General features: G+C 37.7%; 12 protein-coding genes across 24 annotated transcripts; 1 reads left to right on the plus strand and 11 right to left on the minus strand.

Annotated features, from left to right (window-relative positions):
* Positions 1 to 11,845: 11,845 nt before the first annotated feature.
* On the minus strand, positions 11,846 to 15,259 carry hoxb1a (homeobox B1a). Its single transcript, XM_084138408.1, has 2 exons — positions 14,381 to 15,259; positions 11,846 to 13,642 (listed from the first exon to the last, which is right to left on the minus strand). Exons 1-2 carry the CDS (start codon positions 15,003 to 15,005, stop codon positions 13,326 to 13,328), a joined length of 942 nt encoding a protein of 313 aa, XP_083994534.1. The 5' UTR covers positions 15,006 to 15,259; the 3' UTR covers positions 11,846 to 13,325.
* A 14,400-nt stretch (positions 15,260 to 29,659) lies between these two features.
* hoxb2a (homeobox B2a) lies at positions 29,660 to 33,494 on the minus strand. The gene is given in 3 exon segments (XM_084089005.1): positions 29,660 to 30,336; positions 30,339 to 30,944; positions 31,769 to 33,494. Coding segments are annotated over 3 exon segments (1,152 nt in total). The 5' UTR covers positions 32,262 to 33,494; the 3' UTR covers positions 29,660 to 30,283.
* A 1,247-nt stretch (positions 33,495 to 34,741) lies between these two features.
* On the minus strand, positions 34,742 to 85,917 carry hoxb3a (homeobox B3a). Of its 10 annotated transcripts, none has more exons than XM_084088926.1 (5): positions 85,480 to 85,917; positions 58,108 to 58,321; positions 44,087 to 44,153; positions 37,586 to 38,183; positions 34,742 to 36,895 (listed from the first exon to the last, which is right to left on the minus strand). In XM_084088926.1, the coding sequence occupies exons 4-5, from the start codon at positions 38,073 to 38,075 to the stop codon at positions 36,135 to 36,137; spliced, it is 1,251 nt and encodes a 416-aa protein (XP_083945052.1). In that variant the 5' UTR covers positions 38,076 to 38,183; positions 44,087 to 44,153; positions 58,108 to 58,321; positions 85,480 to 85,917; the 3' UTR covers positions 34,742 to 36,134. The 10 variants fall into 10 exon arrangements, with proteins under 10 accessions (XP_083945052.1, XP_083945054.1, XP_083945060.1 ...); XM_084088928.1 differs by lacking the exon at positions 85,480 to 85,917 and adding an exon at positions 66,218 to 66,727; XM_084088934.1 differs by lacking the exons at positions 58,108 to 58,321; positions 85,480 to 85,917 and adding an exon at positions 53,210 to 53,287.
* hoxb4a (homeobox B4a) lies at positions 59,667 to 65,751 on the minus strand. The gene is made up of 2 exons (XM_084089043.1): positions 62,342 to 65,751; positions 59,667 to 61,371 (listed from the first exon to the last, which is right to left on the minus strand). Exons 1-2 carry the CDS (start codon positions 62,763 to 62,765, stop codon positions 61,055 to 61,057), a joined length of 741 nt encoding a protein of 246 aa, XP_083945169.1. The 5' UTR covers positions 62,766 to 65,751; the 3' UTR covers positions 59,667 to 61,054.
* On the minus strand, positions 73,598 to 76,220 carry hoxb5a (homeobox B5a). Its single transcript, XM_084089029.1, has 2 exons — positions 75,351 to 76,220; positions 73,598 to 74,727 (listed from the first exon to the last, which is right to left on the minus strand). Exons 1-2 carry the CDS (start codon positions 75,928 to 75,930, stop codon positions 74,480 to 74,482), a joined length of 828 nt encoding a protein of 275 aa, XP_083945155.1. The 5' UTR covers positions 75,931 to 76,220; the 3' UTR covers positions 73,598 to 74,479.
* Positions 77,808 to 80,187, minus strand: hoxb6a (homeobox B6a). The gene is made up of 2 exons (XM_084089057.1): positions 79,673 to 80,187; positions 77,808 to 78,641 (listed from the first exon to the last, which is right to left on the minus strand). The coding sequence occupies exons 1-2, from the start codon at positions 80,100 to 80,102 to the stop codon at positions 78,385 to 78,387; spliced, it is 687 nt and encodes a 228-aa protein (XP_083945183.1). The 5' UTR covers positions 80,103 to 80,187; the 3' UTR covers positions 77,808 to 78,384.
* Positions 85,918 to 87,886: 1,969 nt separating the features above from the next.
* hoxb7a (homeobox B7a) lies at positions 87,887 to 92,252 on the minus strand. The gene is made up of 2 exons (XM_084125006.1): positions 91,719 to 92,252; positions 87,887 to 88,669 (listed from the first exon to the last, which is right to left on the minus strand). The coding sequence occupies exons 1-2, from the start codon at positions 92,140 to 92,142 to the stop codon at positions 88,413 to 88,415; spliced, it is 681 nt and encodes a 226-aa protein (XP_083981132.1). The 5' UTR covers positions 92,143 to 92,252; the 3' UTR covers positions 87,887 to 88,412.
* A 1,225-nt stretch (positions 92,253 to 93,477) lies between these two features.
* hoxb8a (homeobox B8a) lies at positions 93,478 to 96,639 on the minus strand. 2 transcript variants are annotated; one of them, XM_084127027.1, is made up of 2 exons: positions 95,294 to 96,639; positions 93,478 to 94,493 (listed from the first exon to the last, which is right to left on the minus strand). In XM_084127027.1, the coding sequence occupies exons 1-2, from the start codon at positions 95,715 to 95,717 to the stop codon at positions 94,177 to 94,179; spliced, it is 741 nt and encodes a 246-aa protein (XP_083983153.1). In that variant the 5' UTR covers positions 95,718 to 96,639; the 3' UTR covers positions 93,478 to 94,176. The 2 variants fall into 2 exon arrangements, with proteins under 2 accessions (XP_083983153.1, XP_083983154.1); XM_084127028.1 differs by having other exon boundaries at positions 93,478 to 94,490; positions 95,294 to 96,628.
* A 4,242-nt stretch (positions 96,640 to 100,881) lies between these two features.
* On the minus strand, positions 100,882 to 106,266 carry hoxb9a (homeobox B9a). The gene is made up of 2 exons (XM_084130593.1): positions 105,599 to 106,266; positions 100,882 to 103,005 (listed from the first exon to the last, which is right to left on the minus strand). Exons 1-2 carry the CDS (start codon positions 106,110 to 106,112, stop codon positions 102,770 to 102,772), a joined length of 750 nt encoding a protein of 249 aa, XP_083986719.1. The 5' UTR covers positions 106,113 to 106,266; the 3' UTR covers positions 100,882 to 102,769.
* hoxb10a (homeobox B10a) lies at positions 102,882 to 114,797 on the minus strand. Of its 3 annotated transcripts, none has more exons than XR_014608387.1 (3): positions 113,927 to 114,515; positions 111,728 to 112,509; positions 102,882 to 103,005 (listed from the first exon to the last, which is right to left on the minus strand). XR_014608387.1 is itself a non-coding variant. In XM_084130574.1 (2 exons), the coding sequence occupies exons 1-2, from the start codon at positions 114,498 to 114,500 to the stop codon at positions 112,238 to 112,240; spliced, it is 846 nt and encodes a 281-aa protein (XP_083986700.1). In that variant the 5' UTR covers positions 114,501 to 114,797; the 3' UTR covers positions 110,467 to 112,237. The 3 variants fall into 3 exon arrangements, 1 of the variants encoding a protein (XP_083986700.1); XR_014608388.1 differs by lacking the exon at positions 102,882 to 103,005 and having other exon boundaries at positions 110,480 to 111,830; positions 112,076 to 112,509; XM_084130574.1 differs by lacking the exon at positions 102,882 to 103,005 and having other exon boundaries at positions 110,467 to 112,509; positions 113,927 to 114,797.
* A 12,704-nt stretch (positions 114,798 to 127,501) lies between these two features.
* Positions 127,502 to 128,810, minus strand: hoxb13a (homeobox B13a; the record flags this gene model as incomplete). Its single annotated transcript, XM_084138352.1, has 2 exons — positions 127,502 to 127,774; positions 128,147 to 128,810. 2 exons carry the CDS (start codon positions 128,808 to 128,810, stop codon positions 127,527 to 127,529), a joined length of 912 nt encoding a protein of 303 aa, XP_083994478.1. The 3' UTR covers positions 127,502 to 127,526.
* Positions 128,811 to 137,724: 8,914 nt separating this feature from the next.
* On the plus strand, positions 137,725 to 139,189 carry eve1 (even-skipped-like1; the record flags this gene model as incomplete). Its single annotated transcript, XM_084111443.1, has 3 exons — positions 137,725 to 137,749; positions 138,177 to 138,418; positions 138,761 to 139,189. 3 exons carry the CDS (start codon positions 137,725 to 137,727, stop codon positions 139,187 to 139,189), a joined length of 696 nt encoding a protein of 231 aa, XP_083967569.1.
* Between the last annotated feature and the right edge of the window lie 4,990 nt (positions 139,190 to 144,179).

Raw genomic sequence — 144,179 nt, forward strand, 5'->3', positions numbered from 1 at the left:
GTTTGGTCTGCCTGATCGGTCTTAGAGGAGAATGCTGATCCTTGGGAATTCTAACAATTACAATAGGGTTTCAGCGCTACACGCTTTAACACCTAAAGAAAAGTGTGCAAGGATAAATAATTTAATAAGCACTGCAATATCCCTTAAAAAAATAGTACATTTTGATTTCATGGTGACTAACTTCTGTGGAAAGGTGAGATGGTGCTTGAGTACAAATTTGAAGAAAGAAGTTAAAAGGAAAAAGTTTCTCATTTCTTTTCTTTTGTCATTACTTTATTCTCTCACAGAGGTTTTTCCTAAAATGCATGAATCATTTTGTGCAGCAAATTGCAAAACACAAAATTAATAGCTGTTGACGAGTTAGAAAGGTCTGTTTTGCATAATGAATCAACCGTCTTTTGTTGTAGCAAGAGCTTCTTCCATCTCTTTCTCTCTTTTCCTGTCAGCCTTGCTCTCTCTCTGTCTGTCTGTCTGTCTGTCTGTCTGTCTGTCTCTCTCTCTCTCTCTCTCTCTCTCTTTGAATATCTGACTTTGATTCCAGCTGGAGATGAGTGTTAGAAAGCTTCACCTCCTGTTGGCAGACGGGCCAGTCTCTCACCAAGCAACATCTGGAAACCAGCCATTGCTCAGAGACATACACTCACACGCATAAATTCACATACAATCAAGAGTATCCGTGTTTGACGGCATGTACGTGCATTTATAAATTACATTTATGAGGGATCCTTTAAACAAAGCCCTCTGTGGCAAGTGTGGTTAGTTTGTTCGAGTATAACACGCTGTAATTAGTCCATCTGTCTTCGGCTGGGAACACAGCCTAAGTACTTCACACGGACAAGGGCAAACCCAGGTGCTGCCCACTTGTATGAAAGGGTGTGTGTAATTGTGCATGTGTGGATACATTTGCTGATTTATTTGTTTATTTGTCTTTGAAAGTGCTATCAAAGTGGTGGGTGCTTATGTGAGCGTGTTTGATTTGCATGTTTTTGATCGGCCCGCTGGATAAATTATTTGGATCACAGATCATTTTGATTAACCCAGCGGCTGCTGCACAGGCCTTAGCCTGCGTGAGGCTGATGATTCTCTCTCTCTCTCTCTCTCTCTCTCTCTCTCTCTCTCTCTCTCTCTCTCTCTCTCTCTCTCTCTCTCTCTCTCTCTCATATGGACACTAATTGTGTCTTGATCAGTCATTCTTGCAAAAACCTGATCAATTCTTTCTATCAAGATTCAATGGTAAATGATCAACTGTATACTGTTCATATACTTTGTTTGCATATATTAGGCTACTGGATGACAATTTTTTTTTAGCTCAAAATAATCTGTTAGGAATTTAATACTTCATGTGATGACAATTTAGTATTTAACATTGGTTATACTTATTTTTTTCTGCATTTTTCTTTATATATATATATATATATATATACTGTTTTTCATTGTTAATTTGTTCACAATATAATTTAGACACTATAATTTGTAATTTATACTTGAAATGAATGTAAATATTTAAAATGTTTGAAATTAATATTAATCAAGATTAATAAATGCTTTAAAGCATTTCTCATTGTTAGTTAATTTTACTTAATGCATTAATTAATCAATACCACTTTAAACCTATTGTAAAGTGTTACTAAAAACATTTAATCTAGCAATGTTTTTATTACAATAATAAATGTAATAAACGATATAACAAAAATTTTGATAGTAATATGAGTATTGAATACTTTGCCGTATGTATCCAAGTATACTGCAAACCCTGATATCAGTTTAATTGAGATGAACAAATGTTTCATTATTTTAAAAATCCATATCCTAATTCAAAAATATGCTTTCTCTAAATATGAAATTATTCAGGTTAATCAAAATGTTTTTTGTTTTTTTTTATATTGTGGTTAAGTCATAATGTTGCCACTTATTGTATATGACTAAAAATCTTGTATTGTTAATATTTAAAGGGATAAAAATATTATATTATAATATTATATATTTCTTAAAATATGTTAGTTTTTTTTTTCTGCAGAAGAAAGTAAGACATACAGGTTTAGAACAACGTGAAGGTGAGTAAATGATGATAAAAGTATCACTTTTGGGTGAACTATCCCTCTAAATATGGCAGTAACTCGAGCTAAAACCGAATTCTTTGTCAAGATGGACATTTGCAATATTTGAGAATCATAATGCAGTGTATAGTCATGTCCAAGGAAATGTGCGAGTAAATCTGTGTGTGTGCGTGTACGTGTCCGATGCATAAAAAAACGTGTCCAAACTATCTTTTATCCCCCAAGCAATTTGATTTTTAAATTCTTCTTCTAATGTTGATTGATGGTCAGCTGGTCTGGTTATCCTAAATTAGATTTATTTGCTTTAAATTATTGTTTGTAAATGCCAAATGTGATTTTTTTTTTTTTTTTTTTTTATGTCTGTGTGAGCTTGCTGCAAACTTCTTTGCCTACAGTGATAAATAAACTTACTACTAAACTTACTACTCCTAGAATTATTGGCACCCTTGGTAAATATGAGCAAAGGTGGCTGTGAAAATAAATCTGCGTTGTTTATCCTTTTGATCTTTTTTTTTTTATGTCACAAATTTCTAACCTTCATTGAAGTCAAACAAATAAAAGTGGGGGAAACTCACATAATGAAATAAATGCTTTTCTCCAATGCGTGTTGGCCACAATTATTGGCACCCCTAGAAATTATTATATAGAAAATGAGTGGGCTGAACTGAAGAGAAGAAGCGCCAACATGGATCTGGGAATCTGAAGGATCTGGAGAGATTCTGTATGGAGGAATGATCTGTGATCTCTTGTCAGGTGTTCTCCAAACTCATCAGGCATTATAGGAGAAACCTCTTATCTAGCTGTTATCTTGGCAAAAGCACGTTGCAATAATTGGGTGCCAATAATTGTGGCCAATGTGAACTAGAGAAAGTCAAACCCGAAAAAATCGGGTAGAAAGGACTAGAAAAAAGCAAAAGGATAAACAATGTAGATTTATTTTCACAGCCGCCTTTGCTCATATTTAACAAGGGTGCCAATAATTATGGAGTTGACTGCATCTCCAGTGTGTGATTGTGTGTGAAGTCTGTGGCTGCCCTGGGCTCTCCTGTTGATAAATGGTGGCATGTGTGTCCCCAAGGCAGAGCTGCACCATGGGGCTCACCTGAGTGAACTGTGTGGGCTGGACACTGCTGAGGCAGGGGATGGTGAAGGCCTCAGGACGGAGCTCTGTGTCAGGGTTCATTAGTGGAGCTGGTAGAGGGCCAAACACAAGAAAAGAAATGGAGCCACATATTTCAGATAAGGGCCATACCACACTATGGTTTAGAAGTCTTGCACAGCCAGACTTCTCCAAGAAGCTTAGTCTGGCCAAGAACCACCCACTTAGACGGGAAGAGACTCTCAGACTGACATGTCTGACCGTGTTTGTTTTGCTGTTTAGGCTGTTAAATCTGAACTATATTTTATAAATATATATTGTGAATATGTGTATATATGTGTATGAATTATGTACCGGTATATGTCTTATGTGAGTGTGTGTGTATTAAATGAACATTTATAAATAATGAACAAACATGAATTAACAGTGAACAATATTAATTATTGTTCTTCGTTGTTCATTCATGATATTTAAGCATTAATGATATGATTAACCATGTGTTATCATATCTACATATACAAAATATACTGATATGGGGGGAAAACTCTTTAATGCAAAGTCAGTCTATGAACATCTGTACAAATAACAGAAAATGCTTCATGGTCATCTTTCACATACTCTGTTTGATTCAAAGATGTCCTGGCAAACTTTGGCAAATCCAATAATTGGTTGTTCTTCAGATGTGCTCATTGCATCAACCCAAGACCTTCTAAAGATGACTTGGTTTTCTATACGGGCTGAGTACAAAAAACTCTGCCCACAGGATGTTGCGTAAAGCCAGCCAATCAGATTAGAGCCTGGCTTTTTTAAATGAACGGACACTGTGTGTTCCCTCAGGCTGATGCTGAGACTGTGTTAGTATCGTTAAAAGCTTGGGTTGCTCTGAAATATATGAGGTCTGTGTATTTGATGCATTTTTGGCCAAATCTTAGTTGATATGAGATATTCTATACTTCTATACAGCTCCAATGTTTCAGACATGACAATTGTGTATTTCAAGCCATAAAAATTTGAATGTCTGCACATTATAGCTGGATAATGTCAGTGCTGTGTGTGTGTGTGTGAGAGAGAGAGTTCAGTCAGAGGTTAGCTGTCATTGAGATCCAGGCAGTGTGCTGTGGGAGACTAAAGTAAATCTGAGCTCTCAACTGGAACCTCCCTCAGACCATATGAGCCGATCCCAGAGTGACATTAACCTGGCTTCACTCTGCTGCTGTGAACCCCAGACACAGCAGGCTGACTGCCAAGAACATCACAGCATGTGAAATCTAAAGCGGCACGTGCATATGTACAAATGAGACTCTGTTTTATAGGATGTAGAAAATATTCCGAATTTTAATCCATCTTTCTCTTTTTCTGCCTTTCTTCATGTAAATTTTTAATGCCCTGATTTTACCAAACTTAATTGGATTTCACCTGATTAACTCATGAAGAGAAAGAATGAGTATGTGTGGGTAACCCCTCCCTTTCCTAACATCCAGGCAAGAGCTTTTATGGAGAACTACAGTTCATCACACTTCCAGTAGGGTAATACAGGCACGTTCAGGAAGAAGATGAAGGAGGGAGAAAGAGAGAAGTCTAATGAACAGCATCGAGGCAAACGAAATTAGACATTTTGTGATATAAACATGAATATTCCACAATTGATTGATTAATAATCACCATAAGCAATAATAGAATTAAACTGATGTGCAGTCACGTGTGCATGTGTATTTGTCTATTAGCTTGCTTTTTTTAATTACTGAAAATGGCTTGTCTAATTCAATATTTAGTGTTTAGAACTTATTTATTTGCTTTGGTACTATTTTTAAATGTTTGTAAGTTGAAAGCATTTAGTGCTCATTTCCCATCAGATCATAAGAAATGCAGTTTTTCAAACATTTCAGGATATTTTTAATTGACATCAAAGTAACTTTTTAACCACACCTAAATAATGTTTAATATACACACATCTTTATTTTAACTGAATGCCTTTTCATAATGCACTTACTTTACATTTTCAAAATGTTTCAAATATTGGGAAAAAAAACTGTAATTTCTTTACGTTTTGAATCTTTAAAATGTTTGTATTCATTTGAAAGCATCTCATTATCATTTAATCCCACTGATCTTGGTGGTAAATCAGTTAATCATTTACTTAAATATAAAAAATTTCAACTGGTTTGATTATTTACAGTGTCTGCGAAGTCTAAATAACATTTAAAATTGGATAATCAAGCGTAACGGATTTCTAGTTGCAATTTTATCTCGGATGGTAACCTCAATTGTTTATAATATACGTTTGAAGTGTGTGAGTATTTGCAATTTGTCAATATAGAGCATGATACAATAGTTTCATGTAGAAATGTGAACATCCATGTAACCTTTCCATTGCACATAAGGTCCGTGGATAAAGGTTATTTAGATTATTAAAATGTTCTTTAAAAAGAAATGGTTCTTTTAAGAACTGTTCTCTGGGGAACCAAAAATGGTTCTTCTATGGCAGGGCGCTATACAAAAAGCCTCTTTTGGAACCTTTATTTTTAAGAGTGTGGATTGCTGGAAGGAAAAAAGCAATGACTTTGTGTATAATAGTGTAGTTATAGTCATTTTGTGCCTTTTACAGTGAGTTTTGAAAATATGCCACTTCGAGATTTAATGAACACAAACATCGTATTAAATTAGAGCTACATAATAAGCTACAGCTGTTCTTTGGATCAAGTTTTTCACACTTCCAGGACCTCGACACTCATCTTGAGTCATACACACATATATAACAGCTTTTGTCATCAGTGTAACACATATTGCCCTGTTTCAGTGGGGGTAGTGGTGAAACAAGGATGGAGGGAGGGGAAAAACACTTTTGACCTTTGGTGTCACATGGAGTGTCTTTTTGAGCTGACAGTGAGGTGCCAGTAACCTTGAGTCTCTGATTACTTTTAAACACCAAGCTGGTTTTCGATTGGTTGTGCTAAAAACATGAGGGTTTGGATAGTTGTGCGTTCACATTCTCCTGCACTAGCCCTACTGTAGTTCAGCACAAGATGCAATTACGTGTGAGTGTATATGTGGTTGGAGGTCAAAGGCTGCTGGTGTGCCCTTGCTATGAACTGCTGTGATGGACAAGTAATGATGTCTACGCGGTTTTAAGAAGAGCATATACATGGACTGAAGCCAGGTCCTGTTTGAGATTAGGTTTCCATCCTGTCTTCAGGTCATCACTATCTCATATACAAAAATACACTCCTACATACTGAATGTCAGAGCATTTGAAAACGAGAAGTCCCCCTCACACAGACACTATATCCTTGGTCATCAGTCTCTGGTTTGGTTTAAATGTTCCATGTGTCCGTCCTGTCCTCACCATCTCATCCAGACCTCTGATCTCTGGACCCACACACACCTGTGCAGACACACACAAAAATAATCTTGAGTCTCCACTGCCTCTTGAACCCCCTGCTCTGGTTTCTGACAGCTCTGAAGAGTTGCACATGTCTCTGATGAAAGGAAGGCCTCACTGAGTCTTGAATTTGAAATCCTGGAATGCGCACACATTAAAGTCGGCATGAAACGGAAGTTGCGACAGTCTTTTCTCCACTGTTGTGATGTATATCCAAGTAAAATGGCTTCTCAAACAAGAAAAAATGCAGGACGATACTTGATTTTGTCTGTCAGGAATTGACTGATGGTTGTGGTTTGCTATTGCTGTGATGTCATGTGAGTGACAGGTTGCCCCGCCCTCGCGTCAATAAACACATCATCAGAGAAGAGAAGAGATGGGCTGCAAGAAGGGGGGGAAGTTATTTTGATTAAAGATTACAAAGGTGCATGAATTTTAAACAAATAATGATGTGCACGGATAAATCATTTATAATAAATACTGCAATAATCTATAAAAAACAGGAATTATCCATTTTGATTTCATAGTGACTTTTTTTTACTAAATCAATAATTCTGAATGCCACTGTTTGTTCCCTAGCAAGACAGTGTTTTAAGTGGCACAGCCTGGGACAGGGGTGTCCAATTCTGCTACTGCAGAGTTCAGCTCCAACCTCAATTAAACATTCCTGAACCAGCCAATCAAGGGAAGTTGGAGCTAAACTCTGCAGGACAGTGGCCCTCCAGGACTGAGTTTGGACACCCCTGGCCCAGGAGGTTCTTCACCATTTCTTCTTTTAGAAATGTCTTTCTGGCCTGTTATACGAGACTAAGCCTTTGTCCATCTTCACACTGTCATCAGTTTCACACAGGCATCAGTTTCTGACTCATTCAGCATTTGATTACCAATTAAATCACGGTGACACACACAGGCACACGTACTCCTGATCTCAGGTTGTTCTGGCTATTACAGAAGAGTTTACAGTGATAACAGACACAAGCAGAGGAAACAAATGACTGAGAGAAATGTGTGTGTTATTTTTGGAGAAAAGAAGTGGATGAAAGAAAAAACACAATCGTCATGGATACCAACAAACCTGTCAGACTTCTGCTCTATATATGGATTCCTCATGTTACTGTTTGACTACACATACACTGGCCCAAACACTCATACACTATGAATAGACAACTAATACATTTTGTACCACAAATGTCCAATTTGTTTGTGAGGAATAACTTAGATCAGCTGTAAATTACAGTAAACTACTAAACCACTATTCTTGTACAGAGTTGTTGAAATGAAATGGTGTGTGTGTGTGTGTGTGAGAGAGAGAGAGAGATAGAGAGAGAGGTACTCTAATCTCCATTTGAGATATAAAAAGCTCGTGACAACATGCTGTGTTTGTATTAGGTAAACTGGGCTATTGTGCAGGTCTCATTCAACACTCAGTCTGTGTAAAAGACAAGGGATGTAGGGCTACTCTTATAATCTAACTATTCGGATACCGCACGCAAAGGAAACAAGACAGAAAAATGGGGCTGGGGAATCATGCAAAATAACATAATAACTGACGCAAATTCCTAAAATGGCCTCAGATACGCTTATCAACAAACATCTGATTCTTAGATGTTAGTCAAATAAAACGAATCCCGAATTAACTAAACACTCATAAATCTGTTTTATGGTATTTATTGCTGGTTTGCGCACGGTTGACACAGGAATCTAAACAAAGATTCAAAATCTAAACAAAATCTGTAATTTGGCTCGTAATATTAACGTGGTTAAATATATGAAGTTATAACTTTATTATAGCCTATAAAGTTAATATTTTATCAAATTCGCAATTTTATAAATACAGCGTCACTATAGAAGAGTTTGTAAATTTCTTCAGCATTGTGTAACCTGTTAGAAGATTCCTCTGCTTCTGTTTGGTGGCCTGCTGGCCTTTTCTCTGGCCTTCCTCAAGCGTGAGGGAGGAATTTTTCTCTCAGATAACCTTTTGCTCTGAATTCAGCCAAGAATGTGAGAAGAAGCAGAATAGATGTCCTCAATCCTGTTTTCACCAGTTTTGAAACGGGCAGAACCCATTATCGTTAATGTTAAAAATGTGCTTTTATATTCATGTAAAAAAAAAAAAAAAAAAAAAAAAAAAAAACATTCCAGAACGATTATTCAACATGCAGCATATTATTATTATTATTATTACTATTATTATTATTATTATTATTTATTAGATTCTAAAAAGCAGCTGGTTGTGTTTTAACATTTTTCTTTAACACCGGTAAATTGGCAAATTGTTGGCATAAGTGAAGTTATTAAATCGTGTAATATTTTTCCGTATTTAGTCTATTAATAATTCCACGTTACTGAGGAGTTTCGTATTAACGCGTTATTTTTAATCCAGATAAAACTTGCGCAACTTTCGTCAGAATCCTAGTTTTCGGGGAGTTCTTGTGCGTCTGGTCAGCGCAGGGTCATGATAAGTTCACCGGCATTTTTTAACACATTCAGTTGCATGAACCCTGACGGCCTGCTGAGTGGGTTGCGCTCCTTTCCACTTTTGATGGATTGTGAAGAAAAGCGTGTTTTTTTCTCTTTTTTTTTCTTGATCTTGCACCATATTTAACTACAGGGCAAACTTTCACAAAACTGCGCAGAGTTCAGTGATGCGATGTAATATCTTTACGCAATGTTCTAGTGTCAAAACCATATTACATAACATTAATAATTTAATAATTAGGTAACAACGTGACTGTTAATGATTATTAGTTATTGTATTCTTATTGTAAACAATTAAAATAATAATAGTAGGCTAATAATAGGCTAATTTATCAAATAAAATTCGATTTTTATGTAGAAATAATTGGTATTGTTCAATTGAGACTGAATGTAAGCTTTAACATGCGGTTTTTTAAAGTTTAATAAAGTTTTTACCTATAGCTATTCAGAACAATTGTATTCTTATCACGAGCAATTGTAAATAATACTAATAATAATCACCACAATAATAATAATCTATTTTTCAAATGCAATTGAAAGTAGCTGAATGTTACAGCAGCTAAAGTAGTATTTAAAATTAAAAACAGACCACGCAAAATTGAAAATATTTCTTTTTATCGCGGGTGACCTCATAAATAATTTAATGTGAGCATAGAGATGTGGAAATTGCAAAGCAAACTAGCCCACATTGTCACGTCAAGAGTAAATCATCTTCAGTTTACTCCAAATATGTTTTTAAATATGAAAATCCCTGATGTGAATTGTGTATATATATGGATAATTTGTTCATTTTTCGTTCATGTACCTGCCATTTTAAACACTTTTACTTTATAACCGTGTTTGAGTAATGTAAAAAAAAAAATAAAAAAAAAAGTTTTAAACCATTCAGAATCTTATTAGAACAGATTTAAAATATATATACCCTAATGTCAATATGTTTTTCGACCTGCAAATAGTTTTCTGTAGATAATTCACGAAAAATAGCGATTAAGCTACATAAAATGCCAATAGCCTAGGCTACTCTAAATTGTTTCTGAATCGAAAGTCCTTCTTGAGGTTTTTTTTTTAAAGCATGTATTTACAGTTTGGTGAAAAGATGGGTGAATCAAAGGTGCTGACCGAGGGAGAGGGAAGACACGGGTGAACAGCTAAAAAATTCTAGAGAGACTGTAAGTGAAGCCCCAGAACGGTGCTCGCAGCTCAAGACCTGCGCGTGACCCCGGCGAGATGGAAGCCCGTCCGCAGCTCCTGACAAGCTGACCTGCCTATTTCGAGTATTAATTTGGGCCTGAACTCTGGGTGAACCGAGGCCAGGGGAGAAGCAGTCAGGGGATGTTTGAGGCAGGGCCCAGGGCAAACCTGTCCGCCTGAGCAAATATTGGGGTAGTCCGTCAGAGGGTCGTGGATGAAATGGAACTGTCAAGCCCGCGTAAACTTTGGGGAAGAGGTGAGGCCACAAGAGAGAGAGAACAAGGGGGGAAAAGTTAGGCAAACTCGTTTCCTTAAATGTTCGAAAAACGACCCCCAAACCTTTCCGACCCCCCTCCACTAGTTCTCTTCAACACTTGTCAGCACCCTCCAGCTCAGAGTTCATTCACCCAGTTCTTTCACCGGAGTTTGCCCTCTCTCGCTCACCTGCTTTGCTGTGCTTGTGTTTTTGAGGTGGCACAAAAGTAAACCGAGAGTTTCTAAAGTCTGATGTGTATAATTTGAACGAAAGTCTGGCTATAGAGCACTGATAGAAAGCAGATGGTTATGTGATGCTCAATGAGATTTTTGGTTTAAATTTTTTAGAATGAGCAGTGACTCGAAATTAGGTTATACCTATTAATAAAGCATAATGTAGGCTATGTCCAGTCTTCATGACAGTCCTAAACAAATCCTGTGGATACTGTATGTAAAACCATAATTTGCAAGAGGCAACACACAAATCTCAATAGGCTATTAAGTAGCCCTATTAATATGAGGGATTGCAAATTATAGTTAGTCTAACAAAAAACGACTGAAACGTAGCCTAATTAAAACACTTTGCTTTTGTTAATTTTTTTGAGAATGTTATAGGTTACAAGCATTTTGCTTTTCAAATGTTGGTTAATGTAATATCTTCTTGCTATGGGACAGTGAAGTCATGACTCGTCTATTTGCAGGGTTGTTGTTTTTTTTTTTAAAGAGTTCAGGTAAAGTTAACGGTGACCTCTATTTAAACCCCCTACTGTAAGCATTACTTTACGTTTCAATGCAGAGCAGGGAGGTTGACCGCGGGGGTAGCGGCCGGATCAAAGGCCCGTTCAGGGGGCTACAGGACAAACGTCCTGAACAGCGTGAGTGAAATCTGCACCAGCAGATGGTCCAGAGCCAATCACATAGAGCAGTAGCTGTATCGTCTTTATTTCCTCTGTGTTGATATATGTTGAGCCAACTCGTTATGATTGTGTAGCCTATATATTTTGTAGATAGGCTAAACATTAGCTCATAAAATACAAAATGATATTTTTATGGAATAAAATAAATCTTAGAAAAAGTTACTAAAAGTGTTTTTATTTCGTAATATTAAGGATATTGTGAATTATATGTGGCAGAAACGAATCTAATGATATTATATCTAGTAATCAAATATGATTATATGTTGTCTTTCTTGCCACAAACACTCTGGCCTATATGCGTTTCATTAACGGAAGCACCCAGTGAGCTGGTGTGATTGCCACTGCAACGCGGCATTTTCTTCCTCTGAAGTGGACCTAATGCTACCACCTATTGCAAAAACCAAACTTGTCTGTCATGGCACAAGTTTAATTCTTACCGATTTTTATTTTTTTTTTGCAGTGACTTTAATGTCTTAATGTCTTTGTCAATTACAATAATATTTCAGCAACCGATTTGGAGAGCTATAATGTGAATTGGCGAAGTCGATATTTTTTCCCTTTTAAGAATGCTTAATTTGTTGTTAAGCACTCGTGAATGATAATTAAATGCTTGTAAACGACTATTTTTATGGTTTTGAAAGTGTTCAATGTGTTAGGCAAGTAAGATGTCAATTAATTAGGCTACAAAACTCAATAACTAAAATGCGCCACCCACAATTCTGTTTCGTTTCTTGAAAGCATGTCTTTCTTTTAATTTGCTCAGGCCCAGTGCTATTTGTGCCACCCCTAAAGCACTCATGAGCGAGTCTGTTTGTATGTTTAGATATCCCAGAAGCGCAATGAGGTAAAAAGGTCATCGTGAACCACCCTGATTGCTCACCAACATTCCGTTCCGTGCCGTGCTCCGAGCATCCTATAACACTACTGACTGGTGTTCGCTTTCTCACCCTCCAAGAAGTGAAGAGAAGGACTGTTAAACCCATGTCATCAATTACTCCATAGCTACTTTTTTTTCTTTCTTTTTTTCTAGTATGTTAATTTTTTATATTTTTCTTATATTATTTACACACGCATAGGCTACATATGTAATCTAGAGACTGGTTCAGTAAAATATTGTTTTTATTTGAGGTAGATAAAGAACTGACAGAAACATTTGATTGAGACATTTAGATTACGGAATCATGCAGACAGTAACTAATAAAACTCAGCTCATCTGCGCATAAAAAATACTAGGCTAAAAAATCTAATTCTGTAAATGTTTTAATAAAGAAAAGTAACACCCTGCATTGTCCTTTTGTTCTACAAACGGAACGGAACTTTCCCAAGGCGCATGTCACATGTTCAATATCCAAATTTATGTAGTAAATTAAGCCTGACTGGCAACACAGTATTAATTATTTCTCGTTGTAGTAATGGAATATCACAGTGTACATTGAGAGGGAATCGTTCACGTGTTCCTGTAAATTGTGCTGGTGTTCAGTAAAGGCCTACCCTGTAAACGCATAGTGCAAGGAGTCCGAAAACCCTTATAAGCTACAATCCACAAGACTCAGGTATATGAAATGTGTACATCAAATAAATCATCATAAACGCAACAAAAACATCAATACATATTTTGACAACACAGTAAGCTCCCTGTAAAGTCAGTTAGGTTCTTTCAGAGACTTGTAAACATCGTGAAAGTGCATTATTTTCATCATCATTGTAGAAATACCCTGTATAACACACACAAACATTTCCAATGAGTTTTGGAAATTTTGTTCTAGCAAACGGTGTAAAATGTCCATTGTTGTTCTAAAAGACTTTTTTTCAGTTTCCTAAAAACCAGCTGTCCTATAATAAAAGAACACGAGAAAGTCTTTCTGGCACATTTTGGAATGCTTAAATTAATAGACTTTACGATATATTTCGAATCTGCTGTTCACTGCACCCAAAGTTATTGTCCTCGGTTAGGAATCCGGACTTGGAGAAGCTCCAGGAGATGTTGAAGTTGAGTGATCAGAGTGATCCTCGAGGTCTTTAGACAGGGTGGATGAAGCAGGGGCGAGTCCCTCCTTCTCTCGCTTCTTCTGCTTCATTCGGCGGTTCTGAAACCAAATCTTGACCTGTGTCTCGTTCAGCTCGAGCGTGGCAGCGATTTCGACTCGCCGCGCTCGCGTGAGATACTTGCTGAAGTGAAACTCTTTCTCGAGCTCTGTGAGTTGTTTGGTAGTGAAATTCGTCCGAATTGTGTTTTGCGGTCCCAGTCCGTATTCGGCCACTTTAGCTGCGAGGAAAAAGTGAAAGGATGATTACATGACTGTTTGTCAAACAATTGAACACAGATAAATTAATCATGATCATAATTAATTGCCTTATATTTATATTTTAAAAAACGCTGGTTGTTATTATCCTTAATTAGATGTGACGATTTGAAACTGCAGTTCAACAAGTTATTCGGTATTGCAAACTTTGCTGACCGTACCATAATTCCCCTGTCTGTACTTATCAGTTTTGAAAGAACTCATAACGGAGTCTATGGAATACATGCAATTCAATACTCCCCAAAGATGGCTTTATGACCACTCAATTTGTACAGTATGTCAAAATGGTGGCCCCTTTGCGTAAAAGTTGGTGCACTAAATCGTTGTGAGGCAAACACGACTGGGACAGGAGAGGGAAGCTTAAGAACACAATGGAGGCCAACAAAAACGAATGTTGCGCGGCGAGAACCGGGACAAGCTAAAGATAACAGTGCTATTGCATTTCCTATGGCGAACGAAAGCATGTATGTTTGATGCATTAACGCAGGGGGAGACGGGTTGAAACTGAAATGAACAGGCCCGTTTTTAAAATGCATTTCATTTTTAGATATCTTAGGTAAAAAGTTTCTAATTTTGTGTATAATGTGTTATACTTTGGTTATGTAGATCTGAAAACTTATTCGCTTTTATGTAAGGCATAATTTCTGTCGGTCTGAGTGTACAGCACTATGTATTTGCTTCAAAGAGGCAATTCAATCCACCTGTTTTGGGGGGGTTCCTTTTGACTTTCATCCAGTCGAATGTTTTCCCAGGTGGCGACTGATCCGTGTCAGTCTCCCTCTCTTGGGAGGCCGATAAGTCGGCATAGGTGCCTTGTGAGTAGCCTCGCTGGTGGTCCTGGCCCTCGCACCCATGATGCTGATAAGGTGCGGCTGGAACGGCTCCCTGCGCTCCGCAGTAGGCACCAGCCATGGAGCCATAGTGAGGACCGACATTTGAGGTAGAAAACCCCGATGAGTGATAATACATCCCATCCTGCTCGGGGTTTATGAAATACTGATGTTGAGCATAGTCCGGGTTGGCGCAGGCCTGGGTCCCATAACTAGTCCCCGTGCCACCGTAGGTGACAATGCCACTCTGATGCGTTTGGTGCTGGTGATGCGCGTAAACGCCGCTCTGGTGCTGATGTTGTGCTGTTGCTGGCTGGTTGCTCCCCCCTACGTAAAGTCGTCCATCAGCGTTATAGCTGTCACTTGCGTGTCCGGTGAGGAAGGGGCCCGAGAACGCCGGGTCCGTGTGGTGGTATCCAGCCTTGGGCGAGTAGGCGTTCGTCCCACGGTTACAAATTGTGTACTCTAAGAAAGAGTTCATTCTGGAATTGTCCATGCGCTATTAATGGCGGAGGGTCAACCTGAGAGATCGGGAGAGCCTCCTGTCCTGCAAGCTCGTAACAGTATGTCATGCGGAAGGGGGGAAATGCTTACCTCTTGAGTATTTGCTCGTGCTTCCCTATAACACATCTTTACCTCAGCTGCTGGTCACGTGAGACGTCACGGCGCCAATGGTGAGGGGACCTCCAGAAGTTTGTCAGCGCACGGCGACCATCCATCACGCGCTTGACATTTGCATGACAAAGCCACTTCAATCAAACTAGCCCATCAATCTGATAACAGCTAGAATATGTCAAACCCTGCGTGAAAGGCTCTCCGAATGAGAGAAAGAGAAATAAAGAAAGAACGTTTCAGACTTTTGCATTGAGATTTAGGCCTTCATCTCCTCTCATCTCTTTACTTACCATCTGCATTTAGTTTCTAGTTTTAATCGCGCGAGTTTATTAAAGAATGCGTTATCTTCCTACTGTAATGTTCTGAAGTAGGCCTGTGTGATCTCGATTGTCCTATTTAATAAGAGTAATGCTCACTGTTGCCTTTAAGACTCGCCGAACGCAGAGTTCATTATGTGTGTTTAGAACGGAAATCTGTTTAACACTCGAATTGGAAGTGACGCCACGGTTCGCAGATCAGTGCTGGTTGGCTTTGGATCCGTCTAATTAAATCACTGAACTGATCTGTTACCTAAACGAAATTAGGTCGACAGCGAGCCTTCTGTTGAGTCCAAACAAGCAGGAAAGGAACGTCAACGAGTTCTTTTTCTCTCTCTCTCTGCCTGTGGAAACGAGTGTTGCTGCTTTGCTGCCTGGAATTGTACTCGATTTTTTCAACAGCTGGTCAAAGTGTAGAAGATAGTATTTACAGTTGTAATTTTAGTTTTAAAATTGTAAGATTATAAATCACGCGTTCTAAACCTAATCTCCCAAACTTTAGGGTTATACGTCAAACTAATGAGTTCGTCTGGAACATGGATGGCTTGGCAGGCGTTGGTGGACAGCAGGAGAAGAGAGAAGCTAATAATTAATTAAGACGACAATGCTGAGCAAGTCTTCCTCTTCATATAAAGCCCACGCTCAATATAGGGGGACTGAAGAAGTTCGAATATATTTGCTCATTAGTACATGGTGGTACAAGAAAGGGTAACAATATAACGCCCACAGCGATTTGTTATCTGTCGATTCACGTGCCAAGTGATTGTCTAGTTACGCAGCCCACGATTCCAAACTACTTTGAGCAGTTTTTTTAAGTACTGTTGCTGCTCTGTCCTAAACTCAAGAGTCCTTGAGGCTTCAGGTCCATTTGTTTTAAACGAATTCATCAGTTGATTGGTTACAGTGTTTTATACAGGCGAGTACCAACGTCAGGCAAACATAGCCTACCAAAACAAACAGCAGTTTATGTTTCCACTTATCACAAACGAATGATTAAGAACGACTCTTGCTAATGTCTATTGACGCCAAGATTTTGAAATAGATGTGAGATAAAAGAATTGTGACTTAAAAGTTTTTTGTTGTTTTTTTAAATATTACAAGATAAAAAAACGTATAAAGGAGACTCTGTTAACAGTTGTTAAAATAGAAAAGAGGCATTAAAATGTATCAATTCTATAAATAATTATTATTATTACACAGCAAAACATTGTTTAGTTTATGTAATTGGCAATGTTAATTTAACACTGGCAGTGTTTATTATTAGCCTATTATTACGTATAGAGTTGATACAGTATTAATAAATAAATTGTCATTAATTTAGTAACTATTATCAAAACTAGCCTATTTGCAAAAGCTTAAACGTTCTTCTGACGCAAAAAAAAAAGCGCACCCTCGCGGCTCGCTAGATGTATTCCTGCGTAGGCTAAGTGAGTATTAAAACTCTAACAGCTATCAACTTCGCAATGGCTCCATTTGCATATAACATTTCAGTTCTGGATAATAATAATAATAATTAAAAAAAACTCTGTAACTCTGGAATGTCCTTAATTTCTGTCGTTTAACTTTGATTTAGTTGTAGCATAGCCATGGCTTGGTCGAATGCACATGTCACGTGCTTAATGTGTCTGACCCGTGAAAACTGTTTGAAATCACTACAATACATTAACCAGTGAAACGTAGGCAAACGTATGTGATGAAACACCACTTATGTAATGTCATGTAACAGTTGTGAATAATGTTTGTGATCATTGCTATGCTGTTTAATACAAAATCTTAAAACATATTTTTTTCTTCCTCAATTTATACACTCTGGCAGTTATTTTACTATTTTGCTAGGCAAAACCTAAAATTGCAGCTGAGAGTAATGGACCTCCCATCATAACAACCTTTGAATGGTTTTTTTTTTTTACTTTTTTTTTTTTTTTTTTTTTTTGCATGACCAAGTCATTAACTTGCATAATGAATGGCCCTTGAAGCCATTCAAATAGCCTATATTTTTCTTTCTTCATTCCACACCATGTGCTCAACATTGAGAGCTTGTACATTTAGCTGCATGTGTTAACCTTAACACCACAGATGACATCTTGTTACTATAATTAATTTTACTATTTAACTTACAGTTCCTCAGCCCAGGCCTTTTAACATTCTCAGTTCTGATAGCTGGCTCATTTCCTTCACCCTCCAACCCTTCCTCAGTGTCTTCACTTGAGCAGCTGATGTGGGGTAACGCATTGACACACACTGGCTTATCAACAGCATCATTTATTCATGTAGGTGGAGATTAAGATATTTTCCATTGCACACGTAAAGTGCTTGGGCTATTAAGAAAATCGCTATACAAATTAAATGATTTTACTCATGTATCCATCTTTTGAGAGGTGACACCTACCCAAAGTCAGTCCCGCCCTCATTTTCATATTCTACTCAGAGGTTAAATGGGCCATCGGCTTTGTCTCCTAAATTATCCAAGTCGTCATTTAATAAACAAACGTAGGACATGCCGATTGTCTGAATTTCACTTCCAAATCATTCCAGATAATTTATCTTAATCCACTGGTGCAAACAACCAAATGGGTGATGGAGCAGTAGAAACAATGGCATCGGTTTGGTTTTTGCCAGTTTACCCGACTTCTCAAATGAGATTGCTAGAACTCACGCACCCTCTCCACAACATGCATGCTATACTGTATATACTTCTCTCTCTAGTTGTCTCGTCTGACTTACTTTCTTTTCCAATTTTTTCAAACATTCAGTGTAAATATGTGTGCACACTTAATTTGCTAGTTCAAACATATTACAATAGCATTCAATAAATCAGATTTTTAGCAGATGCAGGCACAATTATTCATCTTAATGTCCTCTTAGACAAACTATGCAAAATATCTGCTGACATGATTCAGATACCGTGCAATACAGGCGTATCTAGAAAGAAAAATAGGAGTTTGTGTGAATACAAGCTGTCATTCTTTGTTATTCTAAGAAAACAGGGCCATGCAATGTCTCCACAAAGCACAGTCTATAGGTTGACCTTGTTTAGACTGTCACAATCTGTTGTGTAAGGATATGGCCTCATTCAGGTTAGTGTCAAATGAATGCTTACAGTCAAGCTTACGCTTACGCCTATCTATCTATCTATCTATCTATCTATCTATCTATCTATCTATCTATCTATCTATCTATCTATCTATCTCTCTGTCTGTCTATCTGTCTATATATATATATATATATATATCATCTATCTATCTTCAAATATATCTTCAACTAAGTATTTCAAGCTCATCACCACCTTAAAAAAAATTCACAACCGTCTTCAATATGTTAGCATTCCATTGTAAACAATAGCCCCCTCCCCCCAAAAAAGTTATTTTTGTCTTGCATTCCAGTAAAATAGAAAAAAAAAAAAAATCAAATACATAGATAAATTCACTTGAGGCAGATTGTTTTTATCTTGTTTATACTTAAAACGAGTGGATAAATCTGCCAGTGTAATAAAACAAAATACGCTGGTATTGATGAGTAATTCTCAAAAAAGAAAAAAGAAAAGAAAAAAAAGGGTAAAGTTACTTGGCAAGAAACTGAAAAATATATTGTTTTAGAATTTTTAACTGGAAAATAAGTCAAAAATACTTTCTTTCTTTCTTTTTTTTTGCTGTGAAGCGTCCACATTATTTTTACACTTCTATTTTTACCTACACAACACATCATTATACATATACTATTTAGTGTTTCTCACCATGCAGCTATGTAAAATTAACCTCTCGCTGTCAAATCTCTCACAGGGCACTCTCTCTTTGTCAACTATATGCAAATCAGATGTAAACTTTCTGGGCAGGTGTTGTCATTCCAGGTGGTCGAGTAGCAAAGTGGAGGTTGCCCATGTGTGACTAAATCTTAAGTACTTTTGCTAGATATGTACACACACATTTTCATAAAGTCACTGGTTTAAAGTTTCATGTCATGGGGTCACAGACATATATGAGGTCTCATATGAGTAGCATGCATTAAACATGCATTATCATGTTAAAGACCTCTATTCTCCTAATAAGTGTGAAGACTTTTTACATTTCTAATCTAACTTTAAAAAAAAGATTGTTGTAAAGGCAAAACATTGTTTTTCAAACAATAAATTATTTAATAATTTATAAAATTCAATTTTTAGGCTCTTTAAATAGGCCTACGTTTTACAATGCAAGAAAGGTTATGGTAGTCATATTAGCGTGCTGCTCGGTTATTGAGAGATGTAACATGCACTGTTCCAAAAAAGCTGTATTTGATATTTGCATTACAAATGCTTTGATTAAAATTTTGATTAAAATTTTGCATCACAGGCCTGGTTTCTTGACAGCTGGGGTTTAAGGGTCAAGTATGTAGATGGTCTATGCTGGGTCAACTGAATTTGTAGCTCACAGTACCTAAAGCTCAGGTTTGACTGTTAAAGCTATTGATAAGTCATGCCTCTCCATCACAGAGTCACCACTGTTGCCATTCCAAGATGAATTGGTATGTGTGGCATCCATTTATGGCTGACACCATACGTGATTAATACTAGAAATTAGATAGAATATACCACCACTAAAACTAGGCTCGATTGTGAGTGTTTGGCGTGCATTCAGTTACGATTTGCAAGATGTTGATATAAATATTGCACAATGTTCAGCTTCATGGAATGGCCTAAGGGTAAGGCTGCTTACTCTGCTCCTTTTGCTTTATGATGAATTGAATTTTCTATTAAAAAAAATATCCAAAGCCCTTATCTCTCATTCAGCATGATTGATATATTCTTATCATTGCATCACTACAGATTACAAACCATCATATTTGTATAATGTCAACAAAAATCATTCAAGTCTATTATTTACTTTGTGTGATTGGGACACTTTCAGTGGTTCATTCAGGCGAAACAAATTATGAATTTTACATGTCGTAGGTAGCTAAATATGATAAGTGAGAACACTATGCTCACTGTGGGCTAAAGCACTCTGCTTCCATTCCAAGCTTTCAGAAGGTCACATGACATTCTATATGTTGTTCATTACCTCTTTACCATATTGGTTGGCTGTCTGAGCAGAAAGCCATGGAAATCGATAGGCACTCTCTGAGTGGATATTCCATCTCCCACTTTTTAGAAGAGACTGACAATTGCATTATTGCAGTGCACTTTTTGATCCCATAGAAAAAATGAAGCTCAAAAATAGTCTTTGCACAGTCTTTTCCACATACTTTGCAGAGAGGTTGTTATTTGATCAAAAAACAGTAAAAAAAAATAAATAATAATAATAATATTGTGAAATATAATTACAACTTAATTTGCTTTTCTTACAATTTTAATATTCTTCTAAATGTAAGTTATTCTTGTGATAGCAAAGCTGAATTTTTTAGCATCATTCCTCCAGTCTTTAGTGTCACATGATCCTTCAGATATAATATGAAACATTTCTTATTATTATCAGTGTTGAAAACAGCTGTGCTGCTTCATTTTTGTGGAAACCATGATATACTGCTTTCAAAAGTGTAGGGTAAGACTTTTATTTTTTATTGTTTTATTGTTTTAAATAAATTAATACTTTTATTCAGCAAGGATGCATTAAATGTATCAAAAGTGTATATTTTGATTTATAAGATATACTGTAGGCTATATACTAGTTGTCACACTTTTTACTCGTATCTCAGTGAGTGGTGGGGCTTATTGAAAATTTCTTCATCAAGTCTATTTGAAGTCTTGAGTATTTGAGACAACCTGCCCCTATAGTGGAGCATACTGTCACTCTATATGGGGTAAGTTGTCTCAATGCACCTGCAGTTACAGTTCATTTAGGTCTTTAATATTTAAAAACTTGAAGAAATCATGACATTGCCCCAACTTACCTAACATAGGTGAGTACGTTTATGTGTGTGAAGTTGGGGCAATGTGTTATATACAATTGCTAATTATTTTATAATTATTATGCATGCAGATTTTACGATTTCTATAGTTTAGGGTACATTTCACATCAGTGAAAAAAGTGTAAAAACAATATGCTTTCTCAGGAAACCAACATTTGTTTTTAGTATTTATAATTGATCAGTGTATCTACTTTGTAGTTGCAAAGCTTAATCATTAAATAGTTGCTGGAGAAGAAAATTACATCACATGATGCTGGTCACATGGTTTTGACATAAACCATTTTATAGTTTTCTGGGAGTGTTTGGTTAGTAGTTGACAGAATTTTTGTGGACATTAATAAAATGAAATATTTTCTTATTTGAAAGAAAAATCTGTTTAAACTCGATCTATTTTTGTAAGGTATTTAGATTGTAGAAATACATTTCTAGAATAATAAAAAATAATCTAGATAATCTTGACTTTAGCATTTTTTATCCATTATTTTCAACTCAAGACCCACTCATTTCAAAAAGCAAACATTATAAAAACAAATTTAAGCGACATAAAGGCAATTTTATTCAAACTTAAAAACAGAGTGCATAAAATATTAGTGTGAGATGTTTTTGTTAGAAAAAAAAACATAATTATCATCAATGGACAGGAAATGTACCCTAAATAATAACATTTCCCTGCTTATATTAATAGAAAGATTGATACAAATTATTCCATGGTGAAGTAAATACTACAGAAAAAAACAAATTAGTTAGTTCAGGCAAGAATTTAAAAAAAGTAAATTCTACATTAGTACTCAATTCAAGCTTGTAGAAATGAAAACGTAAATATCAACGTTATAAAGTTAAGTTAAACCTACTCATCTTTTCTGATGCTGGTGTCCCATCATGCACTGGGGCTTGAATTTTTAAGAAGGTTGATTTTATTTTTTTCATTGCTTTTGTTGTTAGGTTTAGTAACTTACATTTTGTGACATCTGGAGTTCATATTCTACTCAAAATGACACATTCATACTCGAAAATGATCCATAGAATGTTACCGTCATTGTGTATTGTGAGCTACAATGTTATATTGTTTGAGTAAAAAGTATTGGAAAGTAAACTTCAACTAAGTAGAAATTACTCAACCTTTTACTTGCCAAGTTAAAGTCACTTATTTTCTTTTTTAAATTGTACTTAATTAAAGCTACACTGTGTAGGATTTTCTCCCATCTAGCAGTGAAATTGTTTATGACTACCAACTGAATATTACTTTCTAGCCCCTCCCATTCCGAGGGCGTTTTAACTCCTACGGTGGCCGGATTATTTCAAATCTGCTGGCAGTTGCGAGTAATCTCCCCCTCGCATTCGTCACGGTGCCACTGAGTGTAAAAACGCGAAAGGCGAAGCTTGAATTTCCAGGTATGTCCCTCTTTGGCTAATGTATTTTCAAGATGGAGGCGCAACATGGCTTCCGCCATTCGAGCAACTCGCTCGTATCTATTCTAAATGGCAGAGTCTACGCTTACGAGAATACTTGATTAGTTGGTAGAAGTAATTACACATTAATGAGCACATATCATTTTGAAAGAACAAAGTGTTTTTTGCTAAGAATCAACTTAAAAAATTACACAGTGTAGCTTTAAAGCTGCAGTCCGTAGTTTTACCTCTTTGTCACCATCTCTGTTCGAAATCTGCAATTGCAGTTATTCGCAGAATTATCAACTTTATGTGGGTTGTGCCTGGGCACGGCACAGTGCGAATGAATCCAATGTTTTGAGGAGAATGTGGTGTGGATACTGTCATTTGGAATCATAGATTCTACTTTTTGGAAGTATGACCAACATAAGTAACATCCACTTTTGTTCTGACCAACTAAGGGAAAAAAGCACTGCAGTAAATTGTGCTGATTAAATCTAATGATCGCTTATCATTATCAAACCATGCAAATTATACTTTGTTCTCAAATTGTTAATGTTAACAACATCAGCTTTACGTGACTACATTTAATGCCCTTCCGATATTTATCCTTGTTTTCGCATGGGCCCGGTTGCAGTCTCTTTTTTTCTGTAGCCACTCCAAAGTCTTTTGCATTTTACAACGGGTGAATCTCCAGTTGTCACTGGTGATTGTCGTTTGAACCTATCTGGATCCGCCATCAAATTGATAAGTTTAATTATATCAAGTGCTGTGAGAAAAGGCTATAAATCTCCACCTCCAACATCCTCACTCGCAATATAGCCTACTAGCTGAGACACCTTCTTTATGTGTACAGATGTGACATAATGACGCTAAGACATGCTTGAATTTCCCGCGGAAATCCACCAGTACCACTGGAATTAAAAACATTATTACAAGCTTTTTTAATCAAGCAAGGAAAGCAGAATGTTTTGAACACTAGCTGGTTATGTACTTGCTCAAACATTTATTTTGGATCATTTTTAACCCAAAAAAGTTACGGACTGCAGCTTTAAGTTGAGTTTACTTAATTCCATTTGTGAATCTGTGTGCAAAAACTTGCCAAAGAAAAATTAAGTAAATTTCACTTAGGCTATTGTTTTTGTACATTGTTAATGTTACAATCCAAGGCCATTTAAAATGAACTAGTGAAGGCAATGTGTGATTTTAAATGTTGAAAAACTTGTTTAAAATGGTGACCAGTTGCATGACCAAAGATGACCCCTTTTTTTTGTCACTGTAAAAAAAAAGTGTTGATTTAACTTAACCAAGTTACCTGGTTGCCTTACAATTTTGAGTTCATTGAAATAAAAACTTTGAGTTATTACAATGGATATTGGTTTAATCAACAGAAACTCAAAAGATTATGTTATCTGAACCACATTAATTATCAAGGTAATTTAATATGATAAAAGAAAAAAAAGTTGTGATAACAAATCATGAAAATATTTGTACAGTGTACATTCATGTAGGCCTACAGTTTAACCTAAAAATAATTTGAATAAAAAGTCAATAACTACACTGAAAAAGTAGAATTTACTTAATTTTTATTTTGCAAGTCTTTGCACCCATATTTTTTAGCAAATTTCACATGTATGGAATTGTGTAAAATCTACTTAACTAAGTTATGTAAAAATTAACAAAGAATGTGTAAATTTAACTTGGCCGGTTTGAGTAATTTCTACTTTGAAGTTTACTTTGCAATACTCTGTTTCAAGAACATTTACTCAAACAATGTAGCACTGAATCAAGCTATGCTTTTAAAGTGTATTCTTGTTACACTTGACAACATATATGAGGTACTCAACTGCACAAAGAGACCCTTAATACTTGGTACATAATATACAATAATGGTAACAATCCATGGATAGTTTTTGAGTATGATTGTGTCATCTTTTTAGTAGAACTCCAGATTAATAAACCTAACAACAAAAGCAATGATAAAACAGTGTAAATTCAACTAGAAAACAGTGAAAAATGCAACCTTATTAATTTTTCATGCCCCCGGTGCATGATGGGAACACATGGGAACACAGTTGAGTAAGTTTTACTTAATGTTATAACTTTGATACTTAGTCAAAGAATCATTGTAAACATACCAAAATATTCCAAGTAAATACAAGTAAGCTGCCTTCAATGGTGTATCACTGGATACATTACGTTTTTGGGTGACTGCTCTGTTGCTATAGACAAGATGACAGCTTAGAGCATGATTGCTCCGAGGTATTGTCAGCACATTCTCTTGTTGGCGGGGTTAAGGGTAAAAATGTGTTATTGTTAGATACTGTACAAGTGTAAGTGAATGCCCCCTCACCCTCTGAAAAGATATGGACAGCTGTGAAGGGTCTGCTTCAAGCATACAAAAGCAAATATCCGCCTGTTTCTAATTCTGCTGTAGAAGGTTATTGCCACATGTCATGCCATGCTGCTCTTCAAATGCTTTTGTCGTTTTTACACACAAGGACTTTATTACTTCAGCATTTGAAAATTCAGGTGAGCTTTCATGAACATCAGTGACCAAATCAACACACAAAAATGACAGACTAACAAAGCTAAATCATGCAAGTGCATCGGAGTCAAAAACATTTTTCGATTTAACAGGGTTGTTGTTAAAAGCAGAAATTTGTGCAGAAAGACATGCGAGGTCTTGAGCCAGTAATGCGTCTCATTCTTTGTGGAATGTGTTCATCACCAGCTGTCGCTGTCTTTTGAAAACATTTTGAAACAAATACCATGCTTTCAGTGAGCTTCCTTGGCGTAGGCCTAATGCTAATGTTAACATAGGCTACTGGAGGATGACTTTATTGTCATTGTTTAAACGGTGCCAAAGAATGAATAGCCTACTGCAAGAAATGTTTATGACAGACAATTTTATCTTGGCCTGTAATTAGACTTGGATATTGTGCTGACGATCTCATAAGAAAATATATCTGTTTGTTTATAAATTGGTTATTTCGTATGAATTTATACAACGTGATTCATACGAAAACACTTTTTTTAATATAGGCTAGCTAAATGTCTACCCCAACCCCGCCCCTAAATCTAAAGGTACCTTAATAGGCTAATTACCATAACTATTCTGGGGTGCGTTTCCGTCGTTATCAGCATAGTTCAACTCAACGTATCGGTGTTATCTAGCATCAATTCGATCTCAAACAGATTCAACAATAAGGTTTCGGGAAACAGTCGTAACTAGCTAGTAGTTGTCTTAAACGATGCATCGTATAGGCCTACTATGGTCGTTGTACGGAAACGCATCCCTGAATTGTAAAAAGCATTCGCGTGATCGAATAACTAGTAATTACAACTTTAGACTCCTAATTTACTTGTACCATGCGACCACTGCAGATTTATTTTGGAGTTAATAGTGCAAGAGAAACGTAAGTCCGAATCCATTGGCATTAACAGCTCCAATTACAGCGTCACGTGTTGCCATATCTTATTTACGGTAATTGTGACATGGCGTAAACGCAGCATAAGCGTCAGCAGTGGGGTGTAAACCAACCCGATCTCACGGCAATTCGTACGAATTTTATGAGTTTATGAGTTAGGTTGCTAACTCATATGAATTTATACGACCTCACTCACACTTTTTGCTAAATCGTACATATTTTACAAGTTGCCCAATTCGTATGAATTCGTACAAATGACCTGCCCCTGACTCCGCCACTAAACATAGGCCTACCTATCACTGACAAATCGTACGAATTAGCCACCTTTTACTCACTCGTACCTTTTATCTCACTGGTCATGAGATCGTGCAAAAAAAAAAAAAAAAAAAAAAAAAATTCAAATTAAATTCTACGAATTCCACCATTTCGGCTAAATATAATATTTTATAGAAAACTTTTTTTGTTTTTTATCAGCCATTTCACATAGCCTATAGGGCTATCAAAATGTGTGTCCTTTATTTCTGTGGAAAATCAAATAAAAATCAAATTAAGCAATCAGACTTGATGATCATGTAAAAAACCTTTGTGTCTTTGGATTAAAATGAATTTTATTGTATTCGCTGACTTGCTATTTGACCATCACTTTATCTACCTGTCATTGTAAGCTTCACACCCATTCTGTTTCCTTTGGAGAAGTTTAGAGAGTGTGTACAATCACAACCTTTGCCACAAAGGCTTTGTTTTCAGTATATTCTCTCTAGTTTGTAAAGTTTCCTTTACAATTTGTCAGCATTTACTTTTCACTCATAGAAGAGATCAAATAGAGAGACCAAGATAAGAGACTCATTATAGCTCTTTATTACGTCATTATCAAACATTATATAATGCTTATCAATCATCCAGTCTGTATAAATGTATATGTGCAAATATCAGCGTTTCAATTTTATCTGTTTTAGCGGCTATAGACTTTATATGGAACTGATGTGTCTTGTTTTTCAGTAAAATGAGCTACGGATGCATGCCGAAACATTTATGCGAATTGAACTGCTATTAAATGTCACAAGAAAGGTTTCAATTGGCCTCATAATCACTCAAAATTTGTTTGTCTTCAGAGCACAAAGCGGTGCATCTTAGTGGTATTGTTGCATTTACATCCTTGGGGTTCATTTTAAATTAACATTTTGATTAATCTTCATACTGTGATGCTTCATTGATACGCATATGACCATACGCATATGATAGTGCCAGCCTTTTATGAACAAAGTGTGTTTGCCAAACAAATGAAAGCAAGAGTTACTACAAAAGGAGCTGTTTACAGAGCTCATAATCCAATACAATGTATTTACTCTGCTAACCGTAAAGTCTTAAGGCCATTCTAAAATAAGCTAAGATAATGTTTTGCTGTTACCATTGTTATTGATGTTGTTCAATGACAAAGTACTTTGGTTTCCTAACCACTTCAGTGATTAAACTGAGCCTTCATGGTGGTTTGACTGAAATAGGGCAGGAGACATTTCCACTTTAATCTTGGCTAGTCCCACCACTGCTTCAGGCATAGCAGTGCCCAGGATGCACCACTGTAAACATTGGCCCATTTTCTCATGTGAGAAAATCCCTATGCCACCACACCTTTTCTTATTTTAGACTTTGCCGGCCCAAAGTACTGTGCTCTGCAAAATATATAAACAGTCTGATAAATGCGTAAGAGCTGGCAGGCCACCAACCAAAGCATAGAGTCTGAGATAAAACTCGACCTAGCCACACCTCAAATTATCAGGCTAATGGGGGAAAGATCACCACCCGAGGGCTAAAAAAAATAAAAAAAATAAACCAACTTGTGTGGCCTCAGGGCAGGGAAGTTGTTTATCTTGTTTGGAGATATGTCGATAAGTCTCTGTCTCACCTGTCCCAGGTGATTTAAACAGAAGTAGGGCAGATGAGTCCTGTATATGGTGGCATCAGGATATTAAGAGATCCCAAACCAGGACCTAAACAAGAAATAACTGTATACTGAAAATCAAACTTGAGACTTGACTCTGAATTTAGATGCCAGCCAGACAAAATCACACAAAGTTTTACTGATCAACAGTAGAGACATTTGCCTTTGTATCTATCCATCTGTATCTCATTCTCTCTCTCTTCCACTCTTGCCAACCAGCAAACTTTGCTTAAGATTAGATATTAGATATTTTTGATCCCAGCACTATTTAGTCTAAAAGCTGATGAAAGCAGGCGAGTTGTTAATTCAGTGTTTGGCTTTTGTACACATGCCGTTAAATTCTTTGATATTTCTATACGTGACCAGATCCACCTTGCCAGTAATATGAGCAGATGAACCTGTTCCACACACACAGGGGTCCTTACCTGGTACTGCTAATGTAAACCCAGCAACAACAAAAAAAGACCTATTCATATGTACAGAAACCTTGTTTTGCTGCTTTAAATTCATCAATGCTAAATGACAGAGAGATAACAGGAATCTGACCTGGGTGATGCAGACAAATATAATAATAATAATAATTGTTGTGATTATTGTTTTTATTAGCCAAATTTAGTTGTTGTTGGTGGTGTTATTGCAGCTGTTTTACATGAAATAACCATCATGTCATTGTAAGATTGTCTCCCCCATAAGGGCTTGGGATAGATCCAGCTGTTACATAAAGTGTTCAATATGTATTACAAGTTATAGAAAATAATAATACAATTATAATCTGTATCTTTAACTGATATATTTCTGGCCTGTGCTTGTCTAAACTGGTGGTTCAGCTGGCAATGAGTCAGCTCGGAGCACCATGCTCGCAGCTGCAGCCCAAACTATCCATAATGGCTGCCGCTTTATTGTTCATATCCTTCATTGTGTTTCGAGCGCCATTTTGCATCAGGGTGCAGCTATGGGAACCCACAGCCCAGTCAACCGCTTGACCCCCCTACAGCTCCTGTGCCCATTTTTTAAAACATCCATCTAATAGATATCCGTGCTGCTGCTTTTTATAATGTTATCAGCCACAACCCTTTTTGTAAATAAAATACTGTTTTAATTTTTCGGATTAATAATAATCACTGTTCTTGTTGCATTCTTTTTTTTCTTTTTTTTTAAGCATCGTCGAAGAATTTTGGGAAAGTAGTATTTTGAAAATAGATTTAGAATTTTACTACAAGTTTTAGTAGCTTAGGCTATTCTTTTTTTTTTAGCATATGCAGTTCCAACCTCTCTCTTGTAATAATACTAATAACACAGAATATCACTCATCACAATATAATGATGGTTACAAATGAATAATAATAATAATAATAATTGCATACTGTTAATAATGTTCTTAAAAAAAAAAAAACAGTCATTCAACCTACGGACTGAATTGTGTAGTAGTTTCATCACAATACATCAATACCAAGAAGAAATAACAAATACTTAAAATTAATGTCTTGATTTGTATTAAAATAAATAAACATTCTTTATGATGAAAAAAAAATAATCGTTAAACCTAAGAGAATCAATCACACTCGCTCCAGCATGTATATTTTTTTTTTTATTGTATTTTTATTATTTCAACTATGAAAATAACGTACAATAAATAAATTTTAAATTTACTATTAAAGAATCTCAATAAATAAACTAGTTCTAAAATTATTCAATAGGGACAACGCCCGCCTTGGGAGAATTCCTAAAAGCAGTTCAACTACCCTTATGTCTGACACAATTCCTGAGATTCCAATGATTGAGTTTCACTGAAAATATTCCGCAACCATTCATCTGTTAGTCGAGATAAACTAAAATCCGAGAATCAAAAGGCAATAAAATACCTGAAACTTCGACAGGGGCCATTCCGATGTGTATTCAAAAAAGATTACATCATCGTATTCTCAAAATAATGGACAATTTATTTCCGTGTAGGCTTAGATTCACGCCTTTTTTGTTTTTCTTTCTTTTAAAAAAAATAGGTAAATGTTGTTTTTTTTTCACTCTTTTTCTGTCATATTATAGGAATGTTGCGGTCGAGAAGCATTCACGACCCTGCAATAAGATGTAGTTCGATTGTTCTTGTATGCGTTTTGATGTCTTTTCTTTTCAGAACTGTAAATGTTGCAAATCTATAGTACAAAGGGTGCTCGTAAACAGGTCAAAATCTTCCTCGGAAAAGTCAACTGGACTGTCCAGTGAGCTCTGCAAACTCGGCGATAAAGCGTCCGAAATCTGTAGGCAGGAGTCCGTCGAAAAGAAATTCAAATCGGGTAGAGAGGTGGCATCCTGCGGCTCTGTGAACGAATGCTCCGGCCCAGCTGCTCGGCCCTCAGTCATTGTAGTGGGGTTATCTGCAGTAGGCGTTGGATACGGGGGGGAGTGAACCGCTGTGTCAGGAACAGATGCAGGCTCCGGCTGGTTCGCCTGGCCATCTTCAGGCGTGGGCTGGCTTTTGTCCGCACTGTTCGTGTAGGAGGCAGTTGTCGGGCACGTCTCACTCTCGGAGACTGCGGCCGAACCAGAGCCAGATACTTCCACAGATTGGCCCGAATACGGTGAAGCAGCGTCGGTTCCCTCCAGGAGCTCGAAACCGCTGGGCTCGCCTTCTTGCCCGTCCCGGTGGTGCGTAGTTTGCCGTTTGTGCTTCATGCGTCGATTTTGAAACCACACTTTGACTTGGCGCTCGGTTAGATCCAGAAGTGCTGCTATTTCAACGCGCCGGGGCCGACAGAGGTATTTGTTAAAGTGAAACTCCTTCTCCAATTCAAGTAGCTGCGTGTTGGTGTATGCGGTCCTCAGCCTCCGTGAACCGCTGCCATTATCCAGTCCACCTTGAGCCTCTGCAAGAATCAAAACAGAAATAAGTCCCATACAAAAGGCAAAGTCATCGAACTTTATGTGAGAAATTGTCCAGATGACAGTAAAATCCCAGTGTAGAACAGCCCTGCGGTTTGGGCTTGTCATGTAGCAATGACTGCAATGGTTAGGCATGTCTTGTGGTAATAGACCAGTGTGGTGTACAAGCGGTATTTCAGTAAGCCCCATATTTTGTAGTGTTCCACAGCTTTCACAATATATATGATATTCAGAATAGCTCCCCAAGCCATGAAACATGGTTATGAATGAATATCGAGTCGCAGCTGACATCAATTGCGATTAAATCGTTATTATAGATCAAGATCTACTATCTGCAGGATAGTAATCTTTCAGAATGTGCACAGTTTTGTAGCCTATATGCTAAGAATGGGGGAGGGGTGCCTTTTTATCTTTTTAAGACATTACAGCAACGGGATTTAAAAATATATATATATGCACAATAATCATCCATGCTTAATGGTGCTTGAAATGTAGACATCAGATGAAATTACACAATTATTCCTAAATACAGGGAGCTCGTCAGACGTGAAATACTAGCCCATCCAAAGCAGGTTATGCTGTACATCACATATAAATAGGACAAAGAACAACTTCGACAGGGCTTCTTTTTTTTTTTTTTTTAATTGCGTAAATATACAAGCATGTGAAATGTAACTGTAATAATTCTAGGTTATAATAGCAGGCAATAAGCTACATTGACATCTATTCAAGTCACGAATCATTCAGGAAAAAATGTCCAAAATGAAGAAATGCAGAACAAACGCGGTCACTGCTTTGATAAACGTACCTGTCGGGGACTCCAGTCCCGCGGTTGTGTAGCCGGAGGATGCCTGAGAAGGGGAGGCTGCTGCAGCAGCGGTGGCTCCGGGCTTGGGGCACTTCTTCGAGGATTTTTTCTCTTTCATCCATGGGAACTCGTGGGCCAGGGGTGCACCACCCGACAGCGGGGCCGGGCCTTGCTGGTGCTGCGTCGGCGGTGCAGTTTGTGTCCGGAGCTGGAGGCCATTGGAGGCAGTTCGCTTTTGGCTCCTCGGTCGCGCCTGGTTGCCTGTGCAGGGACTCAGACTAGGGATGGTGTGCTCGAAAGGAGGTGGAATTGCTGTCGAGTCCTTGATTGATGAAGTTTGAAATGACTCCAGGACAGCGGGGAAAGACGTCAGGCACTCTGCAAGGGAAGGCTGGCTGTTGATGAACCCAATCTCCCTCTCAAATTCAAAATTCATCGCTTCGCCTGGGCAAAAAGGGCGTCCAGCGACACCAACATACGCAAAAAATAACATCCAAAAAGCTAGGATTTATTTTGCGTTCCTGCTATGACGGCATTTGCGGGCTTTAATAATTGTGTATATTGGTGATATTACTAGCGTATGGGGACCAGGGTCTACTAAACTGAAGACTATGGGCGAAATTGCAGCCAATTCCTGGTCACATGACTCATCTCAGCCAATCGAAATTCGGGGCCTGGTGGCAAAAGAAAGCAATATTTGTCTGAATTGATAAAAAAAAATACAAAAGGATATTATAATCCAGTTCTTATAGTAACATGGAAGAAATAATAATAAAAAAGGCTCCCACTTGCCATGTGCTCGGACAGCCCTGTTTTGTCGTGAGAGGTAAAGTGAGGGCCTCTTATGCTAGACAACAACAATCCAAATGCAGAACTACCGGTGATGTAATTCACAGGCCTTGTCTGATAAGCACATCCACAATATGGCTTCTTGCGTATTTACTATCAAGGGTCATTAATCTTAAAACTTTTGACAAGAGTAACAGACAAGAGATGTAGCTCTTGAAATATTTCTTTTATCAAACACATAAATACGGATGTACAGGAGTGATGTTGAGATTGTCTGGCACATTTACCGAATAGGAGATTCCCAACCATTGCCACACAAATAAATTATTTTGAGGTTTACCTTTATTTATTTTTATTTTTTTACGCAGAATCTGAAGAACTGCTGAAACCTGGGACCTTAAAGCGCGTAAGTTTGCACTAAATCCAGGTTAGAGAATTGTCAATTAATAATATATTTCTATTGGCTATTATTATTTTACTTTTTAATAAAAAAAATGTAAAAGTGTAGATAAGACATACCGTACGAAAAAGAGTTTTATTTGATGTGTTTGTATGTGAAACATTTGTTGATGTGACAACCAAAAGTTCATCATGAGGTCGCGTTTACAAATGGAAATTGCGTATATTGACTTGAACGCATTGAACACATTATATTGCAGATTGGACGAAGAAAGCAACAATATAATGTTACTTGATGAAAAACTAAGCAAAATTGGTTGCGTCAAAGTCTAAAACGAATGGGAAAAGGGGGTAGATATTTTTAGAGCAAGAGTAGAGAGGCTGCGAGGGTGATCAATCTTTTCGCCGGCAAAGCGCTTGACAGCAGCCACCCTCAAGAATTCGCCTTTTTCCTCCAAGATCACAACAAAGAAAACCCCCATTATACCCTCGTAGATTTGTGGATTTTTTTCCAGAATTATCTCTTTTTTTCTGCATTGGAAACATTCTATTGGCGCGTCGCTTTGATAGGATTATTGAAACTAAATTGTGTTTCAGCTATAACTGTAATCTGAAATTGACTTCGCAATAGTTCGGATTTGCAACCCGGGCTTCTTTTCGTCGTTTTTCTCGTCTAAAAGAACAGTGGAAACAGATATAAACCTGTGTGGGTGTCTGGGAATTTTAAAGGAAATACAAAACAAGCTGTAGGCCGTGGGCGCTTCGGAAAGGCTTCAGTCTGAAAGGCCCTCCTTCACTACAGAACGGAGCTGACTGCGATGGACTGGGACGCACTGATAATCTCTCTTTTTATTTGTCGTCTGTGTTTTATGTTCCTATTTCGGAGAGTACTTACATAAACAATTATCAAGTTCATTTATTTTTCTTTTCTTTTTTCAACTGGATTTTTTCCACTGCAAAATAATGATGTTCTGGGACGAATTCTACAACATTTTGCGTTAAAAGCTTAAAGGAATTTATATCATCCGAGGGACAGCGGTTTTTAATTCATTTCTTAAGATCTATCTGGATTGCACAAATAATTTCAGTATTTTAATATTTGATGCCTTATGTTTGTACACTGTACCTCCAAATGTGACTATTTTCTGTGTAGTTAAAAATACAAGAACTTGCTTCTTGTGCACTTTTTTATTCTGATAAACGCGATTTTTAGACACATTCATTGAGGCATATAAATGTTTGTAACAGTATAAAAAGTGTAATCCATACAACAATCACATGTTGAGAGAATTATCACAAACCGCTAAATGTGTATTTGCGTTTTGCGCATGCCATGGAAATTGTTTAATGTTATTCACTGTTATTCTAATATATTTAGTTTGTATTCACACGGTTGCAAATTGTTGTGCTCTTTTTTATACAATAAATTAATTCGTTTAGTTTTATCTAAAGCCTGGGTATGCTCAAATCAAATCTGTCTTAAATGAATGAGCTCATAAAGCAACGCAACCTACAATAATCGGTTGAGATCCAACAACCAGGAAAACGTTTAGTCAGCATTTACCTGTATCTGTCTGCTTTAAACTTGGGATTATTTGTAATCATTTGTTTTAATTCCATAACCAGTAAAACAAGGGTTCAGCGATTCCATTGGACCCCTTTCACGTGACCATTGCAGGCGCGGCCTCCAGGGCTCTTTCACAGGCCTCGAGGAACCCCCACCCCCACCCTTTCTGCCTTTGCCTGTATATCTGTTTGGTAAACTCATGAACTTATAGAGTGGAAATGAATAACATAACATTTTATTAAAGAATTGTTCAACAACCAACTCTTAACAAGGAAATAAAAGTAGTTACAAAGGACAAATGAAGTTCTCAAAATGTTTCGCTATATTTCGTCTAATTCTCGACTATGCGGGAACGGTTTGATTCCGTTCTTGCGCCCCCTGTACAAGTCAAGACATTATTTATACAAGGGTAACATAAAGCTACATATCTCTAAAATACAAGAACTAAAAATTAATTTCTTACAATGACAAGAACACAGCGTCTTTTTATAACAGGTAGATACTAAAAAAGTACATTTTATCGATATAAATACATGGGGATAAATAATACAAAAAAGAAAGTATTTAAACTGGCTATAACAAATAAATATATATTTATGAATGTTCACTTGAACACACTTAGCGAAAGACGCTGATTGAAGGTCTTCCGATTCAAAATAAGATTTACTTTTCTTCCTCACCCATTAAATGTAAACTCTAAGTGCAACAATGATGCCCAGACCAGAGCGCATTAGGCGTAAACAGAGACGTCTGCGCTGTAGCTTGGTTTCCCGGACATGCATTTTTGTTCAAATATACCCTGTTTCCACGTTAAGTCAAGATATGAGAAAATGTGGGCCTTTTATATTAGTTTGGACTAATGTAGGCGAACCCAAAGATTGGGAAAGATAGAGAACTGGGGAAGGGAGTATGAGGGAGAGGGAGAGGGAGAGGGAGAGCGAGTTGAGGGAATGAGTTTTAATTTACTAGTATTCTCAACTCTTCTTTTTTACCCTGTGTCAAAGCCATAACAAAATTATATTTACTTCTCATTAATAGTGATAGGTAGCATAGTGTATAACGGACTTAAAAGAGATGAATATCTTTATCACCGTCTTGCTAAAGACAAGGTGCCACTCTGCTGCAGTTTTGGGAACAAGTTAATAAAAAATTGACATTTGTGTGACGTTTTAAAAAAAGAGGTATGTGAAATAAGGGTAGTGGACGAAAACAATCCAGTGGTTTTCTTGCACCAGTAAGTTTAAATGTAGGGTATACCGTACCACTCTCCAAAGTGTGAGGAATGCAGTGACAATGCTGAAGAAGTACACAAACATTTAAGATAATGTAATGAGGTCATACAGCTAGACAGTCTATTCCTTGGCATAAACTAGCCACTTTTCACTTTTACACTTTTCAGTGTATCATTTTAAAGGGGTATTTAGACCTATGGATACTAAATTCAGGTATGTTCACGTATGAATGGAAGGACAACATTGACATAAACCGGTGTTCTAGTCATGGCAAGAAACCACTGGATCATCTTTTTCAACCCCATTGCATCGCCCCATGGGTTAGTCTGTTTCGTTTTGTCTTCCTTTCATTTTTTTTATTATTATTTGTCCAAACCTGCTACAGATGAGTCAACTTGGGTGCTTCTTGGATTCTACCCTGAGAAGGATGGTGCGCAGACAGATCCGTGTATGTCGGATGTGGGTCACACGGTCCATGGTGCTGGTTCGCCGACATCTGTGTGGCACCGTTGTAGTCCATGTTTGCCGACTGGTGGTGTGGTAGGTGATTGAGGCCATACATAGAAGGCCCAGTGGCAGGCATGGCATCAACATAGCTACCTCCCACATACACGGGGCTACCCTGCATGTTTGGTGTCCCGTAGGTGCCACTGTTACCCTGTAGCCCGTGTGGGTCATAATCCGGTGCAGTGTTTCCATACTTCTGTTGGGGTGGGCAACCTTTCATTGGGTTCTGATAGGCTGTTGACATGGCATATGCATTTTGATGGGGCTTGTTAAAAGATGGTGGGGAGGGAGCGTCATAACTGCCCATTGAGTGCATAGAGTTCATGAAACCAGCCGAGGACTGCATTGGAAGAGGTGGGCTTCCTGTGGGGGATGGCCCCCCTGAGGACGAGCCGATGCCTTTCAACTTTTGATCTTTCTTGTACTTCATCCGCCTGTTCTGGAACCAAATCTTGATCTGCCGCTCGCTGAGGTTGAGCAGATTGGCCATCTCCACGCGCCTCGGCCGGCACAGGTATCGGTTGAAGTGAAACTCCTTCTCGAGCTCCACCAACTGAGCGCTGGTGTAAGCGGTGCGTGCTCTCTTGGAAGCTGCAGAACCCGGAGGGCTTTTCTCACCACCGCTGCTCTCCGCTGGGGTGAGAATGAAATAAAACATAATTACTCCACACGGAAATTGAATGCATCGTTCCCACTAATAAAGCCGGCCATGAAAAACTTATCCCCCTGATATTGGTTGTCAACACTTCATAACTTTGGCATTTATTAAGAGACGCATGCCCTTACATTGACCTTGTGTATGTAAATCACATTACAACTAAAGCCCAGGGCCAGAATCGTACGGTGCACTAGGCAACGGTGTGTTTGCTACGTGGTTTGTCTTTTAAATGGTTTACAGGGAGGATTAGAAAGATAGAAACCTCTATGTGCAAATTCAGAGGCTTGTGGGATAAATCTTCTGTTATCTGGACACAATAATTATGTATGACAAGTGATGTGGCATTACTGCAATCTAAAATCTAAACAATAATCTTTGCGTACTGCGGTTTCATCTTCTGCCGCTTTTATAGTCAAAGATATTCAGAGCATATAATCATCACAATTCTTAGACTTTTTTTTTAAGCTGTACAATAAACCTGGCTGGCCTGTCCCCTTGCTAAACATATTGAAAACTTTGAAACGAACATGGTCTGATTTAGTCCCACCCCTATTGTATCCCCTTTCAAGCTAATAATGTTGGCCAACATCTGTCTCGGTCAAGAAGGGTGAGAAGAGGAGAGAATAGAACAGAACAGAAGAGAAGAGGGGGTTTGGCAAACACACCGTTAGCTGAGCTTGCACTAGGGGAGCTGTTTTTTTGCTTGGTGTTCTGACGTGACTCCTTCATCCAAGGAAAGATTTGCTTCGTGAGAGTTGGGTTTGGGGCCAGAGAAGACGACTTGGATGACGATTTGGCTGTGCCCCCGCCGCCAGCCCCGCCACCACCACTACCGCCTGGCTGCTGGGTGGCATTTGAGGCAGCAACGTTTACAGCGTTCTGAGGAGGGGAAACCTGGGGGGGTGGGTGGTGTTCAGGTGGCAGACTGGGCCGCATGCAGCTGCCATTAAGCTCTTTCGTCTTGGCATGCTGAGGCTGTGGGGGTGCGCTGGTGCCGAGCGACTGTAGAGAGCATGCAGACCTTTGGTAGTCACCCTCAAGATGAGCTGAGTTCTGGAAGGCTGGTGCCGGGGCATCATAGCCAAAACCGTTTGCCCCCTGGTACGAGTATCCTCCGAAAAGTGTCGAGTTGTCGTAGTAGGTCGTTTTCTGCATTTCCAAAAATCGAGTTACCGGCTACCAGGGTCCTGACGACCTTCTGGAAGAACATTGGCACTAGATGTCACGTGACGGTCTCTTTCCAATGGCCTCTTGGAAGCTGACCTGAAAGGTTATAAGAGGCACATAATAAGAGGGGCGCGAGGTAAATCCATCTTACTGCACTGAAAGACGCCATGACATGAATAGCATGTTCCCACAACACAGCCTGCAGATGCTCTCTCTCTCTTTCTCTCTCTCTTCACTCCCTCTCAAACTACACACAAGGTTTTGAACTGGCATACTCCATTTTATAAAAATAAATTGTTTTATTTGCATTGCATGTTATTTAAATTGTACTTTAAATTACAGATTTATCTTGCCTTTGTTCTCCAAATAAATAAATAAAACGTTTTGTACTGTGGTCATTGTTCCTACTGATATGCAAGTATTTAGGTAGGAAGGAAAATAAATAAATCAATAAATACATGCATACATACGTACATGCATACATACATAATCTCTTGTCATAAAAATAAAGATGTTACAATTCACTTGCCAAGATGTGTTTTAGGTGGTAATTGTTGACACTGGGCTCCATTCTAAGATCTCTGATATTGTGTAAAAATATTTCATATTTATTTAATTTTTGCAACTGAAACAGAACTTAAAACGCAATAAAACGCAAACGCAATTAAAGACAACAAAGCGTTAATCAAAAGATAAAATTAAACTTGGACAAAACAGACGATCTCTGCGGACATTTGAGAGAGCTCTTGTCTCAAACACAAAGGGAATCTTTGGAGGGCTTTCTCCAGTTACAAACAAACGTATTTGGGCAACATTAAAACCTGACAAACCGGCACTGTGTTTCTTTAACTTTGTTGCTGGCCTTTATGAACGCAGAGGGAAAGCTTCACCAGAAGGTGTTATTCATAATGGTCGCAGGACCAAAAATAGACAAATCCAGCCCTTTAAAAAGCTCAAGACCTCGCAGCTTTGCTCTGGGATTGCTGAGAGGACCGGGCGAAAAACGATCACTCAAACACTTACAGGCACCTGGCATTTATTCTCACTCACTCGCCTGGGTAGTAAATGTTATTAAAAAAGACGAAGAGAAGCCAATAAATTGCGTAAGATGTTTTAAGAAAGGACTACTAAGGCTTTTGCTTTATCAGATACTTGCAAGTTCAATTCACAGTGGGCAAAACCATTTTAACTATTTCGAGTCCTTTATTCATAGATAAAATTACCTTGGCATTTTTCATTAATTATGTGTATATTTCTATAAATGACACACAAATGTATTTAGATGACTGGAAGACCACATTAGCATTGTAATGCTGTCATATATTTCGTTTGCTACACATGGCAATAATGAAGGCCTGATTTACATAAATCCTGTTTTGCGTCCTGTGCTTTTATTCTATCGTTGTGAAAATCAAATGAAAAAAAAAAAATATATATATATATATATATTCATTTGATCAAGTAAAAAATGTTTTTTTCTGGTTTATATAATTGTAATTGTATTTATCGTATAATAAAGTGTTCCAGAAAAAAACATATGTGGTCTAGCTAAATACTAGCTAAATTAATCATCCTTATAATTTTCTAAAACCGTGTGTATGTACAGCCTATGTGTGTGTATGTGTGTGTGTTATATAACAATGTTGTTGTTGTTGTTTGTTTAAAAGAAAAAGAAAACTGGTTTAATATTTTGAACCAACATTATATGCTTTAGAGCTCACAAATACATTATTGCAGAAGCTAACTCAAAGAAAAAAAAAATCCTTTGTTAAAATTGGCTGGAATAGACAGTGAATTTGTCTTTCTCTGACTGATAATGATTCTTACTGATTGTAAAATGTACTTCCCTACAATAAATGGATATTTCTAATTCTACGATTAATATTCTATTATTTAGAAATAAATGTGTAAACATTGAGATGTTTGTGTTTCTGTTGAATAAAGCGTAAATGTGAGCTACAGCTTTTGGACATCAACTCAGTCTCAACACGTCACAAATGTCGGTCATTTATCTTCGAAGAGGACGGCCGGAATCCTAATCATTTACTCTAAGGAATTGTACAGGGGAGAGAAAGGGGAGAGGAAGAGGGGGATATAAAAACAGGCATAATAGATATGAAATCATATCGCTGTTCCATTTAATGGAACACGTAATGTCTTGGCCCTCTTGTTACGGTAACACAATAACCAACTTTTCTGTAGATCCAGCCCTAATACAATTACGGAGTCGAAAGCGGACGTAGTAGGAGCAGGACCAACCCAAACGTCAACAAAAACAACACTGCTTGGGCGCCTCTTTGCTATTCGAAAATAAGTTACCTGGTATTTATGTAAATATTAAACGGATAGCTTACATATAACCCCCCAAAATATAGTAAATAGTATGTCGATTAGAGAGACCCACAGTCTTTGCATTCGGAAAGAACAGGCCTTTAACGTGCAAATTCAATATCAAATGAAAACAAACCGTGGTGCCAATCGAAGCATTTGCGAAATCGTTAAAATCATTTGAATATTGCATACTGACGTTTAACTACGGCGTTTTATTTGCTCGCGTAAAATCACCACCTCAGTCTTGAACATAAACTCACGCTTTCCTACCAAAGCATTTATGAAAACAAACATCCCCAAAATGATCTCCTTTGTTATGTAACAAAGCCAAAATTAGACTAGATAACACAATCATGGGTGCATTTATTCAGAGGTAGCGAAAGAAAGCTCTAGCTTCAATGGAAGCTTAAAGCATTGTGAACTCTTCTTGAACCGCGTTTGGAGTCATACGGTCATAAATCACTAGGACACACATACCGCCATTCACAAACTGATAGCCTATTTCAGACCAGCTTACCTTAGCCTCTGACGAGAGACGCGCGGGCAGGCATCATATTTTCCACATTCGGCCACGCTGCAATCAATAAAGAAGCCCAAAGCTCATACCAGTTTCGATATTCCAGCCAGACAGCGCGCGTCAAACGCCGGGTATCTCGAGCACGGCTGCCCCGCGCCAGAGTGCGGGCGCTGCTGGACGATTCCCCTCGGTTCGCGAAAGGGGGAGACGGTCTAGCATTAAAGATCTGAGGTATGCGAGAGGGGCTGCAAATGGACAGGCAGCACTGCTCCTGGCCGCCCTGTCGACTGGTACGCCCTGCTCGCAGATAACAATGGCCTCAGATTTCGCCTTCAATCTCCCCTCGCCTTTTCCTCATGGCGCAAAAATGAACATCATAATCCGATGTGGGCTCCCGACTCGCCGAAACATCTCCCCGTCTCATGTCGGGGCCCGGGGTCTGCTGGTATTATTTGCTCGTTTTTGCTAGGTTATTGTATGTAGTCAACACCAGGCCTTTCCAGCTATTGGAAATAACGGAGCAGGCTGGATGTGAGAGGCTCAAGCGTTAATCCCCATCAAACAGCGTCACCAGTGAAAACTTATGCTAATTGCAGGCGCTCGGGACAAGATAAAGGTCTACAACGGAAGCTGAAGAGTTTTTTCCCGAGTCACTTTCACTTGTGTGGTTGAACTATTATCCTCTAGTAACATTGTTTAGCAGGCAACTATAGCAGAGAGGACCCATTTCTCGCTCCCTCTCTTACTCTACCGGTGTATATTAAATTACCAGGAAGTACGTTCTCAGCGCCGGCTTGCCTCTTGCTTGAGGCAGAAACAACATTCTATCTGTATTGTTAATATTTCATCACATCCCTGCCAACACACCCAACTATAATAACTTATGCGCAAAATATTTATAAAAAAAACAATGAGGTGGGGGTGTAAGAACAAGAGAACAGACAACAGGCGGACTTGAAACCTGAGGGAGGGGTGTGAAAACAAATCATCAAAAAGAAAAAAAAGAAAGATTTTTTTTAATATTAAGAAGCTCTGTCGAGTTCTGGTCACACAAGTCCTGCGAGTATCATGGATGGCGCGTGCACGTTAAAATAGACGAGAGAGTGTCTTCTGTTTTTACTGTAGGCTATACGTAAAGAGAAAAATATCAACATATCCTTTAAGGGTGGAGGACAGAAGGGAAAAATACGATACGAGAAAAACGCGAAAAGGAAATAAGGATGAAAGCCGGCGCGAGACCAAGATGGAAAAAAGAAAAGAAAAAAAACACACCAGGAAAGTGTTCAAGAGATATTGCTACTTCTCTCTCCTTAAGCCAAACACTACGTCTCCCTCTCTCTTACTCTTACTCTCTCTCTCTCTCTCTCTCTCTCTATTTTTATTATTCAGGACACTACCCCCGTCGTTTATGGCTACGTAAGATTTATGACTTCCACCATACACAGGCAGCTGTAAACAGGCAACTTTAAAAAGATGCATTTCTTCTAGGTGCTTGAATAGAGAGCATCACCAACGGTGTGGGAGGAAGGCACAAGGCAAAAATGTAGGTGTCTGCAACTTTTTACTAAACGGCATTGTTCCTTATTTTGCAACCTTGCTAAAAGGATCCAATGGGGAGCCACTTAAAAGGGCACTAATTAACTAATACGTGGGCTGAGGCAACGAAATGCAGAAAACACAATTTCTACTCTTCCATTTTGCCATCTTTCAGCTATGATGTAAACATTAACAAACTGTTATTGTTCAGACAGTGGGTCAAATTTCACAGTTCGGATTATGACGTGCTGGTTTTCATGGACTGGGATTCATGTTGTTAATTTTCATAAAAAGGACAGCATATTGAGCTGCGCGGTGATGGATGTTACATTCCTCGTTCTTTTCCAATGGAATACAAAAAAATACAACCACAGCCTCGGTGCATTATTTCCATGGATGTACATCTCGAGAAACCAGGGGGGAAAACTACACTTCCGGACATTCTATCCTACCTCACAAGGATCCCTGGATACTCGTTTTGAAATTCAAATCAATGAGTTCGTTTAAATAGATTTTAAATCTACTGTATGTTTTTGTTGGTATATTAAAGAAGTATTGAAATTGTTCAGTTATACAAACAACATTTATATGCAGCTGTATGGAGCATTGTATGCTGTTATTTCTACAAAATTCCATTGTTTTTTTAAGAGTAATAATGAAAAGTCAAAATTGTTGCAAACCGTTGCTATAAGCAGTTTCATTCAGTATTGTAGGAACAATTTAAAGAGAAAATTGTTTCGTTCATAGGACAGTGGTCTTTAAAAAATAATGGCATTAATGGAAAAAATATTTTTGTTTCAGAATGCTATGCCCCCTGAAATAAAAAAAAAATGTCAAACAACAAGACAGCAAAACAGCTCTAGTAGCCTTTTGGCAAAACAATTAATGAGCTGCTGTTAATGTTGTTGTTTGTATGTTTATTTACATTGAAAAAAAAAAAACATGTTGTGAGTGTTATTCTAGCGTGGGACTTACTGTGAGTTGCGAGTCTCCGTTTGCTAAGCAATTATTTAAGGCGTCAAACGATTTCTCAAAGACTCATGAGCAGCCTCAAAAATAAAACAGCACGTAATCACCATCCCAATCCCTATAGTACTATATCAGTGTAAAACAGATTTCTGTTTCAATCAGACAGTAACTCTTTTTATTATTTTTTTTTTTTTTCCCAGTCGCAACATTCTATACATTTTAAAAACAACCTAGATGCAACACACTCGAAATGCGCATCGATCAATATAGCAAATAGCATAGGGGACTGCAAAAGTTCACGAGATTTGTTCCCCAGTATGCAACGGTATAATTGCCATCCAAATTGGGATCATTTTATGCAATCAAACATGCATTTGTATGCTATAGCATTATATGATATTTCAGCTAGAATCCTGATGTTACATTGTATGAAAAATGCTTTGAAATTAAAACATTTTAATAAAGCATGCGAATTTTCTGATTTGTTTTATTCTTTGAATCAGTAGAAATATAAATTCAGATTTCATAATAATACCAATGTTTAAAACAAATTTTAAATGCAATGGGGAAAAATAGTCTCTTTCCCAAACACATAACCAGAGGGTATAAATCACTGTCAGACTTGAAAAAAGATTGAATCACTTACCGAGATATTGTCCTTTATCACTTCTAGATTTTATGCAAGGATTCAACTTCTTGATAACGAGAAGGAACTGTAAGTAGAGGGACAGAAAAAAGAGAGATGCAATCAAAACGGGGTCGCCAAAAATCCAATAGAGAACACCAGACCTCATGTAGAGAAATTGACCTCGAAGACAATTTGATGGTTGGCCACTGTTGACCGACATGTTAACCTTAAATTATGTTCCGGAATACAGAGAGAAATTCGAGGCCAACGAAAATATTTACGCTGTATCCCAAAGTCCCTTACTTCTATTGATTTTCAACATGTATTGAATTAAGCATGATATTTCTAATCATTTAAAACAGAACCTTTGGCCCTCCTAACGGATTTACTGACAGCAGAAAAGGGTATGTTGAAAATCAAAACGATTCATTCTCAAAACCATACATGCGTTCTTATTTAAACACTGAAAGAAAAACACAGATGAATAAAGGAATAAAACCGTAATAACAAGCACAACAAGCTCTCCTGGCCTTGTTATAAAGAATGATCTACTTTTCTGTTCTGCAATATTATGCAATTGTTATTTAATAGTTATATAACATCCCAAGACAATTGACACAGTAATACTAATAATGATAATAATAATATACTAATAACAATAATATATAGCATTAAAATGTTCAAATACAACCATCATACACAAATTACAAAAAAGATTTACAATAATTAAATAGAACAAGCGACAACGTTCGGCAACCATTGAGAAAACCATGAAGCGCGAGCCCCACCATTCTGGTATAAAATCCTCCCATAAACTTGATAAACACAGCCCTTAATCCAAACGGGTGCCCTGGAGGACCGAAAATGGATATATACAGTAGGCGATGGCCTGAACTGAAATGGAATGAAATGGCCTTGCTGGTCTGCATAGCAGCGCTTATTAAAAGTGGAATATAAACGTTGGACGGTTTCGTTCGCCGGCTCGTGACAGCTACCCCAAACACATAAATCAAAACGAGGATTCCCCCGACCTCCCCGACTCTGCGGCCTACAGCGCTATAAAGTTATTTATTGCATCCCCGCACTTACGCACGCCGTTGGCTCGATTCCATTCCCAGCACCCGGGCCCGTTTCTACCGCTGTCCGGGTATTTTTGGGTCGATTCGTCCCCGGTAACACGCCAGCGACCCGCAGCCTTGCTGGACTAACCTAAAGTTACCTATAAAGTGAAGGGTGCTCGTGCCCCAGCAAGCAGGAACGCTGCTGCTCTCAGAACAAAGGGAGGAGGCAGCTCCCAGCCAGAAGAGCTGATGAGCCAATTTTTAGTGAGGAAAATGGAAGAGAAAGCAACCAGAGAGCAACGGCTTAGCCGAACCAGAACCAGCTTCTCCTCTGCTGCACGGAAAGCTTTCCAATAGTGTATAATTATTGTCCAGGCTATCGAAGGCTCAGAAAGAAAACAACAGCCGGATTCACGTGCGCTCATTACTGCGGACTTTGCAACAAAGGGCTCCTGCATCATTTATATAAATGCATATTAAGTGGATACACGGGCAGTGGGAGACTGTGTTCGGTTTGTCAGACCGTTTAAATATAGTAGGAGCTACTCTCACACTCTGCATAGTTCACACTGTGAACTCATTTGCACCCATGTTTGATCACTTCCAAAACAGTTGTGCTACATTTTTAAACGTATTATCCCTCTCACCCTTGGATATTGCATCATTTCTTTGTATGGCCGTAGCCATCTGTAATATAGTTCTTCGTTTCAAAAATATATGCAACACGTACGTACGAACGTGGGAGAGTAAAACTCGCGAAACTAAAAGAGGCGCGCGGCGTGGCTTTGACAGATTGGCACTGGGTTTGCAGCTTGACCTTTCCGTGGAGGTGCGATAACTCACCAGATTAATGATCAGTCAGAGGTACTTTGGAATCCCCTTGTAATGTCTTATATTTATGCATTAATCTCCCGTCCTGTACGTCCACAGGCTCTTGAGAAGCACGTATGGCACCTTCTGGAAGTCAGCGCAAATCCGACCTCATCCCATTTGTTGTGTAATTTACCAGGCGGTTTTGAACTGGCTATTTAGTAGTGACTGGGCGATACCATAAGGGCCCTCTCTCCAAAATTCAAAATAATGCCCTGAATCCTTCGCTCACGTGACACGCATGCGTCAGAATGTCTTTTTGAAGTATTTTCCTAGTCTTAATAAATCCAAAAATAGAAAATATGCATTTTCATTCATAATCCATTCAATCGCAATTAACTTTTGCCCCGTTTTCTTGAGTGCCACCCAGCAAAAAACACTGATATCACTCCCCCATCACAGAATGTTGAGCTTTCATCAAGTCCGTTTGTTGGATTCCAGTGCTTTGAAAAGTAATGAGCTCGAACGCTTAGCATACCCAAATGCCGAGAAAGGAGGCTGTTTTAAGCTGGGAGCGGCTAGATATGTCTTCTTTTCTCTTGCAGTCTGGCGGATGACATCCAACTTTCAACACCACAAACTTCAGTGTGAGGCCGCTGGATGCGTTAGGCCTTCTGTGGCCAATCTTTGGACGATTAAAGGCGTTTCTGCTCTCGCAGGCTGTGGGAATGGGCAGGGGGCTTGGTTTCTGACACCCACGCATATAGCATCAACTAAAGATTTCTCGTTCGCCTTACTGACCTGTGCGCAATGCTCACAACAAAGACGCTCACCAGGAAGAACTTTTTCTCATATGCGAATTAATCATTATTTATTGCTCTGGACTGGGGTCAGGTGGTTTTCTTTGTGTACATTTTATGTTTGCGCTACTTAATCATATATTGTTTAATTGACTTGTCCTAAAGCTTAACCTTGATGAAAATATCGTCCAAGTGGACTTACTGGTAAGGCTAACTAAACGAAACTACAAACCTGAGGATTAGGCATTACCGCGCAACGCCCTGTAATCCTCCATGCTCTAAAAGCACTCATTCAGATGGTCTTATATAAAAGTCAAACTTTCAGCTATTCTACCACAAAGTTAATTTTTAAGGACCATCTGTGCATAGGGTGGATAATGTTTAACTTTTTTTGAATGAAGACACTGACTGAGGAAGAGACAGGGTCTTTGGGTCAACCAAGGCCCATGCCCCCAGGGTCCCCAAAACTGCCAACTTCACAAATCTGACAAATGAGCAGAGAAAATAAAAATGCACCCTGTTAGAAGTGAAACAGCAGTTGGATCTGATTTTAATTTTAAGAGTAAAATATAAGTTAAATCAGTCACTGAATGATTTATTTTGTGGTCGCTGTTTAATAGGCGCTTTAGTAAAGCTGCATAACTCCACACACCACTGCAGCTATTGGTGCCCATGAAAATCACAGACTGTGATAATTATGACAGCAATAAACTATTCTGAGACTGGTAAATATATACATATATATACTGTATATAAAAAGCTTTATGACCTAGTTGACAGTCGCACTGTTCTTTAAATTGCTCTCTCTTACTGGTCCTCTCTCTTTACTGTCAGTGATTTATGATAAAATCAATTAAATTATATCCACTTAGAGTTTTGTGGTTTTATTCAGACCTGTACGCTAGTTCGCGGAAACCGCTGGTCACAATTTCTCTTTTGGGCTAACGACCATCAAGACAACAACAAAACCAAAAGTAGTACTTAGAGAAGAGATTTTTCAAAATGTGTCAGAACGCGCAGATTGACTCAGAGGGCTGATTCCTGAGCTTCTAAAAGCGTTTGATGCACATGTCTACAAGTGACAATGTAGTTTTAGCTTGTTTGATGTCAAACATTTGTGTCAGAACCTTTAAGTGATTTATAGTAAACTCCTATTATGTCCTCGTCCTATAGGTTATATAGCCTATAGCAAATGTCTCCTGTCTTAATTCAAACAAACCATATAATAGACAAACGTGTTACGGTTTACGCAACAGATATTTTTGAAATTAATAACAATATTTTGTAGTCTCAATTTATAGATAGATAGATAGATAGATAGATAGATAGATAGATAGATAGATAGATAGATAGATATAGATATATAGATATAGATATAGATATATAGATAGATAGATAGATAGATAGATAGATAGATAGATAGATATTCACCTATGGTAACATTCTATCGCTTCGAAACTGATAAGACTCACATTTATTATAACTTCACCGTTTATCAGTAGTAAAATGTAACAAAGATTCGAGAATGAAAATTCGTCGTTGTTTTTTCTTTTAAGAAATCCATGTTTAAACGACCAAGGAGCAGGGAGCACAGAAGAGACATTATGTTTCAATATAGCCGTCTACCTTGAGGCCACATTTGAATTATTAGCCGCTCTTTTATTACCTTTGACAGCTTGCGCCTACTATAAGTTTTAGGGACGCCACTCGTTTTACAAGCAGCAAAATTGAAAAATAATAACAAGAATAAATGGTTATAAGGCCATTTTGGGATACACGTGGCACGATCAGTGGAACGCAAAGCAAATGTCGAAATTAGGAGCTGTTAGTAGAATAAGCAGCCCTCTATTTAGGTCATAAATCTGTCTTCTTTTTTCTCTTTCCTCTTTCAGACCTCTGCGCGAATCTCCACACTTTTCCAATCAAGTGGAGAATTTGAGAAATTAGTCTAACTGATGAAAAAAAGAACGTTACAGAACCACAAGAGTAATAAAAGAAATGTAAAAAAGAAAGGTATGTGGGGAATGAGCCAACATTTAGCCCTCATCGGTTACCTATTTGAAGGCAAGTGTCTCCGGTTGTTTGAAAACAAAGAAAAAAGTTTTCGAAGTCGGGCACACCCAGGGATGACTCTAGGTCACACAACGGATAATTAATGACTTGTCGGCAGAAGAGCTCGGGACACAAGGAAGAGTCCAGGCATGCGGCATCATTCGAAGCTTGCAAATCTTACCTGACATCCAGCATTCCTCCCGGTATCTCCGCCGAAGATGTGCCTTTGTTTTTGGAATATTTACGCAAAACGACGGAACAGAATGGCTGCCGTGAAAGGATTGTTTTATAGATTTTAAATAATTGTTGTTCGATGAGAGAAGGTAACGTTTTATAGCTTCCTTGTCGATTTAAACGTTTGCATAAAACAATAAAATGAGGCTACTTTGTGGATCACAGCGTATATAGACGCGTTGGGAACTGCTAATGCGCGCACAGCTCCACTCAGGCGTCCACAATCCCAATACTCCGGGAGCTCAGCGTTTTTCCTTCAGCCGAACCCCAGGCTTTGAGTCTTAGCGTGTGACTGCTCTGGAGCACCACTCACCAGCAGGCGAAAGATTCCACCTCTAGCCTCAAGCTGTCTGATTGCCTCTCGCTGCTTGCGCGGAGCAGGGTGGATTGACACGGTGAACTAGTGAACCAGTGGACTGACAGGACACACAGGGTGGAGAAGCCAACGGGGTTCGTTTGTCCAATAGGGTACTGCACGGCTACGGGGCCAACACATGGGCCATATGGTTATTGCAACCTGCAGGCTTCGGCAAGGGCGAACACGGTCAACCTCATTCCGATAATTGTTCCCTTTCCTGTCGACATCCAACACGTTTCTTGTCTCCTTTTTATTTTAAGGGAATTATGCCAAATTCCAATAGATATAAAAGGGTAGGCTACTTATTTTCTTGAGTTCACAAAAAATACATCTGGTAGGTCTGGCTTCAGTCGATTTTGTTTTACTGTCTTTGCTCGAATGCCTAGTTCCTGCATTCACCAGCCTTACATTTACAACCTCCAAGTTAAGTCACTACACTTGGCTTTCGTTCTTCGAGGCTTTTGTGTGCTAGGTTGTACACTACCCACGCAGAGATAGCAGAAAACAACAGGCGCGTGCGCTCTCTCTCTCTTTCACACACACACACACACACACGCAGCAGACATGGACGGAAGTTCAATTATAACTATTTAAAATTGTGGAGATAATATCCATGCTATTCTTAGCCACTGCATAAAAAGGCAGACGGTAGCTCGAACATTTCCGGCTGAATTCTCTTATCGCGCTCCCCCATGCTCCTCAAATGGATGAAAATCCCGCGTGTAGCCTCTGGATAGTGTTTCTCTGCTCATTTTTCATGTGCTTTCAATCGTTGCTCTGTGTAGACCGTTATGAATTAGAGAGAGGTTTGATATTGATTTATTTCCAAATGGGTAATTATTCGTGCATTAGGAGACAGGGGAAACACCTGGAAAACTCACCTAAGCTAAGATAAAATAAATCGTAGCTACGTACAACTGCTACTGCTGGCCTAATAAAATGACGAATCCAATGAAAGACAAAAGGACTAAAAGATTCAGTATGAGACCAAAACATGATTGTATTTAGCCACCATGCTTAGTGATAGTTAGTGATATGTTCAACGATCATAGCTGTATACTCGCTTTGATCGTTTAGTAATAGAAAATGCAGAACTATATTTGCTGAACACCCAACTATGATCGTTTAAGTGGTACAAATACACGACATTAATTTTATGTATTTTTATTTACTGCACATGTCTAGAATTCCACTGAAAACGGGGTGGTTTATCTAACTTAGCCATGCCGAAGTTCTTTAATAATAATAATAATTATTATTATTATTATTAATATTAATATTATCATCATCATCATTATTATTATTGTTATGTCTGCTCTATCAAATGTGGTAATGTTTGTTTTAAATAAGTCAAAATGATATAAGGTTTGAAGATTAAATAGCGAAACAGCAGCTTAGTTTATACATTGCTCCATCTTGTTAGTGTACATTTGGATGCAATAAGAGGACAATATGGCCGACATCCAATCCAAAGACTGAGGAAACTCGCTAGTGATGAACTATCGGAATACTGTCTGATAAACAAGGGGGAAAAAGGCCAACAAGCATTAACACCCCCCTATACACAGGCTAGTATCAGAACGCATAATAAATTGATACAATTACCTGGATTTGCTTTCTTTATGGGCATTTAAATGGTTTTAGGCTACTCCATGATTTTAATGCTGCCATTTGCATTACTTGTAATCTTTACGGCTGGCATACTAAGATTTAAAATGTAGATTTTTTTTAGGCTATTAGTGTTAATATAATGTTTTAATTGTTATTAATTAAATGTACAGGATATATATTTGGTTACAAAAAAAATATTCAATCTATATCACTGACACTTTTGTGATAAACTTAACCGTGTGACTATAGCCTACTTGAAAACATTTTTTGTCTGCAAAGATATGGGGACTCTTAATGTCTATCCAAACTGACTGGCATTTTGGATCATTTATTCAACCTCTGCTGTCACTAAACACGTGAAATCAGATATTAGATCCGCCTGGCGAGTCCCTGCACGAAAAAAATGTCCCATCTTTTCGCTCCCTGCGCATCCTCCAAAATGAGCTCGGATATTGTTTTTGACACAGCGCCGGGCAACAAGGAGCGCTGCTGGAATTATACCTTTTGATGGTGCTCGCCATGCCGGTGTGCCCATTAATATTTGATAGGAGCCAAGGAGTTATTCTAATTTTGTTACACAAAGGTTTGTACTACCCAGATGGAGAGGAGGTGAATAAAACAGTTGCAATGTTATAAAGCAAAGAGGCAAATAACTCCATTATTATTATTGTTATTATTATTATTATTAGCCTATTATTATTTCTGTTGATCTGTTATTGCTGTTAACAGTAACACTAACAGTTATCGGGTTTTTTTGTTGTTGTTTGTTTTGTTTTTTTTACCTTGAACTCATAGATTACAGTGTGTGTGTGTGTGTGTGCTTTTATGTTTGTGTGAATAAAACAATAAAAAACGATAAACCTCTTTGTTTGTGGACGTTTTCTTCAGCGGCGCATGTGCGTTGCACAATTATTGCCATCTCTACGAAATAACATTAACACGTCATAAACAAGATTTACTACAGGTAAAGTCGCTCACTTGACAAGCCTCCTCCTCGTGCACAGATAAGGAGGGGGGAATCCAGTTCAAATAGCATGCCAGCCAATGAGGCAGATTTCTGTGCTATTCTTTCAGTTTTCATCGCATTAAAATCACTTGTAGAAAAAATAGACTTGTAACAAAGTGGCTACTGAAAGCCTTCTGTAACTGAAGCTAATAAGAAAGGCTAATCTTAAATCAGGCAATGTCAGTCTGTTAGGTTTGTCCCACATAAAAGAGAAAATCAGAAGAAGAAAAAAGATTTTTGTGTCAGTGACCCTCTTTTGGCTTAAAGGCAATTCAACCTCTGTCAATGTTCTAGTTAAGAATAAACTAAAGCAGTAGCTGCTCCTTTCTGCTCAGTAAGTACTCCAATTAGGTTTTTACACCATGAAGAAAAACAGCTGCAGTCCAGGTATGAGACCCCTGGCTATGAGTTTCCTGGCGGGCGCGGACACTTTTATGAGATTTACAAGGCGACGAGGCGTTCCCGTTTTGCCAAATTTAAACAAATCTTCCCTTAATTGGTAATTGCATATTCAGTAACTCAAGACCTGCAGCTACTTCATATTAGTCGCTGATCCATTGTCGTAAATCGTTCGCGATAATCAACTCGGGGGGCTTAAAGATGAGGGGAGAGAGGGCTAAGGCGAAGGGGTTCGCGGGCCGTTTTCGAATCAGAAGTCGGCGAGCCTAAACGGTAATCCGGGGAATCTCTTCCTCGTTCCCGCATATCGTCGCTCGCCCATCATTTTCAAAGAGAAATGATTTATCGCGCAGACGGCCATAAACAACACAACTCCCTCACAAATACACAATGGCAGCCCCGCTGCCGCTGACACACATATCACTATAAATCAAGCGAAGTAGCTGGCTGAAAAAACGGTACAGAGAGAGAGAGAGAGAGAGGGACATGCAAAGGAAGGGAGAAAGATGGTTTATGTGGGACGGTGAGGAAAAGAAGAGAAACACGCTGCTTTTCAAAAATATGTAGTAATATGAATGGAGCGCGGTGTAATGCAATGACATGTAGCATCACTCCTGTTGGCAGCTGAATTCAAACGATGGAATGGGTTTGTGAGACATACATGCATGATGACAAGGGATGGCGAGGATGAGTATTTCTGGACGATATTTACCACAACACCACAAAACAGCAAATAAATGCAAGGAGTCGGGTAAGCCTGGAACGGTGGCGGCGGTCGAAGTGGCGCTCCCCGTTTCCTCGTATACTCACAAGCTTCGCACGGTGAGACGCTCCCCCGTCCGAATTTGTTTTATTGCAGCCTCCGTGAGGGTCTCTGCCTGTGCTTTTTTTCGCTCCGCTATAGGGCTTGTTTTTAAAAGGACAGTTGAATTTCACGTCAGACACTAGGAGACCATGTCTGCGATATTCCTGACGAATACATATCTATTCTGCAACCACTGCATTAATTATTTAATGAATCACGTGACCAGGAGGGGGATGGGGGCACCACGGCTTGCACGCTCGCGGGATTACTATGACCCAACTCTCCACAGCTACACTACATGCTGTTCTGTTCTTTTTATTCGTAATATGAAATTCTTCATACTATTCAGGACAAGGTAAATAAATAAAAAGTTTGTTACAGTACGAACGTATGTGTGGTAAACGGTTACCTATGATAGGCTAGACATGGATAATCATAATGGGTGAATTTTGTGGTACAAGTTTTCTGTCTTTTATAACGCCTAGGTATGTTACTACGGACATTTTACTTAAAATGTGTGTTTTATTTTCAGATGAGTTCCGTATTTAATTACGTTTATATGAAGCAGCTTACTTTTGTAATCAGTATTATATATTTCTTTTAGTTTTTCTTATTTTGCTGGAATTTTCAAGTCCAATTATTGTCTTTAGTGTTATATTGATGTCTTGTTTTATTTCTTTGTAACACTATGAATATGCATTAAAATAATGATAAATAAGAAAGAGGCTCTGAGTGTGTGTGTGTGTGTGTGAAGAAATTCTTACGATAACAAGCACTCTGATGAATGGCTGTTGGCATTACAACTGATATCACATACCCAATTTCCATCACTGATTCTTTGCCAGCTTATTTAACTATACAACTACGCGTTTGACATTTTATCGAAATTAAGTCAGTTTAACGGTTTAAACATTTTCAATGCACATTTGTAACAAGTTAGCAGATTTATAGATATGATTTAGCTCAAGTTTGCCTACATTTAACTATCAAACTGTTAATTTGTATTTGTATTATTACTATTAATATTCTTTGGAGTTGTTTGGTTGCGCAGAGACAGGTAACATGCGACAGATAAAGGAGGAAAAGTCTCTTGTGGAGACCCTGCCGCGAGCCCTAAGCAACAATGGTAGGGATGCCCTTCTGCACAGCGCTGAGGCAAAACGGAAACAATAGACCTGGGGCTGAGTCAAAAGAAACGGAGCAGTACAGAGACTTTGAAGGTCAAACAATAGCCTGACTTGCTGTGTGCTTCGAAGAACTCTAGCAAATAATCTGCACCTTCTTTTCTATAGTTAATATCAGTCAAAACAGCTCGAAGGAACGAATAAAACGGGCGATTAAAGTGTAGCCAGCAGTGTAGCCATAGTTTTATCAAATGCAATTAGACTCTTTGCCAAAGAAGGTGAATGCAATAAAGATAAGCTTTGTGTGCAAATTAATCTCTGCAATTTTCTACGCCAAAGTGCAATTGAATCCACGCATTTTCTCGTATCCTAAGCAAGATAGCCGTTGCGGTGTAAATACAAACAAAAACATAGGATGAACTAGGCAATATGTGAATTACATAAATGGTAACATTAAAGCACCACTGTCTATCAAGATCAAAGCATATGTGCATCTGCGTTTACTACTTTGAAAGAATGAAAGGAAATTGTGTGATTCAAAAAAGGATAACGATTGCACACGTGCAATGCTTTTGAAATATGGGACTTTGATATACATCTTTCAGGTTTATATATTTAAAAAAAACTATACGGGTCATTTTGTTGGGTCTATATTTCAGTATTTACTTATAAATAAAATTGGGAAATACATGAAGGCTAATTCTCACAACAGAAATAAAAAATCCCAAATAATAGAAATCATTCTAAAGTACAACTCGATTGTTTTGTTTTCGCATGTCTTTAAATTTTTCAATGGCAATAATTAGGGTTACATTTTTTAATTAGTGGCCAAATCATCTAAAAAATTAAAACGAAATAACTGTTAAAAAAAAGAAGAAAAAAAAAAACAATTAAATAAATTAATTGTTTAAAAACGGAATTGCAATTACATTCAAATTATAATATAAATACATTATAATTAAAACCTGTATAGCTTTTAACAACTGCAGGTAATACATTAATCTTATTAGATGTAATATTTACTAAACGTGTATCAGCAAGATAAACAATAATGATAATAAAACAATGGTTTCATTATTATTATTATTATTATTATTATTATTATTAGCCTATTATTATTATAGAAACGGGGAGAGAGAGCTCAGATTATAAAAATAAATCAGTCAATGAATATTCCAGATTTTTCAGTCGCTTAAGTAAACAGAGCGTTTGGCTAAAGGCTAGGTTTATACAGAGCGGCGGAGATTGATTTACGGCACTGAGCATACCCTCTTTTATTGGGGACTGTAAATCTGTCAAAAGCGGTAGAACGCGTAGTGCCTTTAAAAAAAATTATATTCTTTGATAGGGAGACTCGCAGGACAGTCGCTTGTTGAGGTCACCATGTGCATTTTCCATGTGTCCGGTTTTTTTTTTTTTTTTTTTGCAACCTGGACAAGGCAATTAATTAATTTAGATGAACCCATATAGCGTCTTAAATGTAGCGTTATTATTATAATTATTTTCATTAACAATATTTTATATATAGCCTATGTTTTCACGTGCTATCAGCCAACTTAATTGTTATAACTGTGTGTGGAAGGAATCGCTGCGGCATGTGCGATAGTGTTAGTTGCACATTACATGAGAAGTCACGTTTTCAGAAGCCAAAAGTAACAAATAAAGCACCTGAATATTCCTCTTTAGTGAGCTAACTCATTACTCTTCGCTATCTCAGGAAATAATGGAATCTGAATCGCAGCAACCATTCAGTTAGTTAAATATTAATATCGAATGAAGAGAAGCCCGGTTGGAGAGATACGGAGAGTTAAAGAAATAAATGCACGCGTAATCTGCATTTTTCAAAACAAGAGATTAAACATATTTGCTGAATAGTTGTAGTAAACCATGTGTAGATAGAGCTGGGTAATATTACAGTAATATTGATGAAATAGTAGATTAGTAATGCGGTAGAAAAGGGAGGGGTTACGTTTAGCTGGCAGTGTTAACAATGGTGATTTGCCTTACTTAATATGTGTCTCTTTAAAACACACACACACAAACGCGCGCGCACGCACACACACACACACACACACACACACAGGCTCTCAGCCCAGGCCCACAGAGCTGGCGCGCGCGGGCCATATATCTCTGTGACTATGCGGTGCTGACCTCCGCTCCGCGGCTTTTCACAATAATAATTCAGCAGTGCGCGAGGGCTATTTGTTTCGCAATTAGCGGCGTGAGCTAAAACAGGCACCACACCATCACATCAGCGTTACAAGGCCAAGCCGCGAGCTTTCCAACAAACCTTGAAGAAGGGAGTGGAGACGAGAACAAGGAGAGCAAGAAGGAGGGGGCTTATATGATACAATGCGAGGCGTTGTCACACAAAATAGCCATCATATTTCTGAGGCGGAAGGCCCTCTTGGCCTCCCTCACAGTGTTACAGCTACTGAAATATATATAAAGGAAATCGTAAAGTAATCTCGCCGTGTGTATTCTGCAGGTCTTGACACGCATGGTGACTATTCGGGCCTTTCTCAAGCAGTTTGTGAGACGGGAGAGATGTTTAAGGATGGGTCTTTGCAAGGCCACGACTGCTGTTGTTTTAAGGGCCCCCGATAGTTTACTAGACTGTCTGAGGGAAGAGATAGCACGGTGCCCTCGGGTTACAGTGCCCCGGCCGCGCTGTTATGACAAACTCGCCCTAGGGCTTTGTTGACCATGTAACACGTAGCGCTGTCCTGTCCGCGCCGGGTCAAGGGTTTCAGAAGGGTCAGTCTGAGCCTTCGCAACAGACCTAATCGGTCAGAAAAACGTGTCCTCTAGTTGAACCCATTGCTGCCATTCTGCCTGCCTGCTGCAAGAATCGATTTTTTTTCTGTCATCCCTCAACATCCCTCAATATCAGTTTCTATATTTTTGTCTTTTTTGCCACGCTTCATGCCACACAGGTCCGCAGAGGGAGGCGAAAGCCGTAAACCAGAACCACTGGCCTTTTCTCCAATGCGCACAAGAGATTGATTTGCAGGGGTTAAATGGCGGTGAGCCAGTATCAGAGCACTCGTGCTCATCTAAGCACACAACATGCAATTGAAGCAATTTGCTACAAGTCGTTTGTTTTAGGCAAATAGTTGCTCTCGAGACATTCTCTTGTGCTTTTCATTCCTGTCTGACCAACAGAGCATCGAATAATTTATTTTAGAGACCGGGCACTTTGCACCTGTGGCCACCCAAGCTCTGTGATGAAATAAAAAGTCGTTTTAAGGTGGGGAAACACATGCGCACACAAACAATATGATATGCAAAAGAAATAAAGTACCATTAACAGTAGCCATTAGGGCAAAATGTCCTATTCGCAGATGGGGGATGTCTTACATATTGCACATCCAGATATTGCTCACATGTATATATGGCACAGTGCAACTCATGCATATTCACAGTGTTGATGAGAGACACATGCGCGTTCACGCGCACATGAACGGTCAAACAGACGCTGACGTGCACATTCGATTTTTTTTTTCACTCTATACCACTTCAGGACCAACACCCACAAATATCCCATCTAACATTTCTACAGATGTGTTGCTCAAAAGCGAAAAGGAAAACATGCTAGTTGTGATGGCAGACACCTAGAAGTTATCGCAAACACACGACAGCCGGTTCCCAAATGCTACCCTTACTGTCAAAGCAGCCATAAAATCCATCCGTGGCACAACACGACAAATGCGCTTCTGCTACCCAACTGTGAGAAGGCCATAAAGCAATAAAACTCAAATAAAACAAAAGTACTGTACCTTGAACGCTGCCATCTCTCGTCCTGCGAAGATTCTCACTCGCGCTAACATTTTCAAGAGATTCTTCATGGGACATCCCTCGCCAAAAAAGTTTTCTTGTGGCATGACTTGGTGAATAGAAGATGGTAGAGAAGGGGGGGGGGGGGGGGGGGGGTGTCTTCAAGTGCCCTTCAAGATTTCACTCCCCTCCTAGCAGAAGGTCCGAGCAGTTGTGCTGCCGAATGACAATAGGAGAGAAGACTTGTTTAAAGAGAAGCTGTGATTAATGATTTTTCTGTATAATTCTCACATTTTTCTTTAGGCTTCTGTCTGCAAATAATAGCGGTGAACTTTTGAGGCCCTCAAAAGAAATCTGTTCACTCCTATTCAAACCACTGTGGCAGAAAGGTTTTTTTTCTTTCTTTTTTTTTCTCTAAAAAAATAAATAAAATATGTGTGACAACAATAGAATTCCAAGGTCTATACAGATGCCACACGCAAATGCCTCCATTTGAAGAGAGACACTTTTAAAAATACATCTCACTTTGGAAATAAGATTTGGGTCTAAATCACAAAATGGTTGTATGTAGATAGGCTAGCTATATCAGGTTTATTTAGCTGTGCTAAATATTTATGCCACTCTATTAGCTCTCAATAAATTGCAGAAAAGTGTGCACATTTAACAATTTTAACTAGAGAGCGGACCTGATATGGTTTTACTGCCTCACATTTTTACTTTTTGAAGTGTTTGACGTTATGTCCAGACAGCATTTTATAAATAAAAGGGAGAAAACAGACAAATAGCTTTAGCGGGCTGTGTGGCGAAAAGGCCTCTCTGATATCAACAAGCAAGTAATAGAAAATCTTCACGGTGCCACGGAATGCTAGCAGACCAATTTAAGGCCATACTTTTGTGTAAAGTTCAACGCCAGCAAACGGAATGTTATTTTCTCCGGCTCTATATTTTCAATACCTGCTCTGAGAAAAGAAAATGAAAATTAATACAAGGGCTGCGCCTTCCAAAAGAAGCCATTTGTCTTCTTGATTATCTATTTGGTTGTCAGGGTTTGAGCTATGGCACCGACCCGCTCCTTTGTAATATAAAAAACACACAGCTTGCGCTGGCAAACAGTCGCGAAACTGTTGTGCAAGAATTACACTCATTAAAGCATTAAAAGCCCACGAGCCGAGAAACTATTTAACTTCTGCTTTTTTTTCTAACATGGATCCATATTTTTAGGCGCATTCACGGCGTCGTTGAGCAGAGGGTTTGTGCACCGTTAAATTAAGGAGAGGCGAGACAGAAAGGAAGGGTTTTGTGATTTAGAATAAGATTACAAGGCGTAATGTACCAGGATTACTCGCAATGCAGCGATATAAATCACCAGAGAGATATGCAGAGATCTTCCAGACAGGCGAGCGTTACAAGGCTAACGAAAATGCACAATGGCAAGCCAAATACAATTAAATTGTGTTTTTAGCAAAACACAATGGACGATGGTATCCACCTATATAAGAAATATGCATTAAAAATAAACATATCTGGCTTTAAAATACACAAGAAGACATGACACATGAAGAAAGATTATACTTTTCCGCCATTTATTAAATTTCTAGAGCTATTTACATGTAACAAAGGTAAACAGTGAAAGGTACAAGCAGAAAGAAGACAAAATACAAACATGTAAGAGGGGAAATTTACAATTCATCAGTGAGAAAACTGACCTTTGGAATGTAAAAAAATATATAATAAAATGTAAAATTATAAGAGAGAGAAAGAAAGAAAGAAAGAAAGAAAGAAAGAAAGAAAGAAAGAAAGAAAGAAAGAAAGAAAGAAAGAGAGAGAGAGTGTGGTATGTGCGCATGTCTACCATAAAACAAAAAGAGGGTGGTATAATGACATAAAAAAGAATAAACGAAAATATAGTGTATTTTCTCATGCAATATACGCACCTTTTATCTATACAACCCTGGCCACACTTAACTTAAATTTCATTTAAACTTACAAACAAATTCTGAGATTAGCTATCGCAGATATTTGCCATTAAGTCAAGAGAACTTAATCTGATCACTTCATAAAACTAGACACAAAAAAAAAAAAAAAATACAATTGAGGTAATTTAAATAGTACTTAGCAGTGCTCTCATAAAAATGCTTTGCGTTGTACCGGTTTTGGTTATACATATCTATCCATCCAGCTTCATTGAACCTTTATATTATATTTAAAACTACTAACAACTAATTAGTAATTTGCTGTTCTTAAACTGAAAAGCGCTAAACAGGCGATGAAACAAGTCCCTGTATTTGTAATGAGCGACAAATGGACCACACGCACAATAACCCTCAGTCCCATTGGCATTGCATTCGAAATGCAAATAGCAAATGCAAAATAACCTAATTGCTACAAAATACAAAACTTCATATCAGTTGAAAAACACTCGGCTAGTTATTTTTAAGCCAGGGGAATAAAGGGAGTTAGAAAGGGCTTCTTGACAAAACAGAGCGACTCATTTATTAAGCACAACGCTAGACGTCGAGGTAATGGGCAGGCCTACGGTTCATCCTTTGTACCACAGAGTAAACATGACAAATGGGGCCGAGTTTGGCGTGATTAAAGATGAAACACGGATCCATCTTCACCCAATCTGAAAACTATCTGCCGCCTTCTGTGCTTATGGAAGGGGCGAGTGAGCAGGAAAGGCGTGCGGGATAAAAAATGGGAACCAGACTGGGAAGGCAACCCATCTATAGTAGCATTTGTGTTCGAGTCTTCAGTCTCTTCACCCATTTTTAGTGTTTAAAAGATGAACATGTTCTTTGCTCCTTCCCCCCCACATCTTCCTCGTATTTTATCCCTGTAATTAGAGTGCAGGGGAGAGTCAGGAGACACAACGCGGGTAAAATCCACGTTCTACACTCCATAAAATTAGATTTTATAATTGTACGTGTTTTGGGCAACAGTGGAGGGCTATAGACTTGACGGAGGTCCGCTAGCTCGGTTCTGATTGCTGCCCAATGTCGGGCCGCCGCTTGGATTAGTGTTGGCAGAGTTGCTGCGTATTTTGGTGTTGGGAAGCTTATGGTCCTTCTTCCACTTCATGCGCCGGTTCTGAAACCATATCTTAATCTGTCGTTCGGATAGGCACAATGTATGGGCAATCTCCACCCTCCGTCTGCGGGTCAGATAGCGGTTGTAATGGAACTCTTTCTCCAATTCCAGGACTTGCTGCCGCGTGTACGCTGTGCGTGAGCGCTTTGGTTCACCCCCTGTATAGTTCGGGCTCACTGTTGGGATACAGAGAGCGACACGTTACAAAAAAGTATAACACTCGCGCGCACACAGCCCCATACACACTCACATGTACATAGATATGTACACTCCAAAATCACACGCACACACACACTACAATAATATAGTGTAGTATATTTTTTATAACTTGAAGAAAATCCGCTCGTATTTGCAAGTGTACTATGTGACTGTTAAAAGATCCCATTGTGCAAAATGGTAAACAAGAACAAAAAAGTGGTCATTGTATGGTATGTAGAATAAGCAACTGAATAAGGGACATTAAATTCCAGAATTAAGTCAATAAAGCAGCACAAAATACAACAATAGGGGTATTGCATTTTTGCATAAGAAATCCTTAATAGAAATACATATTCAGCACTAACACTACAAGGGAACAGCATAATCTATAGTTGGCTATGGGCGACTAGTGTTAATCCGTGATTTTGCGTTTGCCCCCTTTTCAGCGCACACCATGGCAGCTCTATGGGCACATGCAATAATTATCGCGGGATAATAGTTCATAAAAGAGTTCGACTGTTTGTATTACCATTGATGTTTTATTATCGTCCTCATAACTATGAATATTTTAGCTCTTATAAGTATTTTTATAATAACAATTGAGAAGTGGCAGTGTAAAGTACACATTAATCCGTCCAGTCACTTAAAATCAAATTACTAAAACATAAAACCTAACTTATGGATTACATGAGAACTCATAAACCTCTTCTCGGGAAGAAATTAGAACGAGAAAGTTGCATAGACGCCGAAAGAGCTTAAAGAAGGAGTGCAATAAAAATTTATGGAGGGTGTAATTATATTGCCCTGCAAACAGACGATCGTAAATCTCGACCAAGGGCAACTTCATAAGGGGAGCAATAGATTTAACGCCGGACATTAGGCTTTCTAAAGTGGCTGAGCTGTCTGCGTACGGAAACGCACTAGTAAGAGAAGTTTAGCTGCACTTACCGATGTTTACGTGGACTTTTTTCATCCAGGGGTATACCACGGGATCTTTCCTTGAGGTGACCGTTGAAGTGTTTTGGCTAGTAGGAGTCTGACCGCAGGCAGGCGGAGGGCTTGGAGTTACCGAGTCGCAGTGATGGCTTGGTTCAGAGAGAGGGGTTGAGAGTGCGGTTGTGGGTAGAACGTGACCTCGTGGAGAGATGACCGCGGCAGGCTGCCCCGGACCCTGGCACGATGTGTAGGCTGGGTCGGCGCAGCCCGACCGCTGGTGGTAGATCGGCTCATGCTGGAACGAGGGGTCTTGCCTCTGGGCGCTGTAGTAGTCCGGAGAGTGACTGGGTAGGTAGTCGCTCTGGGAATATTCCTCGCAGGGTGGAAACTTAGGGTCCACATAGTTGGAGTTGATCAAATAGGAACTCATGGCCATTAATTTCTTTGAATTGCACACAAAATATACTAAAATTTATATGTATCCCTTTACTCGTTTTCCTGTTTCGTAGAACCCTCCTACTTTCTGTCAAGTGAACAAAGTTAAGGGTCCATGTGACATCGTCAGCCAATGGCGTGGATCTTCGCGATTCCCGGATAAGGAAATGGGATTAGTCAGTTTGGATCGCGCTCATCAACATATCGGAATAGTCCAAAATTCCATACTTTCTCATACGTTGCCGTGCGCTTGATGAGATAGTGAGTGAATCAAAACAATAACAAGCGAAAGCAGACACAGCGAAAAGGCATGCTCGATTCTAGCAGTCCCACAGAAAGTCACGCCCCCAGTCCCCCTCAGTTCATCTGCACATGGAGAACATGACTACATCTCTATAAAGAAATGTTCAGATTTGGCGCACTGAAATACTGCTAAAATTTGGCTAGTGTTCATGAAACGCGGTACCAGGGGAAAGTGACGCAAGGAAATCGCCATGGCCAAGGTCTTAAATGCACTCGCTAATAACGGTGAGAGAATGGTCGTGGCGTTAGCAGCGTGTCAGAGATGAATCTGGGCTTGTTTAAGATCGATAGAAAATTCATCAACTAATTCAGGTTACAAAGCCTCCTAAATCACAAAGGAGACCTTCTGCATTTAAACGTAGTCTGCAGTCATTCCACTCCAAACAGCGCGTTTATCCTGTTCGCCTAATCTACACACAATGAATAGTAATTTATGTGCTCGATTCACTATTAATACCAGCAGCAAATATTTCTCGTTGTTTACTGATAGTGATGTAAAAACACGGCATTCAGATGGTTACAAATCAGTACAAATCTCTACATACCTTTTTTTTTTTTTTTTTGCTCTTTTCGATTTCTTTAAAAGTCTCACTAAATATGTGACATCATAAACGCCCTTCAAATCTACACCACAATTTACAGAAAAATATAGTAGCTAAGAAAAAAACTTTCGTTCCTGCTACAATATTTCCAGTACCAAACAGTCGTAATATTAATAACAATGATAAAACAAAAGTTAAAAAGTCATCTTCTTTGCCCGTTGAAGTTGAATGTAGCCTATACATCAACTACATACTCCCCTAGATACGAATTTGTGACTCTGCGTCTGTTTACACAAATCCGGATCTACAGGGTATATATAGATGACAGGTATCTTCTTGGCAGGTATTGAGAGAGCCTGCTCACCTTGACAGCGCCTTCCCAGTGTCAAGTTGTTGCACCTGGAACAGTCTGCCTCCAAGGATATCAGCAATCTGTCTCGCCACTTAATGGATCGGTGCTTCCTTTATAAACTTTGCTAATGGTTTGTGGTAAACACTGGAGGGTTTTTTTTTTTTTTTTGTACATTTCTCCCCTAGACAGCAGCTAAACACGCAGCTTAAAAGAGTAAAATTGACTTTTGTCCCCTATCTGTGGCCCAGAAACAACATTTCCTACCGTCGAACTCATAGTCTTTGTCTCTTCGATATATAGGCTACTGAACAGTCGAAGCGCACAACTTTGTCGTCTAATGTGCACATTTTCTGTCAAAAACGTTTAAAAATCTGAAAGAAAAAATAAAATTAAATGAATGTTAAAAATGTATAAAACGTAATAAAACGACTGGGACTAATACAACAATATAATATCTATTCACGACAGTCTTGGAAAAAAAAAATGGTCATTAGCGTACAGGCCAGAAAGTAAATGCGACCGCGACAGATCTCAATAAAGGTCAAAGAAAGCTGGAGCAGCCACTGGAATAAAACATGTGGGTTTTATGGCAGGTCAGCTCTGTTTGCTACCGGCAAACACCAGTCAAACGGCGAATAAATAGAGAGGTGAGAGGGTATAAAACAATAAAATATGCACAGGACAATACCAATAGTTCTTTAACCCCCTGACACCAAACATTTTATGACTCCTTAAACAAGCGTTTCTCTCCCCAAACACTCGGCCCATCATTTCATGAAAAACGCTCTGAAATAAAGAACTTCTAATTCATTCTATGGAGTTTCCTTTTGTTTTGGGGATGCACCAATAATTTCAGGATGTTTTTTTAACTGTGCAGAAAAGGTAAGATTACCTTATTTAACTCTACCATTAGAACGGAGGATAGTGTGAAAGTAAAAAAAAAATAAAATAAAACGAAAACGGATTAAAATTTAAATATTATATTTTTAATTTAAAATCATCGACATTACCTTATTTATTAGAGCAGCAAGCAGTATCGCAGTCTCGTCAATAAAACATTTCGTTAGCCACATTTCATAGCTTAGCGAAAAGAAAAATCTACTAGAGTATAAACAGCGAAAAATTATTATTGTGGCCGCCGAAATTGTCATTGCTTCACATGCCAAAATACATAAAATTAACTACAACCGAAACACAATTAATCGTAATAATTTTCGTAATTACCAAAATGCTCATTTAAATACATATTTAACATTTTATTTGTCCTTTTAGTTTGTTTAATGATAGCTACAATTATAATTCAGCAAATGTCTATATTTATACGAAATCTTAATCTACAAATCTTAGAGGGTGTATGGTTTTGAGTCTTTGTTCTGCTGCGGTTTAAGTGACAAAGGCAAAACATAGTAGGCTAAATGATTATTAACTTGATTCCAGAGTATGCATGAAATTAATGTTTCAATAATTGTATCAAAATAACATCGAATAGTATCGAAATATTCTAGAACGAAGGAAAATCATTTTTCATTCACTGAGCAGTTATAGAATGTGTATAAAAACTTGTATCATATCAAAGAAATCTGTAGCACCCCTAGCGTTTGGCAGTCAAAGCTCTGGCAATTTTTCAAATGGGCCTCTGCCATTTTCAGCTCTTTTTTCAACTTGCCTGACTCTTTTCTTCTCTCTCAGTTCATTTTGATTGCTGCTTGGTATTAATCGTGCCGAACTTCTTGCACTGAAGCACATTAGCATCCATGTCCAGTAGAAACTATGAAAATAATTTTACACTTAAATGACTTTATTTCGCATGTAAACTATATACACCTTATTTTACATTTTAGCGATGAAAATCTATTGTAACAGCAAAGGAGAAAGTTCAGCCTTGGTGTCCACTCTAACCCTTTCACCCCCTGAAGTCCCCGACCTCGCCTTCACCCCCGTGAGCCATCTCCTTCTAAAAGCCATAGGGACTTCGAGCCATCTGCCTCATTATGGGGTTAATGTGTACACCGCCAGGCATTCAAAGCCGCGGCTCAGAGACTATAGCCAAGGTAAATATTCACCATATAAAACCCACACACTCAACAGTGCAACTCCGTGGGGCTCGAATTCAAAGTCATAACTCCGTTATGATAGGAGGGGGGACCCGTACTCTCGCCACAGTGTGCGCGAGCACGTGGTCCGCGTCCGCCCAAGCAAACACCTGCAGAAGAGAGCACGGCGATATGCAAATGAAGCGCCGTTTTCTTTACTTACTTTTTTTACTCTGAGCGTCGCACCTCGCATTTCTGTAGTATCTTGCCCGTATCTCCTCTCCTTTGCGGTACGCGCTCTTTGCAGGGGATTGTCGCCGCTCCAAACCCTTTCTTTCCGTTTCAACCGTTCCTATGCGAGTCCCTCCGTCTAAACCCCCCCTCACTCCTTTCTCCAAAGCCACAGGTTTAGCCCGTGACCTCGCCGTGATACCTTTGTGTGCTCAACTCCCTCTCATTTCCGTGGGTCCCCTCGAGCTCATCTTTAACATCACGCGACGATAACAGACAGGCAGAAATTAGAACATCCAAGAAGATCCTCAACCGACTCAAGAGCTCAGAAAAGCAAAAATAAGAAAAAACACCGAGCCACCAATTTCGACAACAGGAGTCATCGTGCCGTAACTATTTTCCGTTTTGAGGCTTTATCTCGCTGGCAACAAGAAGGGGCTTTCCCCACACAACGCAGCCATCTCTGTCCTAAAACAACTAAAAATAAAATGCACGCTAGCCTCAAGCCGCTGTGAGCTCTACAATACCATTGGGCGATATAAGGCATTTTGTTGTGGACTCTCAAGTTTTCATATTAATCTCGCACTTTGGCAGTCTTTGTTAAACAGCGAGGCGTGTCACGAGTCCCAGTACATTTTAATATTTGTTAGACGCGCTGACCTCCGGTTCACCCCTTCTCTGGGTCTCTCCCACTCTAAAGTTCTATAGTAATGCATGCATAGTGTGTTCGCTCATATTGAATTGTGCCCAGGTCATTACTTTGAAGAAAAATGGCTCGAGAAAGGGGGGTCATTCAAAAAGGCTTTATAACCCACAAATCAGTTCAACCATAGAGCGATTCTTTATTTTCCTAGTTGTATTCACAAAACTAAAAGAGATGTTCAACGTTAATCTAAAAGTCCAAACTATAAAACGAATTTACAATTTACAAAATATTAAAAGTTCGTTAAGGTTTTTTATTATTATTATTATTTATTTATTTATTTTACTATTTGTGTGTGTTAGGGTTGCCTAATCTATTTGAAGGGTAACGACAAATACCACCCTGACGAAAACACTAATTCTATCATTTTAATGATATAGCCTAAAATAATTGTATTTAAGATATTAAAATGTTTATATATAATATAGGCTATACAATTATAGATACAAATTATAATAATATATAGTTATATTACATATATATATATACAATTTTGACACGCAAAATAAAAATGTTAACGGTTGATAACATTTATTTTTTGCGAACAGATGAAAAAAAAAAAAAAAACTATCCAAAGGCTATATTTTTCTTTCTAGAAACGCCACGTGAACACAACATATATATAATGCAGGGTACAACACTGCCCAGCAACGGCACATGTTAGGATGGAATGGAAATTAATTCGGTGAACTCCATCTGAACTCCAAATGGGGCGAGTTTTCTAATATAATTATTCACCACTTACGTAGGTTATTTCTCAGAATATCAAGCCGTTCAGCATCACATCATCCTGACTCACCACCATTAGTCTTAATGTGCGTGCCAATAAATTAATATTCATGACCAAATTATCAGTTGCCCAGTTTCTAACTTAACATAGCTACTCCAAACACGCCTTTAAAAACAATATTTTATTTATCACATAAAAATGAAAACCAAACTAGATCTAATCCCAATATCTAAATAAAGATTTAATGTTTTAAATAGTTTTATTGCTATTGTTATCGTGAATATTATTCATTTCGTTAATGTTTTAGGCCTATATTTATTTTTCATGATGATTGTTTGGATATGACATGATCACACTAAATCTGAGTTCCCTAAGAAAGGGAAATGTGCTTCTTAAGCAAATTTCCTTAGTTTATTCGAGTTGTGGGTATAGGCACAGCAACGTGTCTACATTTTAAACATGTAAACAAAATACCGCAGGTGGTCTTCCGTTTCGAACGCAATTAATGTGATCAACAAACTAAAATGTGAAATACAATAGATCCTATACAAATAATGAGAATGGCGTCGCTTAAGTAACTTATTTCTTTCACAATAATTTTAAGAAAATATTTTATTTGCGTAGCCTACCATTTAACACGCATCCAGCGCACTCGAAATCCCAGGCTCAAGCAGTAAGCTAGTTAATTTTCTTTCCTTTTTTTTAAATGATAGATATAAATGTATAGGCTATTTATTATTCTGCTGTAATCACATTCAGATTATTATAAAGTAGCAAGCTTTACTTGTAGTTATCACGTTAGACAAAAAAAAAAAGTTTACACAATTCGCATAAAGCTCTGAATTTATTGAGAAATTATAAAGTTCAAAATAAAACATAAAATAATATAAAAAAAATTGCAGAAAAAAATAACAGCAACACTTTTTTTAACAGGTAACTGTCGAGCTGATTGTCATTTTACTCATTTTTTTCAGGAGCCACGTTTATAAAGTTCACAAAGAAATCAAAGGCTTGGTTAAAGGCCTATTTGCCTTTGACTGGCCTTACTTGTCTAATAACTAAGCCGCCTCGTCACAAAATCCATGGAACGCAATAAATGCAATAAAATGCATCATTGAATGAGATAAATTATGAAAAGATTCGCAACATCGTGCCTTTTCGTTGATGCCCTAAACCTCAAGATTCGATTGTCTTTTTTTTCTCCCCAACACACCCTTTCGCGGGAACGTGCTTTGTTGAAAACCCTCAGTTCTGCTCTTTCTATCATTTTTCTAATCTTTTCAAAAGAGACAGTCTGAAACCCCTCACTCCCCCTCTTTCTCCTTCTCCCACTTTGCCATTGACATCCAGCGATTGGTCAAGCGCAGCGAGTCGACAGCCAACGACCGAGTCACGCACTACGTAAACTTTTGACCCCTGAACTTTTTGACCCCACCAAATCTCGCGCCATTTCTAACGAGACTACGTTCACCTTCACTCGCTCTTCTGGATTAAACGTAGACAGAGAGAGAGAAGGGAGAACGAGCCTCTCCTGTGGCTAAGCCATAGCTTTATGCTTTCTGGTATGACAAAAGCTTTGAACTAGGCTGTCTCACAATGTAAGTTTCTACAGGCAAAATGCTGAATCCGAAAAGCACTATAAATGGTCACTATTCCGATCACGAAAAAAAATCAACGAAACGTTGTCGGTGGAATTTACGATAGTATTCTATGATCATGTAAAATGCGTATTACGAGACGTTTCCAAACCCTTTAGTTGTTAGAACAGGGCGACAAGCAGACACCATCATCTTCAACCATCGTGATCTTGGTCTGAAGCGGGCTCTGCTGGCGACAAAGGAGAGCTACATCTGAGAAAAATCCAACTCAAGCATAACGTCAGGAGGAGAAAATATATGTAGCCTATTTGTATTGATTAAAAAAAATGTGTATAGAATAACTAATATAGAATATAAAATAAATAATTTGACTTAATTTACCATTTAAATGTTGTGTTTTACATTGTGTTTTTTTAGTAATGATAAAATTTTAAATCCAAATTCTTTTACGATTTGATGTTTATATTAAGATTAATGTAGGCTATTATAGATTAACACGTATAGGCTATATTAAACAAGATAGGCTATTTATACATTTGTTATTCGTTAAGTAATTTTGTTTAATTTATTATGTGAGTTATGTATGAGTTATGTATATGTAAACGTACATGTCCGCACATTTGAACAAAATAAGTTTTATTTTTAGTCTTATCTCTTACTCTAAGTCTAATAATTGTTTACGTTGTCTAAATTTACACTTTAGGTCTATTTATATTTATACTAACACTTTATATAGCCTACTATATTATTAAACGTTCAAAAAAAATAGAAGAATTTGTAGCTATTATTTTATCAGGGTTTTTCTATCATCTAATTCAAGCCATTTTTAATACGTCTTAAACCGGGTCATATAATCAAGCCGTAGTTTAGTGGTTAGCCCAGATATGGCGTGCGGGCGACGCGAGTTCAAATCCTGCTTGTATCATCTGCCAGTCTTGTTCACCCTTGTTCTTCCAGTTCTCATATCAAAGTGCCAAAGAGCCCAATAACACAGAAAACAGAGACACTTTAAATGTTTGTTTGTCTGTTTTTTTAAATGTTTTGTTTGTTGTATTGGCTTGCTCGTCAGATATTGAATACAGATGTTAAAATACAATTGCATAAAACATTCTCAATCAAGAACCTCTTTTTTTGGACAAGCATCGCATAATTTCGCTTTATGCACTCGTTGTATTGTTTCGCGCTTGCGCCCTCGCAGCAGTGCCCGTCTGCTGACCCCTGGATGATCCCGTCCCTATGCATTATGGATGAGAAATGCTCGCAGATTGCCCCTATCAATATGCAAAACGCATTAGTCTTAAAATTGCTATTTAAACGTTCGAAATTGCTGCGTCTACGTGGTAGAGGGCTTATAGAAATCATAGAAATTGATTTTTAGTACCAGATGCTCAATGGACATAGAATGGTGGAAACTTGAAATTGAAAGTGAAATTTCCTGCTAAATAAGTTATCTGAGTCTCGTTGCATCAATACAAATATTGTAATTCCAAATAGTCGTATATGTCTTTGGGCTAACCTTTAAAACCACATTTATAGACTCTAGTCTTTGATCCCCTGAGTTTGTGTCAAAACCCATCACACACACCCTGCAAATATTTCTCTGACGCACAAACACACCTAGAATTAACGCCCAAGTCGCCTTAGTGACTAACAGCACATATAAACACTCAAGGGATATTGCTATTCCTCTTTTTGCATTGTCTTATATTTGCATTGTATGCTATAAGTATGGACTTTATGATTGTGGTTGACCTCGATTGTGGTTGTATAGACGCTTTTTAAGTAACTTTAGAGGAATGCGCGCATTTTTGCTTGCAGGCCGGAGCCCTCCCCACTCATATCATTAAAAAGGAAGCTAATGAAAAATTAAACGGTAGCCCTCGACTCATGCTCACGACCACAATTTCGCCTTCCTGTTTACGGCCTGAAACTTCCTTACTCCGTTGCTCGGACACACACACACACACACACTCCTTTACTCTCTCTCGTGTGTGTGTGTGTGTGTGTGTGTGCGCGCTCTCTCTCTCCCTCCTTCTCTCTCTTTCTCACACACAGAAATGCCAAATGGAGGGCTATAAAATCTGTAACACTCATTGAAAGTAGGCTGTAAAACACCCTGAAAGCTTAACATTTATTATTTTGGAGGTAATGGTGATGTTTAATGCAGAGGAGCCGGAAAGAAGCAAACACGTATTTGATAAGCAAAATAAGCAAAAGTTTTTGCTTTTTGTATAATTTACAATGTGTTTTCCAGTAAAGGTTAAGATCTGGCAAATCGTCAAAAGTCAGTATGTCCAACATACGGTATTGCATTTACATAGGATACATATTTTTTCAGTGCTGTTTGTAATGAAATTATATGCATTTTAAATGTTTACGACTATATGTCTATTTTAGTAGGCTAGTTAAAAAATTCTAGTGTTATTATCCATTGAATAATTTAGATGATTCCATTTTTTAGGTAACTGTTGTCGGATCATATGTGGAGCTCGTTTTAAAACCATAAAGTGTTAACTACTGAGGTTTTCGTTATCTTTTTAATCCCATAAAGGTTACACGCTCTTACACGGCAAACTTTGGTAGGATTTACAAGACAACAATTAATAGCAAAAGCATGTTCTTGGTTTCCCTGTTTCTATAAAAACAAAATAGTAAAAATGTCATTCGCGCTGCCTTGAGTGTAATATAATGATATACAGACTTAAACTGTATACTTGAGTTGAACTCGAGATGACCTGAGGTGACAAAAAAGCTCTTAAAAGAAAAATCTGAAATATTTATTCAAAAAGTATAATTATACTAACCAAATACTTTGCTCCAGTTATTCAACTATGTGTTCCTTACACGCTTCCTCCCTGAAAAATACAGGGGCGGGGAAGGAACAAAGCTTTACTTGTAGAACCTTAGGGAGGCATATTGTCATATTGTTGTGTGTGTGTGTGTGTGTGTGTGTGTGTGTGTGTGTGTGTGTGTGTGTGTGTGTGTGTCAGTAAGAGAGAAAGATCCAGTGAGATGTTTTCACCTATTTCATAAATATGATTGTTCCAATGTGCAGTTGCAAACTAAAGAAAATGGTCACAAGTCAAGACTTTACGGAAAAAACATTACAAGGATAAAAGAGAATTAAAACGTATCCGCTATTTAAATATATATGTAAACATAGTATATTTATTATATATTTATTATAGTATATTTAAAAATTACCATTGCAATTACAACCAAGTTAATTATGCTAATTCTATTAGTAATATACTGGTATACATGACACCTAACTCATATCACAGATCTCATTTCTTCTTGCCGTCAGAGAAACAACATGATTGACACTTATACTTGAGACATACCCCTCCTTCCCTTCCCTTCCCTTCCCTTCCCTTCCCTTCCCTTCCCTTCCCTTCCCTTCCCACATCTTCCTAGATCAAATCACCGGCCAATGCAGCCTTAAATTGAACTTACTTTGAATGTGCACGGTCCACTATCCATATTTCCGCCTCCAAATGAGTAAAACCGGAGAGACATTGCACTGACTAGACACTGGTACTGTAGTGGCCTACTGGTACGCTCTTCCTCTCACAACTGACCCTTTAGAATCCCCTCGAAGCAGTTAAACCGTCACTTGCATTCTAGAATGTGAAATATATAGTACATTGTCAACTCCCCAAAACCATAAAACTAACTTTATGGACCCCACGTGACTTTTGAGAGCCAGTAAGGGGTATCTATCTGTGGCCTGGGCGATTTTTACGATCTAACTTCAAGATAAAACGCTCATCCGTTTGACATGTAAATGTCATAGCTACTTTTTGTATAGTTTGGGCAAAGGGAAAAGCAAAATTACAAAAGGCAAGTGGTCGTTGGTACACTGCGGAGACCTCCAACCGGCTCTCAAAACTTAGAGGTAGGGAAGAGTTTGGCACGCATGGTAAGTTTAAAGGCTCAGTGCTTGTTTACTAGGACAGAAATATAGAAATATAGGGGTGGGCTAGCGTTTGTAAATTATATAAACATTCCGGAAAATGTGTGTTTTAAATGTAGTTGTAGAAACGTCTTAACTTATGTATACGCCAGGTTTTGGTGAACATGTCTCCTAATGTCTGTTTTCGCTTAATTGTAAGTGCGGTTTAGCGTTTTGCTATTAGTGTCCAAGTTGTGTGTGAACTGTCAATATATAGTTCACGGATCTGCATTGTGGCGTAGCAAAACGTTTCTCAGTAATTTAAAGGACCGTACAGATATTTGTGTTTCAGATAATATTGTGAATGTGTAATCTATACCTGTCAATCATTGCCAAGAATTAGTTGTCTTGATTGTGTGTAAATTGAAGAACTTTCAAGAAATGTATTAGATTTGAATATGAGGAACTTTATTTTTTTTACTCCAAGTTAAACTACAAACAAATACAAAAAGCTTTTTGGCAAAATGCTAACAGGCAGTTCAACATGACATTTTTTTTTTTTTTTTTTTTTTTTCGTTTTCCACACGTTTGCCGTTCATTCTGCCTTCTACAAATAGCCAACTGATCACAATAAAAATGTTCAATATGTACATCCTTTTTGGAACATAAACATGATCCAGTAATATACAATTACATATTTGGAATACAACTATACACACGTATGAACGGGTACAAGAATTTAGTGAGGACTATTTACACATTTCCTTTTTTTTCTCTCTCAAAAATAATAGAAGAGTTTGAACACATGACAAATCGAATGTGATTATTTAGACAATTATTAAACAGAGGACCATGAAACATACAGAGGCGTCTGCTAAATTTAATGCAGTCACCACTAAACTAGAGCTTCACTTCATACAAGGGCAGGTTCGTTTCTAAGCTGTAAACTCAAAAGGTATACACGTATAGGTAAATAAGTTATAACATTTAAGAGCTCACATGCTAACTCTCAAGAAAGCATTAACATAGCACTTTACACATAAACAATATTCATAACAAGAACAACAGGCGGTATATTGAGAGCTTCTTTCCCCTTCAGTTTTATTTACTTGCCAAAATTATAGTCACCATAGTATTAAAAAGAACAACATGTGAACACTAATTTTCGCTTCATTATAGCAGTACCACAGTAGAATTTTAAAATGCCTAAAACATCCATAACATGCCAAAAGGTGCCGCGATGTACAGTACTTTGTAAGTAATGTTTTGAGACCTATTTTTCCTCGTAATTTTCTTTTGCACACCACGTAGTAGGACTTGGGATACAACTATGGCTGGAAAGCGCTGCCTGCGGTAGCCAGACTCATGCTCTTCAGTTTATTGTCCTTTTTCCATTTCATCCGCCGGTTTTGGAACCAAATCTTAATTTGACGCTCTGAGAGGCACAGAGCATGGGCTATCTCTATCCTCCTCCTTCGGGTGAGGTATCTATTGAAATGGAACTCTTTTTCCAGCTCTAGCGTCTGATAGCGGGTATATGCAGTTCGGGCCCTTTTGCCGTCTGGTCCAGTCATATCTGAATAATGTGGACAAAACGCAAAGGGGAATAAAGATTAGCGAAAATTGTCCTGCACATCATTTCAACAACAGTTTCCAACAACTTTTTGTTATAGATACACATGAGTGACACGATTTACAACTGAATGCGTACAGGGAAATCACCAAATGGGACAGTGCACAGCGCCTCACTTTTGGCTCATGGCGTTTGTTTTTGTTTCGTTTTGCTACTTACAACCTCAATATTTAATACAACCTCAAATATTCGCAGTTGTTATATAATCACTTTTTTCCCCGCTGCTTGTTTATCCATCCCACTATCATCGCATTTTCACCCCGTTATTTCTCTCCGCTTTATTAGCGGTTCTCCAACACTAAACTAATCACATTCCCACACACCATAAAGCTGAACTTTTCACAGAAACAACAACTTGTAAACCTTCCTGCCTCGCTGCCCTCTCTTCCACCCCGCTCTCATTCTCTCCTCTACAGTTTGCGAGGCTCCACACTTGATAGATTTATGGCACTTTCACGGAAATCTAAAATAAAGACTGTTATGACGCCACACTGAATTTAAATCAGAACTGAACACAATACGCATTTGCTAACAAACAAAGAGACGTAAACATAATACGTGTGTACCATGGCTAATATGTAGTTTCCTCATCCAAGGGAATATTTGGGGAGCTTGGCCATCGGACGTCGCCGAGGTAGTGGAGGTTGCCGTGCTCTCTTGCTTCTGTTGTGTCCGAGGTGCGGAGTTGTTCGCTCTGTGAGACGCGTCCTCGGTCTCAGAAGAAACGCTGGCTTCGTCGATTTCTGTGAAATGTGTGTTGTTGTTGAGATTATTACCCGCAGTGGTGGTGCTTTGGTCGGAAGGGGGCGAAGAGCATTTGGGTCCAAGGCTTTCGCTGTTGGAACAAGGCAGCGGCTCCGGAGACGCGAGCGAGCAGCTTGACGGCTGCCGGAATCGCGTCTCCGGGGCTGGAGACTGGAAGACCCGGGAGTTGTCCCCAACCGCCCCAAAGTGGCCAGTGCTGGTTGAACGATTGACGCTTAGGTCCATTCCATTGTAGTTGTAGCCGTAAGAGCCTGAATGCATGGTGCCGGAGTCCCTGTACGAGGCGTTCATAGCGCTGCTGCTAGTTCCATAATTTAGTAACTGATAGTCAGGGCCATTTGGGTAGCGCCCTGAGAACGAGTTTACAAAGTAAGAGCTCATTTAGGTTGTTTTAGAGGGCTTGATTTGTAGATCTTGGTCGTTATAACGCTGTGCTTCACGATTTATGATGTATTAATGAATTATAGCAATGCACTGTACTTCGTTTTTGCTATGTATGCGGCCAAATATGGGGGTGGGGGTGCGTTTGAGAATCACGTGCTTTTGTTGACCAGTCGTAAATTCTCACTGATGACTTCAAGAGGTAATTCATGCTCTATGGTTACAAATGATGACGAGACTGGGAGTCGTTAGACTGGAGTCAACGTGTACCTCCCTTTGCAGGGATTTGCTGCATGTGAGCAGACAGCGTCACCTACTGGGAATGAAATTTATTGCACGATTGGAAGATATGTTGAGCGCTCAACGCTGCTTATTTCTTTTTTAAATGGCAATAAAACGGATTTTCGTTGTAGTTTATTGTGATATTAATAAACTTTAGTGTAGTTATTGACCCTTTACGCATACAAAATTTGCCCAGAATCTATAATGCGTACTTGAAATGCAAATATTAATATAAAGGGGAACTGTCACATCATTTCGGATAATATATATATATATATATATATATATATATATATATATATATATATACACACACACACATACACATACAAACGTATTATTAAAATATATAATAATGTATATGTTAATAATTAATAATAACACACATTTTAAGAACATAATAATATTTTAGTTGTATGATGTGAAACCCTACGGCCACTCTAGTAGTACTTTAAAATATTATAATAATGCTGAAAAAAAATAAGCACTGGTGGCAACATTATCTAAGCTACATTATGAATACATAATAGGCTATACAATATTAAATATACAAAATTCAAACAAATCGTTAAATTCCGCTAAATTCCAGTGAATCCTATCGTTGGATACCACAGATGTATTTTTTCCATCCTAAGAAGCGACTTTTTAGTAGACGTCTTCCAAAGATGAGTTCCTGTTCGCACACTGTATGGACAACATAAGGAATGCGAGATCGTGATTTATGTTCCAATATGATATATGGTTTGTTGACAAAACGCCAATTGCTGCTTCATGTATGTGCATGATGTAAAACTGTACTAAACTTCTATAGACGTTTGGTTATGTTAAAGCCGGAAAAGGACCGTTGAAATACCTCAGAACAATATTAACTCTTATATTTTAGCAATATTTAATTCCCTGAAAATAGCAGAATTTAACAATAAGTAACAGATTTACAATATTCTAGCCTGCGAAGAAGCGTGAAGTTCTCCCACTGTGCTCGGTGAACACATTCATGTATAGATACATGTATACTCTGGTTTGTAGATTGTTTTTGTTTTTTTAATGTAAATTATGTGTCTGATTTTGGGTAGAATTTTGTTGACACAATTAGGACCACTTATTGTCGACTTATTGTCGCTTAGCCCTCCAGGCTGTAGAGTATCTCAGGGTGAGTGACCAGCGCCCACAGGTCAGCTTTCTCTTTTGGTTATCTATTAAAACCTGCTGAACCTTTTCACCTCTCACTTTGTAGGAAGTATTTTGGAACCAAGTGGGCGACGTTCGGCCTTTTAGTTGTACAAAAAGCGAAACCAAATCCCTAACTGAAGAGTTTTGGGGCTTTGTACCTGTTTCATGAAGTCAGAAAAACACGCGACCACTGTTTGTCCTAAAATATCATACACACAATAGTAAATGTATCATATATTTACATATGCCAGCAGGTACTGAAATGTCATATTATTTACGCAGCAATATGCATGTTTATTGCGTTGCCCTATACATTTTCGGTAAAGGCTGTATTTTTCTTTACATCATCCAATGGGTCAACCGTGAATTTGTTTAAACTAGTTTTCTTGACAAAAATAAAAAGAATACATGGAAAGCAGGTGTTTCCGCAATGAGGATCCGTCATTTCATATTATCGGCCGTCATCAAATATAGCACGAGAGGCGGTATTTCGTTTAATTAAAGGCTTGAATAACAAACAAAAAACATGTAAAAATGTTTGACTATTGTAGACTTTTGTGTGTGTTTGCGTGTATGTTTTTTTTCTTGAATCTCTAGCTGCTCCAGTCCTTTTTCACTCAGACTCAATAAATTATGTCAAGTGTCTCAACATTTAACTTACGAATAAATGAAAGATAGCAAAAAGTTTTCCATACATGGGAATTTATTTTATTTTTACACAGCTTAAATATAAACACGAATATGACACAAATTTCAAATAGCTTCGTTCAACATGGACATTTCAGTCATAAGAGCAAATCTAAATTGAATAAGAGCGCACAAAACCACATGTGTTAAACGTCATGTAAAAAAAGGAAAAAAATCACAAAAGAAATTACATTGAGTTAACAGGAATGCTACAGTTGCTAACATGATGGAAAGTCTTCATTTGTGATATCATGGTGTCTGGTGCCCTCTATGCCATAGCTTTCTTTTGGTGGGGGAAATTTATCGTTTAAAATTTCATTCTGTCCTCTTCTCCTCCTCCTCTTCGCCACTGGTTTGTGAGCAGTTGATCAATTTGTTCTCTTTTTTCCATTTCATTCGCCGGTTTTGGAACCAAATCTTTATCTGACGTTCTGTCAGGCACAGTGCGTGCGCAATCTCAATGCGGCGTCTTCGGGTCAGATACCTGTTAAAGTGGAACTCTTTCTCCAATTCTAACGTCTGGTAGCGAGTGTACGTCTGACGACCCCTTCGGCCAGCGTTACCAAATGTCCCTGTCCATGGGATAAAAGAGAAAAGTCAAACATTAACACAAAGAGCGTGTTTTTTACAATGATAAATGCGTCCGGAGAAAACAGCTCGAGGGTGACATAATGACAAGAAACTCTCAAGTCAGTGCGAAATACATGCAGCTAAAATACAGTCGACTAACCTATATATCACATTTTTGCTGTCCTGCATTTTTAACACATTTAAGATATTTGTTGTGTTGATTTTTAGTGATGTTGTCCTCATTTAAACCTATGTGCAGACAAACTGAGAGGTCTAAAATCTGAGGAAATGTAATTCTCCTTTTCTCATTTTCGTGACAGATATAAACAAAAGATACCGGTCTATTTTTGTGCTTCATCTGAACATAGATGCAACGCGCCTAGTAATAGTTTGAGCACATGTCAAAGTTGTGTTTGTGACTGAAACGTGTACAAAGATGTCCGTGGATGTTCATGCTGCTGAACTTTAAACATGTAACTACTGTAAACGGACAGGGCTATAGGCAGCGAATAAAATCAAGATACAGAAAATGCACAGTGTTCAGCTTCTATTGGTCCTTGTAGTTTCAAGGACTATATTGCATAGCCCAATCATAATATCTTTAGTGTTTTTACAGCCTAATACTGCCATGTACTTGTCACTGTATCATAAGAAGGCACAAACAGCAACAGATGTATCAAAAGAACAACAATGATAATTTTGTAATAAGACATACGGTGATTCAGCAGCTCTTCTGTTTATAATTAGACACGCTTCTCTAGTGATTTAAATGATATGAGCCTTGCGGCGAACATATTTCCAAATGTCCTCCCTCAAAAACAAGTACAGTACATTTGAGAGATTTCACAGAACTTTACAGGAGTGGCTTTGCTTTCAGTATGACACTATGGTGGAGACGAACGTATTTGCACTGTATTGGGCTTCCGGCACTGTACAGTGAAGCTGTAAGTCACGTAGGCTATAGCACGCTCTTGCTCCGTCTTTATTAGCGATGAGAAAAAATGAAGGGCAAAAAAAGACAACATGAACTCACCGTTACACGAGTTCATCCGTTGCATCCAAGGATAAACCGGCGCTGACGGCTTCTGTTCGTCGGCCTCAGGGTAGATGCCTTTCCCCGTCGATCCCGTGCAGTCTGTCTTGCGATGATCCTGACTGAGCACGAACGAGTGTTCCTCTATGCTGGCGAGGGCGCAGGCAGGGTCCTTTTCCCTGTAGAAGCTTGCTGTCGCATAATCGCAGGGACCGGCGGCGGTCGCCCTGCCGTAGGCACCGTTCGCTTGTTGGTAAAAAGAGGATGGGTACGCCTTCTCTTGGACACTGGAACCTCCATAAGCAGCACCGGGATAGTGTCGTAAAGGGTCTGTGTATCCGGAGGAATATAACGGTATCTGTCCCAAGAACGACTCCTGTCCTCCGGGCAGAGTCACTGGGAAAGTTGAGTTTACAAAATAGGAACTCATTGGGAGGGTACGGCTCTTTTGCGTGGTTTATGATTTGTTGTGTTTTATAGTCCAAGTGGTTTAGCTATTAGTAGTTTATCGGAGATTGGGTTTTAGATGGGGGGGGGGGGGGGGGTGTTCTGGGTGGCTATGTGCCAGTGCGGGACAGAGGGAAACCGTACCATCTGACCAGCCACTGACCAATAGCGAGCGGACGTGCCTGCAAAATAGCACCCTTGAGGGGGGCTGTGATTGCACGCGCCGGGGGACCCCGGAGCAGAGAACTAGCTTTTTTTTAATCCCTTCTCCCTTTCCGTTTCTTCCAATGAGATTGCACAATGCGAATCACATAGGAATTTTAAAACGCTAAATTGAATTCATCGACACTTTGTGCCCCCACATTATACAGTCGGCTTTGGTCCTATCATACCACTGAAGAGTAAAGTGTCAACATACAAGACCCGGAGTAGCCGATTTTCTAAACACACATTATTACGTACAACATTTAATCATTTTCCATCCTTTATATTTCAGATAGGTACTTTACTAGGCCTTATCGCACAAGTAGGTCACAAAAGATAAAATGACATATTGATGATCTCGGCTTCAACGCTTTTTTCATCACTGTAATTTCATAGTGATTTATAAATGGTAAACGACGTGTTAAAGAAAACCAAAACCTATATATAAACAGTGCAAAGTAAATGAGCCTGAGCAAAAGTATTTAACAAAATTCAGAAGGTAACATATATGTTGCCTATATATATTAAACTGTTTAGTGATAATATAAATGATACATATTCATGTTGACACATAATGACAGCACAAATATGTACTGAATGTGTGAATATAAAAGACACGTTTACTGTCATCCACAATTTTTTGAAAACAAATGTGTGTGTGTGTGTGTATATATATATATATATATATATATATATATATATATATATATATATATATATATAATGTTTTGTCAATTTGTTTTTCATTCAACACAAGTTTTGTTAAATGTATTTTCTATGCGCATGACATTTTTTACAGCATTGCGCACAATTTGTTTCCTCCTTTGCTTAAATTAATTAATGATTTGAGAATGCCAGCAAATAGTTCAGCAGTGTTTTGGCTTTTTGTCGGTGTTGCGCTGCACTGGTCGAGCGTGCGTGTGTTTTTCATTAACCAAAAGTACAGTTATGGTGGCCGGGTATCCTGTCGCTATACGACCAATAAACCATTTGCGACACAACAAGTGGATATTTTTAAAGGTGGCGCACTGGGGGTTGCGTGCATTTTACTTTCATTTCAGTTTCCTTTGACTAGGATGCTGCGTTTCCTTTCGCATTGCATAGTTTTCTGCGAACGGAAAGCATCTATTGTGTTTCCATTTGTAGAAATGAGCAAGGGGGAGAAGGGCCTGGTCAACGTTTGTTAATTATTAACGAGCAATAACTACCATTACACGTTCTATAAATTCTTAACCAAGACATCTAGAGATTGTGCTTGGCATTTAAATAAGTTTGTGCTAGGCATTCTTTCCTCAAAAAGCTCGCGTTTTATAGTTAACTTCATTATTCTTTCTCTCTCTCTCTCTCTCTCTCTCTCTCTTTACAGGTATTTCTTCCTTGTCTTCGAAGAACCACAGAAGCCAGCGAGGCAACTGGATTGCAGTGGACTATTATAGACAGTCAACTTTTCTGCGGAAGTCACTTATTTAGTGATAAGGAGTAAAAGTGAATAATTTCACACCCATTTGGACATGGAGTGACCTGTTATGAACTTTTTGTCAAGAATGCTATAACGGTCTGTATTCCTCCGAGTGTAATACATGTGAGTAGGCGATGTCAAATATTTAAAATGTAAAACATGCTAAACTCTGTAAAAAGCGCATCTTTATATTAAAATATATGAAAAACAACTCAGGAGTTCATTCTTTTAATGCTGGTGTCAGACATTTGTTTGTACCCTAAGTTACGAATTCTTATAACTGAACATTTAAAATGACGTACAGGCCTTGCTTCAAATGCCGTGTTTCCTTCGTGTACAATAGCCTATGTGTTTTTACATAAATAATTAAACGCGCTTTTAGGCTTCCTTTAAATTTACAGCAAGACTGTGGTTGCCGCATTTATATTATCATATATGCTGTAATTTAATATCAGTGCATTATTTTCACGATAATTATGCTCACGGTTTCGCTGTTTATCTTGTCCCCTAAATACCGGAAGCTTAGTTAGAAATAGATTTTATTTATATGTATATTATATTTGTTTGTATTAAATATATCTGGTAAATATATCTGGTTAAACAAGTTACATTTAACAAATGCGCATGCATTTTACTATCAAAAAGTCAGGGAGGGGGTGATCCGCAAACTCTTGCCTTAAGCCTGCTGTTAATTTATGAATGCTGTTCTACCACATGCTAAACTTTAACATGTGGTCAAAGCAAAGTGCAATAAATGCATGGCATTTAGAGCTAAACGTGCGCGTCTCTATATGTAAAGATCCGTAAAAAAAACTACATTTTAGACAACATACAAAACAAATGGAGATTTCAATTATAAATTAGTAAATCAAACACACTTGGCCCAAAGAAAACCGGCCCGTTCTTTATGTATTTTTACGGTCGTATCAGATTTCACTAACATCATAAACCTAAGGGATAAAAGCCTTATTGATTTTCAGAAGCTTTGTCAGCCACCCATAACAAGGGATTTTTGAGTTTGTGGATGGTAATAATGCCTAATGTTATCTGTTTTCAACAACAATACGATTTGTTTTAGGTTGATCAAAGAATAAAACTAAATTTAATTTAATTTTAAGATACTTTGAACTTATATATTTATACGTTAACAATAATTCCAATTCTGTAATTATCCGTGCTTTGAAATGTAAGCCACTGAAGTTATAAATGCCACAGCTATGCAAATAAAATGAGAGTGACTGTACTTTTTACATTATGGAAACTCAGTCTTGTGACTGGAATTACTTAGAAATCATATTACTTAGGTGCAAAACAGTAGAGCCCTGAAATAAATGCAAAGACTAAGAGACAACCCATATCACACATTCACACTTTATGGCATTAAACAGTCATACAATCTCCAATCCCCCCCCCCCCCCCCCCCCCTCTCTCTCGCTCTCGCTTTCTCTCTCTCACAAACACACACACACTCTTTCCGGTTATGCCCACTACCAGTCCAAATAAACACTTATTGCTTGGAGTATATACTTCCTAAGAGAGAACGCCAAAGAAATAAAAAAAGGTCAGCATGGCTTTAAAAACTGGCGAAGGATGTAGGTTTTGGCGAGGGCACACACAACTCGGCTCGCACTTAGGCCTCGACGCACTTCATTCCATGTACAATGGAATAACCTTGGAGTGGTCAAATGCTGATATTCTGGATAGATTACAAGAAGCAAGAAAGCAGAGATGGAGGAATATAAGCCCTTCAGGCCACAGATTTTTTTCAGTGAGTGCATGTGTGCCACAAATCTCCCCCAAACGCAGACACTTCAAAGAGCAGCAAGAACAGCTAGGAGAATTTACAGCCCCTACATTCTTTTACGTTTCACTGCCACCGGGCCGAGAACCCCTCCCTGTCTTTCCTGTTATCTGCGGCTGCAATGTATGTGCTTTGCTGCATAGCCTACAACATTTAAGAGGTTTTATAAATATTTAAAAGCTAAAGCACACATCTGTTGGTGAGTGGCGAATGTTGGTGTGACTTGATAAAAGTGGAAGAAAAGATACTGTGCGCACACAGTCGCACAAGCACTCACACGGCAATAAAACGTACTTTAGAAGAACACTAAAACACATTCTCACACTGCCATAAAACGACACGTCACGCGCTGGCGTGCGCGCGCGCACGCACACACACACACACACACGGACACACACACAATACAGCAAACAAATGCGCACTGTAATAAATTATCGCTCTCTCTCTACACGCTCACACACACATACCCAGTGCAATAAACACACCCTCTAAGTAGCCTGTGTTGGCGAAATACAAGGATGAACACTAGATGGCGCCAGATAGCGGGGAAATGGCTCGTGTGCTTGGATTTGTGTCAGCAGCTCTCAACAACAGGCTTAGCAGATTCATGCACCTCGGAAGATGAAATTAGGAAAAAGTGGAACAAGTTCATTAAATGCACATATCCGTATTTATATATAGGCCTATATAAATACTAGATATTTCATTGTTCACTGTCTATTGGATGGATATTCTTTAAGACTGTGAGTATAGGAAACAGAGAGATCCTTCTTAGAGATGTGCTGTTGATTCCAAGCATTTTAGTAATTACGTAGTAGTTATCTAAACAAAAACATCTGTAAATGTAATAGATAGATAGATAGATAGATAGATAGATAGATAGATAGATAGATAGATAGATAGATAGATAGATAGATTGATTCTCAAAACAGTCCCTCAAAAAGCAAGTGTAATTTTTTTCCTATTTAAGGAATACATGTTTGTATGTTTTGTTTTTGCATAAAGTGGTTCGTCATTCATTTCCAATATTAGCCTATCCTTGTTCCATACAGTAAACGCTATAGCGTGTTAAGAAAAATGAGCATTTGAACAAATGAACACCGAAACTCCAGGAACGTTACAAAATTGCTGGACGGTATGGAATGGATGAGAACCGATGTCAAGCAGAGCCGCGAGGAATCATTACGTCCCACTCACTGCAGCCGGTAGAATAACCTGGAAGGTTTGTTCATCTGATCTGGAAGTGAAAGACGTCCTATTCAGAACAAGAGGAGACCCTTGGGTATTTTGGGTATTTTGAACATATAATAGTCTATATGTTTCACATAACTCTTCAAGTATTATTAGCCTATATTTTACCTTATATTTTTGTCTATCAGTTTTTTTGTTGTTGTTGTTTTTTTCCTGTGTGATTTAGGACGGTATTAAAGCATTTTGCCATCTATGTAACTTTTAATGTCGTACTGAATAAAGCATTTTACGTAATAAATGACTATAGGTATAAGGCTAAGATCAGATTGGCAAGACGACAGCTTCTTCAAACCTCGCCCTCTCGCCGCAGCCATGACTGCGCTCCATATCATTAATACAGTAATGCAGTGGAAAACCCGAAATCAGCAATCAGCATTGAAACTCTGTAAATGCACACCATGCATTAGGTCTAAAATACCTTGCCGCTGACCAGAAGAAGAAAAAATACATGGAAAGGCACCAAAACGCTTATTCCGCTCCACCCAAGATGGAAATGAATAATTGGATTTAGATAAGGTGTTTACTTCTAAGCTGTTGTGCACGCGCGGCTTATTAGTAGAGTACATCCATCAGTGCGCATGATTAGGCTTGTTCGAGTTCTTACCTCAGAGAAACGAAGCGGTTGCGAGACAATGACAGACTTACCTTTGTTGATAATTCGTCACCCAGCACCAGGACAGAGAGGCGCAAACCTCTCGCCGTAGCTCGCGGTCGGTAAGTCCTGTTGCTCTTCTTGGTCCCGCCATTAGAGCGAAGCAGTGAAAATGACAGCGGCACCACAGCTTCCATCCGCTTTAGTCAACAGGAGTCAGACCCCCGTATGAAAAATTAGATGAGACCCTACTGCGTGTCCAGATCTCAATAAGACTCCATCGCAGTGGTTATCCCAATCACAGACGGCCACATTAGCATAGCAGAGAGGAGAGGAGGCTGTTCTCTCCCTGTTCCATTTGAGAACATCAGCCTGAACAATGCTCTCCGACTGTATGGATTTTCAGTGCTAGCAAAAATATACTATATAAAAAAGAGCTAGAACCTTTAAGGAGCACAGTGAAGCTACATTAAGTGCCGCGGCCAAAAGAATGCTGCAATATAACCACTTGGGAAATCATAAAAAGTTCATGTTCACGGTTACTCGTCCACATGACCATCCTCGGCCAATCCCAGGACCCAGGCACTCATAAAGTTCTATCACAAAGTTGTAAATTTTCATAAAACAACAAGGAATTTATTGCATTTCTTCATGACTGTTTTAACAGCAGTAGCTCTGCCGTCGCCATCTTTTCCCTATACAATCGCAAGGAAAATCTAATATTTTTCGTGCTTGTTTCCATGCACTGCTTTACTTAAGCTAGCTGAAAAGCTTATTAGTCGAACGTGTGAGATATTAGGTTTGAACATGTGTTATTTGTGTCTTTGAAGCCGAAATATAACACCAATGCGGTTTGACATTTAAGGCAATTTTGCAGGCATGAGCTTTAATATAAAATGAAGCCACCCAAAACAATGTCGCGAATGAAGGGAGATCAAAGTTACAACAGTTAATGTTACGGTGCTATAAACTGGTTAGTGACTAAGACAAATATTATTAATATTATTTTTTTTTATAGGACTGGATATAGTGTCCAACTAAAAAGAGGATGTTTGCTCTTTATTTGTAATATGCCCCAGCTAAGGATTACGTTCAAAACAGAGCCATAATATCATACAGTAATATGAAATACGAAAAAAAATATTAGCCGATTAATATAATTATTATTAATATGCCTACTTATTTATTTGATTAATATTTAAGAAAAAAAGAAAAAGAAAAGAAAACAGTCTGCGATTCAAACAGAAAGACTTCTCGTTGGCATACCGTAATACATTTTATTATAATTAAAAATAAAAACATTTCAGAACGAAATATTTAGGACAAAAACATTTGTCGCGTTAATGCAATTGTGCCTACACTGTATAGCATAGGCTACACTGCACTAAACTACATAGGCCTTCACGACAATTTCGCAATGCGACAAAAAGCAGATAGCATCCAAAAGTTAGGGGATTGCTTCAATCAAAATAAGCAAATTAAAATATGGATCACTTACAGTTTTGTCTAAATCGGAAAAGGTTTTGTAACAAACCTTAACTGCTGCTACAAGATCTGAAGCCAGAAAAGACCGGCCGCTTTCCCATTCTACTGATTTTTTGTCCCTTTTATGACGTTTCCGGCTTTTTATTGATGCACTAAACACATTAGTTTACAACCCCATAATATAAACGCCTTCTTTTGGTCTCACACGACACAGAACCTGTCACTTCTCTACAAGAACTCGGCTTGACCTGAGGAAAAAAATTAAGTCACAACAAACAATTGATGTTCACGAGGCAACGACAATGACGAATCAAAATAATATTAGGCCTATAGCCTAGATTAAAACAAACAGTACACTGGTCCTCATTTTTAAACTGCTTTTTGAGATAACTAATCATTACGAAATCTGCAACATTATTGCTCATTTATACGAAATCTGCAACATTATTGTTCATTTATATTTAAATATTTAAAACGTAAATATAGGCTATATAGAAATATATATTATTTCAATGATTAGGCTATATTTTGTCCACAACAGAACTATTGTAATTCCCAAATAATCCTAAAGGATTAATAAAACCAAAATATTTTAGTAATAGCCTATAATGTAACTGTTAATAAAAAATAAAAACATATTGAAGATGTTTAACCTGGTAGTGAATATAAATTATTAACTAATAACTAACCTAAAAATAGACAGACAGGCAGGTTGCTTCTGATTCTGCTTCTAAGATTATTATTATTATTATTATTATTATACTACGGAGTGGCAGATTTCCGCGAGTATTTTTTAGGAACTGTTTTAAAAAGGCAGGGGTCTTTATAAAATATAAATATATGTTTGTGGTATTATCACATTCAGGGTTATTTGGCACAGCATTATTGTGATTTTACTCCGACTAGAAACGAAAACCAAGCAAATAATACAGAAAAGAAAACTCCTGGAAAGGAAACAAAAAAAAATTAAACATCTTGTGGTCAGCAGTACAGTTTATTTGAACACTTATGAACAGGAAAAAATGCTTATACATACAAAAATGTACACATAGATAAGCCTACATAACAGGGGCATATCAAAATTAGAAAAAAAAAATAATAATAGCTTGCTCCCTTCTGTGTTTCACCCTGCAGTGACTAGGTCGAACTTAATAGGCACAAACTAGGCCATGTCACAAATATATGATAGGCCTATATAGTGTTATTGACATTAATATTAAGCCTATATATAGCCTATATAATGTAGGCTATACAGTATGAGTATACATGTATCATATATCATATCTATATTAAAATGCGTTTTAAAATTACTTGTAATGTATTACTATATTTACGAGTCTAAGACATTAACACCTCTAACACAAGTTACTTAGGGAAACGACATTGACATTTTGCCCACAGTATTCTAAGTAGCATTTTTGTTTCAACTCAGTGAATCCTGAATTAAAGCAGGTCGAATCGATAGTATACAGCACAGTCTATTTGTATACCACATGCGTCGCTACTCATCTTCCTCTTCCTCGTCGCCCCCGATTTGGTCAGCAGCAGGAGAGCTGCGGCCCGTTGATTTGTTCTCTTTCTTCCATTTCATCCTTCTGTTTTGAAACCAGATTTTAATCTGGCGTTCGGTCAAGCACAGGGCGTGTGCAATCTCTATACGCCGCCGCCGTGAGAGGTAACGGTTGAAGTGGAATTCTTTCTCCAGCTCTAATGTTTGATAGCGGGAATATGTCTGACGTCCTCTTTTCCGGTCCGCACCTGTGGGAAACGCGGGAGAAGGGTCAGAAAGCGTAACAAGTTAAGTAGGAAAATATGTTTACCAAAAACACTAGTAAAAAAAGAAAAATCTGTTACAATCAATAAGAAGAGTTCGAATGTTTTTCGATGGTTAAAATGAAAAACATGTCTACCTTTGTGAATCATCATTGGTCTGAATGAAAACGAAGGATTTCAAGAACTTACAATTCATTAAAAGCATTAAATATGATAGGCTATAATTATCGAAAAATCACTCACATTTAAGCTAAAAAAAAAGTAGGCTACACTTCAGTTTGTGAATGTAAAACAACAGATTCGACATATTTTAGTATTTTCAGTAAGCTAATACACACTGGTGGAAATGAGACTTCAATACGCATGGCTGCTTGATTCTTGTATAGGTGTATTACTTAACAAAGCGGCCAGTCATTATACAAATACATTTTATGATATTGAGATTAGCGATTGTAAATATTTAAATACGATTTATTTATTTATTTATTTATTTTGGCACAGTGCCTTGGTGAAATTCATTATTAAGGAAAGATTAGTTATCTATTAATCCTGAAATTAAAACAAAAGCGGTCATCAAACCCAAACGTGTCTTGAAGTAATCTAAATTATATTTTGGATGTGTATTCCTTACACGAGGTCACATAAACTATAGCCTAGTAAAAATAGCAAAACGAAACGCACACATAGGCCTATAGAATTTAACCGTGCGTCTGAACTGTTACATGCATTAAGATTAAGATACAACACAGTTGAATTAAAACTTAACTTTGAAAGTTAAAAATGCATCTTAAATATAAAAGTGGAATGTAATTCAAAAGCAAAATTAAAGTATACAAATACCCCTGCTGTAAGTGTATTCTCTGGCTTGCACACTCCCGTGACTCTAATGGTGCCCTGGCGTTCAGACTTCCTTCTAAACATGACCAAAGTCAACAACATGATCTAGTTCCCTTACACATTCGCGCTGAAGTGTTATATCCATCTAGATAAAGAAGCCATCTACGTAAAGTATCCATCTTTTAGCTGGACGTTTAGAGAGAAGAAATCTAACTAGACGTTCACAACCTTGCCCATGCACGGTCAGTGACTTTCTGCTGTCCCTGCGTTTCCGTTTCAAGCAGACTGTCGACAAATGGGTACTGTTTTGTGCTTTTTGAACTTTTTTTATTGCACTCTTCAGTCGTTTGTATCTTACTTCCGTGTTGTCGTCAACGCCGTGACACTTCTTGTTGATACTATACTATCTAGCACAAACTGTGCAAAAACATGAAGAATTTGGGTGAAAAGCAGAAGGCATGAGAGTAATAGAGAGAGAAATATAAGTATTGTATTTAAATCCAAGCAGATACCGCTATTTCGTTCTTTCAGGGGTATAAATTAAGTGCATTATATCTGTCCTCGCAGAACGAAACGCTTTTACACGAGTTAAAACAAGGACGAGCATTGTGTTGGGTCACTGTTCAGGGTCCCTGACGTACACGGTCTCCCCAATGATAGACATGGAAATAGAATTTCATCTGGTCTGTGTGAATGTGTCCGTCTGTGAATAGTGAAAGAGAAATAAAGTGAGGGACAGAGACCATCTATGTGAAATAGCAAACGAAAGCACGAAATCAACCGAAAAGGCAGCTGGCCCTATAAAGACATAAAACCTTGTGGTTGGGGGTGCAAGGCCCAGCATACATGTCTGATATGTTAAAATGTGTAGGAGCAAAAATTATTATTATTTTTTTTTATATGTGTTTATGTACTCGTGAATGTTTAGGGTTTATTTTTATGCAACTGTCTACACCAGCTTTGGCGTATCAAAAATGTGGCCTTTACAGCTAGCAGACATGGCAGTGGACTAACTTTTTAAAAACAAAAAATAAACGAATGAATAAAATTTGTATAAGCAGCTTCCCTTTTTAAAAAAGAGGCTTATTCGTGTATATCATCAACATTTACAAAAGTAAAATAGCTGCCGTTATTATTCAAACTGAAGTAATTTAAACTAATTAAAAGAGCTAAAAATGTCTCTGTACTTACAAAGTAATAGGTTAACTATGACACATTCGTTGTTCATAAAATGACAATGGCATTTCACACGTAGAACGAAAATGTAGGCCTATACACCATCGGCTAGCAATGACTATCTGCCAGTAATGTCAACAACTTTGCTAATGAGGTATCTGTTTCAAAACTATTTATGTTGTTGTATTTTTACACTAGGAGCTAACAAGAGAAGAAGCGCCCTGGGTTGACAGTTGACTGATAGGAACGTCTGTGCTCGTGGGGAGTGTCTTGAGAGGCCGCAGAAAATCATTAAAAGAGAACTTGTCGACCTTCTTTTCAAATGCGTCAGCCAGGACGTGTGGTGGCTACACGCGTGAAAAGTGCTATTACTACGAAACGCAGACGATTTGTTAAAAACCCTTGTTCAGCAAATAGTTAGTCGGGGAACTTGGACGCATGACAGCATGTTTTGTAAAACTTCCAACACATGCCCACGCACACGCACGCAGACAAGCACATACATGTACAACATAAGCATATAAAAACACACACACACACACACACACACACACACACACATACAGTTAAATTACTGAGAGTAATTTAAAAACAAAGGCCCACCCAGCTGTAACATACCCTAGAAAAACAAGGCCCCGCCCTCTATATAAAAATATAAGAATATTTAATGTAATTGCTTGAGCACATACTAACTTAACGATGGATTCATCTTCCTAACTAACTTAAAGATGGATTCCATTCCACCATGATAACACGCTGTCAGCAGAATACATATTTGTTAAAGCTAAACATAATTCATCCAGACCTCTCATACCGTCCCCTCCCTTTTTCCACAAAACGCGAAATACTACGTAGCCTACTAGGATGTCTTGAATTATGACGACTAATTAGTCGTAAAAAAAGATCTGAAGAAAAGAACACTTTTTGAAATGACTTGGTCGCTCCCCTTAACCTGTTTCCCTCCCCCTCAGACATACATACGCACACCCCTGTCCTCAAGAAACATTCAGTTTTCACAGACCTGTGCTCCTCATCCACGGATAGATTCGGAGGTTGTTTTCGTTGTTTTGATGGTGGCCCCTCTGCTCTTCCTTACCACTGCTTTGCGCTTTACAGAGATCGCCAGCGCTCACCATGGGTAGATTCGGATGGTCAAACAGAGAGCTGTGCATGTTCAAAGAGACAGCTCCCAGCTCATACGCAGTGGGGTACATGCCTTGAGTCTGGCTGGAAAGACTAGCACCGTTAGTGTACATGCTCGACAGAGAGACAGAAGATGTGGAGGAGACCGGTGCACCGGTAGAAGCCGAGCCGTAGCCGCTGGCCCGTTGCGAACTGCACGAAAAGGCGCAAGAAGTTTGCTCGGGAAACACGCCACTAGAGAAGACTGAACTCGCCACTTGGTATTTGGAAAACAACGCGTTCGCGTAATACAATGAACTCATAATTTGAGAAATGATTTATATGCTAAGAAGTTTTAGTGTCGGTTTTACGAGGTCCAATGATATATTACAGAATTACAGTCTAGATTTACACCAAAAATCACCCCTTTTTCCTCAGGGGCCACGTGATGGGCAGCACGTGATGACATATCCTCCAATGGGTGTACGGCTTCCCAGAGCCCTGTCTAATGTGGAGAAGGGCTGCGCAGCTGACCATCCACATAAATTTGTTAAATTATTCACTTACAGCCAACGGTACCTACAGTCAACACAAACGCACGGGAGAACACAAAAATCGATAGGCTATTGAGAAGGTTTCTGTAATCACCAAATCCGCGTCAAGCAATAAATAATTGTGGGTTGTACAAACTTATAAATGAGTTCAGGTTGTCCAGATTTAGGAACATGCCTCCCGTTTGGAAGGGCACCACACAAATAACAAGAAACCTATTTATTTCTGTATTGATTTTCATCACTATTTCCTCTTGTCACCGGTGCAGTGCCCCAATCTCATCACTGCATTTTTGCAATGTCTGTACAGTGTCCGTGTCAAGAGTATGATGACTCGGGCCCTTACTAGTTTCTGCTTCAAATCATCCCAATAGCCTAAGCAGTCACCCCCAACGTTAGCCATTTCCATGGCGACGGACTGGTTCAGTGCATCCCAAATAGTTTCCCTATACATGTTTTGCTAATGCATGTTCACGCGAAAGTCATGTCGTGAAACTCTCTGGATGTTTGAGAAGCCCACATAGCCTACTCTTACGACAGTAATTCACCTGACATGATGTGCTCCCATAACTCAAATGCCCACATATAACAGAGTTCAGCACGATTAAATTTCGTTTTAAGAGATTTTTGATGTAGATTCACGATAATACATAGTCTGTTTCTGTTTAGTGGCATATTATATCGTGTCGTGTTACGGTGTTGGTCTGACAAAATAGTTAGGTTTTTCAGTTGTGGTTTGCATGCCGCCTCTCTTTTAGTTAAATTATCTTATTATAAATCAAGAATCAGACTACACTACAAGGTATTTTTATGAGATTTGTCATCATTAACAATGTGTACTAATCCATGTTTGTGCTTATAATAATATTCTTATTCCTATAGGTTTTTTTGACTGAAGCGGACCGTGGAACCGCACAGTAACGTGAAATGATGTTGAGGACACATGGTGTCACGAATTCTCGCTTGTAAACTTTATTGTGTCCACTTTATTCCGGTGCCTCCAGTTTTAGACATTAAAATACAGTTAAGAATGACAACAAAACATATAGTCATCTCATAAACTACTTCACCAGCAAACAATGATTGTAAACAATGGGTCACATGACATCATTTTAAAATTTATTTTTTATTATGTTTATTCATTTTTATAATCCACTGTGCGCATGCTTAGGCTACCCCAAGAAAGGAAGACAACAAAAAATACCATCGATTTAAGAAGAACCAAAGAAGTGTAAAAAGAGATTCTACGGCATAAATAGGCAGTTTCATGTTGTTGGAAGTCATTAATTCTACATCATCATCATAACATATAAGTGAGAACAGTTAAAAGTGCACCATTTAACTTAAAACTATACAGCTGCCAAGGTAATTGTTAATGACAATATCCTAACAATAGAAACATAAGTTTCACGATAATTATTTCACAAAGAAAGGAGACTAGCTTTAACACTATCATACTCTGAACAACAGGTAAAAAGTAGAAATGCTTCATGTCCTTCGTCTTCCTGAAGTTCTGTGGTCACCATATTAAGTGTATAGTAATTTGTCTGATCCCAGTCATTTTTTCTGTTCCTTCCTCGAGTGAAAGATGTAACAACTCGGCTTGATTAAAATGTCTGTGAGACAAACCTCCCATGCAAACACCGTTATTCTCTTCATCATTGTCTGTGTTTTATTTTACTTATTTATTATTTGCCGTTTCGATTGACTGGCACACATACACACACACACACACACACACACACACAGAGACACACACTCTCTCTCTCGCTCTCTCACACACACAAACACACACTCGCATCCGCTCTACATTTGTTTTTCCTTGTCGCAGTCTTCGCCGGCCGACTGTGTCCCGGATGCCTGTTCTTTCTCCCGTTTCTCTTTTTCGATCTGCTCTTGTTCAGACTTGCTGCTCGGAAACTTGTCCTTGTTGTTTTCCTTTTTCCATTTCATGCGACGGTTTTGAAACCAGATTTTGACTTGTCGTTCTGTCAGTCCCAAAGCGTGTGATACCTCAATTCGTCTCTTGCGCGTTAGGTAGGGATTGAAGAGAAACTCTTTCTCGAGTTCGAGCGTCTGATAGCGGCTGTAGGTCTGGCGGCCTCGCCTCCGTCCGGCAGCTACTGGCAATAAAGAAGTTTTTAGATGTTAATCAGAGCTCAAAACACCCACCAAATCGTAATTTTAGAATCAAGTTCAAACATATTTGTGAAGCAACAATCCACAAAGGCAGCTTTCACGCAAAATGAACATCTACTCCAGTACATAATCGCGTTACATTATTAGTTTATGTGTAGGTTTTTAGTGTACCATGGAGATTCCCCACAGTCTAACACAGTAATTAATGTAAAAAGCTCCACCATTAAAAATATAAGTATCCTACCACAACACTACCCACACACAAATTGACACAATAATGGGCAACACTAACCCCGCAGTATAGAGTCGTCAAAAGCAGTCTATACTATTTCACATGTTCAAAGGATTAGGAACAGCCATAAATGACATAATCATTGTGAAACGACCACTGTGTAGTGAAATAAACTCGAGGCTCACTGTAAGTCGTTAAAGGCTGCAGTAAAACTTTGACCTGGGTGAGAAGTGAGAGATCAGCTGTGGGGCAAAGTCTCACACATGGAAACAGCAAGAAGAGAAGGGGCTTTTCTCTCGCCCTCTTCTTCCTCTCTCCCACACTCCTGCCTTTCTATGACGGGGTCATTAAACTGTAAAGTGATTCACAAGTTTTGAACACCATAAAACAATAAAACCAGCTATTGTCCCCCCTCTTCTCGTGCACACAGGAAATGCAATTCTAAACCTAAACTGCACTGCTTTTTTTCTTGCTTTGTTCGTGAGGCAAACTCAGGTTTTATGTCACTTCCACAGACACACACACAACGCGAGCTGACCGGCAGAGGCTCACCTTGAGGTCGCATCCACGGGAACAGCTGTGTGGGCGACGGACTCTGTTCTGCGTTTTCCGTCTCGTCGCCGATGCCCCCCGTGGAGAGTTTGCAGTCGCTATACTGAACCAAGTCGGCGTCTTGAGCACTGAAAAGTGTTTGCCTCTGGAGAGCATCGTAACTGTAGAAGTTTCCCGGCTCGCCGTGACAAGTTACCGCACAGGGACTCTGCTGGTAAGGCGCTGCAGAGAGTGTGGACGCGCCGTGGTGGTAAAACTCCTGAATCTGAGGGGCATGCTGGAAAGTGGCCCCAGTGCCTGGACCGTACACGACGGTGGGTCTCGTCCCAAGGTCTTGAGCAAATCCGCACTCGTAATAGTTCGGCCGTAGAGTGTCTCCACTTTTGTATTTAGTGAAGAGAGAGTTGACGAAATATGAGCTCATGTTTTGATGTTGTTGTTGGTGCTGATTTTGTACAAGAGTTTGCGTTTGAATGTCTTTATATCAGCGCTGTAGCTTCAGAGAGTTGTCAGTTTCACAGTTACTGAGGTAACAAAAAATGCAGCAGCAAAGCGTTGAGTTCCAATATCTGAACGATTTGCGTTCGTATACCTTTGTTAAAACAACTTATCTAAAGCTTCCATAAGCATGTCCCCGCTGTAGAGTTCCAGCATCACAATCCTGGTGAATTCCGGTGCCAGTTCCCAACCAGTTTTCTATGATTTACTCGGCTGCAAACGAGTAGTTTCATATTTTGCGGTGTGTTTTCAGGATCATTTGCATCTTCTTTCGGATCCTGGTTCCATTGGCTTATCGCATCCCCACACGGACACCGCTCTGTGCGATTCTGATATGAAGGGAGCGGGAGAATGAAAAAGAGAGAAAAAGAGAAAGCGAGTGAGAGAGAGCTGAGAGGGTTAGAGCGCGAGGTAGCAGGAGAGAGAAGGGGGGCCAAGGGAGAAGAGAGGAGGGGAGAATATGCACATTAATATGTTCAAGCGGGCAAGTTAATGAGAAATCTGCCTCTTTGCATCAGATCAAGTGCATACCCTCTGCCCCTCCCCCACTCAACTTCTCCACTCCAAACCCCTTTGAAAGATTGATTTTTTGCATGTTCATCACAGACAACCTAAAGTGATGCATATTTAGTCGTTAATTTCCAACTCTCTAACGAGGTCGAGTCTCTTTTTTTAAATGTCAGGGTCGAGACGGCCAATTTTAAAAGGTACACCATTTAATTAGTATCAGTTTAAACATATCCTAAAAACCTTATAAGCACGCGTAATTTTGCAAAAGCATCCTCTGCAGCGACTGAGGCGCGCGCATCGAAAATAAGCGAGATGGTCATATTTAACATTTTGATCATTTTATTTCCATAAATATATTTACAGAGATATAAGGATGTCGAAATTTAACTGCACGTCAGGTGTAATGGTGGTGTAAATGGTTTAACAAACTATGAAATGCAATAAACGCCCCTACTGTTTGTTGTTGACGTAGTGCATCAAAAAGCTGTTAGGTTTTTATGAGGCTCCGAGACCAGTGCTGTAAATGCTTCACTCCGAATTTTATCCATACAGAAATAGCAAGTCCCTTAATTGTCATTTTCGTTTTGTTTTTTGTTTGCCATTATGTTTAGAACAAGTAAATCTGATTTACATTATCTAGAAAATCCAAGGGGTGAAAAGTAGCGTGCATATACTTTTCTAACAAAAGCAAATAGCTTCACATAAACAAACAAACAAACAATATATTCTTCGTGTTTGTAACAGTTTTAAATGTTTCTGGATTTGGTATGATTTCGGGGGGAATTATAGAATTCGAATTATAGAATTATTTATAGAATTGTATATTTATTCATTTAAAAAAAAAAAGCAAACATAAAAAGTATTCTTATATACTGAATAATCATGGTCACATAAAACGCACAAAAAAGTTCTCTATTTTTCATATCTATATGACACCATCTAATGCTGCTGCTTCTTGTCATTTTACAACTTAATTTGCGTCTACAATAAATTACAGACGAGGATTTAAACAGTTTTGTTAAATGTAATGAATTCTATTTCTAGAGGATTATTTGGGCTACATTTCAACACATGGGTTACATACAACGTTAATGTGTCTATTTTACGGATTAATCTTAAGCACATGTTGTTTTTACACTTATTAAACGTTTCTTCTCTTAAAAAAAGAAAAAGACAAAGAGATCACCAAGCGTGAACCTCCCCGTTTGACTAGCAAAACTCGAGTCGGCTTTACTAAAACCTCCATACAATTTCGCATGCTAAGTTCTGATGTAAAAGTCACAATATATAATGCATCAAAGCATGAGAGACATTCTGTTGTGAACAGTAAATGAAATTAATGGTGTAATTTATTGAACATCACACTATCGTATGTTGTTGTACATTTTCTTGTTTCAATGCAATAGCGTTTTTACTGTCAATAAACCATTTTCTAACCCAAGTTTTGTGTGGTGATATCTTATTTAAATCATATATATTATTATTTAAAACAATTACCGAAACATCACATCTCTCAATTTTTGGGGTCATATAAAAATGGAGCAGATAATAAAGTGATTTAATTAATCTCAACATTGCTCCAATAATTCTCAATAAGCTGAAAAGCTGAAAACTTTTAATAACTATTTTGTTTGGGTTTTACAGAATAATAATAATAAAAAGTAGCCAAATCTTGATAATTGTAATTAAGTTTGTGTATCCTATAGGCTACATTTGTTAGTACACAAAGAGAAGGAAAAAAATTAAAAGAGCTTTATCACATAGATTAAAGAATCCTCTGAAGTTAATGTTCTTCTTTTCTTTCAAAAGCTCCGCTGTAACAGAGGGAAATTGTGTGAACCTTACTTTAGTCAAGTGTAATACCGCACATGTCTGCAAATGTTTTTGCCCCAGTGTTTCCGGTTTGGGGGTGGAGGGTGGCCAGCCAGTCTCTTTTTGATGGAACAACATTGCCATCAAGTGGCAATTGTGTGTTACTCCATGAGCAAACTCAGCTGAAATGAGACGGAAGTTCAAAAGCTAATGGTTCTATAAACAACGGACATAAAAACAGAATGAGCGAATTAACAGCTCAGTAAGTGCAAATTCAATGATGTAAAGTACTTATTTTAATTCTCTATAACAAGGAATCCATTTAAAACCGACCCCTAGGATCTAGTCTTGTGTGGTTTTTCAACGTATCCAGAAAAGTAATCTACATTGGGTTGAAACACTAATACTAATGTTAAACCATAAAAAAAGAATGGAAGAAAAGTCTCGCTTCTTTCTTACCAATATTTCACTAATATCTTTAACTATTAGATTTAGGATTTAGAATGAGGCTCAAATGTAGCATTCCGTCTGTGTATGATATTTGAGGCTTTATCTTTTATTTGGGTTGCACTCATCTTATTCATTTTTATGCACCAGTATTAATAGTTCCACCACCAAGCATACTATACTGCTGCTACTATTATCACTACTACCATTATTATTACTTCTACTACTACTACTAATAATAATTATATTAATATAATTGTAATTACATACACATAGATATAAATATATTTTTATATTCAGGCCACGATGAAACATTTCCATGCATAAATTATATTGGCCTTATTTGGGCTGCGCACTTTGCACTGTACCAGCATCTTCACTAAAATACTTCAACTAGCTTACGACTAGTAATCATCATCATCACGTTTACTTCCCTTTTTTAGTTGTCAATAATGACTGTCTTTAAGCTTCCGACCGCAGAGATCAATTGTAGATATTAATGTTGTTAAAAGAAAGAAAACAATATTTCGATTTTTCGAAAGCTTTATTGCATGGTTATTTACATCATTGACAACGCACCCTAACAACAAAACTACATATCATTACCATTTCCATAATTCTTCGCATTTTATTTATGTTTATAATTCAGCAACTAGGCCTGTAATAAACACAATAACCTTTATATACATAGCTAGAGAATGTAATGTAAAGGACGGTTCTGTATTAGAGAAATTTAAATAGGCCTATTTGTTCTATAGCAACCGGCCTTTGTTACCAAGACACAATCGGATGTGTGCCCACAAAATGGCGAAGTCGAGCCCGGTCCCAAAGGTTGTAAACAAATTAACGTTGGTCATCCCAGACGTCTCGCCAGAAATCCTTTTTGTGGCAGTTTATGGCCCGCTATAAGGACTGCAGTGACTTCGGAAATGGAACAAAGGGTGGGCGTCGATTGAATTGGACTCAGGGCTCTCATGTGGAAGTCCAGATCTCACCCATCCCGACCCCCTACTCTGTAAGGAATCTGGACGGCTGAAGAACAAACGCTGTTCACAATAAACGACAAATGCGAGAGAAGAGAAGAAAAAGAAAAAAACAGACTCCCCCAACGGGGACACAGTGTTTACGCAAATTATTTTGCCTTACAGTTATTAGAAGCTTGAAACGTTTTTCACATTTTCTTTCTTTTTTTCTCGCGTAGTGTTTGCTTTACAGCCATTTAGTTCTTAACCTTCAGAAATTTATACCCTATAAAGTTTTATTACAGTCATATTATTTTATTGCGGCACACCACATTGAATTTCTTTCTCTTTTTTTATGACAGTCGACTTCCCATTTCCTCCGAACATCGAGCGCACATCCTTGCTGCAGTTTGTTTCCTTTCAAAACACCAAAATAAAGGGCGCTAATGGTGTGGCAGGACTCAAAATAACTCCTCACCCCCGTAATCATCAGGACAGACTCATGCTGAATTAATATGTGACGAACAGGCATTCGTGAAAACATCTGTGAGCCAGGACAACTGGCAATGTCTTCAAAATATTTAATGATTACAATCTGTTGAATGCCGTTTTTTTTTTTTTTTTTTATTTGCAATTGCGCCCTATCCTAAAATCCGTTTATTTTTTATTTCACAACAAATGCTCCAAAATACTGTCAAATAAGACCACTGCATTTACAGTGTTTCTCTTTTGTTGCTAACAGTGGGCCTCGGGTGTTACATTGTTGAGAATCTAGAACTTCAACCCACATGCTGAAAAATATAGGCTAGACCTAGCCTGCCTTATCCCCTTTAGTTTACATAATTTATTATACGTCGCAAAATATCCTTCTTGGTTCTTGATGCATAGCTTGCATCTGGAGGATTCGGTATAGCCAAATATAACACCACTAATATCACAAGGGAATCAAATAATACGTTAAGAAGAGAGCCAAAGCAAAGATGAGTCATGGTTCTTCTCAGTCATTCTTCTTTCCACATATGAGCTGCACGTTTCTTCATTTTGTCTCAAGATGAATGCTCGAGCTCAGATAGCATATTTACAACATATGACTCGCATTATAAAATGCAGTAAACATTAAAACGGAGCACTTGGAGTAATGTCGCTTACTAGCCTAGCACAAAAGGACGAGATAGAGTTTGGGGTGGTTTACAATCAGAAGCATTGGAAAGAATACCAAACAGGGTACAATTTGTCACATGCTTTTATAAAAAAGCAGAGAATACTTTAATTTAACCAAAATGTATGCACAGTATATATGTCCATGTGTCTGGGTAGTATCGATAACACAGGCCTATGCGTAGCCACGTTCATTTGTTTTAATTAAATTAATGATTTTTAGGTTTCGAGAGAGTTCTTTTTGCAATGATACAGAAGACAGAATGTGCACTCATTTAGAAAAAAAAAACCCATTAAATTATAAATCATATTGTATTTGGGTATCTTTCACCAACGTGCCTATTTGTTGTGTCCATAGAAATGACAATATCTGTGTGTGGTCTATATGTAAACTTTTAATGAGTCCAGCATCAACAGTGCAATAGCACAGATTAACAACAAAACAAGAACACAAAAAGAGACAGAGCAGTCCTGAACAAAACACAATTTAGACGTTGTGTTGCGGGTAAAATAAGGTATTTGCATGTTCTTCAAAATCTAGCGATGTCTCTATTTGTATTTTAATAAATGCTCAGAAGCCAGAAAACAAGCGTTAGAAAATAGCACAAAAAGCCTGTGTGTGTTCCTGACTAGACGTGCGTCAAAGAAAATGGGAAACAATTGAGTTAATGGCCACTAACAATTTAAGGAGTTTTTGACATTTGAAGATAGATTCGCTCGATTTCAGTAAAGTCAAATCACACAAAAACATAAAACATTTCTCTAAAGCAATAAAGCAATAGGAAGGAGCGACCAAATACAGAAAAAAACATCACTGACAATGTACAGCGGGCATGATTCTGGACATACAAGGAACGTGTAAACAAAATAGAAAAATTAAAAGGTTACGTGTATCAGCTCATTCAAGTATGAATTTTTACAACATATAAAACATTCCATTGAAAAGAAAAAAAACTATTAACCTATTTACAATAAATTAAAATTACAATCCTTAGACTGCACATAAAACAACTTCGAATTAATACTAGCGTTTCCAATAACACGTAGGCTACATAAGAAAACTACACAATACGAGGCATGCGCAAATTTATGTAAACAACTGCGACCGAATCTGTATTAAAGGTTGTTACACATTTAAGCACGAATTAATTCTATGGTTACTGGCACGCTACAAATACATAGGCTACAGTCGGAACCTGCACTCTAATTCTCAAAAGGATTATTTCGGGATATTTGAAAATGATAAGGTAAAACAACTCAATTCAACAACTCAAATGTGTTTAATTCAGTTTGATTCTTCATTTGAACCCCAAACGAAACAAACACTGTTTAACGAAGCTAAAGATCTGAGGGCAAATTTGGAAATTATTATTATTATTATCCTTAAATTCTAATCAACCAACAGATTGTATTATGTGCATCTACCATTGATCTTTGCACACACGTAAATGTCAAGAGGAAAGTATTAAGTAAACTTCAAAGGTTTTTAAAACCCCGTTAGCATATGCACGCTTTAATAACTGCTTCACGATATAGACTAAACGAGCAAACGGCTGTTTTATTCTCCTCTTATAATAATAATAATAATAATAACAATAATAATAATGTAAAAGAGAGCTCACGTCGATTAACAAACAAGTGAACATGCTTTACTGATAAGCAGAACTTCCCTTGTATTTTGAATGAGGCTTATGTTTTTAAAATACATTATCAGCACACGTCCATGGCAAAAGGAATGATGAAAAATGCAGAATTATAGAGAACAACTTTACAAAAGCACAATTTTTCAGCTGTTCTTGTCCTGTTGAAACCAGTTCCTTATCACCTGTTTATTTCCTGACGAAGTGTTCGTTTCTTTCACACGAGTCATAAAATGCAATAAAAGCAGGGAAAGATGGCACGACGTTTTCCCCCTCCTCTGCATCGTTTCACCTCTTCCTTATACTCTATGCTTTACACTGTCCAGTCATACGGAAAATGGTGTGTGCAGTGCGTTTTCATTTTGATGCAGTAAAACACTCTTGCATCAGCTTCCAGATTTAAAAGACTCTTTGTAGAAGGCTTGAACGCCTGGCACCAGTCTGCGTTATCATTCTTTGGGCTGGTCCTTATTCATTTTCTTCATTTTCATCCTTCTGTTTTGGAACCATATTTTTACTTGTCGCTCAGTCAAGTTCAGCAGGCGAGCTACCTCGTGCCTCCGGTCTCGCGTGAGGTACATATTGAACAGAAATTCCTTCTCTAGCTCCAAGGTCTGATATTTCGTGTATGGACATCGCTTCTTCCGGGATGATCGGGCGTGTAACCAGTTGGCAGATGGGTCGTCTGCAAATGACAGTCAAAAACAAGAAGCATATATCATAATGTTAGTACAGATTCCAATTTGAAACATGAAACATTTCACAATGCACTCAAACTTCCAGCCTTCACGTAGACGATCAATATTACTAAAATAAAGTGCTCTGGGCGCCATCCCCGATAAATGCATGAAAACCAACACTTTGATTTATGAAAATAATGAGGAAAGCAATGCAGTTTCAACTTATTAACTTGAGATTTTCATAAAATTACTCTAGCCACCACCATAAGCAACAACTTTGTACAAAATACTTTGTACAACTTTGCCATCTAAGTTCACCTGTGAAAGTCTATATCATGCATCTCCCTGCAATGGAGAATGTCAAAGCGTGACCATGAGCAAATATTTCTTTAAAAAAAAAATAAATAAATAAATAAATAAAAAAAAAATAAAAAAATAAAAAAATAATATATATATATATATATATATATATATATATAAGAAAACGACTCAGAGGAAAAAGATTGAATTGGAGTTTAAGCATACTGGAATGCACAGTAAAATGTGGCCACATGTGACATTAGATTATCTCCTTTTTAGGGAGAAATGTGGGATGAATTATGGAGGAAGAGCATCTCAAACGAGGCGTCTTTTCCCTCAGTGGTTTGCTCGGGAATGCAGATGGGAGGCTAAAAAAATTCCGTTGTGCTGGCTTTTGTCAACATGCATACTTAGAAGCTGAATGATACAGTGACTCGAGATTCGCTATAATGACAAAAATTAATGTGTCACCTTGTTCGTGTCTTCAGTACCCGTGGGTTCAGTGACGTCAAGGGAATATTTTCAGAAGCACATCTTCTAAATGCTTGTGCTTCACACTAATACCGTTGCATGAAAAACCTTCAACTTTGGCACATAACTCAATTTTCAGGGCCTCAACCCGTTTTTGAAGGCGAATGCTAGCAGGTTAGAAAAAGCCAAGCATCCCCTTTAAGCACTTGTGGATGTTTCCCATCATGCGCGGTAACTCCATCGCTTCTGCCTCAAGACATTCACGTCACATGCAGGCTACATCAACTTTCTAGGATATCCTAAATCTTATGACGCAATTGTATTTTTATAATGATGGAATGACATACACGCTTATAAAACGATTAATGTGTGTGTCATGTCATCTACAGGCCTTGCGGACAGATCTGTGACTTGCGACTTACGAGACAGGTCCGAGACATGATCCCTAACAATGAAACACTAAGAGGGTCAGACTATATGATGTGAAGTGACGTGTGTTTCCACTAAGAAAAAATGAACCAAAATGCACCAGTTACACAAAGTTTAGAGAATAATTTAATGCCTCATAGGCAATTTGATCAAAAACTGTTTCAAAGACAATCGACCTCTGGCCTTAGGGCCCTTTTTAATGAATTTGCCCATGTTTGGATTGAATCGTATTACGAATTTAACGCAACATTTCCCAAAGAGCTCAGTACGATTGATGGGGATGTTGGCTCCTCTGATAACTTAATAAACTTGAGGGCTATAACTTTTTCTTTCTCATAGGCAGCCATGAGCACAAACGAGAATTGTGACTCCCAACATCATTTTCTTTGCCTACAGTTTATTCTGGAATGCCGCCCGGGGTACATTGGGGATTTCTATTGCGCACAATTCCATTAGTTCACAGCCTATTTCATGGATTAAAATCAATAGCTTTTACTAATTAATCCCGACAGAAAACGATCGTTTAACAAATCTCTAAGATTTTAGCTGCATTTCTAAACTTGCTGGAATACTTCAGCAATAAACATGTCTACATGGTCATGAGCGAGAATTATGCTTTGGATTAATCTCTGCACCGGCTCAACCCCACTCTTGAGGGAGCTCAAGAACACGCAAACAGGTCTGGGGAAAACATACAACCCCTCAGCAGCCAGATATTTATTTAAAAAACAATATTCGTGCATTAGTCAAATTTATTTTGTGATGTTTTAAACTATACCTGGTCTTCAGAGATTATAAACTGCCAATAGTCAATATTCGTATAAATAGATTTAGATGAAAAACGAATACACGTTAAAATAGCCTATTCTTGCCAGCCAAGAGATACTAAACATAAAACAAACATTTGCACTATTTAGTATAACCAAGAGACACTTTGGCGAGTCACTGCACAAAAAAGCTATTTACAGCCCGACCTAAAACTGCTTGGTGCACTGAAGTGCACTGACGCGCAAATAAGCGACTCTAACAGAGACAGAAAGAGAAGGAATACAAGTTACTTAAGAATGAAATAAGCGCAAATAATATGATTTAGAAACATGAAAGGTGACTTTATAGTTGTGTGAAATCTCTGCATGACTCTAAATGGGCAAAAATCAAAACAGTCGTCAGCGATGCTATACCTATATAGCATGGCTAAATCAGAGCCATGCTATACAAATCTGAGAAAAACACAGATTCGATTTTAAAAAGAGTCCCTATATGCTGGCAAAAACTTGAAAATCCCACATGATCATACTTGGCTGCGTGAGGTGTCTGTTGCTCTCCGTTGCTTTGTTCTAGTTTTATGACAGCATTAAACGCTTTACAGAGTGTTCACTTCCTAGGTTTATAACTTACTCTGATCCGGTCCCTCTTTGTCCTCGCTGCCTTCGCATATGTCCTTATTGTCTTCAAATCCGGCGCTGTGACCAGAATTCATCTCCCGTGCTGTAGAGGACTCCAAGATAAACTCATGCTGCCCAACGAGTTTTGGTGGTTCCCCGAGATGTCCCAGGAGCGGCTCCATCTTGACCTGTCCTTGCCCGGGTAGCGGCTCTGCTCTCGGTGCACAGTCGAGCCATGTGCGGAGGTATCGAGTGTCCGTTGAAGGCACTGGCTGCGTCGGTATGTAGGGATGGTAGACCGCGGGTAAGCCATTGGACGCGTGGGAACTGAATGGACTCCATGACGAACTGAACACTGGAGGCTTGGGCTGGAAGCTACAAGAGGGGAACTCGGGATGCTCGCCGGGTCCCGGTTGTCTAGCGCTGGAGTACTGTACATTGGAGAAGCGGGACGCGTTCGGATCTTCTCCCTCATGACTTATGATAGAATCGACATAGTAGTTGCTTAGAGTTCCAGAAATGGACATTCTCGGACATTATATAACGTACTGTTCATTAAAGAAAAAACATGTAGGCTACAATAGAAATGTGCTTTACTCCCCTCTTTACGGTACTCCTCTCTACTCGCTCGCCAACAAAGTAGAGCCGGGCTGCTATGGTGTGCGCTCCGAGCGAACTGATTGGTCAGACTTTTTTCGCGAGCCTGATAAAGCGTCAATGGGGTGTAAATCAATCCGCCAAGAGGCTGTACGAAGCTCTCCTCCTCTCGAGCTCTCTATATTTCCCATCTAAATAAATTGTCTTGTTTATGCAATATGCAAAATGGGAGTGTGTCCATATATCTCCAGATATCTACAGCAGTCTAGAAAATGTCAGCTTAAATTATGAAACGTTTTTGACGTTATGTATAAAAATGCATATGCGGGGTGCAATGGCCCACAATAATAAGTAAGATAACATTTTTTTCCCAATGAATTGATGTGGTATTAAAATGTGATCTACATCATACGAGCTGAATGGAAGCTTTATCATATTTGCTTAATAAAAATGTATGACAACAATTATTTCATGACAATTTAAAGAGATTTTAACAGGAATTCACAAAAACCCATTTTTCCACTAAAATATTTTATACCCCCCACGTGTTTAAACTTGTAAACCTCCAAGGAGCAAACCTCTTCCTTCTTGGAGTAATAGGAGTACGTTGAGATAATGAACAGCTTTATTGGGAAATTAACAGTCATTTTTTTTCTTAACGAGGGTATTAAACACCACCGTGCGACAATCCCCTTGTATTTATGGAAGAAACTACTTGAACTTTTTTGGTCGTTTAATACTATAATAAAATACTACATCAGGCAGCTTTGGTTTTTATAGGCCTGATATACTGCCTGTGGCGAGGATCGTGAACAACTCCGCTGCAGTATTCCATCCAGTCGCTCATTTCACACACTCAAAATAAACAGGTTTTTTCCCCCCTATTTGATCACTGTGATGCTTTATTCAAATACACACACGATCATTCTACTCTCTCTGCAACATTTTGTGGAAGAAATTCTGAATTACGCTTGTAAAAAAGGTAAAACGTTTTTGAGAGGATTTCACTGTCTGTTGTGAATGTCTTGGGACCATCAATATAATGCAGTGATTTCAGCACTTGCTATGCATCTTGGTCGTGTCCAATAAACAGTTTTCCCTTTAAAACAAATTAATGATCGAGTCTATATGGTGCTGTTGTGCTTCAGCAAAAGGACCAGTAGCATATTTTGTTTCTGAATTACAGAGCCATTAGACAGAGTTAAGTAAAAAAAAACAAAAACAAAAAAAACACAGAAGACAATTAAAGCAACTTACCATCTTATTTCTTTGTGGCTTTAGATAGGCTATACTTGGCTTCGTGCTAATTTTATTAACCACTTGCGTAACCATGCGTAAACAAATTGCATAATGAGATACATTTGTGCAATAAGTTGCGCTATAGAATGACTAAAACCACTAAAGTGGTAATTACATCAGGAAAGGCTATATATACTTAAATCACAACCTAGCCTTTTCAAAAGGCATTTAACAACACCCTGTAAAAAAAAAAAAAAAAAAAAAAAAAAAAAAAACAGCGGCGCATTGCCACACGATATGAATTCAAGAAACTCTGCCTTCTCTTGGAATAACACAGAGGGAAACGCAATCTCAAAAATTTACATTGAATGCTACACTTTAATCCTAAATCGATTTAGATCGTATTTCACTACATAACATTGAAACTGAATCCGGAATAATTAAATACTGTGGAACATATACCATATACGCCTACTATCAAGCTATTTAGAGTTTGTGAAGTGATATTCTAACAAAATGAGATGTATAATGTCTAAGTATTTATTTTAGTGCTGAAACTTGTGTTTCGAGTAGGCTGTGTCTTCAGAAAATATTTTTTTCATTGATTTTATTTAGCTATTTATATTCCACATACTCCTATAAATAAATAAATTAATTAATAAATAAATAAATACATACATACATAAATAAGAGACTATCTATCTATCTATCTATCTATCTATCTATCTATCTATCTATCTATCTATCTATCTATATATGTGTGTGTGTGTGTGTGTGTGTGTGTGTGTGTGTGTGTGTGTGTGTGTGTGTGTGTGTGTGTGTGTGTGTAAATATATAGCAACATTGAGAGGCAAAATACTGAGAGCACGAATACGCAGATATGTAACTATTAACAAGACTAACATGTAAGGACTAATTTTTGAATATCGTTATAGGGATGGTTAAGGTCTTTTAGTTGTTGTGCATGACTCAGTATCTTGTCCACAGTCTGGCTATGTTAGATATTTTGTCCTCAGATTTACTCAAGCAGGCCTACTCAACGCATCATCAAAAAAAAAAAAAAAATAGATTAATGTATAGGAACCATGCATGCCTTATTAACTATGTTGCATAACTGTTTGTAACAGCACGTCTCTTCTTTTATTCAATGTGGACCTTAACTGGAAGGTCAAACTGCACATCTCACCTTTAACTGATGCAGAGCTTTTTGTGTGGGGCTCCAATTGTAAGCATTCGTAAAATACATAATAAAAATAAATTCTATAGTTTTCGCTTGTATATCAATGATTTCAGCAATGATAGCCTATTGACTAATTGTCAGAATATTGTTGCCCGCTATTTTTTTTGCCACCACAAGCAGGCACTCTGCAAACGTTAGCTACTACACAAACTGAAATCCTTACCAAATGTAAATGTAAGAGGATTTATGTACAAGTTCTTCCAAACTGCTCTAATGAGTTAATCAAAGTTATTATATGATAAAGCCTATATGGCAAACATTCTAGTCATTAATCGCGTATTTCTTAACACAACAACCTCCAAAACGACAAAAATGGTATGTTCTAAACGTATTTTATTTATATTACTAATTTCCAAATATCTCAGTGTTGAGATTAAAAATAAAAAAACATTATATATATATATTATTGATCATTATATATATATATATATATATATATATATATATATATATATATATATATATGATGTGTGTGTGTGTGTGTGTGTGTGCGTGTCAAGATTGTATTGTTTTAGCAAAATGATTGTTCTCTGTATATTAAAATTTACATTTTAAAATTATTTGTATTTTTAACGATCTGTTGAAAATTCAACTGGCAGGCAGTAGGCCTAACGTGTAACATCCAAAGCTTTATGTGAAAATACACAAACAGCAGAGAGACAGCAGTCAACAAATCAGATAAGTACAAAAAATACTCACCTAAACCTACAAACGTAAATATATAACCAAATTTCTACACAGCTCTCTAGAGGTAGTATCGTGTTTATATATATAGATCAGGTGTTTGGAAAAAATATTATGTAGGCTAGCTATGAAATATATAGCCTATGCGTGTATTATATTCATAATTTCACAGGTGACCACAATTAATTAATATTAAATGTTCTAAATATTATATTATAGAATAGTCTAACATATAAATGAGCATTGTATTAGAATTTCTATAACTTAAAATGTGTTTTAAAATTGTACAGGACTCAACTCGCCGCGCGGAGTAAAAACAGACCAGTGTTAAAATGGAAAAACTTTCGAAGAAATGCTGCTGTGGGTGAAATGATTTACAAACTACTGCTTGTAGCCAAGTGTTCATCATTAAAAAAAATACATATCAGTGATAGTTACACATGAATATTCTGTAAATGCCAGGTATTTAGTTTGGAATCTGTCAAAGAAAGAAACAAAACACGATGTCTTTGGCAGCAATATTAGCATTAGCATGATCCGTAAGAATCGCTCATTTGCAAGTATTATTAAATCAATGACGGTGACATTGTATCCTCAGTCCATGTCGAACGGACAATTGTGCGTTTAACTGGAGCAATTCAGGCAGTTTCAGGTTCCTGTGAAATTAAACGTACAGCCCAACAACTTGAAACTACCTAAATCACAGACCAGCTTGGTCTTCTCCGTGTTCAAAGGCAAGACCCTGAAAGGGTGCCAGCAGTCTAGCGTCCAAAAGTACTGAACCAGATGAGCACTCATATTTCAGTGCTATATGTCCTTTCACAGAGCACCGTTTAACTGAGGAACCGTATTAGAGGGCACTAGAGCTAAAATTTCAAGAAATCAACTGGAACATTCAGACCCACTGCGGAGAAAAGAGACACTGCAATAGTGTGAATTGTTTAAAGACGTTGCTTGAAAATAAAGTAATTTAAGTTCACAAGCATATCCGGTTCTCTCCAGACTGTCGGCAATAAAAAGGTCTATTGCCCCCTATTGTAAAAAGAGGCCCCTGCCTGGCCAATGACGTTGGGGATTGTCCCATCTCAATATGGCGGTTCACCAAAGCAAAGACTTGCTAAGACAAAAGAGGAGGAACTGTATTAAGTCAAGCAATGTCAGCATATTTTCAGGATTAGCCTATTTCTTACGCATTTTAAACTCTCGGACAGCATGGAACAAAAGTGTAAAAAAAAACATTACATTTTCAATTAATTGAGACCTACAAAAATATAGCACATCTCATAATACAATACAAATTTAATAATACATATAATTCACAGTGCAAATTAACATCCCAAACGTTTCCAGCATCCATACCTATCGCTCACATGCTTTTCCATTATGTCCGGATAAATCTTTTTACACATAGAAAGCGCTCAGAATATTTTTTTCGGCCATTCAAATGGAAACCTGAAATATTCGAATCAGTGCAGATGAAAGCAGAACGTAAAATGAATCCAGATGCGTAAATATAACTTCAGCTTAATTTTTAAAGTTCAAATGCCTCCATTTGAAATTGATCCCATGCAGAGACAACATAATTTGCATCTGTGATTCACTTATGTTATATATTATCTGGTTAAAACTTTACCCTAGCTTAATAAAATTAAAATATATATAAAAAAAAAACAATATAGTTTTGGAGCCAGTGTTAGGACAACAACTAATCAAATTCAGTTTCAAAACATTTTGTCTTAATAAAACTCAAATGTCTTCTTGTCTGTTATAATCTATTCATCTTAGATCACTTAGGCCTAGTCAAAATCGCTGTATACGTATCTTGATAAAATAACAATCAGCTCAAAATCGTAATTACAGTTATGAAATTGTTTGTTGTTTTTTTACAATTGCTAAATGCCTTCACATTTAATTGTAAGACTAAAGAAAACGTAATGAAAGGTTGTTCGTCTCTCCAAGCTAGGTTGTCATGAATAATTTCTTGAATTGAATAAAACAATATTGGAAAAATGAGTAGGCCTAATTTAATATTCATAGCTTGTATTCTATTTGACGACCTTTGAATTTGATCACTATATGTCTACTTTTTTCACAACTTCCTGTCACATCACTAAATTAAAATAAACTAATTATTTGCCGATGTAATAATTAGTAATTGGGTAATTTTCAAACTGGCCACGGTCTTATACCGAATAAACGTTGTCACGTAGGGCAATCTTTTATTTAAAATGCACAGCTTTTCAAAACACAGCAATTTTAAGTATCACAGTTTAGGTACATTCAACCATGCTTCAGAAGAAGAAGATCATTTGTGCCTTTTCAGTCGAGCCAATCTAACGACTAGACAACAAACAACATTAAAAACAAAACACCAGTAGCTACCTGTGCTTGATGTAACAGCTCCTCTGACAATGGAATCCCTTTTAGAAGTTTTGTTTACTCCGTGTGTGTCTGCAACTATTCTTAGTTACCTATAGGCTTCTGTCTAAAGAAGAAAACAACCGGTGTAACACTCATAACCTGTAATAAAATTAAAATAAAAGATAGCCTATCGAAAATTACAAAATATAAGGTCGTTAAAAAGTAGGCCAGAACGTAAACGACACCAATAAACTGTGTCCAGGCCTGTGTAAATATGACAAGCTTACACAGAATGGCCAAAGACGTCTTTCCTTATTTCTTTACACTTTTGTTGTTCTTCATGCGAGGTATTAAATTTATCTCCCTTACATTTGCCTCATAGAACACGCATTGTTGTGAAACACCGTAGTAAGTTTTGACTGATCACTTCCTCCCGTTAATCCATCAGACGTAGCAGTTGCATCATTCCACTTGCACCGAATGATAGCTGCAATGATTTGTGCGCTCTTTTTAACCGTCTTACATAACATATTAGACAGTGAAACTTGTGCCAGGGTCCCTTGTCCGGTGTTCTCGAGTCATTCTTTTCATTTTCATCCTGCGATTCTGAAACCAGATCTTAACCTGGCGGTCGGTGAGGTTTATGCTCCGGCTAATCTCCAGGCGGCGCTCGCGAGTCAGGTACATGTTGAAGAGGAATTCTTTTTCCAGCTCTAAGAGTTGGTATTTGCTGTAAGGACATCGCTTCTTCCTCCCTGCTTTCGCCGACAGCCAGCCATTTGCAGCGTTTTCTAAAGTCACGTCTTCAGATAAAAAGAGAAAGAGAGACAAGACTATTATTCGGTCGCCCTTCACACTGAGCAAATAGCCACTGAGCTTGACGCTCGCGGCCATTACCTGGCTGTGTCCGACATTTTATGACAGGAAATAATGTCAGCACAGACTTCGCACTGTGTCTGTGTTGCTTAGAGAGAGGGGGAGAAAGGGAAAAGTAACACATGAGGAGAAAGAGAGAGAAAGATGCACAAGACGAATAAACATTTTGTAGTTCAGTTTTGTTGCAATTATCTCAGATAAAGTGGCTTAAATCGTTTATATTTTGAATAAATAAATAAATAAATGGATGAATCCTAGGAAAAAAAAGCAAAATAAATAAATTAATTAATAAAAAGTATTGGCCTTCAAATTCCAGAAGCTTTAAAAGCAACTACCTTTCACCTTTAAAGTTTTAATATTTATAATGTAACTTTCAATAACTAAGTTCTTTCTACCAACTGTTTTGATAACCCCAGGTTTTTCATAATGCAAAAAAAAAGTGATAATAAAAAAAAATACTGCACATTTTGAACAAAATAAATAAACTGCATGCATAACAACATATTCAAGATATATATGGGGAAAATAGCAAAGAACTGTCAAACCTAAACCAAACACACACACACACGTTGTGTTTTTTAATGTTTTATGGGGACTTTCCATAGACATAAGGATTTTTATACTGTACAAACTGTATATTCTCCCACTAACCCTACCCCTAAAACTACACATCACAGAAAACTTTCAGGATTTTTACATTTTCAAAAAACATCACGTAGAATGATTTATAAGCCGTTTTCCTCATAGGGACCACTTTTTTTTTTCTTTTTTTTTTGTCCCCATGTGTAGGGTTTGCAAGGACACACACACACACACACACACACACACATATATATATCTTAGTGTACATTTAGGCCTCTGCCACGTTTTTTAGCCCCAAAAACGCAGTAATGACTGTATTGGTCTAAAAATATAATAACAAAATATTATTTAAATGCCTGTTCTCAATCTACGTTAGTTTATTTTTAGAGATATTATCCTTATGCTACACCAATCCCTAATTCTTTAGGCTACTAAACCGCCGGTTCTGAAGCTAGAAGTGCCTCATTTCTTCTTTTCACTTCAATAATAAAAATGTCTTAAAGCAATACCACACCTGGCCCACACTACAGTTTCCAATTGACAATGGATCCTTCCGCTGTTTTGATGTTCTGAGAAACGACGTGCAATTTAGTCTGTCTAGGGTAATTCGGTGCAATAAATTCATTTTCGAGCCCTGGTTCTCTTTGTGTCTCAATGGCTACACCCTTCAATTGCTTTCGGAAAGGAAAAAATAAAACGTTGTTTTGGTCTTTGACGGGATTGCTTTTTCCACCGCTATCTCTTTTAACCTTGTTTACCCACCTTGAGTCTTCTCTTTGTTAGTTTTATCGCGCTCGGTAAAGTCTGTCTGGAGATTATTCGGCTCTATGTCGTCTCTATTTCTCTGACTGATGCGTAGTGTGGTGATGATGCTCCTGCTGGTTCTGCTTTCAGTCCACTGACTTGGGTATTTAGTGCTTTCCATCGCTAAATAATGCGCAGTATCAGGCTTATTGTCAGTTTCTGACCAGGATGGCGCGGAGAAAGACTGGCTGGGCAACTGTTGAGAGTCTGAGTGGGAAGACTGCGCCGGGCTCTCTGGATCCATGTCGGTATTAAGTGATAAGAGTTTGTGTCCGGAGTAAAAAGACGGTTCTGGGCGATGGTTGTCCGTACCATTCAGAGAGCCCATATCTGTCACAAATCTGCTGAAGGAGGAGATGTCGAGAGGCTGCCTGGCTTGCCCTGTCGGGTCCAGAGTAAAATAGAAGGGGTCCTCTTTTCGACCTGAAGCGGTGAAGGGGCACGCGCTGACATGAGAAACCTGGACGGGACTCAAGTGCTCTCCATCCCAGTTCACAGCTCCATGGAGAAACTGGTGACGCGGCAGAGCCATGGCTTACAGGACCGGGGATGTCTGAGTCTGAATCTGCTTTACTGTCTGGAAGGCGATCGGCACACTGGGGTGGTCCCGCTATTTTGGACTTGGCAGTCCAGCTAGGGACGTGAGCCTCCGTCCGCCCCACGCAAAGGATCCTTTATACCTGGGCTATCGACAGATTTCCCTTCAGACAGTGTGACAATCACCGCAGAGAATCTCTTGGAGCATGACATTGCTGGAGCATATTTTGGGCCAAGGCAACAGTGTCCCTTACAATTGGCTTTTCAACCATGGCGCTGTACGTTTCCTTCTGCTGCGAGCTCAATGGGGACTGATTGGGGTTCACGGGCAAGCTCCTCCCCTTGCAGAACTACTTAATTCAAGTGCTTCATCAAGCTTCCAACCCAAATCATTGCGATTTCACCTTTTTTTTAAAACCAATACTACACCATGTGGAAATTTTGGCAAAAGGGCCCGTGAAGACAATCGTACTGAAGATAAACATTATAGTCAAAGCGAACGAAATAGTCAATTTTAGCACTGTCTTTGCAAATTATAGGTTAACCATATATGTTTTAAAAAAATACTGGATTGGGCACTGGGGTTTGCGTGAGGTATTTGATATTGTTAATAAATATTTAACCAAATATATTCATTTAATTTGCTGACATCAAAAGTAAAATTATTGGCCCAGCCAAGCCTATATTTTATAGACAATCTATAGACTAGCTAAAATGAGCAACAAAAGTAGAAACAATGTTATTATTATTATTCACAGTAATACAAAATTATTAGCTGCCGATATTTAATAATATAATAATAGCATTATAACAATCATGGTGATAATAATAATAATAATAATAATAAATGTTACTATAATAATAATAAATAAATAAATGCTGTCAATAATTAATTAATTTGGTTTCTTACATAACTGCAGCTTTATGCTTATTGCATATTTTACTATATTTATTTACTATATTTACAAATTAATTCATAAGACGAACAAAACGGATTCTACAGGTAAAATAACAACCTTTGTTGGTAGCGTTTATTTTTGGTCAAATATTTTTCAGTAACAATTTAGTTAATGGTTTATTATGTTGAATAATAAACAATATTATAATTGAACAATAATGGTTTAGTTGAATCTAAGTTTTGTTTCAGAAAAACAAGATACTGTGACTGACCAAAATATTATAGCAAACGCTCTGTAAAGTTAGAGCTTTAAAATATTAAGGACGAGTTTGTCCTAACAATCTAATATCTAGATCCTGATAAACAATGTTAAATTACAATTTGTATAAATATGACGAGATGTGAAGTCGATTAACTACCTTCACATGGTAAAAAAAAGAATGTTGATAGACAACAAACAATTATTTAAATGCGTCGTGAATAAATATAACATCAAGCCACAAATCCATAAATGTTTCAATTGGTTAAATAAATAAAAATAACTACATCTTAAATTGTAGCCTACAATATGACGAATAATATTATTATTAGATATTATTGTTATAAGAATAAAATTCCGGCCTGGACTGGACTGCTCTCCTTGCACACTGAAACCACGTGAACCTCAAGGCCAAAGCACGTGCTTCCTCAGTTTCAGGATAGGATTTTGTGACCAAATTAGTTATTTGCTTATGACACAAACCACTAGATATTAGACGACAAAATAAATATTTCATTATAGTTTCTGGTTGAAGGAAGCCCGTTTGTGGATAACTGAGGTTCGCGCGCAACGTCCATTTGTTTAAAAATAAAAGACAAATAATAGTTAATCTAAAGACTTAATAGCCTAGTATCTAAAGCAAACCTACCGGGTGTCATTTAGGTCTTTTTAGTCTACATGTCAAATATCCAGCAATCGGTATTGCCTAATAAGTGTAAAGCAATTCTGTATTGTGTAATTATTTCTGTGCAAAAAGATAATTCAAGAAAATATAAATAAATAAAAATAAATACAAAACTTTGATAAAAAGGTTTAATTTTACGACGCATATGACACACACACACAAAAATATTTCAAACGTTTAAAACCGACATATCGATATAATCTTTCTTAGCTAAATGCATGTTAAAAAGGTAAATAGCTGGATGTGTCATTTACAGAAGAGTAGACCCACATTCATAATCTGGACATGGCTACAATTGTAAAAATATACAATAAATAATTTACAAAACAGTGCATGTAAAAATGTAGCCTACACTTACATTGTTCTCAAGCCGACCTTCTTTCACAACTGGACAAAACTAATAGAAAAATGGAATAGGTTTTCATAAATCCAAATCGCTTCTTCGGCGGGAGAAGGCCTTTGGCTTTCCATGTCCCTCTAATGATTGCTTGCAGGTTTGACGTTGACATCACCTGTGTCGAGCAATTGTTTACTTTTTGTCTGGCGTGCTGCACTAAAACTATTCAACATTTTCTGACTGGCATGCCTTACGCTTTTTAAGAACATCCCAGAGACCGTGTGCCTTTCTTCATCGACTCCTTTTCACTAACAAATAGCAAGAAAGAAAAAAAGGGAACCTTGTCGAATTTTCCTATATTCTACACATTCCAGTTTTATAATCACAACCAGAATCGCTAGCCCCTTCCAAATGGTGAGAGGATCTTCGGTCAAACTCGTATAACTGTAGCCATGACAACCAAGCCACTCCATTTGCTGTAAAGTTTTACTGCCAAGCCGTCTCTAAATAGCATGTGTCTGGTGTAGGGGAGAAGGGAGTGAGCTAACTCTGTTTTTTACTCTTAAAGTTCAAGATTGTGGTTGAATAATTAACAGTTTCTTTGGTCGGATCAGCAGATATTGTTTAAGGTGCAGGAAGAATGGGAAATATCGACTGGACTATATAGGCTACAAAATGTTTTTTAATAAATGCACACATGCTGTGTGCTGACTAGAGTAGACTTGAGCGACATATGTTGAACTTCGAATCCACGCATCATGTTTTCGTGGCATTATAGTGTCATTTTATAAATAACCTGCACCTTAATGCAAGACTGGTGGTAGGCTATACACCCACGCGCACACCGACGTATAGCCTACTGCGTATACACACACATATACAAAACTTTTACATCTCAAGCCTTAACCTAAAAACTGCGCCACAGAGTAATTGGCTGCGAGGAAGTATTTGTCAATGTGAATCAGAAAATAGATAATTTCCCAAACATCTGTGCAGAGGCTGGAGACAAAACGTTGACCATTAATGCTTTGCAAATAATTCTCAGAAGATGCGTAGCGAATATCTTGGCGGTGAGACAAATCTACAACTGTGCGAGTATCCATGCCAGTTCTGCAAACAATTACAAGTTCAAATGCATTAAGCTACAGATCAGAGCAGCATGTTTTCATTTATGAATGTCAGATGTACTCCCTGTTGTCTTCGGTGAATATATATATATATATATATATATATATATATATATATATATATATATATATATATATTGGGAAAAAAAAACGTTTTTAAACGCTTTGGAATTAGTGCAGAGACGTTCAATTAAATCATGAGGACGAAAAAATCAAGAAAATTCAAAAAGGCTAGCATTGAATATTATGGCAATTATTGCACACAAAAAATGGAACATAGGCTATATGCTGTTGTTATTTTTATGAATTATAATCAAATTGGGCTTATTTAAAAAGAAAATTACTTGAAAAGTAATTAAACAAATGCATATAAGAGCACATATTACGAAGTTTCCCCAATGTCTTAGCCTACTATTAAACAGGAAATAATGTGATACTATAAAATAGTGAATAGTGTAGGCTAATTCAATTGTAATGTTAGGCTACTCAAGCGATATTTGTGAAAATCAAATGTTTATCGCACTGCAGAATGTTGTTCTCTAAATGTGCTTCTCATAAATCATTCCCTTTTAACTGCTAATCTTTCTGACCTTTGGAATCAGGAAAACAGTTACCTTACACTATTGGTTCAATTTTTCATCCTACGATTGTAAACACCTCCAAAGCGTAGGCTACTTGTTGGGTTTTGAGTTTCTTTCGCCAGTAGGAGGCAGCGTAATCACAAAGAAACGTCAAGATGGTGCTTATGTTGCGTGGTGCATTATGCTTTCCAAGCAATGTGAAACAGTCAAATTAAAACCAGATACGTGAGATAATGTTGACCTAAAACGAATGGAATCTTCCAATAAACAGTTAATCTGAATGTATGAAGATAGTAATCAAACCCTATTCTGTTACTTTGTCTTTAAGTGCACTGTTGCTTAAAAATTTAAAACAATAACATATTCATGCCACTTTGAGTTGCTGCCAAGCTACTGAATGGTGCTAAAAGAGTTGTGGGAAACGAGCATTAAGTCAGTCAAGACCCTCTATTGACACAACTGGGAAAAAATGCACTGGGTGCCTCCCTCTCTGCTGGATGTGAACATTTATGATTTAGGATGCTGCAGACCATATCCATAAGCCAAAGAGAAACTAAACACTGCTCTATATTACCACCAGCTGTGACCAGTGCAGACATTCCCTAACCTCATCACTCATGTGTCAAGCTCTAAACCAGATAACTGGCCTTTTTAAATTATTTAAATTTGATTTTAATTCTTTAAAAAGGAATCACAGATCTTTTCTGTCTTGTGCTATACAATCCAGTTGAATTTGACTTAGGCTAGATAGTCTGCCTATTATGTAAGTACGTTTTTTGTATCCTTGTCAAAGATTAATAAGAAACCAGTGCTTAATAAGAAGCCATGTGCTGCACCAAGATTTGTATATGAGGGACTGCTTCTAGATGGCCAAACATATTCCATAAACTATACATCAGACACTACTGCACGCTGTCATAGTGGCTAAATGTGCTAAAATGCACGCAAAGCGGATGTTAAACTTTTTAGTCTATGCAAATGTGTTTGCAATAATTCGAATTATTATTATTACGCTAATGCTACTGGCATGATAGGCTATGTGCAGTGCTTTTATTTATTTTTTATTTATTTATTTTTCTGCCGGCTAAAATGGAATGAGAATAAGTATATATTTAAAACACTGGTACATGCAACAGCCATTGGAGTGGACACGTCCAAAAAGCTTACACTCAGCATTCCGAAAATGTCGTAATGTATGACCAAGTCCAAATAGCAGTGTCATTTCATATAATGACCACAAGATGGAGCTATTGCACTATAATTTCAGCTAAAAGTTCTCTTTACAATTGCAAGCACAAAGAGAAAAGTTCTCTTTACATTGCAAGCACAATGAAAAAGATGGAAACAAAGGGAGAAATTGAACATTTTCTGTCAGCATGTTTCTCAAATTGTATTATAATGTCATCATTTGACTTCATACCCGCGGAATAAGCGGTTGGAGTGAACTCAACTTGTACTGACAAGTGAACTCATTTAACAGCTAGAAGTTAATGTTATGAATGCAGTCTGAATCTCATTTTTGTGTTTTTAAATAATTATCGAATTAACAGAGGTAGCCTATCAGTGATGGAAAAATAAAATATTGAATTGTTGTGAAAAATGAGCTTATCGGCTTATCTGATCATAGCCTAAATTAATAATTGTAAACTGAGTTTTAAAAAATGCATTTCTAATAAAGCTTTGAATTTAATATTTCATTTATATGCGAACAGACAATCTCTATCAATGGGCATGGGTGAAGTTTTTATTATTGTGTATTTCAGTGACGCTTTACAGCCGCCAATAGACAATTAAGTCAAAGAACACACGCCCAATGTCCTGGATGACTATCAGAGCGAGAACAATTCAATAAAGAGGCTTCCCGTAAACCCCGCAGTGGGTGTCGTCACCGAGAGACTGAGCGCCTTTTTCAGAATCGTAAAATTCCAAGTCGTGTTCAAATCAGAGGCTCCACAATGAAATCTGGTGTGACCTTGCTGGACTGTGAAGGGCAAACCTCCAAGAATTCATCTCTTGACTAGTTTAGTAGCCTAGTACATTTCTCCCTTGCTCTCTCTCTCTCTCTCTCTCTCTCTCTGCGTTCTCCGACAGAGGCATCTTAGGCTATAGTGTTAGACAAACGTTAGCCTACTTTCAAAATTAAAATGAACTGACATTGCATTCCACAACACAACACAAAGCAAAGCCGAGTGTTCATTAAATCGGAATGAGACAACCTCAGGAGTAACAATCTATTACCAGCAGGTGTCAGCAATGTTCACGCAAATTCATCAACATTGCACATTCCTCAACTTTACTCCTAAATTAAAGAGTAAGGCACACAGTTTAATGTCATCTTACGTTTACATACGACTTTCCCCCGAACACGTATAGATCACGTGTTACAAAGTAGAACTTGAAATTTAAATTCTGTCGTCATTTAGCCTACTCAACATCATTTAATTCCAAACTTGTAGGTATGGCTATGCATTGTATGTCTTCTGCTGAACACAAAATGAAGAACATTATATTCTTAAGGTGATGATACACAGGGCAACTTTTTGAGCAATATTGCTGGGCAATGTTGCCGTCAACGGGGCAACCAGATGAGACACAGGGCCCACGACCGATCTAAATTATCCAGATTGAAATTTATTGCCCATTTTCAATGGGAAAGTGCCCAAGCAACAATCGCTCGGCAAGATTGCCCAGCAACATTGCTCAAAAAGTTGCCCTGTGTATCATCACCTTTAGTCTTATATTGTGAGTGCTTATGATGTGATTCACACCATGAGAACCCTGAAGGTCACTCTGATTTTGCCAAGGCATGTTCCTGGATCAACATATTTTGTTGACCCCGGAAATACATTCTTCTGAATTTAATCCCTACCCCTAAACCTAACCCATAACGTATCCCTAAAACCAGGGGGAAATGATGGGTGAATAACACTGATGGAGAAGCACCGATACCCTTCATAAATATTGCTGTTAATTTCATTAAAACTTATAAAAGCAGCCCAAGATGCATGTGTTCATCCAACGCAATCTCACAGCAGCTCGTATTTTACGAGGTGGCTAATTTGTACGAATTCGTATGTTTTAGTACGATTTGTCTACTCTAGACCCTATAGTGATGGGTAGGTTTGTGGGCGGGGCTAGGGGTGGTCCTTCCTGATGACGCTTTTTGAAAAATTGTAGCCTACTGAAAAAATCTGAAATATGTGATTAAAAAATGCGATCGAGGTCAATTAGCCATGGCTTTTTACCTCGACACCTAACAGCAGATGGTACAGTCACATATAAGCGCGCGGATGGTCACATCTGGATCGCATCCTTGGAATGCCAACGGGCTTATGCAGCTGCCCATTACAGATCCCTGCACAAACCATCCGGGTGTTCTAACGTCTGAACTTCGAGCCGGGAGCAGTTATATAAAAATATGTGGATATGTGTGTAGAATTAGCGTGATGAATTTATTGGACCTCGGGTCAGCAAGCCTCGCAAAACCATAGCAGAAATAAAATTGGGCCTACACAAATTCATACGGTTATAATACAACAACAACAACTGAGGGAGTGTTTTAAACCACACTTCAGCCACGTTGGCGTCTAAGAAAAGAAACTTCCGAGTGTAGCAATGCCCCTAAACCAATTGTGCTCGCCATAATGATTTCAGTGACACAGAAAATAATGGAATAAATTAGAGCTCACAGTATCAGAGAACTCTGTTTCTTCCAAAACTCCGATTTATAAGGTCAGCATAATTGTAGTGGCCTGTAAAATTTCACACATGAGTTGCATGTTGCATGCCAATACATTTGGTTATTTTACTGCCATTCAGTTATGTTAAAGCCTGTTTAGACATGTTGGTTTTTCTCTCCACCAAGAAAAGAGCTCTGACCAAGCATCATGTGTTCAGTAAGATTATCATCACTAATCTAAATCACTTTTTCACAGCCTTAAAATGAAGAATGGACTCCTAAAAAATTGTTTAGGTAGTCATTTAATTCACTAAAGACACCGCTATTTTGTGATAAACTTCTAATGAACTAAGAAAATAAAAGAAAAAAGAAAAGAAGGTGTGATTGATTATTAAACAGTTTAATTTGGAGATGAATAAATAAAATGAGTCGTATGGGCATAATAAGGGCATTGCCAGGACCCACCTTTTCACGCAAACATCCCATTCTTGATCAAATACATAGCCCATCCTGTCCGTCCTTTCTCACTACAAAACCGTTCACAGAACTCTCTAAGATAACCAAAAACTAAAATGTAAATTGATTTATTTTTGTTTGTAAATTTAATTTAATATATGAGGGGTATTGGGTTTTTATTTAGGCGTGATAGCATTTCTCGGAATTTTAATGCTTTAACCTTAATTGGTCTAAGTCATATCCAGCTGCATTGATAATGAATGAATGGAAAAGGAGGCTCGTAAATGGTTCTGTTGACTTCAAGACAGAGGAAATTAAGTAACGTAGGCTATATTAAATGGAAATGTTGGCAACACTAAAGAGTGCTCAATATAGCGACTATACAAATGCAACAGATTTCTTTTAGTTTTGCCAGATGGATCAATTTATTAAATTGAAAGAAAATCTCTGGGACTTTGATTTGCAATTTTAACTGCTTTCCCAGGCATGATGAAAAATGGAGAGAGAAAAAATCAAATAGTTTGCTAATGGTTCAGCATTTGAAATGGCTCAGGCAGTAGTTAACTTGACATTTACCCAAGTACGTCTGTTAAACTGATTTCGTCAACGTAACCCTGCATTTGAAAATATACCCCTCACTGTTCGCGTCAGAATCGTCAAAATAACCCAGGCAAATAACGACCGGATTCTACTGAATTACAAATAAAATAATAAGTAACTCTAAAATAGTAGATAAAAGTGGTAGCCTATCATTTAAAAATGTTTTCAGGATTAAAAAATAAATAAAATACAAGCAAAATGGGCTCCTTCTGAGGTTCGCGTGGAAATCGTTTTTTGCAAGAATCAAATCGTACGAATTCACAAGAAATCGCCACCTCGTAAAATAACCTACCTAGGCTACGTTTTCCATGAGATCTTGTTGGAAAAGCATCTACGCCAATAAGGTAGCAGAACTCCAAAATTAAATACGAACACGAGATAAATAATACATAACAACATTAATTTAGAAGAATTTTAGATTTTGTAATATAAGCATGCACTTGAAATACTAAATAACCTCAGTGCAATATTTTCTGTCAATAGGTTAGAGAGTGATTTGTTCAGAGTGAATACGAATGTTCCTTTCAGTGAATTTCTATCTATATATTTATTCTTATTTCAGTTCAATTTTCATCCGATAAAATACATTTCGCTTGATATTAAATGCTCACTATCTTCTTTTCACCATTTTCTGTCTATTTTTACTCTCTCAGAGATGGAAAAAAATGGTCAACCCTTTATAGACCCTGTAGTCTCGCATTAATTAACACGAATGTAGATGTGTTTATGTTTTTTTCCTTAGGGTGTGTTTGCATATTAAATACATGTAGGCCTACAGGTTAAAAGAGAGCATCTATTCTGAAATGAAACTATAAAGATATCATCATAACCATCCATACAGATTGGGTTGCTATTCCTACAACGAAAGTATTGAAACAACCTATTCAAATGTGTTATGTTCAGTCATCCTGAAAATATAAATTTCATAAAAACTTAGTTGCTAGGTCATAAGACAAGACTAGAGCAGAACAGAGAAAAGTTTCCACAGTGTTTACGAGCACTCGGAACACCAGTTTGTTAGGAAAACCTGTCGAGTTAAAAAATAATTGAAAAGTAATTAAATAATTGAGAGAGGCATTGAACTTGACCGCTAATGCAAAGATTCTAACCAGCGTTTGGCTAAGCGCTGACTAAATATAGCATGACAACACTGGCAATATATCAATCAATTTTGAACATTCGTGAACATTCTCCATCTTTGGGGGTCTTTCGTGTGAAGTTGTTTCCTCTCCCCTTTTTCCGGAGGCCTCGCGTTACTCTACATGTCTATTGACAACCTCTGGCCAGACAAGGTCCAGACTACTTATTGTTTACAAGATGTCTCAAGTTCAACTGTGAAGTCCGCCGCTTAACAAAAGCCTGTCCGAAATGCAGACGTGGGGGAAGAGTTGTTTTAGGGCTAGAGAGGCGACAGATAACGTGGAGGAGGGGAGCTGGACGTGAACTTGAGGGAGATGAGTCTGACATTCCTCACACAAATAGGTCGCCTGGAAGCAACTGCAAAATCTCGTCGCTGTCTTGTCACATTTTTTTGTTTGAAAAATATTTGAAAAAATACTAATATTTTACACACACAAACATATAGGCTACATAGGACAATGTATAGCCTATGTCACACGTGTTATAACGCATAGCACCTTAAAAAACGAAACAAAAAATAAATCTTCAAAGATTAATTTAGATTTTATGTTCACCTACAAACTGGCCTGTACAAATGTTTTTTTTTGTTTTTTTTTGGCAGTATGAGTATACAGTATGTTTTATTACTTCTCAGACATGACTATTTTTCAACGTATAGGCAGAATTTCGAAAACTCGTGTCATGTATTGTTTGGATTCTCGATCCACGTCGATCCCACAGAAAATAAATCCTATCTTATTTAGGACGACAATAAACAAAGAATTTTAGTTCTCAACAAAAGTTGAAGTTTTATTGTTTGTGTTGAAATTGGGCGCGGTCTGCGCTTTGTGCGTTTTCAAAAGAGAAAAAAGAGCCGCCATTAAATCACAATGTAAACTCAAAAGCAGACGCACCGTTTGTTTGAATGCTTTTGTCAAGTTCAATGTTAACTAGAAGTGGAAGGAAGGACTTAGATATTTTATGGCCCCCTGAGCTGTCTGAGCAAGGTACAAGTTACATTTATCAATTTGTGTGAAAAATAATAGAATTCCTACAACGTTATACTTTCTTTGGCAAAAAATAATTAAATAAATAAATTATATATATATATATATATATATATATATATATATATATATATATATATATATATATATACGGTCACGAAATAAATGTAGGCCTAAGCTAGCTGCTACTGCGTCCAACAGAAGTGACAGTGTTTTATTAATTTAGAAATCCTACAATTGTTAGATTTTCGTGTGATTATATGTTATGCTCAGAAAAGAAAAATGTAATGAAATCGACACAAAATAACAACAGGATACGGCCTTTGCACATGATCCCTATGCATAATACTATATTCTATTAGTTTGCCTAAGCTTAGATTTAGATTTATAACAAATGACGTCACCAAGAATTTAATGTTAAATATTAATGCTCAAAACTTGTTTTTTTAAATGCAGACACTTATGCATTTAATGCTTGGATGAGATACGAAAATGATAAATTGTGCATTTAAATTTTGCGCCTTGCATGTAACCACCGCAGAACTTTGCAATACATTCATTCCAGAATTAAAGTTAAACTAGTATCAGCATCAGTTGGTTTTTGCTTAAATTGATGCACGTTGTATAGATCTTTATATGCCGAGCTTTAACAGCAGCGGATGTACACTAAGCAAATAAAGAAGGAAAAGCACAACTTGAAAGTGGACTAGAGCTTGCCGAAGGTGACAACGTGAAGCCGCTGAGTAACGACAGACCTTTTACACCCTTACTAATCTAGACCGACATTAAGTGCAGGTTGCAAAGGCAATAGTCTGCGGATCTGTTCACTGTCTGACAATTAAACTGTTCGGACTTGAGCAGAAACGTAAATTAGGCCTACTGGAGACCATAAACTAGATAATCGTGTATAAATCTGCGAATGGTGAGGACAGAGGCAACTTTACATTTCTGAGCGCAAGAGTTAATGTAGCCTACTACTTAATATAAATAATTAGGCTATAAGAAGGCACCTTAAGTCTGATATGTCCATTACTGCATGCAGCACCAGAATAAAATCACTAGCGTTTAATTTGGCTTGAGGGAATTGACAGACAGTTGCGTTTAAACGTGAAGAGCCCCCAGGCAAACTGTGATAGGAATATGTTGCAGTTTGAATAATATTCTTAAATATGAATAGTTTCAGGAAAGACAAAAGCTATTTCTTATCTTTAAGCATGTGACTTTCAAGGTCAAGGTTAAGGGCTGATTTAGTACCTACATCTTCTGTAGTCGAGCGCCCCCTCCTTCTCTGCCAACATCAAAACACTCCCGCTCTAGCTCTAACCGTGAGGAGGAAATCCCAGATAAGTTTTGAAACCAGTGTTCATGAATGTATATGAAATTGTTAGGTGCTCCAAATTGTTATAACATTTTTGTTATAAACTTTACTTTTTTTAATCTTAAAGAAAATTCTACAGGCGCTCTGAGTTAGCCTACGTGTTTGCATTCACATTGTAAAACAATAAAGGTCTTACATTTCCAAAGGCTCCAATAACAATTCATATTACTGCTGAATCTGATGTATAAATGTCAAGCTATTAATGCAAATTTAAATTGAAATAAAACAAAAGTTGTCTACACACATCTGCCTAGAAATCGATAACAAAATGCTATATAAAGTGCTGCAATTTGTCTTTTTTTTTGTAAATTTCAGAAAAATGGCAGAAACTGTTTGTCAGTTTCATTCACAATGTCAGCAATGACATCAGTAATTTGACAACAGGGGACTGAAAAGAGTCATTGGGCGACGCTCAATGAGAATAATACATAAATACACTATTTTGCTAAAACACTGAATGGAATTAACATATTTATTAAGGTTTGTGATATATATGTTATTATGTTTTACAAGCGATATAAACATAGTATATAGGTACTGACAGGTATTGAGTAATAAGGTACAGGACTACAACAACAACGACAACAATTGACATAGCCTACCTAACATTTAAATGCAAGCTAAAAGAAGACTAAAAGACTTCAAACGAACACAGTTACATATAGGCAGGCACGTGCGTTATATACAAGCTATATTGTCCTTTCACGTTTCCATTTATTAAGATTATTCATTTTTGAGTCCCATTATTTTTTTTCTTCTTTTTTTCTTCTTTTTTTGTGTAAATGCGCTGGGAAAAGAAAACATTCAGCCCCCAGTCCAAAAAACGTCCTCCCGACGACTTTTTTTGCTTTTCTTAATTTGAAGTCACCGAGAAAAACAAAAATGCAGCTTTGCTCTATGGCGCACTGTTCTTAACTTTGGCAATGAATTTCTTTTCCTTAACCCTCCTGTTTTGAAACCAAATCGTGATTTGACGCTCGGATAAGTTGGTTGCCGCTGAAATCTTTCTCCTCTTGTCCTTTGTGATGAATTTGTTGGCTGCATATTCTTTCTCCAGTTCCTTGAGTTGTACTTTTGTGTACGGTATCCGCTTCTTTCTACCTCGACGGAATGAGCCCCCGTCATGTTGGTGGGCCACAACATCTGGAACGAATAACAAAAAGTTTTATTAAATAATGGGCTCATTCATTGTCTACCTAAACTACGTTTCAAAAAAATTTGCATTTGTAGATTTTCGGAGTTAATCAATTTAACAGTGTAGACATATGCAGACGTTATTTGATTAGTAAATTATATATTTCTTTATGTAAGCGTGTTGTATTTGTGTGCTTTAGAAAATGAAGTCACATTGGTGCTCTTGTTTCTGAAATTTAAAACCTGTATCTAAAATAAAATATGTCTTCTGTCTGACCAGAAGAGTGATATCTTGGATATTTGTGAGAGTTTTGGCTATACCTTAACGCTTAAAAAATATTTTGAGCACTATATTTGAGCGAAATATAGTTTAAAACGTACCCGCTAATGCAGACTTCCAGAGATGGCCAGCCTGGCTCTGGTCCTTGGAGCAATACATCTGACTACCCCATCCGTTAGCCAGAGCCCAAGGTTGATAGCTGTCCATAGGCAGGAGACTATCGTGTCGCGGCTCTCCCGTTCCAAGCGTCTGTACCACTGACACGTCCAAATAACTGGCCATGGACTGGTAGGGACTGGGGTAGCTGTGGTAAAAGGCGAACTCTTTAGCCCTGCTGGGATATTCTTCAGATGTGACCGGGGTATCCATGTATTTTTCTGCAGAGTAGCTGAGTGCACTCGGCTGCGTGCAGGACTTGAGGGAACCCCGCCCCATTCTGCAAGGATAATAGCTGTTGCCAAAGTAGCCGTACGGTATGGGACCGGTGGACGAGGCCTGTGGAACCGCTGGACAGGGTGTGCACTGCTTGCCCGGCTCTGCAGAACTTGAAGTCGATACGTCCACAGTGGAATAGCTGGAGCCGTGGACGAGGCTAGATGGGTGGCCACTCAAAGCCGAGTGGGCCATCAGATTCCTGCACTGGTTGGCTGCAAAATTGCCACTTCCAACCAGACCCTCCATGTTCTTCAGCTCATCCAAGTTGTTTTCATACACAAACATAACCGTGTCCGCCCAACGAGGATTCAGGACCAGGGAGGTGGTCATAGCACGCTCACCATTCGGACGGAAAATTATGTTGCAAAGACTAAAGTCCGAAGCAGGACACTCAGTTACATTGGTACAGCTGCATTGACGCAATGGACTACAGTCTGCATTGCAGTGCCTTCATTGGATAAGAGCTGTACCACGTGCCGCATAAAATAAACCTTGACTGAAGAATGTCAAAGATTTTTTTTTTGTCAAGACCGAGTTAAATGTGTAAAAGTTATCTTCAAATGCTGCCTTGCATTGCCTTTATGCATTAATCCACTCTAATACACTTTTTGTTCTTTAACTCACTGAGCATTTCATCGCATCTCTGGTTTTGTGGGGAACAAACTTATGTAGCGTAGCTACGTCTGATGCTCTTTGTTATTTTGATGTTAAGTCATTGAAAGAATATACATTTTAATTTTAATTATGTTCTTCAACAAATATGGTCACAATATAGGCTATGATGAAGGGATTTTGTTTTTTTATTTCTTACAGCCTACATGTTCATGTCATATTACGCACTGAATATGCCTACGCGCTACGCGTACTTGCTACATGAAATAATATAATTTATATAGAAATATTCATGGCAGCTCCCTTGCTAATCATCAAATACTATAACAATTTCTCCCAACATCTCACTGCAAAAAGCAATAGAAATGTTTAAATGGGTCATACTTTTTTATGTAGGATGTAATTGCACATTGGCCAAGCACACGTTGAAATGCCTTTAAATCATTACAGATATTTTAAAGGCCCATAATCAGCAGTGCCAGATGTATAAATTATTTATCATTACCATAAAAAAATGAAAAATCATAACTTGTCTCATACACAAGATTGAACAACGCCTCGAAACATTTTATGAAAGACTTGACACAATCCGCTGAAATAAAGAGGCAAAATATCTACTTTCAAAACTGTTCTCTCGGTTGTTATTCAAAAGTCTCTATCGCTAATATAGGATGAGAACTGCAGCTGTACAAATCACAAATTATAGCCTAGAAATTATTATTACAGAGTTTGCAAGGTGTTTAAAGGTTTTTAGATAAACGAGTTGTGCGCCTATTTTTATTTCACATTCTATCAGTGACTGTACGTTACCCCTTAAAACATTTTTTAATGAAAATTACTAAAATCGTGAACCCCCCCCCCTTTTTTTTTTTCAAACAAGACACTCGCTATAAGCATTTTGCTTCTGGAAACTGAGATCCGGTGAAGAAGATAAAACAATCAAAAACAAAATTCGAGTGAATTTGATCCCAAAAAAAATGCCCCTAAATGAGCAAATAAAGAAACATGACTGACAAATAAATGTATAATGAAAATTTTACATATATTGTACTTTTAATATGTAAATTCTCCAGGTTATGTGCTGTTGTTTGTTAAATAAACAAAATAATAAAACTTTCCCCCTCAGAAATACCCTTAGATTATATGCATTTATATATGCTGATATTTTTAAATATCTTTCAGAGGCTTAAAGCGTATAATGCACATGTCATTGTGTGTGGAAAATTCAGGGAACAACAAGATGCTTCCCCTTTAATCCTCCTTCCCACACACACACCTCCCCAGACTGCTGTCTTTACATAAAGGTCAGGCAAGGCCCTCAAGGTCAAGGCCAAGTTTAAAGGGATGAGCCCTCCCTGAAGGGCCTGTTTAGGAGGCAATGATAGAAGCAGTCCCTCCTTAGGCAAACTTTCCAAGTTCAAGGTCTCTGAATCCAGCAGGAATAATAAAAAAGCATACAGGCAAACAAAATTGCTCAGATTTCAAAGAAATGACTCAAACCATCATATTCAGAGTGTAGCCTAATGTATGTTACTGAAATTCAATAGATCTATCCAAAATAAGACGAAAATGATTCACTATATGCTTTTCATGTTTTTTAAACATTGTGAATCATCAATGAATTTCCATTACCACTAAACAGCTGTTACTCTGGGTTCAAGCATGAGACTTTTGTAGTCAGGGTTATAAGAAGCCTCACAACACATGTTGTGCTTGTGCGAGGCTGCTACTGTACACAGGAAATGCCTTTATGGTTTCATTGTAAAACGCCCTGCCCACATGCAAGGGGTCTTACAAGAAACTCTGGTACAGTCTGTCCAGCACGAATTAACTTACATCTTCAGAAGACTGGCGCATAGTCATTAAGGACAGGGTAAGTTTAATAATAAAATCTTATTGATACAATATTTAAAACAATTTGTAAACGTAATGGAAGAGGTAAAGTTCAAATGACAGATAGCTAAAGTGAAGTGATAGCACGCGAAGGCGAATAGGCCTATACGTTTTGCGTTGTAAGTTTCACGCGAATCGATGTAAGAGTTCATAATATCAAAAACAAAATTGATTTTAAACGTAAAACGCAAGGTACTAGCCTACAAAATGAGGTGTTCCGCCTTTCTTTACTAAACATTTTACGTTTACACTGAAGACGACGCCTACATACCTAATGAGGTTGTTCATGCGACGAGAACTGCATTGATAGCGTTGACAATTACACACTTACAAAGTTATTACGAACATTTCGGTGTAAATTTTCAAATGAAATGACACGAAAAGTGCAAGTTAATTTCTCTTAATTGCCATTTTGATACATATCAAACTACAATAAATGGTTTAAATCAATTATCATTAATTTTAGCATTGTTTATGCACGAGAGTAGTCTATAGCCTGGTTGGTGTCCGTTCAGTAAAATGGTAAACGATAAAAACTTCTTTTTTTTGTAATTGAAATCCTATTACAAAACTTTTGAACGTTTTTCTGCATATTTATTTTTGTACACGAAGCAATTATGTTTCAATAAAGCGTGAGCAACATGATTTATGCGTGAAAAGTATAGTGTGTATTGCGCAATTTGCCTTTGTATTTTGTGAGTCAACTGGCTAAGATAGACATTATTGTTACTGTCACTTAAAGGCAACTCTCAGCAATGGTATGTCCTCTCGAATTTAAAGTTCACCGAAAATTTTAACTTTTCACTAATTTGCTCGTCCTCGTGTCGTTCCAAACCTCTATGACTTTCTGTAGAATACAAAATAACATATTTTGAATAAAGATGGGGTCCAAACGACATTGGACTCCACTGACTTGCAATGAATGGACAAAGACGCACATTTTTCTCACCCAAATATCTCCTTGTGTGATCCACAGAAAAAAGAAAAGCGATTTAAGTTTGAAACGACATGAGGGTGAGTAAATGATGACAGAATTTTCATTTTTATGTGAACTAATCCTTAGTAAAAAAAATAAAATAAACACCTACAGGAAGCACACGGTGAGGAATTATGATTGTTACTTCAGGAAAGGGTCTTTAATAAAATGTAATTTTGACCAGCTGTACCCATTATTGTGATATAGAATTCAGAAAATTTAAGAGAATTGTAATCTCACTCAAAGGATTTTAATATAAATGCTGACAATGGCTGGTTTTACCAAAGCACTTAAGCAAAAAAGATCACGCAACCTAATCGACATGTTACATATATCCAAGCATAAAAACAATGCGCATATTAAGGAGCACTCTGAGTCTCTGACCACTCGATACTGCAAATAAAAAGTAACTTTATAATGCTCTGACAGTTCATCAGAGACAAATACAAGTAAAATATTAATAAAATATTCGATATTAATGACTTGTGATTATTACCAAAGGAACACAATATCTAAGATTTTACTCGATTTCAGTTAAATAGCCTATATAAATGTAATCATGTCACATGATACTGCAGTAGTGTAAATAAATAAATAAATAAAGTGAGTGAACTTAGCTTCTCCCACTCACCATATTCCTCTAATGGCAGGTTCAAATCTGCCCAAGTAATCTATTCTGTTGCATGGCATATTGCATATTTTTTAAAGGCGTTGACCATTCGAACCAGATCTAAGAAAAGTCACTCTATATTCATGTAATGGCGTTGTTCTCTGCAGTGAGGATGCGGGTGTTGCATATATTAGCCTACTGTTCTTCACAACTCTAAGTATAGGCTAATAACGCCACTATTCATAATAGTAATAATAAAAAGTCACATAGCATCTTAATCACTTTTTACAATTACAGTTTCAATTAATCCCAAAATCCAGTTTCCGACATATCATTATAAATACGTTTAAATGGTCAAATGTACATAACAATATCCAATTAGCTATAAATCAGATCCTGAGATGACAATAAAATTGGAAATTGTGTCGTGAAACCATAGAATTTATTATTGCCTATTAATTTTGGTATTTTGGCAACACCATTAAGGGCTAACAGACCCACATTTTTAAAAATAAGCTCCCACAAAGAATTTCATCCAGTTAAATCATATATTCCTCTGACCGCCGCATCCTTCAATCGTCAGGGGCGCCGGTGTCTTTCCGCGTGAGGGTGCGCAAAAATCTACAGGGGAAAAATCAACAGCATAGGTTTAAACCCCAAACACCTTATATTTGAAATATTGATTTACAAAACAATTGTCAATATGCTATTCCTGCTATTCATTCCCTTTTTCAGTTATAAAAAATTACTAGGTACTATGCATCTCTATCAATTCGTGTAATGTGTAGGCTACAGATGGCCAGTTAATATATTCACCTACTCAGAATCCAGAAGGGGTTGCATCAGATCTAAAAGGTAAATGCATGCAGTTTGTGACAGCAAGATTATATAGGAGACAAGGAAATATTGAAAGACAATGTGAGGACAATGTATCATTTAATTAAATCAGAAAAAATTCTGTAGTTTTTGACACAAACATAGGCCTATATGAATTTCAGAACACCAGGTTACCATGTAAAACGATGTAATGCCCCTATGACTCTATAAGAATAGTGGTATCTGTGGAAAAAACTGCCTAACAAATAAATAAAATGGATAGTATTTCTGTATTTAGCACCACATAACAATCTCTGTATAAGTTTCAGTGTAATAAAAAGAATGGTATAGACAAAGAAGAAGGAGGGGAGAGTTTACCTCTGTTGTTATGACCAGACACAATTATTTAAATGATTAATTTATAACTATCATTTGTGGAAAGACTATTTTACATTGCAAAGTTGGGATATGAGCCTCAATTTTTGGAAAGGGGGAATAAGACTGAAAAAATAAGTATATGGAATTATATAAGTATATAAGTATATTAAAATTTTGTGTCAAATGATCTGAAACGTAAGCCTTAAAGCTCTTTTACATCTGTGCAGAATGCATTTTAATATAATGTACATTTTAGTGAAAATCTGACTGCACTTGCATGGCTTTCAAAATGCCTAATACATTACGACATCATAAAATCATATACATCCAAACTGTCAAATCTTTCTGATAATGACTGATCTTCATGGCAATCTGAGAGGGTATGCACATTTCCCAAAAATGCTCTTTATATGCACGAAATAGATGCTAGTTAAGAATGCTTTCTAATCATTATGGATTGACATGATATGAAACAGCACATCACTGAACTAGCCTATATTAGGATAAATGTGTAAATATGTGGGTCACATAAGCTTAATCAACTTTATCATTATGTTCTTTCATTACACTACTGCTACAACACAAATACAATAGCCTTACACTGTCAGAACAAAAATGTGTCTTTTTACCTTTAGGGCTACAACTGATTGTCACTTGTCACAACTTCTAAAAGATGCATATTTAGTAATAGGTAAACCCTTTAAGGGATAAGATGTCCTTTTAAGGGTATTGCCCTGATGGTTTCTGTCTACTTCTAATTCTTTATTTTATAATTAATTTAAGTGCAGCACATATTAGGGCTGATATTTGCATACAACACAAACAAACAAACAAACCTGAAAACTGAAGTTTTGTAGAGGATAATAGGGGGATAATACATTTTCCCCAAACTAAAACAAAGATTTCATTAACCAAGATGTCTTATTTCTGATGTTATGGAGAAGAGGTAGGCCAACTAAGAGAAGTTTAAACTAAAGCTATAAGCATAATTAGCATAATCATGGAATATTGAAAAGTTCAAAAAGACATTTTCAATCATTGTGGAGTTAAAAATTGTAAAAATCGAAAGCTGCACTCAAATATGATTTTAACTAACTTATAATTGTAATAACTCAGATAACTCAATAACTCAATTTACTCATATAATAATAATAATTATTGTTGTTGCTGTTATTGTTGTTGTTAACAACACAGTCATTGTTTGTTTTGTTTTTTTCTGAAACAAGTATGAAGCAATCTGACGCATATTACTATTTAGGTACTTTATCATGCTGGGGACTTATTGAAAGCATTTTAAGCGGTTAAGGAGGCATGGATGATGAGTCCTGTTTTAAAACGAGAAATAAAGAAGTCTTTACTAAAAATATCCATACCTGTGAAACTTTAAACATAAAACCATTTTCAAGAACGGCACGATCAAAGTATATTATTCATTTTGGAAGAAAGTGTCCTGCATCAGAGCAATACAGATAAAAATGTGCGCAACCAAGTTTGTGTTCAACACTAATAGAATCTCCGTTGATGGTTTGTTCAGGTGCACCTGATCTGCCCCAATAAAATACAGCTTTGTAATATTGTGTGGTTACATTGCGAATGGGGAACAGATTTAAACTTTTGAAGGAAGACGAAGACGAAGAGCAGTGAAAGCAAAAGGACACGCAGACTGCAGAGCAATGAAACGCATCTAACAGACCCTCATTTAAATATCTTTAGTTTTTCTTATTCACATAATAATATTTTTTTTTTTTTTTTGCCCTTTATGATAAAAATAAAAAACAAATAAAAAACAAACAAATTAATTGCAGTGAAGCTACTTGAACATTTCAATATTTCGATTAATTAGCCATAATATTGAAAATTAACTTATTAATGCAGCAACCTAAATAGGCCTGTTAAATGCAGTTTCATGAAATAAATGTATTTTATACAAATGCATGTCAGCATAAAGAGCACTAATATAAAACTACAGTAATAAAAATCGTCTCAAAACAATATAAAAAATATGTCTGTATTATATATATATATATATTTTTTTTTTTTTTTTTTTTTTAAGTAGCCTATTACTAGGGAAAATAGCTTGGAAAAAAACTGCAGTATCTGCTGACATTATGTAGCCTATAGATTCTTGCAGTTTTGTGCTAAAGACCCAAACGGACACGCCCACAAACAGTGCATATCTTGGTCATTGTGTACTGATCAGTAACGGGGACTTTTTTATCAACAATTATCAATGCAGACAGTGTCGTTTCAGTACAGCCAAACTGAGTAGCCTAAAGTACAGACAACACACAGTTTTGTCTGTTAATGGAAGCGCAATTTCTGTCACCACTACGCGATGTCTGCGCCAGTCTCCAGATACTACAGCCTTAGTGGAGCCTTTCCCTTAACTGACAAGTGATCAAAGCACTGGTGGATAACAATATAACCATTGGTCAGTTTGATATCAGGCTAATCTGAAGCGCCACGGATGGGAGCATATGTCACAGTCTGAATACGGGAAATGCAGTACTCGAAGTGGGGGAAAAGTGCCAGTAGCCTACTCCAGAGGGATGAAATTGTTGTTGTCTACCTCGGTTGAAATCGCGTTGTGGGGCGGTCAGAGTACGCGGGCAATATGTGAGAAGTGCCGGTAGCCTAAGCAAAAAAAAAGTGAGTGGTGGTATAGCCAACAGTTTAAAATATAGAAGGTACGTATACCGGCCCACTTCGAGCACTGGATATGCCACAGTCGTGAGATGGAAAGAAGAGAGGGCAGCTCTTTTTGTTGCTAAATCAATACGCAGTGTAAAACAAAACGTGAAAGCCTCAAGTACTAATGTTAATTACGGACCTTATTCTATTCAGAATCCCAAACTGCTATTCTAAAACAGGAACGGGAGCTAAATGCTAAGTGGCAGACAATACGGTAGCCTATAGCTTATAACTTAATGACCTTTACTTAAGTTTAGTGTCCAAACAAGCTTGACCACATGTTAACTGCAGAAGCCCTTAATGATCCACATCTCGTGCACTCACGTGACATTTTTGTCACGTGTCACATCTGTATGCATCACTGTATCATTGCTGTCTTTAAAAGGGTCTTAAAGCCACAATAATGAAGAAACTAAATTTAAAATATAAAACTAAACCGTGCCATCGTTCAACACCTTTGAGCCTGACAGCTCCAATAACGATGCACTTAAAGCAAATATTCACCAAAATATGAAAATGTTGTCATCATTCATGTCGTTGCAAACCTGTATGAATTTCCCTCTGCGTTACACAAATGAAGACATTGTGAAGAATATTTCAACTCTTTGTCTAAACTGATAGTAGTTCCAAAACAACATTGGACTTCACTGATATTTAAAATATATATATATATATCATTTCATAAATATCTTTTTGCGCCGCAGAAGACAGAAATGCATTCAAATTTGGAACGACATGAGGACGACTAAATTATGACAGAACTTTCATTTCTAGGTGAACTATCCCTTTGAGCATGAAGCAGGCGCTACTTCGTCGTAAAATAAGGTAGGCATGCGACGCTTATATTGCTTATATTATTAAGCAATGCCAGCATATTCTGTCTGGCAACGTTGATTTTGTTCAAATTCTCTGACAATTTTCCAATTAATAGTCTTTTTAAAAATAAATTCATTTTCCTCACATACTTATACGGCACTGAAACGCTTTCATCTCTATTATAAATTGTAGACCTCTGCAATTTGGGGACATAAGGATTCTAATGATTGACTTCCAAAAATACAAACATCAAACACCAAGGAACAATCAGGGTTGGCCTATCTCAACGGGGAAGCCACTGTGACAGTATGCAAAGGGAGGTCGATCTTAATTCTCCATAACAAAAAAGTACAAAGGCCGGTCGGAGACCAAAGACAATTTAACACCTCCCTCTGTCCGCGCGCCCCGGCGGCGCCTCAGCGGATAGAGCGCGTCTCTCATTAGTACACAAGATGGGACGACCTGAAAGGTGCAGAGGTGAGGGAGGAGGGGGGGTGGACAGCGACTACAAAAACAACTCATCTTTTCCTTCATAAACGAACTTGGCTCGGAAGACAAGTGACAATCCTTTTTTTGGGTAGGGCTGGTCTGGGACTGTTTTGAGGACTATGAGAAGTGTGTGAAAATCCATTTGGGGAATATCTGGATTGCGGACGTGATATAAACGATAAAATGCGTAAGTAGCCAACAACATCCACATTCCAACAGCAAGCTGAGAGGAACGTAGCCTACACATTTTTTCAAGTCGTTTAAGTAGGCCTGCTGTACAAAATCAACATCTGTGTAGCGAGTTCATTAAATTAGGAAATTAACTTTGGGGCTTTACTGAAACATCCCTTCTTTCTCATTGTAAATGTGATGTTCGCAAAGTAAAGGAATGCCTAATGTGAAGTAAACTTTTCAGTAGCAGAGGGCAGGGAGTCGCCAGTGTCTACTGTTGCTCATGCTGACAGTGATCAAGGAGAGGAAGAGTGCCCTCGTATTTCACTACTGAATGGGATAGACCAGAGTCGGCGGCACCGGACTGCTTTCACGAGGGAGCAGCTGACCCGTCTTGAGCAAGAATACTGCAAAGAAAGTTACGTGTCTCGACCCAGACGATGCGAACTGGCGGCAGCGCTTAACTTGCCCGAGACCACAATAAAGGTAATTCACTGCGCAGACCTTTTCATGCCACACTCAACCTCTGGCCCAACAGGCAGCATTTAAAGAGTTCGCTATTAAAAAGTGTTCATTCAAGAATACATTTGAGACTAACTTCTGCAATCCATGAAAGTCTACTGAAGTAGAATTTTTAATTTTGAGTTTTAAGAGAGGATTGTTTGTGTTTTGTGAGACTGGGGGTTTCAGACAAGCCAAAGCCATAAAATCAGACACCGGATCTCTATCCCTGCTGAAACTGAAAATTTGGATACATCTACCATTACCTAATCCCACCAACATGCTGTGTCCTTCACTAAGACCCTTTATCACTCTATTTCATTATAGGTCTGGTTCCAGAACAGGAGGATGAAGGACAAGAGGCAGCGTCACAGTCTGCACTGGCCTAACCCACTGGACCCAAACCTGTGTGCCTTTATGGTGAGTCAGGCGGCTGCTGGACTCCCATACCCACTGCTGCCCCGCTTACCCCTTCATCTATACTCTCATCTCGGCATGGGTAGCCTCCCCGGTTTTTCAAACCCCTACAGCGCCACCACAAGGCCAGTGGACACTTTGCACCTCCCTCCTTCGACCTACCCCTGGCTAGGTGGACTTCCACAGCCGGCTCTCTATTCCCCTGTCCAGACAATGCACCATCCCGCAGGATGCCACTGTCCCCATTGCCTGCACTGGAGACCGGACCACCTGCTTAAACCTAGAGGGGGAGCTAGGACAGGCACGCAGCCCAAAACCTTCGGCAGTGCTTCAGGATAATGGCATAGAGGTGGATTTACCATGATAAAACGGATAGTTCACCTAAATATGAAAATTCCATCATTGTTTACTAAACCTACATGACATTTTCTACAGCGGGATACAAAAGAATATATTTTGAAGATTTTTTTTGCCCATATCAATGAAATTTCTGAGGCTGTTTTGTATTTATGCATCTGTACAGTTATTCAAAATCTAGATAATGTCACTCTTGAAGAGGTATTTTGTTGTTTATCGTACTGTAATATAGATAACAGTTTGGTTAACTTTCTTAAAATACCTGATCTTTTGTAGTTTGTTCAACATTTTTCATCTATTGACATTTCTGCACCTGAACACTGTGTACATATATGCTTTCCAAAAATATATATGACAAAATTGACTATTAAAAATATTTATGGAAACATTTTACTTAATGTATTGCTTCCTTTTTCTTAATAAAAAATAAATAATATTTAACAATAATAATGGGACTATGCAAGGACAGAAAAAAGTTAATGCTCTACTCATTAACGTCCTCAAGAATTCATATAGCTAAATTCACACCAACAATTTTGTCATTGTTTAACACCAACCTGTTGACCAAACAGCACTGTAATCTTAAAGACTACTTATCAACTTACAGACACAAAGCTCCTGTCATTATACTCCTTGCTAGACACAACCTGCTGAATTATGATCTTGAAAATCTAAAATCAAACAGCCTGTAACCAGACAAAACATCAACAGGTGGACAGGGGTGTCTGAGACTCCAGAGCCTCAAAGATCTTGCTCTAATATATAATGTCTGCAAGTGTGCAAGTAAAACGCCTGAATTAATGCATAAAATGACATACAGTGGCAGCAAAATGGACTTGCCACACTGACAATCTTGAATTTATGAATACACATAATTGTATACACATATACAGTTCAAAAGTTTGGCGTCAGTAAGAATTCTTTTTTGACAGAAAATATTTTTACTCAGCAAGGAAGCATTTAATTGATCAAAAGTGGCAGTAAATATATTTATAATATACAAAAGATTTATATATAAAAAAAAAATCGTATTCACCAAAACCACATTTCCACAAAAAAAACATTAAGCAGCTCAACTTTTTTCAACATTGATAATAACAACAAATGTTTATTGAGCAGCAAATCATCATATTAGAATGATTTCTGAAGGATCATATGGCACTGAAGACTGAGCTGACTGCTGAAAATTCAGATTTGATCACAGGAATAAATTACATTTTAAAATATATATAAAATAGAAAACAGTTATTTTAAACTGTCATAATATTTCATAATATTATATCTCTAATGTGATCATATAAATGCAACCTCGGCAAGCATAAATCCCACGAACACCAAAGTTTTGAACGGTAGTGTATGTTAATTTATTGTTTAATTCACTGCTACCATTGTCTATGAAATTATGGCACTAGTCATGACTTTTAAGAAAAAACACATACACACAAACAAACACACCAGCTTTCAACACACTCCACTGGAAATTAAGAATTAAGCAGTTCGAAGGTGAACATATCCATATCCAGGTGTGTGGGCTTATTTTACCTCCACCTGCTACAGGTGAAGTCTAGTTGAAAGGCTTCTCAATCTGTGTCTCAGCGTAAATAAACCAGCGTCTGGCTTGTGTCATGATAACAGTTACAAGAACATGTGCTGAATGCCATACATTCAACTTTATTTGTAGCTACCAAAACAATGTATGTGATGTAAAAACTTCAGGTTTGCTGCTTCATATGGATGAATTTTTTTATTATTTTTCTGGTATTTGTAAGGAATGTCATAGCATTACTTTAGACAGAATACATTTAAAAACATGGTTTGTAAAATGATAATAATTAACCTACATAGTAAAATGTATCGTTAATATGAATGCATGTAACATTGTCACATCTATGCATGTTTAGAGGTGTAAAAACCAACACTTTGGATGCTTAGATCATTAGAGACATCAGCAGTACCCTTGTCTGAGTCTGACAATAACTCAATGGGTGACGTCTGCAGTAAAGCCTTGGCAATAGGTGGGAAATGACAGTAAAGGAAAAAAAAAAAAACTGCTCCTGTGAATTGCGAGTGATGTGGTAAATTGGGACAGACTGTAAAGAGATTCTGCTCTGGTGACTGTGGGAACACCGATTGAGCACACAGTAGTGGATCCTCTTTTGTCTGGGGAGCACTACCGTGTGATTTTTACAACTTCCTGCTCCTAATACTGCCTCGGCCTTGAGGGAGTCAGAGGTGGACAGGTTGACATGACTGCAAGTTCTCCATAAACCTTCCTCATCCAGCCATATACTTAAAAATATGCCTCTTCTTATTTCCTATTTGAAATATTTTAAAGAACATTGTATATTTAATCACCGCAGCCACACATGCATATTTTTTACAACATTTTAACATAGTTAAAGGAAGTTGCTTCAAAATGCATCATACGCAGATCATTAAGTTTCTGTTTAATTTTTAATACTGGGTAGTTCAGAAGCTACAGAAGAAGTTGCATTTGCAGCAGTTTCACAGGATTATTTCTATTTCAAATAAATATGTTTGTTTGAACTTCCTTTTCATCAAAGAATCCTGGTAAAAAAAAATAAAAAAGTATCATGCATAAAAAGTAGCTCAAGTGTTTTCAACACTGATAATAATAAGAAATGTTTCGTGAGCAGCAAATCATATAGAATGATTTCTGAAGGATCACGTGGCAGCTTTGCCATCACATCACATTTTTATTTTACAATATTACTGGTTTACTGTATTTTTGATCAAATAAATATAAAGCCAGTGTTGGGTGTAATGCGTAACTAAGTAATTCATTACTGTAATTTAATCACTTTTCCCTTGAAAAAGTAAAGTAAGGGATAACTCTTACTTTTTCTGTAATTTAATTGTAAATACATTGAATACTGTATAGACTGTATAACAATTCTAGATAAAACAATAGTGGATTTAATATCAAAATTAAACGTCTAATGATAAAATGTGTGTTTTTAATGTACCCTTCTCCCTTTAAATTCTTCGGTCGGTTCAAGAATAAGGGTGTGTTTACATGACAATTGTCAAAACGATCACGTTCACACAGATCTGCGAAAATTACTAAAAAGGCTGTATATGCATGCCAGGCCAGTAGGTGGCGATGGCACTTTGTCAAGAAACACCCCGCGAACACGTAATACACGTGCGCATGACATCGCCGTTTTCACTAAGTCACTTACACGTGGAGACGGTAAAGGCATCGTTTTCAAAACCTTGCTCAGTCATTAGTACAGTAATCTGATTACACTGTTGGAGATGTAATTAGTAGCCATTAATAATGACTTTTTTAGAGTTAAGTACCCAACACTGTTTATAGCCTTGGTGAATATAGAAGACTTCTTTCAAAACTTGAAAAAAAAAAAAAAAAAACTACCAATCCAAACTTTTAAACAGTAGTGTATGTACACGTTTCTCCTCCGCCTGAAAATGACTTAGCTTTTTCCAAGCATCTTCCAGTCCCTTCCCACTGTCACTGGCCACCCATCCTGATTTTTGCTGCTTTTGCCTGCACATGAAAAAAAAACTCCAAGAGGCCAAAAGTGTTGAAGGTACGAACGGCACAGGTACAGTACAAGATTATCACACAAATAAAACACAAGTAAACGTGATGCTATTTGGCTTATAAAACAGCAGAAAACATGCTCATCTGGCTCAAGCATTAGATTTCCACATATATTCACATTCTCGTTCCCTACATCAAGTACACACTACATTCACTTCAAGAGGCCCAAAGTAAGAAAGGGAGAGAAAGGAGTGACTGGAAAGAATAGTTTACTTTTTGTGGGTCACACACTTCATCACCAAATACAGAAACGTGATTAGGAAAAGCCACAATAAGTTTAAAAGGAAATTAAGTCAATGTTAAAGTTAATTAAGGAAAATGAACTCTCAGAGACACATTAGCACCTCAGGGAAACCAGCAGTCTTATACAGTGAAAAAGATGTATCACAAACAGCTGTAAGAGCCAACATTTTTAAGTGTAACATTTACATGGGTATCATAAAATCAAGCATATGCACTGAGCTTTACATATTGCTATAGCTGAAAGTGAGATGAGCAATTTAACGGTATGTAGTGGGCACAGAAAGCTTTGTTAGGTTCAAGAGGAAGCCACACTGAAGCTGCTGTGTTTGCCAACAACCACAGCTGCATCGTCTTATGGATGAATGATCGCCTGAAGCTGCTGAAAGCAATTAGCCTGCAAGTATTTGTCCTGCTAAACAACTTCCCTGTACAGAGAAAAAACCCTAAGGTTATGACAATCTCTTAAATTAACAAAATTATTGTTCAATATTTATTGTTATTTAAAATTTAGCTTTTTAATTTTAGCCAAAGTATCTTACAGTAGCCTATTGCAAGAACACAAAGACATCCTTACAGAGGACCTATTATGCCCTTTTACAAAGTCTTGATTTTGATTTGGGCTCTTAATAGGTTTTCATGTTTGAATGTTCAAAAACATTCCTTATTTTTCCACATATTTTACACCTCTCCTTCCAGTCTGCTTAGTTCCTGTCTCTCTAAAGGCCCACCTTACAAAAAGCACAATGTGCTCTGATTGGTCGGCTGGATCAGTGTGTTGTGATTGGTTAACCACTTTGAGCATGCTTCATGTCACGCCCCTTTACATAACCATGTTAGATCCAGGCTGTCTTTTGGACATGAGATAACTACTTGCAACTTAACCTATTGGGAGGGAAATTATTTAAATGAGCAAAATTGTGACGTGTACATTCCATGAAGAAAATTTAAGACTACAATCGAGGCATTTCAGGGAATTACTGATATAGAGAAGAACCCCCTTTGGAGGGACTCGAAATGCTCAAATGCTTTAATGCTCAAACAGCAACAACATTTTTTTTTTAAATATATTTGAAAAAAACTTAATAGGTCCTCTTTAACCACTAAACTATGTCATCCTATATTTTAATTTCTCCATGGTTTACA

The sequence above is a fragment of the Abramis brama genome (assembly GCF_963993115.1).
Source record: "Abramis brama genome assembly, chromosome: 1".
NCBI lineage: Eukaryota > Metazoa > Chordata > Actinopteri > Cypriniformes > Leuciscidae > Abramis > Abramis brama.

Coding starts and splice junctions, on each gene's coding strand:
- hoxb1a (XM_084138408.1), bottom strand. CDS start 15,005: ATGGACAATTCCAGAATGAACTCTTTCTTAGAGTACACAATTTGTAAC. Junction 13,643..14,380: donor AAGGAACCCCCCCAAAACAG/GTGGATTGAATT, acceptor TTTTCCTCGCAG/CTAAAGTGGCCGAATACGGA.
- hoxb3a (XM_084088926.1), bottom strand. CDS start 38,075: ATGCAGAAAACGACCTACTACGACAACTCGACACTTTTCGGAGGATAC. Junction 36,896..37,585: donor TAGTGCAAGCTCAGCTAACG/GTGTGTTTGCCA, acceptor TTCTCACCCCAG/CGGAGAGCAGCGGTGGTGAG.
- hoxb4a (XM_084089043.1), bottom strand. CDS start 62,765: ATGGCCATGAGTTCCTATTTGATCAACTCCAACTATGTGGACCCTAAG. Junction 61,372..62,341: donor AAAAGTCCACGTAAACATCG/GTAAGTGCAGCT, acceptor GTATCCCAACAG/TGAGCCCGAACTATACAGGG.
- hoxb5a (XM_084089029.1), bottom strand. CDS start 75,930: ATGAGCTCTTACTTTGTAAACTCGTTCTCAGGGCGCTACCCAAATGGC. Junction 74,728..75,350: donor GAAACTACATATTAGCCATG/GTACACACGTAT, acceptor CACATTATTCAG/ATATGACTGGACCAGACGGC.
- hoxb6a (XM_084089057.1), bottom strand. CDS start 80,102: ATGAGTTCCTATTTTGTAAACTCAACTTTCCCAGTGACTCTGCCCGGA. Junction 78,642..79,672: donor ACGGATGAACTCGTGTAACG/GTGAGTTCATGT, acceptor TCCCATGGACAG/GGACATTTGGTAACGCTGGC.
- hoxb7a (XM_084125006.1), bottom strand. CDS start 92,142: ATGAGTTCATTGTATTACGCGAACGCGTTGTTTTCCAAATACCAAGTG. Junction 88,670..91,718: donor TCCGTGGATGAGGAGCACAG/GTCTGTGAAAAC, acceptor CGTTTCCCACAG/GTGCGGACCGGAAAAGAGGA.
- hoxb8a (XM_084127027.1), bottom strand. CDS start 95,717: ATGAGCTCATATTTCGTCAACTCTCTCTTCACTAAATACAAAAGTGGA. Junction 94,494..95,293: donor CCCGTGGATGCGACCTCAAG/GTGAGCCTCTGC, acceptor CTTTATTGCCAG/TAGCTGCCGGACGGAGGCGA.
- hoxb9a (XM_084130593.1), bottom strand. CDS start 106,112: ATGTCCATTTCTGGAACTCTAAGCAACTACTATGTCGATTCTATCATA. Junction 103,006..105,598: donor CAAAGAGGGACCGGATCAGA/GTAAGTTATAAA, acceptor TGTCATTTGCAG/ACGACCCATCTGCCAACTGG.
- hoxb10a (XM_084130574.1), bottom strand. CDS start 114,500: ATGGCTCTGCCGCGTCACCAGTTTCTCCATGGAGCTGTGAACTGGGAT. Junction 112,510..113,926: donor TAACAAAGAGAAGACTCAAG/GTGGGTAAACAA, acceptor TTTTATCTGAAG/ACGTGACTTTAGAAAACGCT.